Source organism: Amborella trichopoda, chromosome 1 (genome assembly GCF_054954075.1).
Source record: "Amborella trichopoda isolate Santa Cruz 75 chromosome 1, AtrichopodaSantaCruz75HAP2 v2.0, whole genome shotgun sequence".
Classification (NCBI taxonomy): Eukaryota; Viridiplantae; Streptophyta; class Magnoliopsida; order Amborellales; family Amborellaceae; genus Amborella; species Amborella trichopoda.
This window is the reverse complement of record NC_142336.1, coordinates 44,991,138-45,135,316: the sequence shown is the minus strand read 5'-3', so window position 1 is coordinate 45,135,316 and position 144,179 is coordinate 44,991,138. Positions and strand designations below refer to the sequence as shown.

The window sequence follows — 144,179 nt, the reverse complement described above, 5'->3', positions numbered from 1 at the left end:
ATATTACACTTGATGCACGCCCCATGTTATTGCCAAAAGGGCCACAGGTTGTTAAACTGTTAAGGCCCACCCCAATCCAAAAACAAGCTTTTGACATATTTTCGTAGTTAATCATGTATATATTTCTTTTTTTAAACGAATTTTCTTGCCTCTTTTGAATCCCCTCCAAGAGTAAATGAGGTAAAACTATTTACTCACGCGCTCTAGTCTCACATTCTATGACCGGTTATGAAACCAACAGCCACACCTATTGTGAGTTCTATGACTGGTTATGAAACTAACCTCCACACCTATTGTGAGTTCATAAAACCGTTTAGATACTCATCATTGGACTAAGTCTTAACTGCTAATAAAAACTAAGGTCGGGTCACCGTTGGTATAGATACATGATCCGGTAAGAGCTTTCATATCAGCCCACATCCCTGAGGCAATAATGGACGAACATCACATCTGTCGTGCTATTTTATTGTTCTTGCAATTTGCATTTCTTTAAACGTGGTTTTGCGTGAATCGTGATGCTTTACAAAGTAAAGTCATGGGGAGCATAAAAGAAAGGAAAAATTATAAAAAACACTTAAAAATGAACTATCTATGCAACTTAACCCACCTTAATCCTTTTTCTACTTTTTGTTCCAAAACAATCTTTCATCCCAAGGTAAAAAATTGTTAGGGTAACTTGTATAAATAGTCCACTATAATGTGTTTTTTATAATTTTTCAGACCGTGGCATTTTATATGTACATAGGAGATGTGTTCGAAGCAGGGTTTGAAAACTTGGCGAGTCGAACCGAACTCGCCTGGTTCGACTTGGGAATCGGCAGATCCCGTGCCAGTTCCACTATAATACCGGGAATCGCCCGGGTCTAGAGAAAACCAGGTGATTCCCAATAGTGAATCGTCTAGTCTCAACAGTGACTCGTTCAAGAACACGGGTTGCACTGTGTTGTTCACGATTTTTATGGTTTTTTGTCATTTTTTTATCATTTTTCATCTTTTTCAGCTTCATAATTGAATCTTGCAGGCTTTTTTCAACCATTTCAGTCAATAAAAGGTAGTAAAAATCACCGATTTTGATCAAAAAAATTTGGATCTGTAAATAACCCTAAAAAAGTTTTAGGATTCTGCCATTTCTTTGATTTCAAGCAAAAGAGGGCATCATTTTTTATAAAATCTAAGGGTTATTGATCGTAAGAGTGTTGGTCAGAAGTTCTTGTTCATAATTTGTGAGTATTTTGGACGAATACATATACAAATTTCAATTTGAAGCCCCGGGTGCACGAAAAACAGGTAAGAACTGCGTTTTTTTTTTTTTTTCGGCCATTCTATCAAATTTACTCAATATTTTACAAATAATATGTTAAATTTATAGGCTTTTGATTCGTTATGGTGTTGTTTATCATCACATGTATTCAATTTGATTTTATTTATTCAATTTGAGTTTGACTTTTTAGAAAAAAAGATTGATGTCTGTCAAGAAAAAATGGACCGCGGTCTTTTTTTTTTCCGCCATTTTATCAATTTTACTCAATATTTTGCAAATAATGTGTTAAATTTATAGGGTTTTGATTTGTTATAGTGTTGTTTATCATCACATGTATTCAATTTGATCTGATTTATTCAATTTGAGCTTGATTTTTGAGATTGAATGATTGATGTCTGTGAAGAACTACGTTTTTTTTTTTTTCTCCAGTTCAATCTATTTTATTTAATATTTTGATAATAATGTGTTAATTTATAGGACTTTAATTCCTTATAGTGTTGCTTATCAAAACATGTATTCAATTTGATGTAATTTATTCGATTTGAGGCGGATTTTTGAGTTAGAATGACTGATGTTAGGTGGGTCTGTGAAGAACTGCGTTTTTTTTTTTTTTTAATTCATGATTAAGTTTTTTGAAAAATCGTGATTTTTTGAAAAATTGTGACCAGTTTTTTATTATCATGAGGAATTAAACAATATTTTTAAATTTTATTGTTAAATTTTTAGTTCAAAAATTGCATGTTGATAGATTATTTAAGCAAAAAAATACATGTTATTATATTTTTAATGCAAAACTGTATTTTTTAATTTGTTGTTAATGCAAAAAAATACATTAGCAAATACATGTTGTTAAACTGTATTATATTTTTAATGCAGTTTTACATTAAAAATGTATTTTTAATTTTTTAAATTTTTAATGCAAAAAATACATGTTGTTAAACTATATTTACATGAGGAATTAAAGTAAATATCATTGTAAAAAAATCGTGGCATGTATGATAATTATATTATCTTACATTTTTCAATTTTATTATTAAATTTTTAAAGCAAAAAATGTATGTTCTTGATAATTGAGTTGTAGCCATGTTTGGAGCTTACATTTTTTATTATATTATCTTGCATATTTGTAATTGAGATGTATGACTATTTGTGATCATTTCAATTGACTTGGGATTGTGCCCACTATATTTTTGTCAATAGAAATATTTTGCTTTAACAACAAATATAACTTTATGAACTACCCTTATATATTATCACTACACATGGTGATTATTTTTCATATTGAACTGTCACGTTAATTTTTAACTTTTTACATATTAAAACAGTTGAACCATGACAAGATCTGCGAAAGACCCTGCATGGCAACATTAGGTCAGACTTGATCCCAAAAAAAAAGACAAAATTATTTGTAATTACTGTCAAAGAGTGATAAGTTGTGGGGTACATAGGTTCAAGCAACAATTGGCAGGGGTTAAGGAAGATGTTTCTGTGTGCAATATTGTCCCTAATAATGTTAGAAAGCAGATGACGGCATTTCTCAAAGCTACCAAAGGTAAAAAAATTGCAAAGTAGATGATGGATGAGGAGATAGCTAGTTTATATATGCCATCAAGCAGGAATGATCCAGAAGAGCAATATAATAATGACTTAGAGATGGCCACAAGAATGAGTTTACAGGAAACATACCAGAGGGAACACAGATCAAGAATGCCTGGTGGTTATGACATGGCCATGCATGGTGGGCCTAGCTTACACATGCATGGCGGGCCCAGCTCGAGCATGTATGGCGGGCCCAGCTCAAATATGTATGGAGGGGTTGGTGGCAATATGTATCAAGAGGAATCAGATGTTGAAGAAATTGTTTCTAGCTTATTTAGGAGTGCTAGTGTTGCAGGTCATGATCGTATAGACTCATTTCTCGCAAAGCCTAAGTCAGACAGATGACCCTCAAAGGCATGGTGAAATATATGAGAAACATGTTGGGCAGATATGTTGGTAAATAGTTCTACGATAAAGGGATCCCCTTTAATGCAACCAATAGCCCATATTTTCTACCTATGGTCAACGCAATCCAGAGAGCTAGGCACGGGGTAAAACCCCCGACGGCATATGAGTTCAGTGGGTCAATATTGGATGAAGAGGTGAAAGAAGTTAGAAAGTGGATTGAAGAATATAATAAGAGTTGGCCAAGAACAAGCACTACTCTCATGAGTGATGATTGGTTGAATAAAGTTAGCAAAAAGGAATTTTTAAACTTCTTGGCCTATTCCCCAAAAGGTACAGCTTTTTTGTCTAGCAAAGACGTATCAGGGATGAAGAAGGATGCAAACTTCTTCGTACGACTATATGATCAGATAGTGGAGGAGGTGGGAGATAAGCATGTAGTCCAGTTTATTATAGACAATGCGTGTGCATGTGTTTCTGCGGACAGCAAATTGATGGATAAGCAGAAGCATCTAATATAGACCCCGTGTGCTGCACACAGCATCGATCTTATATTAGAGGAGATCGGTGAGATCAAAATTGTGAAGGAGACTCTATAGGAAGCGAGGTTGGTATCAAGATTTATATATAACCATTGTAAAATTTTATTTTTATTCAGAGAGCAGTCTAAAAAAAAAGAGATAATCAGGCCTGCCATAACCCGCTTTGTGACAGATTTCTTGGCTGTGGACTCCATTCGGGAATCTGAAGGAGCATTAAAGAGATTGTTTACCAGTGAAGAGTGGTTAAATGACCGCCTCTCGAAGTCCAATACAGGGCTAAAAGTGGACGACATAGTCTCAAATAGGAGGTTCTGGTCTCGATGTTCCAGTATCGTAGAGGCCACTGCCCCTTTTGTTACGGTGTTAAGAACGGTGGGTGCTAACAAGAAAGCTACCATGGGCATCCTTTATTAAAGTATCGAGAGGGTCAAATCAGCTATTGGGGAGAAGTGTAATTTTGCGAGTAAAGTGATCGAGATTATAGAAAGAAGGTGGAACACCAAATTTGGACGTCCAATTCATTATACAGGTAAATATATATTTATATCATTAGAATGTTTCATTCTAAATTATTTTTTTATGAAATTTTGAATGACATTTCTCTATCTATATATTTTCTAGGTTGCTACTTCAACCCAAAATTGTTATATTTGACACTTGAACATCCCCACAAGATTATGGAAGAGGTTAGATACATTATTGTCAGGTTAGAGAGAAGCCATCGAAACCAGGTAGCAGCAATACAAGAGGTATTATTTAATATTTGAGTAAGAACTTGATTGAGTTGTTATATTTGTGAGGAATAATGCATTAAAACGAAATATTTTGTTTTAGCTTGCTATGTATAGGGATGATATAGGATCCTGCGGAACTAGACTTGCTAGGAATTCTCGAACTAAGATGGATCCAGGTTATCCCCTAACTAATATTCTGTTCATTCATATATTTAATCTTATGAATTGTTCTTGCCCTTACAATGTTTTTTACATTTTAATCCAGCTGAATGGTGGGAGATATATGATAGTGATGCACCTCACCTAAAGAGGACGCAATCAAGATGCTCTCCCAGACATGGTCTGCTACTGACTTTAAGCGAAACTGGAGTACGTTCTAATGGTTGCACACTACTAGGAGGAATCGAATCGCTTCTGGGAAGCTTCATAAACTAGTTTACGTTCATTACAACTTAAACCTCAGAGAGCGACAAATAAGAAGGAAGCTTGAAGACTATGGGTCGATAGATTTGGACACAATATTTGTCACAGACACAACAGAACAATAGATAGTAGAATAAGAAAAGTTAGTGTTGCACAAGAGAGCATTCTTTGAGGCTATCGGTGAGGAAGATCTTGAAGAAGGTGATGAACAGTATGAGCGAGGTAGCAGCCCACTAACATATCCACAATTTGTCGGAGATGTTGGTGATATTGCACCTAATGAAGGAGAGTGGGAAGGGGGTCTAAGGGAAAATGAGAGAGATGATGATTCTGAGGCCACCCAATCCCAGCCAAATTATTCACATATCGAGTCCCAACACAAGAGGGTAGGGATAAGCATGATAATGTAGGTGAGCATGAAGGATGGACAAACTTCGAGGATTTTGGATAAAGACCACAACAAAACACTAACACTCAGGGATTTGAGTATAGTCAGGTGCATACTAATTTGGATGATTCGTTTTTAGAATGAGTCAATGAATTGTCACTTGAATTCAATCAATAGCACCAGCATGACCAAGATGAAGAACGACGTCGTCTGTTATTTTATTTGTTGTAGTCCATGTATGATGATATACTTAATTCATGATAATTATATATTTATCATTTTGTGTGATGTAAATTAAATGGTAAATAGTAGTTCATGCAGGGAAAGAACAAATCAATATTCGCATATTCATGCAAAGAAATGAAAATTCTTAATGGAGTACTTTCATTTCTTATTGAATTCTTAAAAAACAATATTTATAATGAATTTTAATAATTTTTTCAGATTTTTTTTTAAGGTTTAATCTGACTTATTAGTTGATTCGCTGATCCGAATGTGTTTTTGAGATGCCCAATCCGAGTCACCCATCCGCTTTTTAAACCACTACATACTATTTTTAGTACCCCGTGTTGTGTTTCATTTTATTTTTATATATATTTTTTTCTTTTAAAGAATTTTTAATATTTTTATTTTTTAATACTTTTTTGTTTTGACCGCACTAATTGTGTTGCTCTCAACCTTTCTTCTATACCATTCTCTCTCTGCTTCCTCCGTTATAAGCCCATGATTGCAGCAGCTTCGAAGAGGTTTTGTATGGCAACGAAGTCCATAGCCAATCTCATGGAGAGCAGCAACAAAAACCCAATTATTTTTTTATCAGAGGAATCTTGGAAAAGCCAGAGATTGAGGGTTTTAGCCCAACAACTCAGAGAATACAAGCCCTCAGTATCCTCCTATTTTAGAGAGAGAGAGGTCTATTTCTCCTCAGGAAAACCGGGGAGAGCAGCGGTCCTCATATGCCTCTTTGAGAACGAATGTGGAGATCTGAGGGTTATTCTTACCAAGAGATCATCTAATCTCCATACTCATTCGGGTTGGTCTCTCCCTTTCTGCAATTTTACTGCATCTTTTCTTTTTTGGGTGAAAAATTGCATCTTTCTTTTTTGGTGATTTTGATTTTTAAGTAATTTCATGAATAGGGTTTTTTTTTTCTGAATTTTCTCTTGTATAATATTTTAAAATTTAAAGTAAATGCCCTTTTGGACAAAATGTAAATGTTTTTTTTTTCTGAATCTTTGGTTCAATTCATTGATGTTTACATGAAATTCCTTGATGGTGTTTTACCATCAAATTTTCGTATTAAAAAAGCGATTGACTTTTAAAGGATTTGGCTCCAGATTTTTGGAAATTTAGGTCAAATTAATTTTTTTTGGCCCCTCTTTCTGGATCTCTGGCTTGAACAGAAACCCCACCAAAATTATTAGCAGTTTTTGCTTCGTTTTTTTTTCAATTAGACTCGAGGAAGCAATGCATCAATCAAAATGCCTCTGATTTTTATTGACCTCTCTCATTATAATGGATGAAACGAGGGGACCCAAAATCAAATCAAATGCAACTTTTGCAAAGCCCCAATTAAATTGAGTACCCCAAATTGGCAATTCGAAAAGCAAAGACAGTTAATCTAAACTCAATTAACCCACTGCTGGAAAGATACTTAAGAGTCGTGAAACGCAAAAGAAAAAACAGTAGAAAATCTTCAGTATTTAGTATTTACTTAGAATTTGCTCTTGTTTATGGATCAGGAGAAGTCTCACTTCCAGGTGGAAAAGCAGAGGAAGGAGATGCAGACGACACAGCGACCGCGTTGAGAGAGGCGAGGGAAGAGATCGGGTTGGACCCTGCTCTTGTTCGCATCGTAGCCGTCCTCGAGCCCTTTTTATCCAAGGTCTCTCTCTTTCTCAATTCTCTGGTTTCTCATTCCTATTGTTTTCAAACGATGTGTCTCTCTTCTTGTGTTGCAGCATCTCATGAAAGTGGTACCAGTAATAGGCATACTCTCAGACAAGGAAGCTTTCAAACCCAACATAAACCCGGAAGAGGTGGACTCCATTTTTGACGCTCCATTAGAGATGTTCCTCAAGGTTCGTTTCTACATACTTTGAGTTCCTTTTTTACATCTGGCCACTTAGTTTGTGCATTCTGAAGTTAAAAAAGTGAGAGTTTCTCTCCTCTTTACAAAGAGGCCATTTATTTTGGTACAAAGGCGACTCCATGTGATTTCAAATGGGGTGGTAGTAACAGTGGTAAGAGTGACATTGACTATACTCAATGTTCAAAGAGAAATTTATCGTACTTTATGATACACCCTAAGCCATGAGGTCATCGCTCTAATTTTAAATTGGGTGGTGGTAATAGTGTCATTGATTATACTCAATGTTAAAAAAAAAAATATCAAACTTTTAAGACACACCCCAAACCATCAAACCAATTTGACATCTAATAGCTAAGTGTAATTGTGACCACCTTGAAACTAAATCAAATGATCTCATAATATACAATATCTTTTCTCTATCCTTGGTATTTGATTACCGGAAGTTATGGATTCTAATATAGTAGCACTTCTCGTTTAGTTTAAGAGGGGCCGACAAACTATTAGAAAAATAAAAAATATATAAAAAAATCTCAAAAAATAGGAAAAATATATAGAAAGTAAAATTTAACAAAACACAACTAATTGTTGTTAAAAAAATTAGCAAAAAAATAGATTTTAAAAAATGAGTTTGTGATCGGGGGTATTTTCAAAAAATTTAAAAAAGATGAAAAATATAAAAATAAGTATTTATGGTCAAAATACTTTCCAATCTTTGCGAAAATGATAGAAAACATGTTACAAATATATTTCTTATTTTTGAGATTTTTTTATAATTTTTAAATTTTTTTAAGATCTTCGAGTTGAACCTCCAACTCATAACAAGTCGGACTTGGCAAGGGCCCAAGCCCGAGTACCTCGGCCGACTTTTTGAACGCTGAGAGGAAGTGCCACGCTGGCTTGAGAGTCCAAGCTTTCTAAACAATAGTAGGTATATTATGCTCCTTGGGAGCATAGTTCACTTCACTCCCTCCATCAAAAGACCTACAATAGTAGGTATATTATGCTCCTTGGGAGCATAGTTCACTTCACTCCCTCCATCAAAAGACCTATTTAGGGGGATTTTTTTCAATTTAAAATTTTGCGAACTAATTAAGAATTACTAGATGATGTCTCAAAAAAAAAAATGGAAATTTGAGCTTTTTAACACTTAAATCTCATATTAAAAAATTCAATGGTCTCTATTCATTCTCGAGACGTTATTTTTTTCAAGCGCATAGAAGTACAATTAGGAAAAAAAATTTATTGAAATTAATCTATAGGTTGAAGAGGTTTAATTTTCAAAATTTGGAATTAAAATTAATTCTATGTAGGGTACATACCCGAGGTAATAATGGACATTCTACTCCGATGAGAATAGAATATCTTTTGGCACAAGTTTATGTAGTATGTGGGAAGCCGCATATTTCACGCAGTTAGGGGTGACCAAGCTTGGCCCTGCCTTGACCCACTACAGAGGCCCTAATCCTCTTAGGGGCGGGCCTAGTTTAAAAAATAAAAATAAAAAAAAACTGAAGAAAAATGATGGACCCCCGAGTCACATTTTGTGGCCTAGGCATTAGGTTTTTTGGATGGAGCCCTGGAGCCGTATTGGGCCATCTGGTCATTTTGCCCCTTAACCCGCTGCCTCCAATTTTAGTGGAAGAGGCAGCTTTTGCAATCTTTTAGGAGCCACCTCTTCCACTAATCAAACATATACTCTCTTTTCTATATTCAGATTGAAATTTAAAAAAGGGTATGGAAATGTGGGCTGCATCTTATGCTGCTGTTTTGGCTACAAAGCACATATGTGGTGTTTTATATTTTAGAATTTATGCTATGGGTCTATTTATTTATTTTTACAAAGAGGTTATAATCACTTATTGTCGTTAGATATTAAATTGGATGGTGTTGTAAAGATCGAAAAATTATTACTTTTTTAACATTAAATGTAGTTAACAAATGAATTTTTTATATACTTTTCTGTTTTTTTTTCTCTTTTAAACCGGGGTTCATGGGTATCATCCCATTAATTTTGGTTTTATTAAATGACCATAAACGCATTGCGGCCGTTGGACGTACTCAAATTGAATACAAGTTCAAGGGGCCTAGCACACAAGTCACAATTTCCATTACTTCCTTTGGATTTTGCAGGATGAGAAGAGGAGGAGCGAGGAGAGAGAGTGGCGGGGTAGCAGGTATTTGCTTCACTACTTCGATTTCTTGTCCGAAAATGGAAAGATGTATGTGATATGGGGTTTAACGGCTGGGATTTTGATAAGGTCTGCATCCATTATCTACCAAAGGCCCCCTGCTTTTATTGAGGTGCCGCCTAATTTCATTGGCAACAATTGATGACAAATAAACCCTTCTTTCCGAGGGGCACGTGTGAATGAAAATTGTACCACACGTGTGGATAATGTGTAATCCACATAACAGGCACCCACCCTTGTGGATGATTGTCATTTTAAATTGATGGTTTTCGAATTGGAAGATGGTTGGGTCACTGTCATTTTGTTGTTTTGTGTAGGTTTGGAATGAACCCAAGGGAACGATACAAGGGGGTACATGCTTATAAGACTCGATGCAATTTCTTGTGTGCCCTACCTTCTATCCAACCCTCCTTTTCATAGCCAACAATCAAATCATAAAAGGAAATATAGAATCATAACCTATAATTCATCCTACTTACTGCTTTTATTCCCTAAAACCAATTTGCAATCCTACTCCCTACTTTTATACCCTAAAACCAATTTGCAATCCTACTCACTTCTTTTATTCCCTAAAACCAATTTGCATACATGTCTTCCTTATCCTTATTAATTGATTTGTCATATTGCACTTCCCTTATCAATTAAATTGACATGCGTCTTTCTCTATTGAACCGTCACATGCATCCCTCCCTAGGAGCCGGAAGGCTGAAAAATGAGGGAAACGCTTGCCGGTCTCATGTAGCATCCTCCGGCTCCATACCCTTGTATTGGACTAGTACCTTAGTAATGGCATGGTTTTGAAATTTCTTAATTTGAAATTGGCTAATTTCTAAATTCTTACATTCTAATACCCTAAACTAGTCATCCTAGACACCTATGAGTCTAATAAACATAGGAAACTAACTCTGACACCAATCCGAGGTTTAGAAATTTGAAAAATGACATCTTGAAGTCCTAGCCTTTTAGACTTTCAAAATTTACTCAAATTAGACTAAATTTAATTCTAAATTATGGAGAGATCGCAAGCTTTTCAAATGTCCAAGAATCACCTAAATCCGATTTACGATTTGAAAATTATGACCCAAACAGACTCTTATGAGGGTCAAAAATGGGAACTATGTCATCTATGATAGTTTCAAAGAACATATAGAAAACTCTCTATTTATTAATAAATAAAAGAATATAAAAGGCCAGTATAAATATACAACCAGCAGACGGTTACAAAAAGATAAGAACAACACCTATCATACATATCAATTATACCTAACTAAGAGATATACACCTAATCAAGAGATATACTATTTTTATGGATAACACCCCTCCTCAAACTCAAGATGGTTTTGGAGTGAGTGGTTGAAGCAAGATAAGAACGACACCTCTCATACATATCAATAATACTTAACTAAGAGATATACACCTAATCAAGAGATATACTATTTTTATAGATAATACCGCTCCTCAAAATCAAGATGGTTTTGGAGAGAGCAGCTGAAGTTTGGACAGTAAGTAACGTAAACGAATACTGGAAGTGGGTTTTGTGAGAAGATCTGCTAATTGATCATTTAAAGTAACAAATGGAGAGTAAGTATGCCATAAAGAAAATGATGTCGAACAAAGTGACAAATCAATTTTAATATGTTTTGTTCGCAGGGGAATCGTTGTGGGCATATAATCCACAGGTCCCAAGATCGAACCTAGTTTTAATACCACGATAGAGTCTTAGAAAATCTGCAAAGAACTCTATGCATAAATATACAACATACGGTTCCAGAAAAGATAACAACGACAACTATCATACATATTAGTAACATCTAACCAAGAAATTACTTTTTCTATAGATAACAATCCAAACGACATGAACAGTGTCATCCAGATAAAAAATGAGCTAGACGGCAGGAAACTCGTCGTTCAAACCCATTTTGATTAGTAAAGTTAATTTTTTGTTGATAATTCATTGGATAATTACTATAAAATTAATGCAATATAAAATTTACCGTTAAATAACACTAGCAAACTTTAACCGTGTTTTAGAGAGAGAAATAAAAACGAGGAGAAAATCACAAGAAGAAAGAATAAAACGTGCGGATACGAGTATTCCGGTATGGACCAAACTCAAGAGAATAAACAACACTCACAAAGGGCCTCTCTCTCTCCTAAGAAAACTTTCTTTATTTCATAAAATTCAATCTCCCCTTATATGTATGTTCCACCTTTTATAAACTAAATTTATACCCCACTAACTGTAAGATAACTTTCCTAAAAATCAAGTTAAAGAAATGAATTATTTTCTTTACATAGATAACATTGTACTTAATACTAGGATGCACAACCCCCCAACGTCTTCATCTCTTCAAAAGATTCCTATCAATATAGGAAACAATCCTAATCTTTATTTCTCAATAAAAAATACGCATCTACCTAAAACATAGGGGCCAACCAAAAGTTCACTTCCTTCCTCCTAAACGCTCAATAAGGTAAGGACAATGCTATGCATAAGGAAAATAAAATCCACCCAAGTTTCCAAAAGGCAATACAAGCCTTCCATGGAAAAATGAACTCATCCATTTGTAATATAAAACATACCTTTATCGCTAATTAGTATGGAAAATATAAATCCTACCTAAAATAAGACTTATCTAAAGAAAATGAATTTCCTAAAAAAACCTAACTCTTGCAAAACAATGAATGGACTCATTAAAAAAAATTTAAGACTCTAAAAATAAAAATTAAAATTTTGAGCGACCAAATCTTTATTTGGTTCATTCTCCCCGGGTCAGGAAAAACTCATCATCGAGTTTTAAATTGCAGTAAGATGAACATTGTATTAGTCCGGCCACCTTCTTCGATCCGAATGTTGTAAACACGATCATGAAACCTGTGGGTTAGAATACTATTCAAAAATAACGATTGTGTATTGAAATTGATAAACCCTCGAGGAATGGGTCATCGTATTGCCATATGAATTGTTTATGCTCAGCCCTAACATCTTCAAGCTAAGAATGTTTGATGACTGATTTAACCTCACTTATGAATTCTCCTTTAAGTGCTTCCTTTTTTTCATCATCAAATAATTCGATAGGCTCGACCCCCTCTAGAATAACACGATCTAAATCCTCCTCATGAACCACTAAAGCAAACATTAACCCAGTCTCCTGAACCTCCTCCATAGAGTTAACCATTGAGAGTAAATTTACACCCTCCCCTGGTTTAGACTCAAGTGTAATTCCCTTTTTCATGGGAACTAATACAATTTTATTACTATCTTTCCAAATAGTATATGTGTTCCTCCTCCTATCATGTATAGCTCTATGGTCATATTGTCATGGTCTATCCAACAATAGATGACAAGCATCCATGGCAACCACATCACACCATACATCATCAAAATATTTTTTTCAATAGAAAAAGAAACATGGCATCTACTTTCTACTAGTACCTCATTGCCCTTGTTTAACCAAGTGAGCTTGTATGGTTGTGGATACTTCTATATGCCTAGCTTGAGCTTTGTGACCACATCTTGTGATATTACATTCTCACAACTCCCACTATCAATAATAAGCTTGCACACCTTGCCTCGAATGGTACAGGTGATGTGAAAAATATTGGTCCTCAACCAATCCTCCTAAGTTTCTTACTTAGGTTTTAGTAAGCTCTTTCGAATAACTAAGGACTCTCCAATATCTCCATAGACAAGATCATCCACATTTGGTTCCTCAATATAAATTGAATCACCATCATACCCATCAGTATCCTCTAGGTTCTTATTCACAATCATGAGTTTCTTGCTTTTATCAAGATGGCTATTCAGCTTTCTACAGTCTCCAGCCTTGTGGCCTGCCTCCCTGCACTTTAAACAACAGAGAGTTAAGTTGTTGCCCTGAACTCTAGCAACTAGACCAGTAGTAGTTGGGTGATTAATAGGTGCTGCAATGACACCTCTATGGCCCCCAGATGGTGCATCTTCATGCCTAGCACCACGATCTTGAAACTGGCCTGTTCGGAGACCCGAATCTCCTATAGTGGCTACGCTAGCCCTGCTCTTGGACTGTTGCTTCTCTATAGTTAAAGCTCGTTGATAAGGTATTGATATAGTCCATAGAGAGTATAACTTAGGATATCGTGAATTGATTGGCACAGTTCCGCAATATATCGGGCAATCTGTTGCTCTTCAGTCTCCGACAAGTTGTTCCGTGCAACTAGTTGATAAAATTCTTCAGTATAATCATCAAAAGACCGCCCCGCTTGCCAACGGGTATGAAGTCGCTGAACATCGTCTGAGTATAGTTAAAAGGTAAGAATTGCTCCCTCAACCTTTTTTTCATCTTTTCTCAACCAGATATTTTCGAGTTTTCCCTGTCTTTCCCGAGTCTTTTTCAATTGCTCTCACCATGCTGATGACCACGGCCCTTAAGCTTAATAGCCACAAGCTTAATCATCCTATTATCAGGTACCTCTTTGTATTCGAATATGTGTTCGATAAAATCAATCCAATCACGAATTCTTTCGCTTGCAATCCTCCTACAAACTCTGGTAGATCAACTTTAATACCTAGATCCCAAGATCTATTATCCCGAACATGGGGTTCCCGATGCAGAGTATATGCATGGAACGGGTTCTTAAAAGTAGCTTCCGACTCACTACCGTCATTATAGTGTGTCGGGGCTGGATTTTGCGCCAAGCGTTGGGTCAGTTCTTTTACTTGCCTTCTCAAATTTTCGAACTCCATCTCATGGAGGTCTCGCTCTCATTGGATTGGCTCATTCCCGGCACCTTCTTGTTGCGGATACCCATGAACCATGATGCCAAGCATGCGATCGCACAAGAAGAGTCTAGGCTTTGATAGCACCTGACGCAGTATAAAATTTACTGGCAAACAACACCGGCAAAAATTAACCGTGTTTTAAAGAAAGAAATAAAAACGAGAATAGAATCACAAGAAGAAAGAACAAAATGTGTAGATACGAGTCTTCTGACACGAACCAAACTCAAGAAAAGAAACAACAGCCACAGAGGTCCTCTCTCTCTCCAAATAAAACTTTATTTATTTCATAAAATTCAACCTCCCCTTATATGTATGTTCCATCTTATTTTATAAACTCAATTTCTAATGCCCCACTAACCATAAGATAACTTCCCTAAAAATCAAATTAAGGAAACAAATTCTTTTCGCTATACAGATAACATTGTACTTAATTTTAGGATGCACAACCCTCCAACGTCTTTATCTCTTCTAAAGACTTAATTTAAAAAGGAAACAACTTAATCTATTCCTACCAATATAGGAAACAAATCCTAATCCTTATTTCTCAATATAAAAAAATACGCATCTACCCTAAAACATAGGGGCCAGCCAAAATTTCATTTCCTTCCTCCTAAGCACCCAATAAGATAAGGACAATGCTATGCATAAGGAAAACAAAATCCTTCACGTCCTTATCCATAACCCAAGTTTCCAAAAGGCAACACAAGCCTTCTTGGAAAAACGAACTCATCCCTTTGCAATATAAAACATACCTTTATCTCCTATTAGTATGGAAAATATAAATCTTACCTAAAATAAGACTTATCTAAAGAAAATGAATTTCCTAAAAAAAACTAACTCTTGCAACACAATGAACGGATTCATTAAAACAAATTAGACTCTAAAAGTAAATTTAAAATTTTGAGTAACCAGATCTTGATCTGCATTAGAAATGTACAAGACCATGTGAAACAGTCTATTATAAGGGCAAAAAATGGAGCAAATTGAAGGAATTAGCCAAGGTCCTTCAGGCTTTCCACCCTCCTATGGAAACCCCAGATCCTGAATTTCTCCATCTTCCAAATATCATCATCTAGGCCTTGCTTGCACCATCAAGATCTTCCATTGTCAAACCATGTAACCTTTGTCGAGCTTCTTCTTTATTTACAACCAAAGTTACTCTTTCATTTACAATTGTACTCCCTAACAATCTATAAGTTTCCTTCTCGAACTCCCTTCATCATAACTAGAGCCACCTTTAAAACTTTGAGCAATCTAACTTGCTCGATAAATTTGTAGTCTTCTATATCTAGAGAAGAAGGCCAAATAAAGGTTTTCTTCAATTTGATACATGCATCACATTTTCAAGTGCCCAAACAATACTATCATACATTTTTATGCAAATGGAGCCCATTCCAATTGTTTTACTCATTAGAGTAGTTTTCATTTATGCCAACCGCCATCACATGGCTCATATGCATCAAACCATGTTCTATGTGGTACATAAGATGTGTGGATCTACTATCAAAAGCCCTAACTTTGGTAATAAATGGAATTGTACCACACCATCAACACCTCATCTTTAATATGACCAAATGTTGATTCTTCAACTTAGTTTGCCTCATTCTTAGCTCCACCTTTGCATTTTATTTCGAACCAAAACCTTCTGAGGAATTTATCTCTTTTCTTCCCAACAAATTTTCTCTTTGTGGTTGGACTTACCACAATATCAATAACCACTTTTGTCATACAGCTCTCTTGATTTTGATCGGTTACTTGAAGAATCTCTTGATGAACCACCCTATTCATCCAACAGCCTCTTGCCACAAGGACATCCATCCTTGAACCCATCAAATCATCTGCCGATATCTTCATTTGAAGTTCATTGATAAGAAGTGCGCTACATACCGAATCCAAATTGAGAGATTCTTCATTGTTGTAACTCAATGTAGTAACAAGATTGTCATAAGACTCCAATGATGAATATAGTAATGTCACCGCCTGATCTCACTCGTCCATCTTCACTCTGATGCTTTCGATTGCACTACAAACGGAATCCAAATTGAGGGATTCTTTATTGTTACAACTCAATATAGTAACAAGATTGTCACAAGACTTCAGTGACGAACATAGCGATGTCACAGCTTTATCTGGCTCATCCATCTTCATTATGATGCTTTCGAGTTGACAAATTATTTTGTTAAAACTCATTCAAGTGTTCTGATACGTTCATACTATTTCTCATCCTCAATGAATATGATTCTCTTTTTAAGAAAATTTAATTTACGAGTGAATTTGTCTGATACAAGTTTTCTAGCTTTGCCTATAAATCCACCTTCATCTTTTCTCCTACTAATAGTAATAGTGTCTCATTCATTAAACATATGTGAATAGTGGCGAAAGCCTTAATTTCCATTTCTTCCCAATCATCATCATTCATACTTTCCGGTTTCATAGATCTTCCTTATAGTGCTTTATAAAGACCTTGTTGTACTAATATATCATGAACTTTTATTTTCTATAGGTCAAAATCATTCCTCACATCAAACTTATCTTCTTCAAAATTGTAACTAGCCATTTTCCCAAAGTACTACACATGGCCCTTGAGCTCAAATACTATTTGATGAGAACCCCTTACTAAAACAAATCTAGCACCTTGAAACCAACTCGCATATCACAGGCAAATCGATTTCAACAATTCTAAACACCCCAAAACCAAGGGAAAGTAAAATTGAGAATCCAAAGACATAACCACACACTACAAACAGTAATCCAATCACCATCAACACACAAATATACGTAGTTCACCCTAATTTGGCTACAATCATGGGAAACAACCAATAAATGATTTTATTATCATGGAAAAATTGCAAGATTTCGGTAAATACATGGGAAACGGTAAAGCACTAGAGATTTTCCTTTCCACTACCATAAGAGAGCCATCCATCTAACCTCCATTGTGGACTCCATCTCCATGGTTCTGCCTACAATAGAAAATGATGACTAAATCACCCGAATGGTAGGTAGTCATTTGTGCAAAATCCCATCTCTACCTAACAAGAGCTCTACTTTCTAGAACCTCCTTTCTCTTTCTCTTCATACAATGGCTTATAAAGCTCCCATTGAAAGCGGTTTTTCACTGTCCATGAACAATGAGAAAAGACATTGGGTGTGACTTTGGATCACCAACCCAACATTACTAAATGGATGTGAGCAAATCAAAAGTAGTGTCCGTTCCGTTTGCTCTCGTACATATTGAATATAAATAGCAAGGTTTAAAAAAAGGGATTGGTGACCCATATGGGACATCCCAAAACTGAGTCAGATAGGTGGATTGGAGAATCGGTTAGATCAGCCAGTTTTGATATAAAAAAAAAAATCAAAAAAATCCTAAAATTAGTATTTTTTAAGTTTTTAATAAATATTAGGGGTGGTGACTATGTACTTTCATTATTTTTGTGAAAATATAATGTTGTTGCTTGTTTGGATGTTTATTGATTACTGAATATTCCTCAAACTCTTAAAGTCTTATTGAAGATACTTCTCTCTCTATCAATTTTGGTTATGGCCATTAGTAGAGAAACATGGGCGGTTGTAATATTCAAACTAAAATAATGAAAATGATTTGAATTTGATGAAAATTTAAATGTTGTTTCCTCAAGTTTAGAAATTCAAATGCATCAAGATTTTTGTTTTATATTTATATATATATATTTTCATATAGTTCTTGATTTGATTACGAAATCGCGTTTTTATTTTTAGCAAATATCAATCACAATGTTTTTATGTCCCTACTTGAAAGAATATGTCGTTGTTGAGAAGAGACAAAACTGCCCCACATCATAAATTTGGAGAAGCATTGGGTTCTATAAAAGACATTGCTTCTCTTCATCAATAGCGGTTGGTGCACATGGCTTTTCTACACGTGGAACGTTTTGAGGTGTAGTAGGACCAAAAGAAGGAGAGTGTATTATACCAAGTTCCTTGCATATGGAAGGGGATAGGGAACGGGCTAGCCAACTACTAGACTTAAAAAAGGAGAGAGGACTACTTACACGTGGAAGGGATAGGGGGTGAGTGTATTATGCCCAAATTTCCTTACATATGGAAGGGATAAGGGAGATGGGCCAACCAACTATTGGACTTAAAAACGGAGAGAGCACAACTTTGACATGGGGCACATGGAAGGGACAGCGGGTAAGTGTATTATACCAAGTTCCTTACATATGGAAGGGCTAGGGGATGGGCCAACTAACTACTGTGAACTTTAAAAAAGAGAGCACTACTTACACGTTGAAGGGACAGGGGGTGAGTGTATTATGCCAAGTTCCTCATACATGGAAGGGATAGAAGGGATAGGGGATGGGCCTGCCAACTATTGAATTTTAAAAAAGGAGAGAGTACTAAATTACACATGGGGTTGACTTATTGACACGTACTATTTAATTTCAAAAGGACAAAAGTTAAGAGTAAACGTATTTAAAAATAAATTTGATTATTTTAAAAGGACAAAATTTTCAATTGACGACAGGTTCGTTTTGTAGAATTGTCCAGTTCTCTCATATAGAACCGGTTGGAGAACCGATTTAGATCAACCCGAACTGGCCGGTTGTAGGGAGGACAGCCAGTTTTTGATATATTACAAGAACTGGATCGCCTAGAACGAATTTCGATCCGGATCGAACCTATTGTCTATTTTTCAGTTTCAAACACTGAAAAATATATTTCACCATCAAACTAACTATACCCTACTTCATATCTCAGCAAGGTTGGCGGAAATTGCTTCAATTTCCTTCAAGAGAATCAGGAAGATTAACATAAGCCAAAGTGCAAGAAAGTAATACGGCATTTGTCGCTTTCACACGTGTTAAGCTTGCTATATTCAACAGACCCCAAACAAGAGAGTATACTCCAAATAAGGTATTGTTATCTCTTATTCGATCCAAGTGATCGATTTAATGGAAATATTTTAAAAGGAAAAATATCTCCGTACCTTATGTTTTTAGGCTTTATTTTACAATAGACTTAAGGTTTCAAAATATATCTTGGGGCATAGAAATCCCATGATCCTATAACCCCCTAGACCAACTTTATCCACTTTGACCCTATTTTTTTTAGCCCTACCAAATCTTAAAAGGACATGCCCTTTGTAAATCCTATCCTCTCTCTTCACGTGATTATTTCAATATGGAGAGAGAGAGAGAGAGAGATTTGTTTATATTTCACTTATAATATATATATATATATGTGTGTGTGTGTGTGTGTGTGTGTTGTGTGTGTGTGTGTGTGTGGAAAAGGATGAAGTACGCACTCTCGCATACCCCTTTGCCATATGCCCAACTACATTCATCTTCTACATAGACTTTTATATAGAGCTGGGTTCATCTTCCCCAATTGCTATTCCATGGAATAAAGAGGATAACTAGGCCATGTAAATGTAAAATAAATTTGAATCTCTGAATTTTGAGACAAGAATGAAGGTATCACGCTTTTTCTAAATCTTGTCCAGATTCCATAATAGTTGCAATATGCAGTGCAAAATTGTGCTATTTTGTGGAAATTCCAAACCATACTTGTTTATAACAATTGTAACCTAATGCATTTGCGAAAATCACAATTATCCCTGTGATCTCCATAGGTATTTGTAGAGAGGAATAAGCTTTTTTTCTTAACAGTGTCAAGTTGAAACTTGAGGTCATCTGCAGAGTTGTTGGTGGCATTGGTAACCTTGCTGATGTCACCATTAGAGGAGGCTATAATTACATATCAATGGCAGGCAATAAAGAGATGGTGGGGTGCAAAAGTTAAGAGGAAGTTGATGGCAAGAATCAATGTTTTTTTTTTTTGAGAGAAAGTTCAAAGATTTTATTAATCTAAAACGAAATTATAGAATCCGAGATAACAGCTTCAGAGAGGGAAGAACCTCTTTTGGCAAGAGAATCAGCTAGCTCATTAGCCTCCCTATACACATGAACATAAGAGACACAGTAGGAAGAGGAGAGATCTAGAATCTGAAATAACAAAGATTTGAACTCCCAAGGTAGCTTTTGATCCCCTTTGCACCACTAAACAACATTTAGGGAATGCGCTTCAAAGATGAAAGAAGACCCCAAATTCCTCTCCACAAGGGTACGAAGACCCAAAGAATGGCAAAGAGCTCTGCGTAATTCGCAGTCCGCACCCCAAGTTGCCTTGCATAGGAGAAAACATTCCCCATCCAATCCCAAAGTACCCCTTCAAAACCAGTTGGACCCGGGTTACCAAATGAGCTGCCATCAAAGCTGAGTTTATAAATCCCCGAAGGTGGGACCATCCATCTGCCTTTAGGCCTACATTTAGGGAAACCTAAATGAAAAAAGTTATCTAAATTTTTTCTTACATCCACTTCAGTGATATTCTGTCAACAACTCTTAACTGAGAGGTACAGACAAGTAAAATGCAAGATATTGTCCAAAACTTTCCAATCGGCAAAAAAATACCTTCAAAAACTCTTATATTTCTCTCTCTACATATTTCCCAAAGAATGACACCTCGAGAGATTTGCCAGACAACAGTCCCAGTCCTTGGTAAAGAAATCGAAAGACTATGTAGAACCCCAATCACCGAAGGTGGCATAACAAGTACAATTCCAAGCTTGTCAAAGAACCACCTCCAAATGCGATTGGCAAAAGGACAATGAAGAAAGAGATGCTCACCAGACTTCCCATCCTCCTTGCATATGAGACATATATTCGGTAAAATTTTCCCTCGCTTAATAATATTATCAATCGTAAGTACCCTATTTTGAACCGCCAACCATAGAAAACCTTGTACTTTGAGAGGTAAGGGTCATTTCCACAAGATGGCTATTTCAGGTATAGACCATCGCACCCTATCATGGAAGAGCAAGTGGTACATAGATTTAACAGAATAAGTCACATTTTTGTCAATTTCCCAAACCACCTCATCAATAACATTATGAGGGATATAAACATACTTCAAAAGCCTAAGAAGATCATAAAACTAAGAGCAAACCTAATCAGAAACCCTATTATAAGGCATGGTAATATTCCACTCAACATGACCACCCCTACGAACAAAAAGCTCTGCAATAGTGCCTTCTTGATTAGTCATCCTTTAATAAACCAAAAGAAAACTTAATTTCAGTGGACATTACCCCAACCATTTGTGATGCCAAAAGGAGATCTTGCTGCCAATGCCCACACACCACTGAATATCATGATGAATAAAGCCTTTACATCAATGGATAGCCCTCAAATTGACCGACATACCCTTTACATCATTCATATTCCCCACCTACATTCCATACCTATCCATCTCATACTTCGAAGCAATCACTTCGTACCAAAGATGGTCTTTAAGAGTAAAGCATCTCCACCACCACTTACATAGCAGAGCTTGATTAACCAGTTTAATTTTCCTAATACCAAGCCCTCCTTCCTTTTTAGGCATGCAAACTCTATCCCATCGAAGGAGATGGAACTTCTTTGTCTCAACAGAAGACCCCCATAGAAAGTTCCTCATCATAGTTTCAATTTTCCTTGCAATCGATGTGGGGATATGTATAATAGACATCTGATAAATAGGCAAATTTGACAAGCACGCCATAATGAGTGTAATCCTACCCCCAAAGGATAAATACTTAAATTTCCACAGGTCAAGCTTAACTTGGATATGCTGTAGGATTTTATCCCAAATTGCAATAGGGAGATGACCATCTGATATCGGCATTACCAAATAACCAATAGGGAAATATTCAACCTTACAACTAGAAACCTATGCAATTGAGGATACCTCCGCATCAGGGCAATTTAAGCCCTCTATACCTGTTTTTCCAAAATTAACCTTTAAACCCAATGCAACTTCACAGCATTTCAGGAAAGTAGCAATATTTGCAATATGAGGCTGTTGTGCTTCACAAAACCAAAGGGTATCATCAGCATATTGCAAGTGGGAAACACACTGTCCCCCATTGGGCATTTGAAAGCCTGTAAAGTGACCACTCATCATCACATTGGTAAGCATCAAGCTAAAGCATTCCGCATAAATTGTAAAAAAGAAAGGGAAGAAGGGATCTCCTTGATGTAGTCCCCGGGTGGCCTTAAAAACCCCATCGAACTCCCTTTATACAATATTGAAAAATGAGCTAATGACAGACAACCCAAACTCCACTAGCTCCATTTTCTACAAAACCCCATATTTTTTATAATTTCTAACAAAACATGTCATTCTACCATATCATAAGCCTTCTCTATATCCCATTTAATAACGACCCTAGGACTTCCATCAAGAATCTGAGAGTGAATACACTCTTGTGCAATCAATACATTATCAAAGATCAATCTATTTTTAATAAAAGTCGATTGTGGGCCAGAAATGATAACATGTAAAACCTCCTTAAGTCGTTCAACCAAGACCTTAATCACAATTTTGTAAAGACTCGTAAGTAGGCTAATTGGCCCAATGCATCAATCACAAACTTTTTGGGGATCAAGGCTATAAAAGTGGAGTTTACACCTTTAAGAAGGTGTCCACTCCTCAAGAACCCCTTGATCATTTCCAATAACTCAGAACTAATCAAATTCTAAAACTGATGGAAGAAGATTAGAGAGAAGCCATCAGGACCAGGTGCCTTGTCACCAGATAGAGCGACTGTATTTTTTAATTCATCCATTGAAACATCTCTATCCAGGATAGAAGTCAGATGAGGCAGTATAACTTTGAAGCCCACTCAACTCAATTTAGGGGTAAGAGTCACTTCCGAGGTAAAAGCACGCTGAAAGTGATTGATAATAGCTAGACTCATACCCTCACCGTCTTCCGCATCAACACCATTAATCGCAAGGCCATATATATCATTTTGGAGCCTCTTGGCATTCGTAATAGCATGGAAAAATTTTATATTCATATCCCCCTCCTTCAACCAATTTACCCTGAATCTCTGTTTCCAATACACCTCTTCCACCCTCTTAAGTTCTTGTAACTCATTCAACTTGGCATTTGTCTCCCCAACCATCTCAACAAACCAAGACCATATTTGATGCATTACTTGGTCTGTAGCCTCAATAGAGAGCAATAATTCATCGACTTTCCTTTTTACAGAATAACGTTTCTCTTTTCTCCAGTGCATAAGCTTATGCTTAAAATTTAGCAACTTTTTATGGAGCTAGAAATCTAGAGACCCACTGACAATGAAATTCTCCCATGTGCTTTTGATAAGGTCTAGAACTTCATTTTCCTTTAACCACCCAATTTTGAAATGAAAAAGGTTTAGTACCTCCAAAACAGACCTTAGAGGTTAACAAAATCGGAGTATGGTCTGAAGAGAGTCTGGGGAGTGCTTTGACAAAAGCAACAAGGAAATATTCAGATTACTCAGGGAAAACCAAGAACCTATCCAGTTTAGATATAAAGAGAGAAATAACACTTCCATTAGACCAAGCGAATTTTGCCTTTGCAATTGGTAGGTCAATGAAGACATGCGATTCAATAAATCTATTAAATAGACACATCAACGAAGTAATCCCCCCCCCCCCCCCCAGCATAGCATTCTTCCGGCCATCGGATAAAATTAAAATCCCCCCCAATACAGATTGGATAAAGAAATGGAGAAATAACTTCAGACATCTTTAAGATAAAACTAAATTTTTTGGCAGAGTTATGGGGACCATAGACATTCATTTGGCCCCATTGAAAATCGGCTTCGATTAAAAAGTCTTTTTTGACAACAAAAAAAGAAAGAAAAACAGTAGAGTCCCATATCATCCAAATTTCACCAGACTGACCCACTGAATCAATACCCACAAAGTCTACTGCTCCATGTCCCTAGACTTCCCTAACCCCAGAAAGAGTAGGGCTCAGAAGTGTGGTTTCTTACAAAATGAGAGTAGTATGTTTATACTTACTAACAAAAAATAAAACATCTTTTTTCTGTTTGGGGTCACCCATATGCCTTATATTCCAAGAAAGTAATAACATTAAAGAGATTTGGGATTGGAAGAATCAGAGACATCCTCCCTTGGTCCAAAGTAGACTTCTTCAAACAGCATAGCCTCCTCCATGGACTCATTATCAACATCATCCTCCGAGGAAGAAGAAGTGGTAGCAATTTCAGAAATATGAGCCTCTCTAATCACAACACCAACAGCTGGAGCATCCTTTCCTTTCACAATCAATCTAGTGGATGAGCGAGTACCCTTAACAGGGCTCTTGCCTTTTTTCTTTTTAGCACCCTTTTCCTTCACAGGCATCAGAATCTCAGCATCTTCTTCATTCATCATCTAATTGGGCTTCTACTTGTCACCGCCATTGGGAACCAAATTTTCAGCCCTAATTTTCTCCACGATATCTTTAAAAACTACCCCAATGGGTAAATCGAAGTCCACGCCACTATCAAATACTATCGATCCCACAATCTTCTCTACTAGATCATCCTGATCATCCACTGCAGATGTCATATCCACCCCCTTCGATAGTACCTCTTGATTATCCTCCAGTATTGACTCAAACACCATCTTAGACAAATGGAGTAGGGGTTGCTCCTCACGAATCATAGAGAGTGGGGCAACATCCTCTACTTCCATACTCAACACGAGTGCCTTCTCCCTCCTGTGGCATAGCAACATCCTCTGGTAAATCCTGCATTTGAGTCTTCAACCACTAAATCTTCCTCCATAGCAAAAGGCTATGCATCAGCCAATGGATTGACCGAAAGAGGATTGAAAGGCAGTCTCTGCATAACACAAGTCTTCCCTGCTGCTCGTCGGTGCCTTAGAGGGTACATGGCAGCCAAAATCGCAAGTACCAACTAGATTGCTAGCACCTTCTTTTGCATTTCCAACTGAGAAGCCAAAGCCTTGAGATGGTGGAAGAACACTTTCTTCAGACCTAAAGAATGAAAGGCAATCGACGCATACTCCACCACCTTCAACACCGGGACACAATCGCCGCCGTTCATGGCCATGTCAGGGTGTGCCACATGGCTATCCGCCGCAGATTTTGCTCATCCCTCATACTGGAGGCTCGATAAACATCCCATTGCTCCATCTTCATCCCTTTTGGAAACTTTCCATGTTTCTGGTGGTCATATCTTTGGTAGACCATTGGTCCCGCAATATGGTCAATAACGGATCGCTCCAAACCTGTTGTGCAATTCATAAAACTCCCCACCGGAACCCAACGCTTACGAATTTTCAAATTTTGAACTTCCCTCAGCGACTTACCGAAATTATGAGGACCTACTGTCACACCCCAAGAATTTACAATACTATTATTCCTGAGATGTGACGGACAAAACATATATACATCTATTGATAGGACAAATTTACAGTGGCGAGGTCTTACATAGTAAATAAAGAAAGCTAGCACAACAACAGTATCTTCCAAGGTTGATCTTGACTAGCACTCAAAATGAATCCGTAGTTATCCTGAAAAAATGTTTACCATAGTTTGATGAGTTTGGCTACTCAGTAAGTGATCATCATAATCATAAAAATAATCATGATTGAAAGATATCAATATTTTCCAAAAAGGAGATCTGTTAACAGAAATACATTAACAGGTTCACTTTAAAAAAAAATGCATAATTAATTACAATTCGAATAATTGAAATGCTTATAACACTTTTAACGGCAGTACATAACTCAAAGGATTTCACAAAATACCCTACTGGCGTCCCAAGTAGGTCACCTATATACCCCATCAGCGTCCTGTTGGGTCCACTTAATCCCTATCGGCGTCCCAGATAGGTCCACTTAATCCCTGCAGGTCCACTTATACCTCACCGGCGTACCGGATGAGTCCACTTAATCCCTACCGGCGTCCCAGATAGGTCCACCTATACCTCACCGGTGAACCGGATGAGTCCACTTGCATACTTAAATTATTTCTAAATCTCTTTAAACATTCGAAAGCAGCAATATCATGTACTCAACATATCACTGAAACCATTAATATGAATTTCACTTAAACCATTAATAACAGTCACTCTCTATAATATTTCAAAAATAACCAATCAAATATCTTGGGCTCAAATTTAGAAAGGTAGCAGTTTGTAAAGGCATTCTAGCATAATTGCCAATTTAATATGTATAGAAAAAAAAACTCTTATAAAAATTCAAGAATACGGAATTATCACAATTTATGGAATATCAACTCACAAATAAACATTTCACAACAATACTATAATCAATTGCAAAAATGTCAATTTTTAAATAATAAGGCAGTCATTTGCACATGAATTTTACAATGTCTAAATACTGAAAACAGTAGAAAGAAATATCACAATTTTACTAAAAGCAGAAATATCACATTTATTTCTAACAATAGACAAGAAAAATAAATAAATTTATTTTTCTAATTTACAGCATTCAAAATTTCTAACATAGATAAAATATCACAATTTTTATTAAAAAGATTATTTTTCAAGATAATGAGGTCACGTGCGGATAAAATTTATCCCGCCTAAAATTCATGATAATAAGCAGAAATAATTATTTCATTTTATTTTTAAAAAGAATGGATTATTTTTCGAGACAATGAGGTCACTTACACACAAAACTGATAAAATAAAGATCCTAGACGGAAATATCACTATTTATTAAAAATAGACTATTTTTCAGAAAGACGATGTCACTTACCCACAATTATTTGAGATGGAGCTTCCGATAAAAAAATTTGGTTCGAGAGAGAAGTTCACTGTGTTTCGACCAGAGAGAGAGATCTCAAAATTTTGTTTTAGGGTGGGAGTGCTCACATCCCCTATTTAAATTCTTATAACGTATTATTATATTGTTTTATTACGCTCTACCTCATACTTGAGGTGTCGCGTTAAAGCAGATTTTTATCGTACGAAAACCACGTCCGCTAAAGGACGTTGCCAGCTGCAAGCAGTAGGAGGCAAAAGCAGGCAAAAGAAAAAAGTAAAGGCAAAGGCAAATCTTTTGAAAATAGTGATGGTCCTCAAGGACCATCATATTCAAACAGAACATCACCTATTTAAAAGCATATTTTCTCTTTTTTTTTTTTTTTTTGAAATTTTAGGATTGTTACATTCTTCTCTCCTTAAAGAAATTTAGTCCTCTAAATTTGTGTACCTGATTACTGAAAAAGATAGGGGTATTTTTCTCTGATTTCGTCTTCTCGTTCCCAAGTCGACTCTTCTCTTGAATGGTACTGCCATAATACACGGACTAAAGGAATCTATTTGTTACGCAAAACTTGCACCCTTCTATCCAGTATCAAAATTGGCTGCTCAATGAAGGATAGGTCCTTCCTGATCGGTAAAGGTTCATATTTTAAGATATGGGATGGGTCGGGCTGATATTTTCGTAGTGAAGATACATGAAAGACATTATGGACATTTGCCAATTCGGGTGGTAAGGCAAGTCTATAAGCGACACCTCTGATTCTTTTCAGGATTTCAAATGGTCCGATGTAACGTGGGCTCAACTTTCCTTTCTTGCCGAATCTCATAATGCCCTTTATTGGTGAGATTTTTAGGAAAACTCGATCACCTTCCTCAAATTCAAGATCTCTCCTTCGGTTATCGGCATAACTCTTTTACAGACACTGAGCTGTCCTGAGCCTTTCACGAATTAATGCTATTTTATCTGTGGTTATCTGGACAATTTCTGGCCCCAAAAGCTTTTTTTCACCAACATCGTCCCAACATATGGGTGACCTGCATTTTCTTCCATACAGGGCTTCATATGGTGCCATTTGAATACTGGCTTGGAAGCTATTATTATAAGCAAACTCAATCAGGGGTAAATGGTCATCCCAGCTTCCTGTAAGGTCAATAACACATGCCCTCAGCATATCTTCCAAGGTTTGGATGGTCCTCTCCGATTGTCCATCAGTTTGGGGGTGAAAGGCAGTACTAAAGGCGAGTCTCGTCCCCATGGCTGACTGTAGTCTAGCCCAAAATTTAAAAGTAAACCGAGTATCCCTGTCCGATACAATACTGACAGGAACTCCATGCAAACGCACTATTTCCTTAATGTACAGCTGAGCCAGTCAATCCAAAGTGTACGTCGTGCAAATCGGTAGAAAGTGGGCAGCTTTTGTTAACCGGTCCACAATGACCCAAATGCTATCATGTCCTGAATTTGTTCTAGGCAAGCCAGAGACAAAATCCATAGAGATGTGCTCCCATTTCCATTCTGGCACCGGTAAAGGCTGCAACAACTCAGCGGGCCTTTGATGTTCAGCTTTTACTTGCTGGCATGTTAGGCATTTAGACACAAATAGTGCTACCTCTTTTTTCATATTATTCCACCAAAAGGTTTTCTTCAAATCCTGATACATTTTAATACTTCCGGGATGTATCGTATAACGAGAATGATGTGCTTCTTTTAAGATAGCTTTCTTTACACTCTCATCATTCGGGACACAAACCCGACCTTTGAATCTTAGTAAATCCTCACTACATATAGAGAATTCATCTCTCTTTCCTTGCTTCACCTCTTCTATAATTGTTATAAGCTGAGGGTCTTTCTTTTGTGCCAATCGAATCTGTTGGATTAATTGGGGTTCCGCCTTAATGTTGGCAATCATACTTACCACACCATTAATGGACGAAGTTGGATGCCAATCCACTATTTCCTCTAACAATCGCATTTCTTGGATCATTAGATGAGCTAAGACTCCCGTAGATTTTCTACTTAGAGCGTCGGCCACAACGTTAGCTTTTCCTGAATGATAATGGATTTTACAATCATAATCTTTTAAGAAATCCATCCATCTTATCTGCCGCATATTTAAATCCTTCTGAGAGAAAAGGTATTTCAAACTCTTATGATCCGTGTATATTACGAATTGCTCACCATATAGATAATGCCTCCATATTTTCAAAGCGAATATTATTGCAGCTAGCTCCAAATCATGCATTGGATATTTTTTCTCATATTCTTTCAACTGTCTGGATGCATATGCCACTACTTTCCCATATTGCATTAATACACAGCCCAAACCTTTATGTGAAGCATCACTATAAATCACAAATCCCCCACTCCCCTCAGGAATAGTTAAAATAGGTGCTGAAGTTAATCGAACTTTTAGTTCTTGAAAACTCTCCTCACATTCACTTGTCCACTCAAATTTGACATTTTTCTGTGTCAATCGAGTCAATGGGATTGCTATTCGAGAAAATCCTTCTACAAATTTTCTGTAATATCCTGCTAATCCCAAAAAGCTTCGAACTTCAGTCACATTACTTGGTTGTTTCCAATTAACAACGGCTTCAACCTTTGAAGGATCAATTGATAGACCTTCCTTTGATATGACATGTCCTAAAAATGTCACTTGTTCAATCCAAAATTCACATTTACAAAGTTTGGCATGCAATTTCTTCTCTCTTAATATTTGCAATACCATTCTTACATGCTGCTCATGTTCCTTCTGATTCTTGGAATAAATTAAAATATCATCGATGAATACCACAATAAATTTATCCAAAAAGGGCTTAAAGATCTGATTCATCAAATCCATAAATGCAGTTGGTGCATTGGTTAATCCAAAAGGCATGACTAAAAATTCATAATGGCCATACCTTGTTTTGAAAGCTGTCTTGAGTACATCTTCACTTTTAATCTTAAGCTGATGGTATCCAGATCTAAGATCAATTTTGAAAACACTTGTGATCCTTGTAATTGATCAAATAAATCATCAATCCTAGGTAATGGATACTTATTTTTCACTGTCACTTGGTTCAATTGTCTATAATCAATACACAATCTCATAGTCCCATCTCTCTTTTTGACAAACAGTACTGGGGCACCCCAAGGTGACACACTGGGCCTGATAAAACCTTTATCTAATAATTCTTCCAATTGTTGTTTCAGTTCTTTAAGTTCTGCAGAAGCCATTCTGTAAGGTGCCTTAGAAATTGGTGCTACCCCTGGCAATAATTCAATGGAGAATTCAATTTCCCTGTCAGGCGGTAATCCTGGCAATTCTTCAGGAAAAACGTCGGGAAATTCTCGGATAACCGGAGTGGTATCCAAATTTATTTCTTCCTTCCTATCTTCTTTGATATAGGCAAGAAAGCCTTGACACCCTTTTCGAAGGAGGCGATTAGCTCGAATACAAGAAATTAAATATGATGGGGAGTCTTCTTTGACACCATTGAAGTAAAATACTGGTTGATTCGGAATACTAAAGGTAACAATTTTCTTATAACAATCAATACTTGCATGGTATGCAGAGAGCCAATCCATGCCTAAGATTACATCAAAATCTTGAATTTCCAGGAGTATTAAATCAACCAACAGTTCCTTTTTTTCTATCTTTATTACACATGATTTGTACATTATATTGGTGTTAATTGAATCTCCCATCGGTGTGGCTACCTCTAGAATGTATTCTAATTGTTCTGGTTCTACCTTTAAGTGGCATGCGAAGTGTTGTGACACAAATGAATGAGTAGATCCAGGATCAATCAAAACATGAGCTACTTTTTGGAAGATAGTAAGAGTACCTTGGATCACTGATTTTGAGGCCTGAGCGTCTTGCTTGGTAATCGCAAATACTCTTCCCTTCATCTGAGGCTTCGGAGCTATCTCTCCCTGCTTTGGAAGCTGTTGTGTCTATAAGCTAGGACATTGTTTAATCTGGTGTCCCAATTTTCCACATTTAAAACAGGCTCCGGTATTCCAATAACAAAGGCTTGATCCATGATTTTTCCCACATTTTCTACATGATTCTATTGGGTTTTGAAATGGCGAGGGCCTTGGCTTCTTGTTTGGCCTTTCAAACTATTGTCGATTAGATGATGTAGGTTTAACATGACTGTTCTGATTTTTCGTCTTTTGGTAATCTTCAAAATCTTTTTCGACAATTTGGGCACGATCCACTATTTCAGCATGAGTTCTTAATTTCAAGACTGATATTCTGCTTTTAATAGCTGGCCTGAGACCCCTTTCAAATTTCTTCACCTTTCTTGCCTCATTATTAATCATATGCGGTGCAAACCTGGCCAATTCAGTAAACTTGGCCTCGTACTGTGCTACTGTCTTATTTCCTTGGATTAATTCTAGAAATTCCATTTCTTTTTGGTCTCGAATAAAATCTGGGAAATATTTTTCATTAAATGCCTCTAGAAATACTTCCCAAGTCAAGGTTTTATTTTCTTTTACCAATACTCCTTTTGCCATTCGCCACCAGTGTTGTGCCTCACCTTCTAACATAAAAACTGCCAAGGCCACCTTCCTATCATCAAGACATTCCATAACCTCGAATATTTTTTCCAGTTGCATAATCTATCCCTCGGCTTCCAGTGGGTTTACAGCACCCTTAAAAGAAGGAGGGTTTAATTTCTTAAATTGTTCGATATTGCTCCCACCATTTCCTGTAACTGACTGCCTGGGTGGATTGTTGTTTTCCATCTGATGTTGCATTAGAGCAACCATATTTTCCAAAGCTTTGTGAATTCCTTCCATATTGGCTTCAGCTATTCTAGATCCTGACTTTATCCCGGTCTGTACACACAATAAATGCGATTTTAAGTACATTCTTTTTAAATTTCCTAAGGATCTTAAACCTATTGCTCTGATACCATAATTGTCACACCCCAAGAATTTACAATACTATTATTCCTGAGATGTGACGGACAAAACATATATACATCTATTGATAGGACAAATTTACAGTGGCGAGGTCTTACATAGTAAATAAAGAAAGCTAGCACAACAACAGTATCTTCCAAGGTTGATCTTGACTAACACTCAAAATGAATCCGTAGTTATCCTGAAAAAATGTTTACCATAATTTGATGAGTTTGGCTACTCAGTAAGTGATCATCATAATCATAAAAATAATCATGATTGAAAGATATCAATATTTTCCAAAAAGGAGATCTATTAACAGAAATACATTAACAGGTTCACTTTAAAAAAAATGCATAATTAAGTACAATTCGATTAATTGAAATGCTTATAATACTTTTAACGGCAGTACATAATTCAAAGGATTTCACAAAATACCCTACTGGCATCTCAAGTAGGTCACCTATATACCCCATCAGCGTCCTGATGGGTCCACTTAATCCCTATCGGCGTCCCAGATAGGTCCACTTAATCCCTGCAGGTCCACTTATACCTCACCGGCGTACCAAATGAGTCCACTTAATCCCTACCGGCGTCCCAGATAGGTCCACTTATACCTCACCGGCGAACCGGATGAGTCCACTTGCATACTTAAATTATTTCTAAATCTCTTTAAACATTCGAAAGCAGCAATATCATGTACTCAACATATCACTAAAACCATTAATATGAATTTCACTTAAACCATTAATAACAGTCACTCTCTATAATATTTCAAAAATAACCAATCAAATATTTTGGGCTCAAATTTAGAAAGGTAGCAGTTTGTAAAGGCATTCTAGAATAATTGCCAATTTAATATGTATAGAAAAAAAAACTCTTATAAAAATTCAAGAATACGGAATTATCACAATTTATGGAATATCAATTCACAAATAAACATTTCACAACAATACTATAATCAATTGCAAAAATGTCAATTTTTAAATAATAAGGCAGTCATTTGCACATGAATTTTACAATGTCTAAATATTGAAAACAGTAGAAAGAAATATCACAATTTTACTAAAAGCAGAAATATCAAATTTATTTCTAACAATAGACAAGAAAAATAAATAAATTTATTTTTCTAATTTACAGCATTCAAAATTTCTAACAGACTTTTATCGTACGAAAACCACGTCCGCTAAAGGACGTTGCCAGCTGCAAGCAGCAGGAGGCAAAAGCAGGCAAAAGAAAAAAGTAAAGGCAAAGGCAAATCTTTTGAAAATAGTGATGGTCCTCAAGGACCATCATATTCAAACAGAACATCACCTATTTAAAAGCATATTTTCTCCTTTTTTCTTTTTTTTTTTTTTTTTGAAATTTTAGGATTGTTACACCTACCCACTGCAGCTTGCCAGAATTCCACTTTTCCGGCCTAACCCTACAATGGTGGACAACCTCTTGCCACCCAGTTCTCCCATCCGAGTCACTGTCAACCTTCTTCATTCCTGAATGGATAGAGCCTCTTTCAACACCTTCATGCATCACATAAATGGAGAAAAAATCTTGACCTACTTGCAAAGTCAAGAGCTTAGGGATAAGTGCACCTTCCAATTTCCAGATCCGAACCCTAACGGACCGAAGATCTGCCCCAGTGAATGCAGACTTGTCAATATCACAAAACTCACAACATTTGTTAGCAAGTTTACAAAAAGTTGGTAGTGACCAAGCATGAACAGGTATACCCAATAGTCTGATCCACAAGCTACCTTTTTGAAGGTACAAACGATGAGAATCCGGCTTCCAAGGGTCAAGGGATAACAACTTCCCTCTAATACGCACAAATCGGTTCTTCAAAGCCTCAATAGAATCCTCCTTAGAATGGAGGAGAAAGATGATCTTGTTCTCCCCTATAACCGTAACTTTTGGAGCATACGATAATCTCCAACTCCTTCTAGCCCAATCAGAAAGACCGAAAATGTCAATCAAAGGGGGAGATAAAGAGCCTACCATATAGAACTGCACCTCTGAGAGAAGGCCTCCTGTGAGATCGTACCTAATACTGACCACCGTCGCACTATCTCTCCCTTCAGCATCACCATCCTTGTCAGAGTCCGTGGACACCTTCACCATCTCTCCCCGTTTCAGTCAAGCTGAGTTATTTGGACTTTTTGATTCCTCTCTCTCTCCTCACACACACTCTCTTTCTTCATTTTCTTTTGAGGAAACCATAAGCTTCTTCAGCCTTCTTCACTCTCTTCCCCGATCCAATCTCTACAACTTGTTTTTCTCTCTTTCTCTTTCTATAGGAGATTCATTCATGGTCTATGTTGATGCCAAACTGATGGAATCGAGTTTTCTCCCATATAAGATAGATACTTGAACACCTTTTGAGCATCTTTATAAACACTTTTCTCTACAAATTCATAGCAAGAACCAAAGTTCTCCTAAAACAAAGGGCATGTTTTTTAAAGATTTGCTTGGGATAAAAATATAGAATCAAAGTGGATAAAGTTGATTCAAGGGGTTAAAAGATATAATACATGGGATCTCTATGCTCCAAGATATGTTTTGAAATCCTGGATCTATTGATAAATAAAACCTTAAAAACAAAGGGTATGAAGATATTTTCTCTTTTTAAAATATGCTTCAATTTCAACTATTTAATATTTTATATTTTTCAACTATTTCAGGCCAAAATCATATGTATTTTGATGGTATTTTGAAAATAAATATTTTTTAATATTATTTTGAAATACACTTAAGATATTTTAAAAATAAATAAAAATACCTCAAGTGTACTTTGATAAATCCCTTGTTATAACTCATTTCTAAATAGAAATTTTCACCTAGTTTTGAACATGGGCACGACATAGGAGTTTACTGCCATGGAATTTCTATGCAATTGAGAAAAGGAAAGCATTATTAATTCATTTTCACGACCTTGGCTTCCAAATTTACAAGTTCTTGGGGATTAGTAGAGAGAGAGGGAAACAACCTTAATTGCTTTTGGAATAGGGAAAATTACCAAAAAAAACCTCCAAAATATACTATTTATGCAACTTACCCCATCCAAACCTTTTCTCTCACTTTTTTCTATGCAAAAAACCCCCAAAGTAAAAAGTTCTTTTTTTTAGACGGAAATGCGATTCCCATATAAAATTCAATTTGGCGAGATTTGACGTTTCACAAGTTTTGCCGGAGCGCTATTGCTGAAGCGGCCTTCGCTACTGCCGAAACAATGTGTCTCACAAGTTCTATTGTCAGAATGCCCTTTGCAACTGCCGGAGCACCCTTTTCAACTGCCAGAGCACTCTTTTCAACTGTCGGAGCGCCCTTTGCTACTATCGGAGCGTTGTGTCTTACAGGTTCTACTGCTGGAGAGATAGGCGTGTGTAATAGTGTTAAGGGTAGTTTAGTCTTTTCTTTATTTGTTTTGGTTTGGGGGTTATTTGCATGAAAGTTTCTTGTAGGGAAAAAACTAAGAAAGAAAAATTAAGTTAGGGTAAGTTGCATAGATAATGCAGTCTAGGGGGTTTTTTTTTTTTTTTTTTTGGTAATTTTCTCTATTGAATAAGAGAAGAGAGAAGAAATGAAGAAAAATATGTATGGTCCATGTGATCACAGAAAAAGCTATACTCGTGTGTTTATCTCACCCAATCCGACGGAAAGTGATGATGTAAAGAGGTGAAAATCCACCAATGATCATCATCTAGATTCTATGCCCCACGCAACTCGCACACTGTCTCTGACCATCCTTTGAATCGTGTCGGACACTTGTGACTATAGCTACTCTATGGTCATATGGATCACACCGTACTTTTTCATGTAATGAGAACGTGACACGAAATGACGCCGCTTTCCCTCCTAAACACTGTTTAAAACAAGTGCAAAAACGTTTCAAGAGATCAGTCGTTAAAGACTATATTTGGGCGTATCTGGGCCGTCAAAAATCATCTGCTCCTTTTTCGGACGTGCGCCCGACTATAAATACAGCAAAACAGGCATACAAATTTTATAATTTCGAGACACCTCTACCATTTCACAGCTTGAGAATCGCGTTTTGTTCTTGTGAATCACAACTCTCAGTGTTTTACAGCTCTAGAAATTTCTCTTTCCAGGTGAAGTTGTTCTTCTTTATTCTACTTAATTAGCATTCTCATGGCTTCTTTTTCGATTTTAGAACTATTTCCTCAATGAAATATACCAAGAATATGTACTCTGCAATTTAAGCTCCAAAAATTCCCATCTAGTAGGCGGTTGTTCCTTGTTCTTCTGTGAAATCTTATACTTATAGTCATATTTTTCTACTTAACATCATTTCCTGTATGAAGTAAACCAGATATGTGCACGTTTTCTGCAATTTATTCTCGGAAAATTCAGTTCCAAATCTACTGTAACATCATAGACCAGAAATATAAGTTCTCCTTCAATTTAAGCTTCGCAAATTAACTTCACTGGTGATCGATTCTTTCATCTCCTGAGAATTCTTTTTTCTCATGGCCATTCTGCATTAATATCATTTCCCATATGGAACTAGACCAGATTTGTGCTTTCTTTCAGATGCAAATTTACGCATTTCTATTGGATAATTGGAATTTTAAAAGTCAACTGATAATGAAGAGATTTGTAGACTTTGCTTTGAAATCAGCCATATAGAATAGAAGCTCGTAAAATTCTTTCCAATTATTGTTAGAAAGAAATTATTTCTAATAAGTGGTGATTATAAATAGTTTGATTATTGAGGATGTGAATTGGCACATTGCATTTTAGAAGAATGTTCAAGAGATGGACAGCTGTGGCCTAATTTTTTAATGGGAAATCATCATTGCTATTTCTGATTTTGTTTCTGCATCTAAGTCTGTAATTCATCTGTTATTCGTAGCATTCAAGTCATGAACGATATTCATTGACAGTCAATCACTTAAACTTTGATGATCCATGATGCTAATTATAAGCTCTTGAATGGAACTTCTTGGCAATTTTTAAGTTAAAAAGGCATGGCATAGACTTAGATATCATTGTATATTGCGTATAGATTTTGGCATTTTAATTCTTCCATGTTTGATATATGATTTTTTTTCCCCCTTATCTATTACATGCTTGGTAAGCAATACTTATGGATTGTTGTTACATCACTTTAAATATTCTTACTTCATATGTATTTCTAGTTAGCTTTAGGAGCATGTCAAGCTGAGTTTTATGTCACTGTAGGACATTCGGAGTTGCTTAAAATTTTAATTGTCTCTTCATGATCAAGTCAAACTGCAGGTTTTGTGCAACTTTTGGATTTTGAGCTAAAGATTACCACCTATATGTGTTCAATAGTTTGGATGTTTAGCCTTTGAGTGATGCACTGCTACAGAAAATCAGATTAATGTAGTCTTTAAACACTGCTAACTAAATTACATAGAAGAGATCTGGAAAATGTGGACTTTATCATGAATAGACAATTAAAATTTGGACTATTTAGTGATTGTATCAAATTAGCGGCTTTACTTACCGGAGGATCTATTTATTGAAACCAAGCACCTTAAAAGTGAGGTTTGCGATGTATTATGAGAATATACTCTGAAATAGGAGGATGGTGTTACTTGAATATTTTGTACCTTTCTTAACACTGTTTACTGAAGTACATACCAAGTAGAGGTCAAGAAAATATGGAGTATGGAATGGTATATCAAAAATAGCATTCTATTTACCTTTGTAATAGCAGGATTCTGCTTGGTGGAACATAACACCTTGAAAGTAACTTTTGTAACAAGATAACACAGTGTTTACCTTGATTGGATTCTCAAATTGTTAGTGGAAGTACATTTCATATTCAAATTCCCGACCTAAATGGATGCACACCAAGATCTTTTAGAGGTAAAACTTTGACAAAATCTGTGGACTCCATTTGACTTTCTCTTTTTCTTTTTTTTGGATCCCTTGAAACTACTCTAGTACGCATTTTCCTCAATCATGTTTTGCTACCTATTTTTGAAGTAGTTTTATTTAGTTATTTATTTAGGAAAAGTATACAGGCAAAGTATACAAATAGACTATTTACTTTCCACAATCACTCTTGTACGTCAAATTTCAAATCCGGTGGTTGTAAGAGTGTCAATGGCTAGACTCAAAGTTAAAAAAAAAAAAGAAGGAAAATTCTCAAACTTCGTAACACACCCTATGCCATCCACTTCGACATCAAATAATTGTGACCTACTTGTAACAAATATAAATGGTCTCATAGTTCTAATCTATGTACCAAGAAGATAAAAAAGCTCAATCGAATCTGAACAGTACACAAACTCTATGGTTTCAACCATAAATTTCTCTGCTTGAAACCATTGTTCTTCTTACCTGAAATTCCTAAATGATTGCAGAGACATAACATTCAATCATCTATCTATATGCAAAATGTCGGAATCATGGAAGGGGTCATCCTCAACTGCTGGTTCAAAAAAGGAAAGCAAGATTCTCGGTATGATTATTGAAAGCCCTTTCATCCATGGCATGGCATGGCACATAAGTAATATATGGTAGGCTCTGAACATATGTTCCAGTTTCATTTTACATTCATCCCATGACCAATTAGGTATCTTGAGGGTAGAATCTTGGTTAGATAAAAACAATTTCAATTCACTTGACAGAATCTAACCTTTGATGATGATCACATAAAAAGTCACAAGAATCAGTTGGAATGGTCCACTTTTCATTTGGATTTTCATCTCCGAGTTCATAGTAAGATTAGTTAAATTGAATTTATTACGAAAATATTACCTTAGCAAAGAGAATGATATGGTTCTGGTTTCTACTTGAGATAGATGATGAGCTTGGAGAAGAGCTCCTCATGTCTTGGACATTGGGAGGAAAAGGGACAGATCCTTTGGATTTTGATTGTGAAACAGTTCCCATACGCAAAAAGCACACATTCAGCTCGGATAAATTGTGAGTGCATAGACACTAAACCTTTGGTTTGGATTATATAGCCAAAAAAGTGGTTGATGTCTTACTTTTTTGACATGGTGTTAGTTGCAATTGTATTCAATTATTCTGCATTCTGTTTATGTGGAACGAAGAGATAGGGAGATAGCCACATGAAATGTGCTGTAACTACTGGAAGTTGATTTGGTTTATTTACGAAATTCCTTTTCTGTCTTTTTCTTGGGCTTTCTTAACCTTTGTGGCTTCACCAAGCTGCCTGGAGGTCAACCTGTTACGTGCAGTTTGTTGCAGAGTCTTTGTTGATTTTCTTTGTGTTTTGTTTAAAATTTTTAAGTCATGAGCTATTTCTTTGATGTCATGATATCCTTAGTTCATTTCTAGATGCCCGTATGCTAAAAGCATACATGATATTAGGCATTGCTATTCAATGCACTATTAGTGCTACTGTGATAGTCGTGATTAGTCTTCACGGTCATACAAGATTTCTGTATACATTAAACGTGTGCTTAAAATCTTGTCATGCCAACTTGGGAATCACCCTAGTTGTCCATGATCAGTACCCTGGTGATTCTAAAGGGAGAAGTGCAAAAATCGGGCTAGTCTCAATTGTTTTTTGCAGAAAATCGGCCGAGATGGACCTAAGATTTGGCCATTTCTGTGATGGACTCGGGCTCGGACCCTGACTAGGCTGAGCCCGAGTGCATAGTTTAAGCACTGCATTCTAAAATCTGATATCTATTCTTAATTCTGTACATTTTTTATCCAGAGATGAGGACTTCGCATTTGATGGCTGTTTTGAAAAACTAGCTTCATTCAAAGTCGACATGTCTGACCTGGATTTCTCTAGCCCACCTAGAAACCCCCAGAAGAACAGTAAAACTGGAAAGGAGGCCGAGGTACAAGAGGACAGGACACGTGAGCGGTTCAAATTTAGTTTTGATTTCAATGAGTAAGTTCACCAGGTTGTCTTCTTTCAACCCCCCTTCTTGATTGATAGTTCACAAGTCTTTTTCTGTTTGGTAAATTAATATACCCAGAATGTTTGCTTGAGAATCCTTTTCTATCATATTGTAGATAATGGTTGTTACTTTTGTTTTCTATATTTATATTGACCTCTCTGTCAGTGGCATTTGTAGTTTGCTTTGGGAGTTCCTGACTGGAATGTGGTTTTCAGGTTAGGTAATTTTGACTTGAATCAGAGCATGATGAAAGGGGAGAGTAAATCCAGAGCAATTTCAGATATTAAAGGATTTGATGATTTTGATAAATGTGATAAGAATCAAGAAGACTTAAACCGGGCTAAAAGAAATGACTCTCCCTCTGAAAATATTCATATTGATGATATGCCAAAAGGAGAGAAGGAGGTCGCTTCAAAGTTAACTAGTCCCAGTGTCATTGATGAAGAGATCAAAACTGCACAAAAGATTTCTTCCTACACATCTGTGCTGACTGCTGACCGCAATTCTCTTGATGATGTGCTGGCTTTGCCAACCAGAAAGGCACCTAAACAAGACCATGAAGCAGCAAACAAGGCCATTAAATCTGAAATTTCAGCAGAAAAATCAGCTATGAAATCCAAAGATCCCATACTGCAAATAGAACCTCCTCCGTCAAAAACAGTAAATTGTGCAGTCAATTCTGAAGTCAGTGATAGTACATGCCTGGTTCCAAGTGGTACTTTAGAACAGAGGCCTTCGTCACAATCCAAGATCTCAAACCCTGATATTGTAAACAATTCAAAAGCTGCTGCTCCAAAGTGTACATCAAAACCAGAGAATGGAGATGGGAGCTCTTCAGACAAATCTGATCATGTTGCCAAAGAAAATGTGAATGATAGTGCACCTGTACAAAGTGGTGAGCATGCTGTTGTTACGAGTGCAAGACAGGAAACGATGCCCAATAAGTTGGAAGCTTTGGGAGGAAATATTAGTTCAATTGCGAAGATTACGTTGGTGCCTATGCAGAAGTAGGTTGAAGTTTTAAATATGTTTTCATTAACTTGCCTTTTTATATTTGTATTATTATATTAACTGAACTTGATCACTGTTTCTCAATCGAGGGACTTCTCGTCCTTTAAATATGGGCGCATATTTTGAAGTGGGATCGACGTAATAAGCTTTAGACATTGTGCTGACAATGAAACGGTCTCCTAATGCTCTTTTGAATACAGTGTTAATACAAGTTTCTTTCATTGTCTACAATTTCCCAAATAGATGGAGTGGGAAGTTGAGCTTCTTTTATCAGTCATGGAGAACTGGAAATTTCGTAGTGCATCCAACTTCATGTATCTTTGCATCCCTGTTAAAAATATTCAGTAAGGATGAATGGTATTAGCCATAGGCAGCCAATTATTATTCAATTCAGAGCAACTCTTGAGAAGTAGAAAGAATAGGATTGGGAAGCGAGTAATATTTGATTTACTTCTTAAATTTATTTCATTGTTCCAATCAGTTTTGCCTTAATGCAGGACCTCCAAAAATGAGCTCAATCTTATGATGGACAAACGAAATGAGGCTATCGGCACCAATCTACTCAACAAATTAAAGTACTCTAACTCTTTAGTTCACTTTTCGGCAACTTCAAAGCAGAATCATGGCCTCTACAAGCAACACATGGAGCATATTTGCTCAGAATCAAATGTTGAAAATGCAAGGTAGTTTAGGGCTTTGAGAGCCAATAAAGGAAAGAAAGCACATGGCAAATTTAATATTTAATTTCTTGAAGTGTTTGACTATGCAGTAAGAAAGCTGAAAAAGATGGAAAACAGCAAGAACATCAGGCAAAGGATAATCCTGTGTCATGTGGTCCTGCCACACTAAAGGATAATTCTGCTAATATAAGGTATGTCCTTTGTAGCTTTTATTTATCTTTGAATCTTTGAATTAACTGAGTGGTTTTCTTCAGTTGGTCATGGTTATGTGCCATGGGTAACTTGTTAAAAGTGTATTCTGGAGTTGGACATATGGATTTCTAACAATTACACATTTATGTTTTAAGATGATCCTGTGGATGCATGTACTAAACATTTTCTATTAGAATAAAGAGTGATTGTTTAAGTAGTTTGGTCTTCTCTAGCTATTGTTTGTCATCGTATCACCTCAGCAGGGCATTTCAGTTCTCTTTTACATCTCTATTTACATTTACTATTGTCTCATCCTCAGAATTTGATTAGCAGGATTCATCTTTATTTTTAGCATGAAGTGTCGTTGACAATGATGTGATTCGGTTGGAGAACCTTTGAACTTCAAAAGAAACTGTGCTTCAGACAATATAATTTTGTTGATGAAATGAACAGTTTTTTATGCTGTCACAAGTCAATATCCAATAATTTTCTGTGGCTTACTATGGTGAGATGTATCATTGGAACAAATCCTGAACAAGATGATTGGTCTCACACTGCAGTAGATGTGAGTTCATTTAGCATGGGAGTGACCTATGAAATCAGTGAATTCTTTTTAGGTTGATGTCCTTATTGATTATGGATTCACTTGAGAGTAGAAGTGAGAATCCAGAGGTGTTCTCTCATAAAAGAAACAGATAGCCACAAATGTGCTACGTAGTTGCCCTAAGAACATTAACCAGATATGTATTTGTTGTGCAAATTCGGGAGCCGATTTATTTCTGTAGTGCTCTAGTACTGCTGGAATTATTAATCTGTACACTATCACTTTTAAGTGCCCACCTCGCATGCTGTTCTGGTAACCGAAATATTTTCCTTATATATTTGCCTTTTTGTAGGCTATTGCCCATTTACATGGAAGGGGAATGTCTTTTTCCTTCACTTATATTTATTTTGAATGTAGATCCTTTCTTTCTTGTTGATTTTATGTTTCAACATGCGCGTAAGTAGCTGGTACTGCAGTCCTGAAGAGATATTGCTTTGGATGGGTAACATTCCTCAATCACCAGTCCTTTGTATTTATCAAGACCATCATTTGATTTTTAGGTTGACTTAGAATTATTTCTATGATATGTAATCACTTCTATTAATAGCATTGCAAGAAGTACTCCAAAACAAGGACCCGGTCTTCAACTCCCTAAGGTCTGAGCCAGAGTCAGCCATTTTGACTTGTGTGGGTCAGGACAAGACTCAGCCGAGTCTGTAAAAAATTAACCAAAAAAAATTGTCATGAGTCAGCTTGGCTATTTTTGAAACACTTATTGCAAGGTTATACTTCTGCATCTTATGTTTCCATTACAGGCTCTATTATATTGCTATAGAACTGTGAAACAGAACTTTGATCAATCCATCCTAAGATCAGGGATGAGATTGGGTTGAAAAACATATTGTAAATGAACACTATGGTGTCTAAATGATTTTTCTGTAGCTTCCTTTTGTCTGAGAAGATTGCAACTGGCAAATCAAAAGAGGGTCCTTCAAAACACTTGGGTTCAAATGTATCTCCCAGAATAGAATTAAAGATGGCATCTATTGGAAAGAGCATGTCTTCTCCTCATAACATTGAAAGGATATGTGATATCTCCAGCTTGAAAAGGTCAAGGTACATTGATGCCTATCATGATATTTTTCTGTGCTAAAATTTGTTCGTTTTATTGACATTTTGAATACTTTTTTACTTTAACTCCAACATGACACAGGGATCTGAGTTCCCCCAGAGTCCAGAATGCAATGGCATTGTTGCGCTCTTCGAACGAAAATGTGAACAAGTCTTTAACTCTTTCCAGAAAAAATGGTCGTTCCATGAATGAGGCAAACACACCGCTGAGCCCATCTCTGAAACGGAAATCAATTGAGGTCCATCTTATACCTTCTAATCCATGATGTTGCTCTATTTTGACATGATTTGCTTGTTTAAAATTGTTTGTGGTTAAATCATTGAATGCAAGGATGTGGCCCTTACATTTGAGCTCTATGTTTGTGCATAGATTTGCATATTTGTTTGATGATTCTCTATCTACGGTCTAGATGCATTAAATGCTCTCTAATTCATTAAAAATTGGTGATAAATATTAAAAGATCTAGTCGCCAATAAGAACTCAAACTGCTTATGTGTGCATGATTGAAATGTGCATGTGCATGAAAGAACATTGTTACGTTAAACTTTAGAGAAATTATGTAGAATTGCCCTTGATGATAATGAGGGATTAATCCTTTGTGTGTGTATCATTGATTTAAAAATTGCTGATTTTAACAAGGATTGTCCAATCTGAACTAGAATCAATGGGTGGGTGGCTGATTCTGTTTTGGACAAAAATGTCAGTTGTCAGCTTTTTAAAAAATCAGACAATTTTCCTGAATTTTTTTTTTTGACCCCTTTTTCCACTTCTCATTGATTTTTAGCCATTACTGAATTTAGCTCTTTCTCTCTCAATTACAATCATTTTCATAGATCCACAAGATCTATGTGTAATTCTTCTTTCTCCCTCTCTCTCTGAAATTAAAAATGATTGAAGCCCTTTTTTTCAAGAGAATCAAATTGCTTGCAAAAGATATTATACTCTTGGGGCGTATATGCTATCTATTTACTCTCTCATTACTTCTTAGAGTAAAACATGTCTAGGATTAATTTTAGGATCCCAAATTTTGGGGATTTAACCTCTTCAACTCGTAGATTAACCTAATAAAAAATATTTCCTAGTTGCACCCTCTAAGCACTTGAAAAAATAATACCTCAAGATTAAATAGAGACTGTACAATTATTAGAGGGTGCGATCTAAGTGTTAAAGAACTCAAATTTCAAATCTTTTTCTTCTAATAATATTCATCTGGTGATTCTTATGTGGTTTTAATTTTGGATTAGAAAATATCCTTCTTAGTAAGTCTTCTGATCGAGGGAGTAGATGTACACCATGCTCCCACAAAAGCATAGCATACGCTTCAAATTGCTTTTCAATTCTGTTTTCAATTGAAATTCGAATAAATTGATTTAAATCAAACATTACTTCATTGTGTATTCACTTGAAATTGAATTTTTGAATAAATCAATTCAATTGTTTTTAAACTACTAAATCAAGTTAAATTAGCTTAAATCTAAAAATGATTGATTTCAATTGACTCAAAAAATTTTGGAAAATAATTATTTTTCTTCCTTTTTATTTTATGCGGGAATCGCTATGAAAGAGTAAGCTATTAGAATCACCAATTTGACCCATTTCAGGTGATTGATTCATTGTATACACACACACACGCACGTGTTACATATAGAATGGGTGTGAACTGCTAAATTACTTTAGTTGCCTCTTTCTTTGTTTGATTATTATAAAATGACTAAGGGTATTTTTATCGTTAAAAAAGGTGTTGTTGATATTTGCACCAAAAGACAAATAGTTTGTTTCGTCTCGAGAATGACATCTGAAATATTCACTGAAAGACAAAGGCATTTATATCAATAAAGTACCTAGAACTTCACTTAATAATTACCCTCGTCTTTTTAGTGAAATATCAACAATACCCTTTATAATGAACAAAATAACTTACTCAATTTATGAATATTGAATGATTAAAGGGGCAACTATAGTAACATGTAAGTAGAGGACATTCCTACCTTTTTCCTATCATGAGAGCATTTCAATCCAAGCAATATGTATTATCGATTGTATTTTGTGCATGCTAATTTGTGTTCATAATTAGATGAAATGAATGGCAGCTTGGTGCTTTTTTTCCTCAATGCTTCTCACTTCTAAAATTACATGACTTCCCAGCTTCACTGGGTATATAGGTGAGGGTGCACATGACAGAGCAATCAAGATGTATTTCAATAGGGTGCAAATATGGTAGGTTAGATGGTACTCAATTTATAGAATAAATTGGATTTTCCTTCTAGTGTTTCTGGGAATCATTATGTTAATTACTTCTATTTTTTATCGTATGTTGTTTGCTGCTTGGTATTCGATGCTTTTCAAGTGGCTTTCATATTAGTCTACAAATTACAACAATACTAGCAGATGATGCAAGAAACTAAACTAGGATATAAGCACTAAAATAAATTCTAAGTGATCACCTGAACCTCAGTCTTAAAAAAAGAAATATAATTTCAAATATGACATGTTACTACAATTGAAATATCCTATCACAACATAATTGAGAAATCTTATGATGTTCGATTCACTGTAGACTCAACCAGTGATTTCGTCATGTGGAAAATCTCTCTAGTGATATCACTTTGGTCCATTTTAGATGCCTAGGATGCCATATTTTATGTTCCTTTGTGTCTAAAGTTGAGATCTTGACATTGTCTGTAATGATGATAGAGCAAGCATACGTAGTTTCCCAGTAAAATCATTGGTTTGTGAGAAGTTTTAACTCAATCAAGCCACAGTTTCTACATGGTACCCCTATGGTTGTGAAGTGCCAAATGACCATTGTTTGAAGTAATATTTTGCATCTTCGAATATTCTGAGGTGGGATTCTTTGTGGGGAAGTTGTGTGGCTCACCGGTCTCCTAGTTTTTAGTTTATATTCGGAGCACATTGCTTTTTTGTTGCCTAATTTATTTTATGCACCATATTATTCTCAATGAACAGTTTTTTAAACTCAAAATGCTGGAAACATATTTTAGAGACCAAGTGCTGATGCAGTGGTTGTAAATCCATTGAAGAGGCTTACAACATCACCCTTTCCTAAGCACAGGTTCCTTCTATCATCCACTTTTCCATCAGAAATCAGATATAACTGGATTTTAATAATGATGCATGCTTTATTTATGAGGATCAGCAGGAAAGCTCGGGTGGCTTCTCCAATTATTGAAGAAAAACAGGTGCTTTACCTGATCTTCAAGCATATCTTGTTTTTGTCTAGTGCGCTTCATTTGTGCAATATGAATCTCAAATCCACTATGTTTTTTCCTGAATAGGTTTCCGTCGTTGAGACTGCTGAAGATGCTCCCCATGATGGTATTCACCATCCGAGTCCTATAGGTGTTGCTCTTCTGAAGTCAACCACAGCAGATTTAGATGTTCACTTACTACTTGGCAATGATGAAAATATAGAAAAAGCTGAAGCCTATTCAAAGGAGCTTGAAGATGTATGTGAATTGGTTGTTTAGGAGTTACATTATATATTTCATATTTATTTGGTGCAATGCATATCTAAATAATTTAGTGAGCGTCTATGTGAGTCTCTAGTACCTTGATGCGTGCTTTGTGATTTCCATATGCAACATGTAAATTGTTTAGTGACAAGCTTCAGCATCCTTGAAATAGGGTGACTTTCCCAGTTTGTATTTTGATATCACAAATTTGATACTGTAATTTCTAGAAATCATATTATGTAGAAGTTGAAATTGTGTTCTGTCTACTTGTAATCTCATTACATTTGGTCCAGAATCAAGATTCTTTCATAATGAAATATTGACTCCCCCCCCGCCCCCTATTTATGAAGCTACTTTGTGGTTTATAAGAAATGAATTTGCTCTCAAGTGAGATCTGAGATGTTGGTCCTTCCAAAAATGATAAGCACTTTAAGAACCATTTATCATTAATGCTTTCCAATTAATTAAATCTGTAGATAAATAATGTCATACAAATTATAAAGAAAAGATTATAAATATACTGTATACTGTTATTGTATCCGCCCTATAAAGTGCTTTGTACTTATCTTTTTTCTTTTTGTGATTTGTTTCAGTGCCTATCGATACATCCTTATGTATTGCAAGTTATGGAACAGTGAAAATATCTTACTTGATTAATGCCTATCATATTGTTGCACCTCATTTAGAATGCTTTTTAGTAAAGTTAACTTATCATTTAGAATGCTTTTAAAATATTAAATTTGTCTAGTGAGAATCATAGAAGTTAAAGAGTATGTCCGAGTCACCATAAATTTTTAAATCTATAGGAGCAGCATGTAAATCCAACCATATGCACTCATTTACATTCTAAAGCATACAATGTTCAGTTTCTCCTGAAACTTGATTTGCACCATATGAATTGCAATAAATTTAGTATGTCATCCTGTATTTTTTATTCTAGAGTACATAATGTTAAATCTTTTAACCACTTTATACAGTGTTCAATTTCTGGAAGCCCACCAACTCCAATGTTTATCCTAAGAAAATATTTCTTTTTGTCGATCAACATAAAATACATAAACAAGTGTACATGATGGTGTTGGGGATCCCGCAGGGTGCAAGACCACACCCAGACTGATAATACTTGATGGTGATTCCCAAATAGGATTATCTATCTACATGATCCAACACAAGATGGTGCCTCTAGTTTTACCCAAAAAAATAGTACTTTGCACTGCGCTTTGCCTGTAAGACTTTCAGCAACTTGGTTATCTTCATATAAGGCATGCTGCATGGTCCACTAGATGTCTTGAGCTCATATTGTCACCTCAAGAAGACATCTTGGGGGGAAGACACCATTAGAAATGCTGCTGATTTTAATTTCACTAACTTGAAATCCAAGGTTGTTTCGTACAGACATTTCTTTGTATGTTCCTCATTTGACGTCATTGCACTTTAACTAGAGAATGATAGTACTATTGCCTCATGCCTCAAATTTTTTAGATAAAGAAGGGTATTTTCGGTCTATTTGGTTCTATTGAGATTTTTATTCTGTACATACACAGAGCTGAATTTCATTAATACCAATGAGAATCTTTTTCTTTTTTTTTTTACTTTAAATTGTGATATTTCATCATCATCTTGAGATGAAATTCCATTGAGTGCATTTACTCTATAGAATCACTTGCTTGATATATGATCGTTGTACTTCTATATGTAGTTCATATGCCATTTCTATTTTTTATTAGATTTCCATAACTGAAGATGAATCACGTAAGGGTGTGGTTTGTATGTCTGAGGCCTTAAACAATCTAAGTAAGGCTCACCTTCAAATGGTATCGAAGATGTCATTTCAGTACCAGAAATCTTTATGGTGGCTTGAAAATTTATTTTAATCTTTAATTATGAAATTTCAAGCTTAAAAAATAGTGTTTATCAAGAAGATCTATGAACACTTAAAAATTGATGGTCTAGATAATGTAGTACAAGATGCACTATTTTCAAGACTTGAAGTCCATTTTTTTTATGTCCAAGGTTGAGTTGATCGGATTCGAGCATTTTTCAGCATCGAAACAACTTATTCTACTCACTTTTTGAGGAGCCCTTTAATTTGATTGTTTAGGATCTCAACCTTATATAAACTTTTGGGAAAATTGCATAAAACCCCCAAAAGTAGACTTTCTAGGCACTTTACCCCCACCCTAATTTTTCTTAGCATATTTTTCCCAAAAAATCAAGTTTTATAGCAAATACCCCCTACATAACAAATCATTTTCGGATCCAAATAAAAAGAAACGCCGAACCGCAGTTGTATATTACCGGATCCATCCATTGTCGGACTGGAACTGTACACTGCCGGGCTGCCTATTCCAGACACAAGCAAATGCTGGACCGCACTTGTAAAACGCTAGAACGACCTCTCCCAAACACCGGACCGCCTCTTCCAAACGCCGGACCACCTCTTCCAAACGTCGGACCACCATGGTGAAGTGTCGGACCGTTCCAAATCAGTGACTCAAGTGCCGGAACGCCTGGCCGTCATGGTGAAGTGTCGGATCGTATTTAGTCTCGTTTTTTTTTCCAAACAAGGGGTATTTTAGTCTCATTTTTTTTTTTTTTTTTTTTTTTTTGAGTTGGGGGGATATTTGCTAGGGAACATGGTTTTGGGGAAAAAGTTGCTAGAAAAAGTTAGGTTGGGGGTATATTGCTTAGAAAATCCATTTTGGGGGGTTTTATGCAATTTTTCCCAAACTTTTGTCATCAGAAATATACATCACAATCACCAGGGTACGAGTCAAACAACCAGGATTGAAGCAGTAGATAGAATTCATTTCTGGATCGTATGGAAACAGTTTCAAAACTGAACACAAGACGAATCCTTTTTCTCAAAGCATTCAAAACGAGTTGACATTGATACTTCCCATGTTTGCAGATGTGCAGCCTGCTGAAAAAGAAACATGAAGAAGCCAAGGAAGTCCTTGTCCGAGCTATTGTGAACAACAATTTTCTGCTGATGCTTAACCATCCAATATATGAAGAGAAGATATCCTTCCATGCTTTTCTATTTATTTTTTTCACATTTTTTACATTTCTCTTTATACTATACAATCCAACATTCTTGTGTTTCCTTCATCCTGAAAACATCCATGCAATTCAGAGCTATGCAAACAATCTGTTGTCAAAGGAATATCTGAGCTGATGACCCATCCAATTGCCTCCCATGATAAAGGCCTGTTTATTTATTTGACAATTTAGTATTGAAATCTTTTTGCATTGTTAGTGTCTCATTCAGAAAGCAAGGGCAAATCTCGTTTCTTTGCTGTTTCAGATTGAATCATTTGTCTCGAAACTATGCAAAGGAGGAAACTCTTTTTCTGCAGAATTGCAAGCCATACTATCAAGTTCTCAGTTCTCCGTGAATAAATAAGGCATGGAACAACTGACTCTCAAAAAGACCTTGTAGAGAATTTCGAAGATACCGTATTCAAGCAGTATGTTCTACAAGAAGCTGTGATTGTAAACTTGTAGATGAAGGACTTCTTTCCAAGTTTCTGATACAAAGCTTGGCATAAAAGTTCTGCTTAGACTTTGTTTTGATTTCATGAAAGTATCGTTAATGGATCGGTTGAAAGCTAAAACCACATACTTTGTTGGGCGCTGGAAATATGTTTCTCGTATTACAGGCAGTACTTTGGTTAAATTTCTATAGAAATTTACAAAGAAGTGTAAACTCCTGATTTAGAAAGTCGTGCACATCTTAATATGCTACAAGTAAAAATAGTATGGCATTCCATTATCCTTGTATGCATCTCGATGGGATTCATAATGGCAATTTATACAGTGACAACAAGGTTCGTCTTTGAAGTAAACAGAATTCGGATGGCTTTTTGAGTTACAAAATACCACGCAATCCAGTGTAACCAGCTGGGTCGACTGGGAATTTGATACGGGAAAAGTTTATATAGAGCTGAGGCTCTAAACCATAAAATTAGAGCCTACCCTAAAAAATTTACTAGAAGAGATTGTTTTGATGTCCAAATATCTTCAAATTGATCATCGTGACATCAAGATGCATGGACATAAAAAAAAAGGATTTCAAGCTTTGAAAATAGTGTATTTTGTAATACATTTTGGACCGTCAATTTTTAAGATTTTCAAGTTTTCACAGATCTGCCGATTTATATTATTTTTGAAGCTTTAAACTTTATAAATAAAGATGAAAATATATTTTAAGGCTATCACAAAGATTTCCAGAGTTGAAACCACATTTCTCGACACTATTTGAAGGTAGGCTCTAATTTGATTGCTTAGAGCCAAAGCTCTATACAAACCGTACCATATATATAAAAAAAAAGGGAAAAATTTTATATAGAGCCGAGGCTCTAAACAATTAAATTAGAGCCTACTTCAAAACTTTCACTAGAAGAGGTTGTTTTGATGCCCAAATGTCGTCAAATTGATCATCTCAACATCAAGATGCATGGACATGAGAAAAACATGGATTTTAAGTTTTGGAAATAGTGCATCTCGTAATGCATTTTGAACCATCAATTTTCAAGATTTTCGTAGATCTTCTCGATTTATACTATTTTTGAAGCTTTAAATTGTATAATTAAATATGAAAATATATTTTAAAGCTATCACAAAGATTTGTAGAAACCATACACAATTTGAAGGTGGGCTCTAATTTGATTGTTTACAGCCTCGGCTCTATACAAATTGCACCCTATATATATATATATATATATATATATATATATATATATATATATATATATATATATATAAAACGTTCTTGTACACCCATGTACGTACCGCTACAGTAAATGCCCAACGACTCAGATTGAATCTGGGTCGATCTGACGGCCATAGTTGTCCAAGAGTGTTTGAATTTTAAAATTTTTCTACAAATTGGAATGATCTTAAATTTGGAGCGTGTGGACATCTTAGTGAGGCGCACCTAATAAAAATATATAAAAAATAATAATTTACAAAAAATAAATTGATCAAAATATCCTTGCAACTTTTCGGGGGTATTTTGATCAATTTATTTCATGTAAAATATTTTTTTGATATTTTTTGTAGATTCACATATTTTTATGAATACATGTTCCAAATTTCAAATCATTTTGATTTATAGAAAAAAAAATGAAAAATAAAACACTACCAGACATCCGTGATCGACTCAGATTGTTCAGTGTTTAATGTAGCGGTACACGAATCAGCGTACCGTAGCATCTTTCATATGGGAAAAGATCCTGCCAGCCCATGGGCCGACTGTTGCAGTAAACGCCCACGACCCAGATTGAATCTGGGCTGATATGACGGTCACGATCTCATTTCGTATTTGAAATTTTTTTTTTTTTTTTTTAACGAATCTAAATTACTTGAAATTTGGAGCGTCTATTCTTCAAAAATAGTAGAATCTAATAAAAATATAAAAAATTAATTTACAAAATATAAATTGATCAAAATACCACCGAAATATTTTGGGGGTATTTTGGTCAATTTATATTTTACGAATTATTTTTTATATATTTTATTAGGTGCGCCTTGATAAGAAGAATGAACGCTCCAAATTTCAAATGATTTGTATTTATAGAAAAAAATTAAAATTCAAATACGAAATGAGGTCGCGACCGTCAGATCGGCACATATTCAATCTGGGCCATGGGCATTTACTATAGCAGTCAACCCATTGGCGTATGGAATCCACTTCCTATATATATATATATATCTTTTTCTTTTTATATATAGAATTGTTTTGTTAGATAATATTTTATAGATGTAAAATAAGTTTTTAACGATCAGATCCGTATTCGGATTTGGATCCCATATATACTTTTCAGATCCAAATCTGGATCCAAATATTTTGGATCCGGTTGGATCCATATCCAAATCCAGATCCAAATGTGATGCACACTTTTCGTATCGGAATCAGGATCCCAGTGGATCCAACCTGATCCACCCCATTCTCTACCCAACCTCAGTCCAAACAACTATCAAGGTCTATGGGGTCTGCTAACTTTATAGCATCAATTGATAATATTAAGCAAATCACCTTCTACTATGCAATTGAGTCCAATATTCCTTTCCTTGATCATTCTTGCCTCTTGAAATAAAGCACAAAATTAGGCCTTATAAGTTGTGGAGATACTGCAAAAGCCACTAGAGTAGAATATCACGTGACCAAAAGAATCCCACGCCAAACCATCAATTTCCCTTAGGCCAAGATCACCTATAGAGCTTCCATCAAAATTAAATTTAAGGCGGTCTCCATCTATCTAAAGGCTTAACCTTAAAAGAAAAAAGATCGAAGAGGTTCTTAAAATTCAAAATAAGATACACTTTAGAGATCCCATAACCCTCCTTTGTTGAAAACGAACTCCAAAGATTATGCAGAAGCTTACTTTTGACACCCTCAATGCTCGTTAAAGAGCCCTCAATTTGTATTCATTCCAAAGTTCCCATAGGATGGAGGCTATGAAAATCTTCCAAATGATCCGACCTTTAGATGGTAATCCTGGAAGATTCAATTAGAGTAAGATTTGATGATGACTAGAAGGCAGCATCAAGCAAACATCTTAAGATTGAAAGCCCAACTCCAAAGCAATGACGTGAAAGGATAATGCAGAAGCAAATATTCCCCCGTTTTTTCATTCTCCTTGCAAAGCAAATATGCATTCACCATCACTTTTCCCCTATTTCAAAGATTATCTAAAGTCAATACTTTCCTTCACAAGAGAACCTCGAATAAAAGCTTGAATCTTACGCGGGACGGGCATCTTCCATACTTGCTTAAGATCTGGTTCTATATCTCTCCAACAAATATGATAGGTTACCCGGCATGCTGACTTAAACATAAAAGAGGCCATCATTCTTGACCTCCCATACAATCTCATTGCCAACATGTTGGGCAATATATACTGAATTCAGTTCTGCTAGCAAAGTAATAAACTGTTGGAAGACTATCTAAGGCACCCCATTTGTATGCACAATCTGTTGGGTTTATGTGGCCTTTAAAGGCTTTATGAGTGCTTGTAAAATGAAATGATATAGTAGAACATGAATTCAGTGGGAGTGTGTTCCCTCGTGGATTATACTAAACAAACGATGGTTTGCTGATACCGATCTGTGCTTAACTATCTAGGCCAGTCGGTTGAGAAAAAACCATATTACTTGGGTATGAAGAACAAATCGATGAGGATTTATGGGTTAGCCTTTGATGAGGTCGGAGAACATGCCGGGATGAGTGAGCCGAGGGATTGTGTGACCCTTGTGTGTGATGGTGGCCTATAGAGACAGGGGCCAAAACCTCATCCATGTATTATCACACAGCATATATATCGATAGATCATTCGGAAAAGCTAGAAATCCACCTTTTAGGGTGAAGCGTATGCATGGGCGAGAGATACCCCTATGCGTCATAGAGCTGTGGTCGCATAAAGTCTTGGTGACCTGACTTGTCTCTAGGGGAGGACCTGAAATCTACAGTCCGGGATTACGATCCCTTGGCTCATCGGCTGGACTTTGGTGACCCGCTAATTAACCCCTGTTTGGACTGTGGGTCATGAAAAACACTGGGTCGGTCTGATAAAGCAAGTGTGGTCTGTAGTCCACAATTGAAGGTGGAGTGCCACATGATTGTTGATTCCTAAACCATATGGATCGTTTTCCCATCAAATTAATTTAATTGTATTTGTTTTATGATGAAAATTATTTTAATATTATTATTTGAATTTTTATGAACCCCTGGATATTTTATTTATAAGTTTTGGATTTATAAAATTAAATATATTGATGTTACAATTGTTTAAATATTCAAATAATATTCTAAAATATTTTTATTAATTTTAAATATATAAAAATATCATGGGGGCCTATTGTCCACATGGGCCCGCGATATTTTTAGAAGGTGGGGCCCATGAGTGCCTCCCTTGGGTGGCATGCCCCACCCTTATTCTTTTTCCTATTTTTGGTGATATAAAGTGTGGCCATATGGTTGGAAGATATTGATTAAATATTGACTTGATATATCTTTGAAAGTTTTTGTAGAAAGATTGAGTAGACTTGTGCTATTTTATGGTATGCACAATATTTTGTTTAGATTTAATTTATTTAATTTCTATTGATGAGAAAGTAGTTTAGGAAGAGGGATAATGGTTCGTGCACCTTCTATAATGTTGATGGCCCATCTCTAGAATGGATGGCTCAGATCTCTCACCCCACAAGTCACCCTTGATCGTCGGTCTATGTTCAATCTCACAAGAAGAGGCAAGCTAAAGAAAACCCTAAGAAACCCTAATCATATAAAAATTGATTGTCTCTAACAAAAAATCTCTACACCTTGTCTTTCTATTTCTCTCTCTTAAGGAAGTTTCTCTTTTTCATGTTTGAGCTTTCTCTCTCCCACATTGTGAAAGAACCCAAAGGTTTAGGTTATTGAGTTCTTCTCTCTCCTATCTCTCAAATATGGATATATAGCTAAGGGTTTTAGGGTTTAGCAAAAAGAGAGTTCATATCTCTCAAACTAGGTTGCTAAGATAATTCAACTAGGGTTTGAGTTTGCGATCGAAGGGGTTCATGTTCTATTGGTGTGGTTTGGCCGAAATTTGCTTTCCCGATTCAAAATTGAAGCTAGACCGTTGATTCCGCGCCATCAGATGGTAATGACTCGGTGTGGGGTGTAATAAGCCAGGTTGAGGTAATCTCCGGTACTCTTCATTTTGTTTCTTGCAATCTTATCTTTTATTCTCAAGCATAATGCATACTTGTTTCAATGGCATCAAGTTATTAAGACCTTGGTTTTAGTATTATGTTGATTTTATTTTGAAATTTATCTTATTATAATAGAGACCGCATGTAAGTGATCTTTTGATAAAAGAAAAAGGTGAACAAAAAAAAATAAAATAAAAAATTCTCTAGTAAAAAATCACATAAGTCTTTCTTCCACTATCTAGCCTCCATGAATTGTGTACTCCTTGAGAATCTCTTAGCTTGCCGACTTTTGCATCAATGTGCATAAAAATAACAAAAGTATTAGGATAAGTGAACTCAATGGTCCATCACCCAATAACTTATGATACCATAAAGATGCTTTAACTCGCCTGCCTGTGCACCATCTCACATTCCTCGTAACAATCACTTTACAACCCCAAATTCTTTTCTAAATCTGTGAAGCATTCGAAGGTCTTCTATCTCTATGAACCCTTCGAAAAAAACATTGTAAACCATATGTAGCCATGAAAACTCGCTTCCATAAATGATCCTCCTCTTGCAATGCCCTTTACCACCTCTTGGTCATAGGAGACATATTAACCAATTTTAATTTTCATATACCCAAGACCCCTTCCATCTTAGGAGCATATGCATTATCCCAGCTCACGGGATGAAATTTTTTCTCACTCATTAGAGCCCCGAAAGAATTCCCTCGTTATTTTCTCAACTTCTTTAATAATTACCTCACTTGGCATACATAATAAAGACATTTTATAGATGGGTAAGTTAGCGGAAGACTTAGATACAATAATTCTGCCTCCTAAGAAATATATTTAGTCTTCTAAATATTCAATTTCATATTGTTTGTCTACGAAAACAATGTGAAATTGTTTTCTTACGAAGGATTCCAATACTTTTTTGATAATGGGTAATGTTGTGGTGTCCCACTAAAATCTATGTTAGGGCCAACAATGGGTTGTGCTAGCTTTGGCCCTAACTACCCTAGGGCCAGCCCATGCTCGAGTGGGATGGCCCTAACCTCTTTAGGTTTTTAAGGCCATGTTGACTGGGCCAGGTCAGGCCACCTTGCCCATTTCCAGCACTAATCTATGTTAGAGATATATATGGATCCAAAATTTTAAAGGCAAATAATCATGACCCATTAGAAATTTGTAAAGATATTTAAATTTAAAAATGATAATATTGATTTTTGTTTTTGCACCATTTATCTTGCTTCTTCCAAAGCACTCGATCTGTTCTTTATGCTCCAAACAGATGGATATATTGAATTGTATTTAAATACATAAGATTCTTAAGTGAATTTATAGTTCAGGAGCTCGGATTGGGTTTTCCTCTAGACTGGTGATGCAAAAATTGCATTCTCGATTGGGGATCGCTTGTTTTGGACTGGAAACAATTAGGACTAGTCCGGTTCCCACGAAGTATTCATACTAACTGATCCTTTTTTAAAATAAATTATATTTTGCTTTTCTAGATATATTCCAATTTTTAAAACTCCTAGGAACTTTTATATTTTTAGTTAATATTTTCCTGAATTGTTGATCTGACCAACATCCTCGCCATCCAACTGGGATATATGGGTGGACGATCTATCGTATCAATCCACTTTTTTAAGCATTGTTGTAGATTAACTTCAAATAGTTTATTGTCACGCCCCAATGATTTTGCCGGGCATTGTGCTAGCAATGCCTAATACACTATGTACATAACTATTGTTTTTGTCGATTAGGCCTGGAAGGTTCTAAAAAACTCTAGAGCGTTCATGAGGATTCTAATAGGCTTCTAGAGGGAAAAATTGTACGGAGTGGTTTAGAACCATGTTAAAGCTAGATGGTTCTTAGCCATGGGATATATAACATGTAGCTTCATCATAACCGTTGGTCGTAAGGCCTTGAGCCTATATAAAGGGAGGACCCCACATTTGTATCAAGCCTCAATGTGTTAGGAACTCATACCTTGTAAAGCATTATTGAATTATAGTGGATTTATAAGGTTATTGGTAGCCAACTCGTGGGTCCCTCCCTTGTAGTGTGCTTGGCTTCTATATATGTGTATGTGATGCATACTTGTGGGTTAAGCTAGTGTATGAGATGGTGCACACTGATACTAAGCTTGCTTGTGCACGGTTTTGCTCATGGTGGGAAGGATGACTCGTCCTTGACGGACTAAAGAATGAGTACCGTACAATCAAAGTGTGGGGCTTTAATTAGGGCCATAACAAATGATATCAGAGCCAAGGTTCGAGGGAACCGTTAGGCTTGCTTGTGGGATCTACGTTTCATGTGGGTTGTTGATCACATGGGCTTAGAGTGTGGGATGTTATGGCTTTTGAGGTGACTAAGGACAACCAGGCTGGTGGGCAAGGTCGTGGCAACACCAGCAAGAAGGAAGGAAATAGGGAAGTCCCAATGCCTCAGCTGCCATGGAGAAACAATTCGCACGGCTAGAGCTAGCCATAGGCGATGGGCAAGACGAATTTCAGGAGATTGATCGGAGCATTGGAGGCATCGTAGCTGGGCTTGAGGACCTTAGGATTGACATGTTGCTGAACCTTAATGAGGTGGCAGACACAAATAACAAAAAAGTGAGGGCAGCCTTTGAGAAAAAAGTGATGGTTGTGCTATCCAAGCTGCAGGATCAAGTAGATGAGTTGAAGGGCAACTTGGCCCGGTGCAAGAGGGCTGTAAACAACGGGGGTGGCGTACTTTCGAAGCTCCTAAGGTATATGTGCCTGAACCCAAAACCTTTAATGGATCTAGGATGCTCAGTGAGTTGGATAATTTATTGTGACAGCTAAAGAGATACTTTGAGGCCATGTCCGTGGTGGATAAAAGCACCAAGGTGCATACCACACAGATATAGCCACTTTGTGGTGACGAAGGCGCCATGTCGGAGCTGCACCATCAATACATGAGATGACTTTAAGAGGGAACGAGTCCTGGGCTTCAATTAGGGCGGTAACAATAGGCTTCCCTTAATAAAATTGGACAAGACATTACAAAAACCCAATAAAAAAAAATTGAATTTCATGTAAGATTGGATGATTTTCTTTGTTCGAGTGGGGCGCGAGGGTTGGCCATTAACTTGTGTGTGTATGTGTCTATGTGCACGGCGGATACCACGTCGAGCATAAAAATTGCCAAATGAGCCTCTCTTCCCCCTCTCTACGACTTCGCGGCAATCGACCATTTTTCAAATTTGCTCCAAAATCTTTGCCCCAAATCCCTACGGTTTTAGTTTTGGCTCCACACAACCCAAAATTTAAAGCGCGCTCCGCTCTCTCTCTCTCTCTCTCTCTCTCTAAAACATTTCAAAAGCCCTCTCTATCTCTCTCTCTCTAAAACATTTCAAAAGCCCTCTCTCTCTCTCAAATTCACCACCCTCTCACTGAAAGTAGGCAACTCCCTCAAAATTCAAAACTTTGAAATCTACCCTCCAAACTCCCCCATTACAAATACCATGCGCCATCTCCTCACCCATTCCACTCCTCTCTCTCTCTCTCTCTACCGCAAGGAATGGAGTTCGAAACCAAAGCTCGTGTGTCACACGATGATGGGGACAAAGAAAACCGACCCCCCATCTTTTCCACCCTGTCCAATCCTTACCCCCCCAAATCCTCTTCCTCCCTCAAATGTCGAAAGAGAATTGCTTTGTCTGATATCACATACCTGTTTCCTGCATCCTACGATGTAACTTTCTCTATCTCTCTTCTGTGTCCTGCATCTTGTTACCTTCTCTCTCTAAAGTTGCTGACTTGTTGTTATTCATGAGAAACTCATCGTGATAAATGTGTCTGTGTTTAGGTGCGTGTGATTTCAAGTACTTCCGTTCCCTTTCGTGCAGCAAACTGTCGAAAGAGAAGGGCTGGAGAGGTCTCCTCTGTGCAAAGATCAGGCAGAGTCTCGATTCGAAAAGCTTTTCGGTAGCAGATATCTCATAGTTAGTTTGCAGAATTGTAGCAGGGGATTTGGAGTCAGATGCCTCTTCTTCATCTGTTGGACTCCTCCTGGTTGTTGTGATCGTCTCTTGGCAAATGTTTCTCTCTCTCTCTCTCTCTCAATTGAAAAATGTGATTCATCCCCTGTTTAGGGTCTCAAATATACTTGTCTGAATGCAGCCAATAAATAACACACGGCCATTGGAAATCAGAAGCTTTCTGCGCTGTTTGCATATTGTTTGCATATAGAGAGAGAGAGAGAGAGAGAGAGAGAGAGAGAGAGAGAGAGAGAGAGAGAGAGAGAGAGAGAGAGAGAGATATTTCATGTTTAAGGCAGCTAATCTTAAAATGACCGAGATGCCCTTGCCCTACAGAACTGAAATTTTGATGTTTTATGATGGATTGGCGATACCCGGATGAAAACTCCTCTAAACTTTGGTTAATGAAATAATTCAAATAACGACTTCTTTCGTCGTTTCTAAAGAAACACACTGAATCCCTAATTCCGGTTTATACAGGCACATGTACTAATATGGTTGGGTATCTTTGGCATATTTAAAATCTTGAGGGTAAGACCCCTGCTTTTAGTGCTGATGATAACCAGGCGCCAAGTAACCGAGTGGAGAGAAGCACTCCAATGCTTTTAGAGAGAGCGACTCACTGCTTATGTTATTTGCCATTCAGCAATCGCTACTCACTCCTTTTAGAGAGAGAAAGAGACTCCTGCTTCTGGAGAGCTTTACAGTGTTCATCAATGGAGGTATCTGGATTATAGTGCACATCTATGACCGGAATCCTTTATTTACCTAAATAAAAAACGTAGACACGTTCAATTATCCTTTGATTTTTGACCCCCAGATGTTCTCATCTTTGCTTCATCATGCACCTATCTCTGTTTTTCCTCTTAAGATTTCCGCACAAAAAACCCATTCCACTAATATTTCCTCTCATTTCCTTCTTACTCCTTATCCTTTTCATCAGAAACTTTTAACTAAATCATGCATTCTCCCTTCATCTTGTTCTTCTATTTCTTGTTTGGGTCCTGGTCCTAATGGCTCTGAACAATCAGAATCTTCTGGTTCTACCGATGAATTTGTCCATGAACTGGATCGTCTTTTGGTGCTTTTGCCTGAGGAAATAAGGAACAGTCTTGACAATCATCAAGAGTTGCAGAATTTAATTGAGGTGGTAATGGACTTGGGTCGAAGGCCCCTGGCTCGTTTCCCTTCTGGTGATCTTGTTTTGTCAGATCGAGCCATCACTTATGCGGACTTGAAGCAAGCATCCTCTCTGGTATCAGACCCTCTTGAATTTTTGAAACTAGGACTGGTGGCAATATTTTATGGGTTTCGTTAATCTGCTACCTCTTTATTACATAACTTCTTTTCTTTTTATGGCTGATTGTGGCCGATATATGTACTTTGGCCATTTAATGGTAAATAGAAAATTCAGCTTCGAATGTTCAAAAAAATGAGAAGAGAAATCAAACTTTGGTTTCTTCCTTTTCTGTGACATGCAATTAGGTTGGCAGATTGCTTCTAATAGTTTTGATACGTATTCCTGCCCAAATTCATGAAGTTCATGAGCTTAAGGTACTAGAAGCTCCTCGTACACTGCATTTAGCCTGGACAGGTTATGGCTTAGCAGTTCTATTTAATTGCAATTTATATGTGGATAGTTTAGCTGGTAGTCTAATCTGGTATGTTGTATTTGGGGCCTTCTCTCCTGGTTATGTATTTCAAAGTTTGGAAACTTGGTGGGTTTAAACCCACTGTGGGAGTGTCTAATTTCGAGCTGTGTAATTTTATGATTTGTTAGCTCAACAAATTACATTGATCAATGATGGTCAATAGCTTGGCTAAATTATGAGAATTGGTGAAGATTGGGCCTTATTTAATTCGTTTAAATAACTTGGAGTTGTATATTTAAGGTTCAGGTATAATCAAGATTTGATAAATAATCCATTTAATCTTTACATTCATACTACTAGATGTGCAGTACAAACCCATAAAAGGAAAAACACATGCAGGATTCTGTTCTTGATCTCACAGGTAATCAGACCACAACTTAATGTGTCCTTGATGAGCTTCTCACATCACCCATTAATTGATACTGAATTCTATTGGAGGAAACAACTTATCCACTAACTAATCCTTTACGAATCTACTATGATAACAGGCTTCAATTGTCCAATAACAAGACCAGGGGCATGAAGGAATAACTATGAGGTCATAAAAGGGAGTGGATGTTACGCTCTTTCTATCTCACACCCTGATTTTCTCCAAAATATGAAACATTGACATTTGACAAAACACTTTGATCCCTAGGAGAAAACCTGAGTTTTGTATGAGGATGGATGACCTAGTAGAATGCATTTGGTCTATGTGGGAGTTCAAGAACTAAAAGTTGTCCCTCATAAAATAATGTCAATAAAAGAAAATGAACGAGCCTTTTTGCATTCAGCGAAAGCATACAATAGTTTCACTTGTCTGCTGATATTAGCCTTGGACAATGCATTTATGAGTTGACCATTATGCCTGTAAAATCAAGGGAACCGACATGCAGGAAAATGTTTCCATCTCACAATCATTTTTACCATATCAATCATAATGATCCTCTCTGTTGGCCCTGATCTTCTTTAAAGAAAAAAGTATATTTAAGATTTATATTCTATCTTTAACCCATCAAACTTAATGAATATCATGTTGTAGGTTGGAGATTTTGCTAAAGATAATCGTGCTGGCATCAGTCGAACCTTGCACCGTATTAGTGCCATTCGAAACCGGAAGGGTGCAATTGTTGGTTTGACTTGTCGAGTTGGCCGAGCAATATCAGGGAGTGCAAATATGATACGGGACTTGGTTAAGGATGGGGATTCTTTATTGCTCATTGGGCCTCCAGGTGTGGGAAAAACCACAATTATTCGGTATCTTCCTTCCTATTTCTCTGTTAAGGCTTCCATCTTTTTGTTCTTGGGAATCTAATGAAGCTGAGGTTATGAGATAGCGATCGTTGTATAGGCAAAGTACTTGGAAGTGATACCTATATATCATCTATTGGTTGTTCTCTAAGAAATTTAGGTTTGATAGAAACAAGGATCACATTTGACTTGCAATATTAGTCTCTTTAATATGTTCACTATCTGAACAATAAAGAAACATCACTGTGATATTTGTCAGAAGTGAACTAATATGATAGGAAAAGTATACAAAGAGATTAGTACAAGGTCACAATCACTCTTGTCCATCAAATCGTAGAAATGTAAGTGTGTCACTAACTGGACTCAAAGTTCAATTTTTTTTTTCTTTCTTAAACTTCATGACATATCCCAATCTATCCAATTTGACATCTAATGGCTAGGTATGATTGTGACTTTCTTAACAATTGTAAATGGTTTCATAATATACAATCCCAAAATGATATTAGATAAACATTTTAAAAAGTATAGAAATTAGTTCGAAACCGGAAGGGTGCAATTGTTGGTTTGACTTTGTTGAGTTAGCCTGCAATATCAGGGAGTGCAAATATGATATGAGACTTGGTTAAGGATGGGGATTCTTTATTGCTCATTGGGGCTCTAGGTGTAGGAAAAACCACAATTGGTCGGTATCTTCCTTCCTATTTCTTAGTTAAGGGTTCCATCTTTTTGTTCCTGGGAATCTAATGAAGCTGAGGTCATGATATAGCGATCGTTGTATAGGCACAGTACTTGGGAGTGATAGCTATATATAATTTATTGGTTGTTCTCTACGAAATTTAGGTTTGATAGAAATAGGGATCACATTTGACTTGCAATATTAGTCTCTTTAAATGTTCACTATCTGAAAGTAAAGAAAGAGCACTGCAATATTTATCAGAAGTGAGCTAATATGACAGGAAAAGTATGCAAAGAAAACATTTACTTTTAGTACGAGGAGGTCACAATCGCTCTTGTCCATCAAATCTTAAATCGGGTGGTTGTAAATGTGTCACTGACTAGACTCCAAGTTTTAAAAGAAATTTCTTGAACTCTGTGACACATTCCAATCCATCCAATTTGACATCTAATGGCTAGGTATGACTGTGACTTCCTTAACAATGGTAAATGGTCTCATAGTATACAATCCCAATATGATATTAGATAAACATTTTAAAAAGTATAGAAATTAGTCCTAACTCCTAAGAGGGCTGTTGTTGTAGACTGCTAACGACCAGAGCTGGTTTCTCTTAACATCACTTTACAAGCTGGTGCATATATTGCTATCACACCAATCTGAGAGTTCTTCTAACTTGTCCATCCTAACAGCTTTGCCAGCATATCTATCAATTGATCTTTTAACCTTCGTTACAACAACTTATCAGGTTAAGTTCAACTTTTCTCCAACAAAAACCTAGAACTGCTAGAATGTTTTGGTCCTCTCATGGAATACATGTTTCACAAATCTACATTACATCTTGATTATTACAATGCATTTTAACATGATAGAAAGTTTATGGTATTTTAGAGCACTCTACCCCTTAGAGATGGATATTGAGATATTCATAGAAGTCTGATGGTTAGTGTCAACACTCTCTTCCCCTAAAACCGGCATGACCATGTCTTCTAAATCCTCTGAGGCTCTGACAACTCTGTAGAGATTAGATATTGATTTGTAACTTGGATGAAAAAGCTTTACTGTTGGATTTATCATTATAAGGTTGCCAAAAAAAGTGATTTATAATGCAGCAGGATTGACTGAAGCGCAGCACAAATTAGGAACCCTTGTGGGACATTGAGATATTCACAAGAGTTTGGTGGTTGATGTCCATGCTGTCTTCCCCTGAAACCAGCATGACCATGTCTTCTAAATCCTCCAAAGCTGCAACCACTCTTTACAGATTAGAGATTGTGTTGCAACCTGGATGAAAAAGCTATAAATGTTGGATTTATCATTATAAGTTTGCCAAGAAAATGTGATTCGTAATGCAACAGGATGGGCTGAAGTTCAGCAGAAGTCAGGAACCCATGTGAAATATCAAAGAAGTTAGCGCTGTCTTATACTCATAACTCATCTGAGTTAATTCAGTATCTATGAAAATTTTATAACCACATATCTATTCTGGGTAGATGCCAGATCATCACATGTAATTTGAACTTATTAGAATAGTATGAAGTACCGCCCTTTGATGTAGGTCTAAGGGGGTTTGGCTCTGACATGAGTGCCCAGCTGAGGTGGGTGTAGGAAGGAAGGGTTTGGGTGTGATTTTGATTCTAATTGAGTTAGGTTCTAGGATTTCTACAGGGTTTTAAGTTCCTATAAAGATTAGGACAGCAGGTTTTTATGCCTTATGAAGGTTTGCTAATTAGGTAGGGTTCTGGTCATGAGGAAGGGTTGCTAGGCCAAGGTTTAGGATTGGTTTTACGGTTTCTTAAGGGTTTAATGCTTGCTGAGATTTAGCATGCCCATAGGAGGATATGAGGTAGATTCTAGGGTTTAATTAGAGTTAATCTAGGCTTGTTTGGCCAGGGTTTGTGGAAAGTTTTGTGGTGATGAATTTGGTTGTGGGGAATCCTAGATGGGCATGCGCTGCACAAGAAGGAAAGGAAAAGGTGTTTCGGCTTATGTTGGGGGAACCTCCAATCCACAAGCTAAGGACTCGAACCTTTGGGAGACTATCTTATCCTAGGCGAGTTGTTGAATCAGTCTTTCTACAAAAAGAATCTCTAAATGTGGCCTATCACCACAATTAAAAACTCAAAAGTTTATTTCTCAAAAATTTGATTGCTTGGGCCAATGGAAAATACATCTATTGATAGAAATTATTCTAATCTACCCATACTTGAGCTCTAAATCAATCAAGAAAGCTTCCTAATCAAACTAGAAAATAATTTGTGGATTCTAATTCATTTAGGCAAAATGGTAATTCCTACAGACGCCAACTCCAAAATATTACAACTAGGAAATAATTCTTCGTTGTCATCATCATCAGAGCCTTTTCTCAATTAATTGGGGTCGGCTACATGAATAGATGTCCGCCATTATGCTTTATTAAGGGCCATACTCTCAGTGAAGCCATAAGTCCCCATATCTTTTCTCATTACTTTCAACCATGCCCTTTTGAGCCTACACCTTGCATTTTTTGAGTTTTCCACTTGAACTAACTTGCACCTCTTAACAGGTGTTGTACTAAGTCTACGCTGCACATGGCCGGCCCACATAAGTCTACTTTCTCGTCTTAACCCCTATTGGTGACACACCTAATTCTCCCGAATGCATTCATTTCAAATTCTATCCCTTTCTGTCTTGTGACTCATCTATCTCAACATCCTCATCTCAGCTACACTCATTCTATGATATATTGTTTTTTAACCACCCAACATTCTGCCCCATAAAGCAAAACTCGTCTCACAACTGTCTTATAGAACTTGCCCTTCAACTTTGTTGGTATGCTGTGATCACATAAAACTCTAGTTGCATATCTCCACTTTGCCCACCCAGTTCTAATTCGATATGTGATATCCTCCTCAATCTCTCAATTTTCTTGGATTATCGACTCAAGATATCAAAAGTGTGCTCTTTTTGGTATTTCTTGGCCATCAATCTTAACAACTTCTTCATCTTTACTCCTATTATTGCTAAACTTGCATTCCATATACTATCTTAGAACGACTAATTTTAAAACCTTTAGATTCTAAAGCATCCCTCCAAAGTTCTAACCTTGTGATGATGTTGTTTAAGGTGTCATCAATCAAAACTATGTCATCTGCCAACAACATATATCACGATACCTCATCTTGTAGGTGTCTAGTTAAGTGATACAGGAAGGAAATGTGGGAAATCGAATACACCATTTCCTTAAACTTTAAACCAGTTAAATCGGCAATAATAGAGAAAGAATATAGTTGTAAATCAAGCAAGAGAAGAACTTTCATATTTCATAAAATAAAATTCATTCTCATAACATATCTTTCAAAATATGACATCCAATATTTTATAAGTCTATGAAATTCTAATTTAACTTGAGATTCAAGTAAACATTTAAGACTTTAAAATACCCTTAAAACAATATTAAAATGCAAAAAATACCCCTGTGAACAGTAACACGTGAACAATAATGCATGAATAGAAATTGTGAACAGTAGCGCATGGACAACAACTGTGAAAAGTACCATAAATAGTACTTATGAATAGTAAAAATAGAAAAAAAAAAGAAAAAAAAAAGAAAACCCTAGAATTCCAAAAAAACTTAAAATTCTAAAAATAAATCAAAATATAGATCCTTTAAAATTGAATAAAAATAAAAAATAAGCATAGGTTTTCCCACCATCATTAAGTCGTTCATAAATAAGACAAAGAGGTATGGGCTCAATATTGACCCTAGATGTACACCTATTGTTACTGAAAACTCACTTGTCTCTTCACTAGTTGTTCACACACTAGTTATCGCTCCCTTATACATATCTCCCACCAAGTCAATATAGTGTTTGGAGACTCATTTCTTTTCTAACACCTATCAAATCAAATCTCAAGGTACTCTATCATAAGTTTTGTCTAGATCATTAAAGATCATGTGAAGGTCTTTTCCATTCGTCCTAAACTTCTCAATCAATTATCTAAGTAGGAAAATAGCCTTAGTTGTTGACTTGCGTGGCATAAAACCGAATTGGTTTTTTGATACATTTATTTCATGCCTTAGTCGTTGCTCAATCATTCTCTCCTACAGCTTCACAATATGACTCATAAGTTTGATCTCTCGATAGTTCGCACAAATCTCTATGTCTCATTCGTTCTTGTAGATAGGTACCACAATACTTTTCTTGGTTGTGATAGAGGTTTGTTCTTGTAGAGGTTTGTTTTTGTGGTACCACAAGCTGTAGAACAGTACCTATTGATACTTTTCACTTGTGGTACCACAAGCTGTAGAACAGTACCTATTGATACTTTTCACTTGTGGTACTACAAGTGAAAATTATCGATACCATTAATAGCTTGGTTGGCGAGTTAATGCCAATCTTTCCCATGTACTTCCAAACCTCTATCAGGATACAATCTGGTCTTAAAGCCTTTCCTATCTTCATCCTCTTCAAAGTTTTTTTCACTTTCGATATCCTAATCTTACGAATGTATCTACAACTAAGGAATAACTAAAGGGAAAAGTTTATATAAGGTTGCAATCTTAAAATGTAGAAATATGGATGCATCTCATAAATCTATCGGTAAATGTTGTTTTAATATTGAAAAACCCTCTAATTGATCATCTCGTCATCGAGATGTGTGACTATGAAAAAAAAAAGGATTCTGAGCCCCAAAAATGGATCATCTCACAACACATTATCTAGACCGTCCATTTTCAAGATTTTTATTTTTTTATAGATCTACTTGATTTTAATATTTTTGGAGTTTAAAATTTTATAATTAGATTTGAAAATAGATTTTGAGATATTCTTAATAATATTGTACATAAAAATTATATGTTATGATAAAATTTGAAGGTGCGTCTTACATGGATTGTTTAAGGTTGAAGCCTTAATTAGAAATCGTAAATTCTTTTTTAGAAGCTTGAAATGTCCAAATCAACTATAGGGATAAGGGTCATAGTCTTGAAGAAATTTATGATTTAAGCTTCGGATCACCTCAATTGGACAATAAAAAGTTATGTCTTCAAAAGTTGGCAGTGTCATTCTCCATTGGTTGAGGAAAACTTGTCTATAAGTTTTGAAACGATGAGGCCTACCTTGAACGTTTTTCTTCTTCATTCTCATTCCTTGTCGCTCTTTAATTGTAACTCATATGTTATATATGTTGACTCTTTTGAGAATGTCTTGAGGCAAGGATCTGTGCATGTTGACGAAGAATCTAGATCAGTGCATCTTATTTTCTTTGGTTCTTCCATGATTTTGTCTTCTTCCTTTGATTCAACAATGTCTTTAGTTAAGGAATTGTCTTTGTGGGGGAAGGAATTAGGTATTGTCTTCTTCCTTTGATTTTGTCTTTGTGATCTAACTAATTTTAGAACCTTTAGATTCTAAAGCATCTCTCCAAAGTTATAACTTCGCGTTTACATTGTTTTTAGTCTCATCAATCAAAGCTATGTCATTTGGAAATAACATACAACACGGGACCTCATCTTGTAGATATCTAGTTAACTTGTCCATTATCAAAGCAACGAGATATGTGCTCATTGCTGGCCCTTAAGGTAGGCTTATTGTCACTAAATATTACCTTGTCTCTTTACTAGCTGTCCTCACATTAGTTAGTGTTCCCTTCTATGTATCCTTAACTATGTCAATATATCTTCTTGAGACTCCTTTCTTTTCCAGCGCCCACCAAATTATCTCTTTATCTTGAGGCGCCTATCATTTGCTATTTCTAAATCGATAAAGACCATGTGGAGGTTTTTTCTTTTCCCTCGAAACTGTTCAATCAATTGGTCAAGTAAGAAAATAGCCTCAATTGTTGAGCTCCCTTGCATAAATCCAAATTGATTTTTTGATACACTCATTTCATGTTTTGGTCTTTGCTCAATCTCTATCTCCCATAACTTCATAGTGTGATTTATAAGTTTGATCCCTCAATATCTCGTACAACTTTGTATGTCTCCTTTGTATTTGTAAATAGGTACCACAATATTTTCCTTCCATTCATCCTGCATTTTCTTTGTTTTCAAAATCTTGTTGAACGAGAACAACTTAGTCAATGCCATTCTCTCCTATGCACTTCCAAACTTCTATTAGTATGCCATTGGTTCCTAAAGCCTTTCCTATCATTATTTTTCTCAAAGCTTCTTTTGCTTCATATATCTTAATCCTACGAAAGTATTTATGACTTTCGACTTCATTCATCTGAATGGTTCCTCCTAACGTTGAGCTCCCAAGATTGTTGCCATTTAACAATGGTTGATACTAGATTCTTCACTTTTCATTGACCTCATCATCCTTCATCAATATCCTATGATCCTCACTCATAATGCATAGGGGATAACAAACCAAATGATAAGACAACAATTATATGCATGATCCTCACTCATAATGCATAGGGGATAACAAACCAAATGATAAGACAACAATTATATGCATGATCCTCACTCATAATGCATAGGGGATAAATGTCATAGCAACTTGTGCTTATGCAAAATCCATTATGAAGTGGTACCGGGTACATCAATGGTGTTTGCTTGTGGACTCAATATTGATGGTCTCATCAGATACTAAGAATGGAGTAGATGCTGAGGCAGTGCAATATTTGTTGTATGGTGACCATTTCAGTAAGCTTTATGTGCATGGGCCTTGTGTCATGGAGATTGCCTTTAATGTCAGTGGATTGCTTAGGAAAATATGACCTCCACCTCGGGGACTTTGGATTTTATAAGGGATTAATTAGTGTCTTGGAACAGCCACGTAATCAACAGTTGTTCATGTGCCTAGAAAGGCCAATTCTTGGCCGGTATTTAGCTTGTGTAGGTTTCTTGAGGAAAGGACTTGGGATTGCTGATGCAGTAGGGTGTGTTATAACCATTAGGACTGGTTATTCGGTTGGGTTGACACACTGAATTGGCAGGTCGACCCTACCTTGGTCGGGGTTTAGTTCTGGCTTCTGGACAGGCTGGTTAGGTCTGGATCCAGAAGTATGGACCTTACTATTGGGTGGGGCCTACTTCAGGTTTGACTCACACTTAATTAGGTTTGGTCAGACTTGGCTGACCCGATATATCTATATACCATTTGTATTTTTATACAATGAAAATTGTATAATATTATAATATATGTATATGTTTGGGTGTGTTTTTAGACAGTTTCAAATAAGGAAATGGTCATATAGTCCTACACTCACAAAAGTCATGATAATGACTTCTGAATGAGCTAGAGCTTTGGATATACCCTTGAAACGGTAGTGTAGGTCTATATTCTGATAATCATAAATTTTGACGTTAATCTTGATGGGTTTCCAAAGTTTGCCTTGACCTGTCCCTATGCATGTGTGAGCCTGATGGCGAACTTTTCAAAACTGGTCCATATGGTTTCCAAATGATCAAAACTAAGGTTGTATGCTATTGCAGTGGCTTTTCAAAGTTCACCGCAAGATGCACCTATGAACAAGGGGGTGCTCGTGGTGAACCTTTGATTTGAAACTGGATAATGTCCAAATTACCCAAAACTTGTAGAGAAGCTTGGTGTTTTGTGTTGACCTTTGTTTTGTGTTAACCTGATGGAAGGATTTTGTGAAGATTGGATGCAATTTAAAGAGGAGTTTAAATCGCACCGCGAGCCACATGTATTCTAGCTGTGAGCTTGTGCTGAATTTTCATATTAAGCTTTAATAACTATGGAATTGGGAGTACAATTTATGAATATGCCTGTATAAGACCTAAAGAGGCCATGGTATGAATTTCATGATGTTTGGTTTCACATTTATATGATTTCCAAAAGTTCACCGTGAGCTCTATGCCTTGGTCCACACGTTTGTGGCGAACTATTGAGTTCTTGATTCCTAAACTCTAAATTGACAAGGGTTTGTTCAAGAATGATGTAGAAATCCTTAGTGAATATGCTTAGAACTTATTTGATGAAATATGAACGAAGCCTAAATTAATGAAACTAGGGCAAGCATGAAACGCCTTTCCTTTTTGAAAGTTCAAATTCAAGATTCCATCATGATTTGGATAGACTTCACATGGGGCGATCCTAAAAATAAAGGAAAGTGATTGTATATGATTTCCCTGAAGAATATTTCCATTTTTATGAGAAACTCAAGATTGGATAAAAAATTATGCGAAGACTCTATGAACTTGAACAGGTTTTGGTAAATAAAAGCCTAATCTTCAAAGTTCCTGCAATATAAAGCATGATTCGTGGTGCAACCGGTGTCATTATATCGATATCTTGATGGTTAATCAAGTTCATAACTTTTCAAGAGCCATATGCTTTCCATATGAGAGCGATTTTAAGGTTATTAACATGATTCTCAGTTTGGGTTGACCTCGAACTTTCCAAATTCAGATAAGTTATGATGAAAATCTAGGATTTCATGTTCGAAAATGAATGAAATATCTGGAAATTGATTTTCTCATGTCCCTTGAATGTAGAAGACTTTAGAAGCAGAAGATTTGGAGAAGAAAAGTCTCCAAATTTGATAAAGATTCTTCCTTGTTCAATGAGACTTAGTGATGCAGATCAAAATTTGGTGGTTACAAATTTTAATTTTATTTTTTGTTAATTTTATTTTTATAGATGTGGGTAGACTTGTTTATTTTTTATTAGAGTTAATTGTTTTTTAGAAATAGGATTAGTATGATTTTTTTTTAGTTTCGTTGATAAAGTTTGTTTTTTATAAGTTGGCTTAGGAAGGTCGAGTTCTATTTCGCGGTTCGTATTTTCTTAGGAAAGCAAATAAGAGAAGAGATTGTTTTTGGTAGGAGTGGGGATAGGAGGTCACGTTTAGGAAAGTTTATCTATTGTAGTAGTTTGGGGTACATGGTGTTTGTCTTTAGTTATTAGGATATATATTTTCTTTGTTATCTTTTTTTAGTAGTTATCTTTAGAGTTGTGAATGTAAACCTTATAAAAAGAGCACGTAAATTGTAATTAGGAGATTGAATTTTATGAATGAAAAAAAAGGTGATCTTTAAGATCGTGGAGAGTGAGAGGCCCCTTTGTGGGTGTTGTTTCTTCTCTTGAGTTTGGTCTGTGTCGGACTACTTGGATCCGCGCGTTTTATTCTTTCTTCTTGTGATTACCTTCTTGTTTTTATTTCTCTCTCTAGAACGAGGTTAATTTGTCTGGTGGTATTCATCGATAAATTTTATAATGCGTCAGGTGGTATTAGAGCGTAGCCGATTCTTATAGATTGTGGTATTCGTCGATTGGCATCATGGCTCGTAGACAAGATCTATGGTCGGGTATCGGGACTCATCCCATCCAGCGAGAATGAAACCTCCGAGCTCTCCGAGAGATGGAGAATAAAAGTTTGAGAAGGCAGTTAGAAGAGTTGACCTTGCGCTTGGCACAAAAACTAGCTTCAACAAACTATGCTGACGGTAGTGAGTCGGATGCTATTTTTGAGAACCTGTTCCATGCCAATGCTCTGTGTCAGGAGCCTCATGGTCGAGAGAATTATCTATTTCCTCATAGTCGGGAAATTGATCTACCTAAGTTTGATGAAGAACCAATTGAAGATGAAGAATGTGTAGTTTTAGATCTTCAATTGCAATCATCGTTCTTGGATGTCACAGGTTAGCCCATCTTTGATGAAGTTCTTGTTTTTGATGAAGAACAAGATGAAAGGAAAGAAGTTATCCTAGAGGGAAAGAAGTTATCCTTGAGGCAGCAAGAATATCCAATTTCCTTATCGATGGAGAGGTGGAAAATCAAGATATTGACTTGATCCCAGAGGAGATCGAGCCTATGGAGGTGTATAACAAAGAAACAAAAGCATACATGATGCTCCAAGGTGCAGTTTGAGCAATTTCAGAAGTGCATTTGGCCGAAAAATCGACATTCGACGATTCTTTCCTCAAGGGTTTCTCAGTTTCTATGCACAATTGTTATGCCTTGATCAACACAGTAACCCACAGGTCACACGATCGTATTTGTATTGTTCGAGTTGAAGATCGGGTTGAAAAAGGATGCGAGAAAAATTTGATCCTATCGCATTTTAAAACTCGAGGACGAGTTTTCTCCAACTAAGGGAGAATGATGCAGATCAAAATCTGACGGTTACAAATTTTAATTTTATTTTTTTGTTAATTTTATTTTTAGAGATGTGGGTAGAATTTTTTATTTTTTTATTAGAGTTAATTGTTTTTAGAAATAGGATTAGTATGAGTTTTTTTTTGGTTTAGTTGATAAAGTTTGTTTTTTTATGAGTTCGTTTAGGAAGGTTGAGTTCTATTTTGTGGCCCATATTTTCTTAGGAAAGCATTTAAGAGATGAGATCGTTTTGGTAGGAGTGGGGATAGGAGGTCACGTTTAGGAAAGTTTATCCTTTGTATTAGTTTGGGGTACATGGTGTTTATATTTAGTTATTAGGAAATATATTTTGTTTCCTATTTTAAACAAAGTGTTATCTTTTTGTGTTGGGTTGAAACTAGAGGTCACGTAGATGGAAGTGATTTAAATTAGATTTATTTATCATTTTCAGTTTTTAGTAGGGAATATATATTAGGGTTATCTATTGTGATGCAAAACAAGTTCTTTCCTTATTTTGATAAGCGCATGGTCACGTGAGGTTGGATAAATTCTTTGAGTTTAAAAAAAAATGCAAATTGTAAAGTGTTTATAAAAGGATACGCATACATGTAAGGGGGGATTGAATTTTGATTAATAAAGAAAGGGTTTTCTTGGAGAGAGAGAGGCCCCTTTGTGGGTGTGTTTTCTTCTCTTGTGCTTATGGGCATGTGTCGGAATACTCGTATCTGTATGTTTTCGGAATACTCGTATCTGTGTATTTTGTTCTTTGTTCGTGTGATTTCTTTCATGATCTTTATTTTTCTCTCTTAAGTGCTGTTAATTTCCAGGTGGTATTTACCGGGAAGTTTACTGAGATATATTTTGTTTCCTATTTTAAAGGGAGTGTTATCCTTTTGTGTTGGGTTGAAACTAGAGGTCACGTAGATGAAAATAATCTAAAATTAGATTTAGTTATTTTAGTTATCATTTTTTGTTTTTAGTAGGGAGATATATTAGGGCTATCTTTTGTGATGCAGAATAAGTTCTTTCCTTATTTTGATAGGCACATGGTCACGTGAGGTTGGATAAGTTAATTTTTTGAAGCATTGTGTGAAGAAACTCCGGGGAGGAAAACCAGCTAGGCACCTTTTGATTATGAGCAAGATATATGGAAATTCAATGATTTCTGCTGTTGTATGTCTATACTTTTTCTTTCTTTGAAACTCGATAACTCTTTGTAACCATGGATCAAAGGTGTTCCTTTTAATATAAAGATTGGATGTAAACGAAACAAGTTGCTCACGAGCTCTTGAAACTCTTCCTATACTCAATTTTAATATAATTTTTTATTTTATTTTTATATGATCGAGAGCAAGTTTGATCCCTAGTTATGTACTATTCTTTGGTTTTCTTTGATTGGAGTTATATTTCCTTTTTCATACGTTAGTACACTTTTGGACAAATAGATGTAAGTTTTTAGTTTTTTTTGACCAGGAACCAACCCAACCTGCAGGGATCCAATTAACTTGGACCCAAACAGGTTCAGGTTGGGTCCTGGTCAAGCATTGAACCTTGTCGGGTCTGGTCCAAATAGGGCCCAATCCGATCCATTTACATCCCTATTAACTGCTTATTTGCATTTAGTTCTTTTTAATTTTAGAAGATGCAAATGTAAGAAGTGAGCAATTTAAATCTTTTTGAGTTGAAATTCTGATTGTGACTAATCTTCCGGGAATGTGGATTCTGTCACATAGAACTTCAAAAAAGAAATATTGTTTCCATATTTTGGTTCACAATTTATCTGATGATTGTAATATTACTGCTGTTTTCATTAGTGAAATGCAAGTATAAACTTCTAGCTAATCTAATGAGTATATGGATTGTTCCCATTTTGTACTAATGGACAAATGTCTAATTGTCTTTTAGGGAAGTAGCTAGGATATTAGCTGATGATTACAAGAAACGTGTAATCATAGTTGATACCTCAAATGAGATAGGTGGAGATGGGGATATTCCTCATGTTGGAATTGGAGGTGCTCGACGAATGCAAGTTCCAAATGCTGAAATGCAGCATAAGGTATTTAATAATAGTACTATTAAGTAGATATTTGTATTTTAATGGTATGCCATGACATGATAAAAAATTTCTTGGTTGGCTAAAACCAAAAACAGTTTATTCTTATCATTTGGAATAGGAACAGTTGAAAAACATCTGTCATATGGAATATTGTATGACCATTACTTTTATTGATCTGAAAGTTTAAGGTGGATGTATCCTATTATCAAAAGCAATTTGGGTGAGCTGTTGCCACTTAGGCAATGCTTGATTCTTTGATATGGCAAATGTTTTTGGGTTTAAATTGTTTATTGATGTCGATTCTTTGATAAGTATATTTATAGGCATATCTTTTATATATAGTTTATACATAGCCATACACACACCAATTTGCATATGGGTTGCCCCTCTTCAATGAGTGCAGAATAAGAAAAGGATGTAAATTATGCATCTATGTGCATGTGTAATTTAAGTGCAGTGGCTATGGCTCATTTTTTTGTTTACATAGTATAAGTGCTATAGTCAGTGTTCAGAGATATAATTTTTTTTCTTCCATTGTTTTAAAAATTCTGGTTTTAAGCTAACCTGTATTCTTGGTATAGGTACTGATTGAAGCAGTTGAGAATCATATGCCACAAGTAATTGTAATTGATGAAATTGGTACGAGACTTGAAGCATTGGCTGCAAGTACAATTGCACAGCGTGGAATTCAGCTCGTTGGAAGTGCTCATGGGGTGACCATTGAGAACTTGACAAAGAATCCTTCATTGGATATTCTTGTTGGAGGAATTCAGGTAATGACCAATTAATCTTTAGATGCATGTATATCATGTATCTCAAATATAGCCAAAGAAAGTGTGTCTAACACCATGGTATTAAACAAAACAAAGAGAAAATCTGTTTTTTTTTATATAACTAAGAGAAAATCTGTTCGTCAGAATCAGTTTTAGTTTCTTTAGATGTGATCTAGTCCAGTTTCCAATGATCTAGTCCATTTTCCAAAAAGCATGGAGATACATAATTTATCTTAGAAAACACTTTTTTGTGATTATTTGCAAAATAAAGATGTGCAACTTCGGTAACATCACATGACAAGCCTTCCTTTTCTAAATTTACCACTAACAAGAAAGCTTCCTTTTCTAGACTTGATGATGGCATAATGGTATGATCTACTTTCGCATAGTTCACTTTTATTTTTCAGTATGTGAAATTAGATTATACCATCTTACAAGTCTATAAAAAGGGACATCTTTTTCGATTGGTAAGTTTAGAAAAAAGGGTGCAGTTTGTATAGAGCTGAGGCTCTAGACAATCAAAGTAAAGCGCATCTTCAAATAGTGTCGAGAAATGTGGCTTCAATACTGGATATCTTTGTGATAGCCTTAAAATATATTTTTATCTTTAACTATAAAATTTAAAGCTTAAAAAAATAGTGTAGATTGAGTAGATCTATGAAAACTTGAAAATCTTGAAAATTGACGGTCCAAATATGCATTACAAGATGCACTATTTCCACAACTTGAAATCCATTTTGTTTCTCACGTCCATGCATCTTGATGTCGAGATGATCAATTTGAGGATATTTGGACATCAAAACAACCACTTCTAGTGATTTTTTTGAGGTGGGCTCTAATTTGATTGTTTAGAGCCTCAGCTCGATATAAAATTTTTCCTTTAGAAAAAGAACACTTATTATGTAATTTTTTTTAAATGTGATAACAACCTACTTCCAGAAGCAGATTAATTTTTTACCTACCAGAAAGAAAAAGAAAACAGTGAACATTGCCATGTTTTGTATTATTTCACAAGTGTCCTTCCATTATACATTCAAAGTTCAATGAGATGAAGCAGTAGATTGTTATAAACACTCTAAGATGGTGACCTTATGCTCTATGGAAATGATACTTTGTTATCTCTAAGGCTGGTGATGTGCATATGCTTCAGATAGTTACTGAAGTTCTATTCTTTCATAAAAAGTCGTTCCTCCCCACTAAAGTGAACAAAACTTTTTTTGATGAAAATTGTAAGCTTATCTCCTGCATGATAATGACTTGCTTTTTGATTTGAGGCTACCTTTCAAAGTTGTTTATAAATATAAATATATCAGTCGAGGCAACTTCATCAAGAAGCACCTGTGAATTAGGTGGATATTTGACAGGCCTCTTTTAGGTTTCCATCAAACCAGGTCGTATTTTACGTCATATGAGTTGGCTGGTACTCTCTTTCTCAAGTCCTTGAGTGCAAGGAAAGAAGCAACTCTTCCATGCTCGCAAGAATATGCATGTGTTATGGTAAATAGAAACTAGTAGTAAATTTATTTAGGGTGTGCTTGGTAATTCGAAGCTGGAAACATCCAGAAATTGTAATTTGTTAGCCATAATTGTGGATACTTGGTAAGGGAACATAGTGCTCGATAACCCATCTGGGATCTTCGGAATTTTGGTAACCCGTGTTTGAAGAAACCTGGGACCACAGAAACTTCGAGACCTGAAAATTGGCTAATTTTAATTGTTGATTAAAATTTTCAGCAATGAGATGGTGACATTTGTTTAGTGAATAAGATTTTAATTGTCATATGTAATCCATGTTATGTTTTACAAAATGGATAGTTCAGATCACATAAAGAATAGCCCATCCATAGTACGGCTCAAACATAAAAAAATGATCTCATGAAACTTAATAGTACAATCAATCCCTGTTGAAAATGATATGCTATGTTTGTTCTCCAAAGCTTTTTTTTTTTTTTTGATAATTTCTCCAAAACTAATGTTAAGAGCTGAGAAAATATGTTTTTTAATTTAGAGAGAGGTAGACTTAAGAGCTGAGAAAATGCATTTTTTAGTAGAGAGAGAGAGCGAGAGGAGGGGGGGGGAGGGGGGGAGGGGCAGAGATTATGTAAGAGACAGATTTTGACTGGTTTGCACAACATATAGCATGAATGCGATTCAAATTCAGTTTCAAACACCCCATTTTTGTAGAAACCATTCAACTAAATAAACACTCAATTCTGATATGATTTTCACAACTGACACAATCAAAATCTAGGAGACCTCACATGGTAATGATAAATCGACAATTCAACCCACACTGGTTTCTAAACCAATTCAGAGATGCCCCCTAATACACGACAAATTAAGAGTACAACACTTTAACTAAGGCAAACAAGTATTACTTAGAAGCCATCTAAAGTCCAAACATAACATTATAGTGATTCGCAGTCATGCCACATTTGGGCTTCAATTTCCTCTCAAAATCATACAACCTTCTAATTGTCCTTGCTGTAAGTTGATTGTTGATTATGCTGACCTTGATGGTTTATCACATTTGCTACTTCTTCTAATGTCCGCTCTTGAAATTCTATCTCATCTCAAGCTCTTTTGCTCTCATCATCATGGTACAGTTTTGCAAGAAGTAGCTGTGACAATAAAGATCTTAAACTTATGTATTGAAAGGATATTGAAATTTCTTTAGAATTAGAAAATGCACTTTTGCATTCCATGGCGCAAAAGTGCATTCCACAACATTTTTCAATTTTGAATGCCAATGATTGAATGACTCTTGTGGGTCTTGTGGAGCCAGATTCATCGTTATCATCATTATCATCATCATCCGAGCTTATTCCAACTATTTGGGATCGGCTACACAAATCTTGTTTTGTAATTCTGCTCTATTAAGGGTGATGGAGGGAAAAATTATATTTATTTTTAATTTCTATTTAATTTTAAAGGATATATATTTTGATTTTAGTTTTAGGATTTATTTTTAGAATTTTTAGTTTTAAGAATTCTAAGGTTTTTATAGTTTTTTTTTTTTTTATTTCATTGCTGGACTAGTTAGGGGATTTTTAAATATTTTAATTGAAGTTAAAGAGTTTAGTTTCAAGTTATACTTAAGTTATGACCTTTTGGTCAAAAGTTAATTATATGGACCAATATTGTCAAAAACAACAAATTTTCAATATAAATAAGGGCATGGATGGAGGCATTCATGTATTCCTTTTTAAGAAAAGAAAGACTTTGTCTTGTATAAGAAGCCTAAGGCTTGAGCCCTAGGTAGGAGAAAACCTTAGAGTTTTCCTAAAATTGCTTGTATTTGGCTTGTTTCTTGCTAGTTTTATTGTTCTCCCAATTTCCCTTGCAACAAGTGGTATCAGAGCTCGTGATCTACACAGAAGTTACTGTAGCAAGTACGGAAGTTAATGTAGCACATACGGATTTGCTGTAGCGCTACTTTTTTTGGTGCCCTAGGTCAACAACAAAGAGGGAAAATTATAGTGGGGTCTAGGGTTTACTGATTTAAGCTTAAATTTTGTCAAAACAACATAGATCTCGCAGATTTCAACAATTTTTGTTGATTATTTGCCTAGGGTTTGTGATTTTGGCAAATTCATGGCAGCGAGAAGGGGCTGTAGAAGGGGATTTTTGTTGATTCGTTTTGTGATCCCATAAATGACATAATTGAAGAAATTAAAATGCAAGTTCAGCAGCTGACGTAGCAGTTTGCGAGCCTCAATAATGGGCAAGACGGTGATCTTTCAGCCCTAGAGGATCTTGAGTACAACCCTTTTCACTTTTACGTTCCGCATGTGGAGTCGGGTGATGAAGATAGTGACAGAAGACCTAGTTGTGGGGACCTAGATGTGGGGAACATCACTCTAGGGTTTTTGATTTGAAGGATGATATTTTTTATTTTGAAACAAATTGCATAGAAAGTCAACAATTGTTGATTGGAATTCACCACCAATCTTCGACATATACTCAGATGAACAACACAATTTCTTAGGAGATCTGATCCATGATAAGGATCAAGATGTTGGTGAAAATATTTTGGAAGAAGGGGAAGAATATAGAGAGATGACAGGAGGAGGACTGATCAAAATTGTGCACTTTAAAGATCTCATCAATATTGAAGAGGTGGAGCGTTCAACAAATTTAGGGCATTGGAATCAGAGTAGTGCAGTGGAAGTGTGGTCGTCTCAATCGCAAATTATGACCTTGTTTTCAGAAAGTGATCAAATAGATATTGAGAAAACCTCTGAAGGCCAAAAAATTGAGTTCAGAGTATCTTACATGATTTTTAATGGGACTTCATGAATAACTGAATTTGATCAATTTGCATGGATTCCTCTATGCATATCAGAATCCATTTCTTGGGGAATTTTTTTTATTTCGAATAATATTTAAGCTAATAAAGAAAAAGAAGGTTAAAGAAGGTGGTTTTGATGCTGAATTCATCTTAGCACACTTCAAAACTTGAGGATGCGTTTTCTCCAACAAGGGAAAAATGATGGAGGAAAAAATTATATTTATTTTTTATTCTATTCAATTTTAAAAGATGTATATTTTGATTTTAGTTTTAGGATTTGTTTTTAGGATTTTTAGTTTTTCAGAATTCTAGGGATTTTATAGTTTCTTTTATTTATTTCATTGTTGGACCAGTTAGGGATGTTTTGGATATTTTAATTGAAGTTAGGGAGTTTAGTTTCAAATTATATTTAAGTTATGACTTTTTGGTTAAAAGTTAATTGTTTGGACAAATATTGTCTAAAATAATTATTTTTCAATATAAATAAGGGCATGAATGGGTTGGAAAGTCATTCATGTAATCCTCTTTAAGAAAAGAAAGACTTTGTCTTCTAAAAGAAGCCTAAGGTTTATGCCCTAAGTGGGAGAAAACCTTAGCGTTTCTCCAAAATTACTTGTATGTGACTTGTTTCTTGTTAATTTTGTTGTTCTTTCAATTTCCCTTGCATCAAAGGGCCATACCTCAGTCAGATCATAAGTCCTAATATCTCTTGCCACTACTTCCATCCATATTCTCTTGCGCCTTGCCCTTGCTCTTTTTGTTCCTTCCACTTGAACCAAATTGCCCCTCCTAACCGAAGTTGTTCCAGATCAACGCTATATATGGCCAAGTCATCTAAGTCTACTTCCCCTCATTGCCCTTTGGAATCAGCCTTAAATTATCTCTAATGTAATTATTCCAAATTCTATTCTCTTATCTTGCCAGTCATCTATTTGACCATCATCATCTTCACTATACTCATTTTTATGGATATGTTGTTTCTTGATCGACCAACATTCTGTTGTATAAAGCATAGCTAGTCTTATTGGCATCCTTATGCTAGTCTTATCGGCGTTCTATTAAACTTCTCGTTTAGTTTCATTGGTATGTGGTGGACACATAAAACTCTTGAAACACATCTCCACTTTGGCCATCCAACTTTAATTCTATATGCGACGCCTTCCTCAATCTCTTCATTCTCATAGGTTATTGATATCAAATATTAAAAATAATCTCTTTTAGGAACTTCTTGGCCATCAATCTTTAACTAGTGTCTCATTTCTATTCTTGTTATTACTAAACTTATGTTCCATATATTATGTTTTAGTTTCACTAATTTTAAAACCTTTAGATATGCGAGTATCCCTCCAAAGTTCTAACTATGCGTTAATGTTATCTCTAGTCTCATCAATCAAAACTATGTCATCCGGGAACAACATATACTATGGTACCACATCCTGTAGATGTCTAGTTAACTTGTCCATAACTAAAACAAAGAGATATGGGCTCAATGCTGACCCTTGGTATGGGCCTACTAGTTGTCGTCATATTAGTTAGCACTCCCTCGTACATATCTCTCACCATGTTGATATATTTTCTAGATTCCTTTCTTTTTCCAACACCCACCAAATTAATTCTCTAACTACCCTATTGTATACTTTCTCTAAATCAATAAATTCCATTTAGAAGTCTTTTCTCTTATCCCTAAACTTCTCAATCAATTGTCTAAGTAAGAAAATAACCTCAGTTATTTATCTCCTTTGCATAAAACCAAACTGATTTTTTAATACTCTCGTTTCATGTCTTTATCGTTGCTTAATCACTCTCTGCCACAACTTCATAATGTGGCTCATAAGTTTGATCCATCGATGGTTTGTACAATGTTTTATATTTTCTTTTTTTCTTGTATATAGGTCCTACAATACTTTTCTTCCATTAATTTGATATTTTCTTTGTTCTCACCATCTTTATGAACAAGTTGGTTAATCAGAATATGCCAATCTCTCCCATGTATTTCCACACCTCTATTGAGATATCATTTGGTCCTAAAATCCTTCATTTTTTCATCGTTTTCAAAGCTTCTTTCACGTTAAATATCCCAATTGTTGTATAGATCATCATCTGCTTTAAGCTTAGCCGTATTATTTTTGTATTCTTCTAAGTTTTGATCATTTCTATTCAATTGCCATGTTTTAAAACATGGTCGTTTTTCGCTTCTGGGATAGCCTTACAGTCTTTACATGATGGTCGATTTACCTTCTTAACTAGGAAGAAATCTGTTTGGCTTTGATATAATCCACTTTTATAAGTTAGTATGTGTTTCATCTTGCTTTTTAAAGTAGGTGTGTGTTGCTAGGTTGTATGCCATAGCAAAATCAAGGATAGCATCACCCATCTCATTTTTTTCCTCAAATCTATATCCTCCCTATACCCTTTCATATTCTCTATTATCTTTCCTACATGACCATTTAAATCCCTTCTTAGAAATGTTCTCTCACCATTTGGTATTCTTTGGACTTGCATCCATGTCCTCTCAGAATTATATTAATTGGAGCCTATCACCTACTCTCATAACATCTACTATTTTATCTTTTAAACCTTTGTCTACTATTATGCCTATGCCATTTTAGTTAGTACACAACCTGCTTTAAGAGAGACAAGCTTAGTTGCTTATTTCTATTGAAAAATGGCCCGAGCAGCAATATGATTTCACAAGGGTAAGAAAATCAAACTAATTAAGGCCTGAAAATATGAAAAAGCACCGCAGTCCCCCAACCAAAAAAATAAAAATAAATCAAAATTATAATCACAGTAAAAAGGAAGAAAATTGAGGAATCAAAATAAGATGGTTTTAAAACATTTTTCTATAATAAAAATGCAAAAAGAACAAAACAAGAACTAGGGCGTTGTAGAATCAGAGGAAAGCAAATAAATAAGTATAATAAATTGATGAATGAATGTGAAAGAAAGACCTATGTGACCTTTTGCCGGTGAATATAATTTTTATTTTATTTTTTTAATAATTGCCCTTTTTGCTTTGGCAAAAAGATCACTTACAAATGGTCTTATTACAATCAATAAATATTTCAAAATAAAGGCAACTAAACAATAAAATAAAACTCTACCACTTGATGTCATTTATACAACTAAGCACTATACTTAATATTATAGATAAATTTTCATGAAATAAAAGAAGATGTCGGAGATTATCTCAATCGGGCTTATTACACCCCACATCGAGTCACCAACATCCGATGGCGTGGGATCAGTGGTTTAGCTTCAATCTCGAACCGGGAAAGCTAATTTCGGCCAAACTGAGTAAGCACCCTTAAATCTCTACTAAACCCTAACCCTAAAATAATTTAGGTTTAACCCTAATTTCTCAACCCTTAGTATCTTTAGGTCAAGAGAGAGAGAGAGTAGGAAGCTTAGGGTTGGGGGTGTGCTTCCTATGGGTCTTAAGAGAGAGAGAGGGTTAGAGAGAGAAACCCAGAGGAGAGAGAGTGGGGCGTGCCCCTCTAGGAGAGAGATGAGAGAGAGTTGTGGGATAGAGAAGGTGTAGAGAATAGAGGAGGGTACATCCCTATTTATAGTGCAAAGTTAGGTTTAGGGTTTCTTAGGGTTTCTCATAGTTTGCCTCTTTCTTGAGATTGAATATGGACCGTTGATCGGGTGACTTGTGGGGTGAGAGATCTGAGCCATCCATTCCATAGATGGGCTATCAGCATTATGGAAGGTGTATGGACCATTATCCCCGTTTCCTTAAACCATTTCCCATCAATATATTTAAATAAATTAAATCGATTAAAATATCATGCATTCCATAAAATTGCATAATCCAAGTCATATATTCCATAAGAATATATCAAATAATATCAAGTTAATATATGCTATCTCATTTAGATAAGATATGGCCAATATTTACTATATTACAAATTGACCACATGTCATAAGATACACTTTCCAAACTTTTAAAACTTATCACAAAACAACCAAAAGGGATCCAAGGGGGTGGGACGTGCCACCCATATGTGGCACGTTTAGGCCCCACCTCTTGCCACATGGCCGGCCCATGTGCACTATGGGCTCTCATGAGATTTTATAAAAATTTTAAAATTAACGAAATAATTTTAAAAATTTATTTGAATTTTTATAACCTTGTAAAATGAATACCTTCATTTTTATAAGTCCAAAAAATTATAAATAAAATATTAAAAGACTCATAAAAATTCAAATTATAATCTAAAATAATCTCTATAATAACATGAACGCATTTAAATTAATATGATGAGAAATGGATTCATATGGTTCAAGAATTTCATCAGCGATCATGGGGCACTCTACCTTCAACTGTGGACTATAGACCACACTTGCTTTATCAAACCGACCCAGTGTTTCCCATGACCCATAGTTCAAGCAGGGGTTTATTAGCGGGTCATCAAAGTCTGGCCGATGAGCCAAGGGGTCACAATCCCAGTCTGTGGATTACAGGTCCTCCCTTAGAGACGAGTCAAGGTCACTACGACCTGATGCGACCACAACTCTATGGTGCATAGGGGTATCTCTCGCACATGCATACGCTGCACCCACAATTAGATATCTGGCTTTCTCGAACGATCTATCGATATGCATGCCGTGTGATGGATCATGGATGAGGTTTTGGTCTTCGTCTCTATAGGCCTACCATCACTCACAAGGGTCTCCGGTCCATCGGCTCACTCATCAAGGCATAAGCTCCGACTTCATTAAGGGATAACCTAGAACCCTTTTCAGTTTATTCTTTATGCCCAGGTACCTTGGGTTTTCTAATCGACTGGCCTAGATCGTCAAGTACAGTCTGGCATTAGCAAACATCATTTGCTTAGTATGGTCCCACACTCTCACTGAGTTTATGTTCTACTATAATAAATATTTTTCATTACACACTCATAAGGCATTTAAAGGTTACATAAACCCAACAGAATGAACCAATAACCTTACCCTATTAAAGATTATGAGCTGCTTGATTATGTAGCCAAAGGAATTGAAGAAGTTATGACACTCTTGTTGAAGATGGAGAGAGAGAGAGAGAGATTGAGAGAGAGAGAGAGAGAGAGAGAGAGAGAGAGAGAGAGAGAGAGAGAGAGAGAGAGAGAGAGAGAGAGATAGCTGTGCTTGTGAGTTTCTTTGGTTGGGATGGGGGTGGGTGTGTTTCATGCAGTTAGGGTTTTAGGGGTTGGGGTCATATATAGGCTCCGTCATGAGGGCGTGAGGAAGCGCGCTTAGGAAATGAAGTTTCCTGCTTGACCCCCCACCATGGAATATCCAAGTCCTCAGTTGTTGAGGACTTTAGACTTCCTAAGTCACAAAACACTGTAGAAAACCCATGTTATCAAACATTGTTTTTTTACAAAACCTAGAAGTTTCGATGCCATGCATGGAAACTCCTAATTACCAAAGAGTAACACAAAGTTTGATTCAAGCGGAATGGAGCTTCTGACTAAGAAGAAAATTATGCTTCAAATGTATGACTTATAAATTAATAATATCAAGAAATTTAGCCTGGGATTTTCCAATCATTTTTAATTTTTTCGATGCGTTCATGTTTCTCAAGAAATTATTGGCTCAAAGTGTATTCAAGACAATTTGGGAATTGTAGTCTTTCTTTGATTATGTAACTAAAAGAAATCTCTCAACTGTTACTGATCAGCGACTTTGACTATTGTTTAAGAGTGTTACTTTGGGGGATGAAGAAGCAAGCAAGAGAGGGGTCCAAAAGACTGTACTGGAGAGGGGAGGACCCCCAACATTTAGTTGTGCTGTGGAGATAATGTCAAAGACTGAATTAAGAGTACATCATAGTTTAGAAGCAACAGTTGATTCAATTCTTGCAGGTCTGGTTCTTTCATTTGATTATAACTAATGTTCTGTTCTTTATGATAACAAATATTCTGTCCTTTATAATGATGTAATGGTTTTTTTTTTTTTCTCATGTATGAGTGAATTCAGATTTGCTGTTTAGGTAGTTATTTTTTTCTTATTTATTGTTTACTCCACAGGTAGGTATCCTCATTTTGAAACTCGAAGAGTAAGTCGTAGAGGGATGCCATGCGAACCACATAATGTACAAGATGGCGTGTTTAGTGACCCTTCTTCCAAAAAAGTGGATGAATGCATCAAAGATGACTTTCATGACATTGATGCTCATGGCAGACTGCTCAATAAAACTACAAAACAAATCCATTTTGATGATATCAGGCCCATTCGGTTATACACATTCGGAGTATGCATTTCTTCACCATTTGTTAATGATTGTTAAGTAGCATTTTTATTTCTTTAACAATGAAAAGGAATTCATTGAATAAAATATTTTCATATATGGACTTTGGATTTATGTTGTATTGAGGTTTTAAATGGCATCTAATATTAGATCGGGGACATTGTAGTTATTTGTGCCATTTTCTATAACCTGTTCGATAGAGGTAAACCTCAATCATTTAGCCATGGGTATGTGATCACTTGCCTTGTGGAGCTTCATTTGGATAATTCATTGCTGATTGCTATGGTCACAAAGCATTGAGGTTGGAACTCTAGGTGTCTAAAGATCTGAAGACTGTAATGTAACATGGGGATCTGAAGTTCCAAAGACTGTTTACATTACATGTCTATGAAGACAAGTCTTTTTCTTTTTGAATGTGTATTATGAGAAATCTTGAAGTCTGATGTTACCTAAAAGACAATTAAATTCTAAAATATTTTCTTCTACTTAAAAATGACATTTTGGATATGAGGTTTTTGGATCTGCCGACAATTTGTTTGAAACCAGGGTTTTAAAAAATGCTGTTTTGGATCGGAATCGCTTGATCCTGATTGGAAATTGGAGAGGTCGGCCCAATTCCTCATATTGATCGGGTGCCTTTGTTCTGTCAGGGAACCAGGCGGTTTGGCCCGATTTTATTTTTATTTTAATTTAATTCTTTTCAATGTGTTTAAGATATTGAAATTTTTTTCTGTAAGAGAGGGGTGGTAGAGTGGCCCACCCCCCTCGTTGCAAAGCCATGCTTCCATCTCATGTCTTAAGCCGTGAGCCTCTTTTATAAGGTTGCCTCCATACTAGAGCTTCAAGACTCCCTAATGTGGGACTAATGAAAGCTAAGGGTACGCTTCCTCATACAAATAGGTAGTTTCCTAAATATCTGATTTGATTTTAATATGTGCAAAATTGAAAATTAGAAACTTGCTCCTATAAGACATTTCCTGTAAGTGGCTGTTCAAAACTTGGGTTAAGGAATTGAATCGTATTTATTCAAGGTGGTCTCTTAAATGTCTTTTAAAGGAAAAAAAGTAAAAACAAAGCAACATTGATATCATACATATAATGAAATCGTAGAGCATGCCAATACGCAAAGACCCTTTGGGTCAACTTCCATTCTAATTTAATTGGCTATTTTCTTCAAAATTATTTTTATGCCCTTGTGGGCAATGCAATTAGTCTACGCACCTCTCGTTCTCTTCTCTTTCATCTTTCCTCTCCTCTCTTTCTTTTCCTCTTCGTTTCTCTTTCTCTCTCTAGTTTTTACTATTAACGGTAGTGTTCATGACACTGTTCACATGGTATTGGAGTAGATCAGAATTGATCTTCTCCTTTTCTTGAACATTTTTTTTTAGAAAAGAAGAAAAGAGAAAAGTGAAGAAGGTAAACCCTAATCTCGTTGGGCGCTGATCTTGTCAAGAGGTATTCTGTTTTTTTGTGTGTGCAGGGCCAATATGATGGCCTGTGCGTACTGAGAATGTTTATGTTGCTGTAGTTTACCGTTGATGAAATGTCCCAAAATGTGTGGTTGAAGCAACAAGAGTCCTTGTGGATCATCGATGCCTGAATGATAAGTTTTCTCTTCATAACTGCTTGCAAATTGTTATTTGTGGAGTCCTTTGCCTTGGAAACTGCTGTTTTTGTGATTCAGTGAATTTATAAAGTTCAATTTAGTGTTTTAGGGCTCATAATTGTGCTTGACTTGATATATTCATGCATACCTTTTTTGTATGTTATTGTCTTTCCCTTATGGCTGAAGAAAGTAAGCCTAGAATTTCTACCATTAGAGACATGATAGGAATTCCAGCAACTACTGTCTATAAAGGTATTTCTAGGTGCAAGGGGAAAGATGGAGTTTTTGACTAAAGATGGACCAAAAGAGTCAGATAATGGTATGAGGAGTAACTTAAGGAAAAATATCAAATTATGACCTGGTTATGGAATAGTATGGAACCCAATGTGAGGGCTAATATAATGTTTTTTGATATTTCCAAGGAAGCGTGCGAGGCAGTAAATGAGATGTACCCTTTTGATGAAAATATTTCTCGAATTTATCAACTGTATGAGAGCATATTCCTTTTACAGCAAGGTGACAAGAGTCTTAGTGACTGTTATAGTACTTTTCGAGGTATGTGGGAAGGTAAACATGTATCAACCTTTGTCAAATTACATAGACCTTCTAAAGAAGCAAATGGAGGAATTTAGATTTGCAAAATTCTTGTTCCGCGTTAGTTCTTAGTATCATTCTGTTTGTGCCCAGATCTTAGCTAGTAGTGAAATTCCTTCTCTCAACAATATGTACGCACGTCTTCAACGAGTTACTATATCTACTGCCAATATGAGTGATGGATCTACCTTGACGTTCACAATGGTTGAGGTGACGATAGGGGCCATGGTGGTAGTAATAGTGGATGTGGCCATGATTAAGGGGGAATTGTGGTAGAGGCCGAGCAAACAGGAAGTTCACCCACTGTGGACGGACCAATCATGCGGAAGAAAAAATGTTGGGATAAGTTTTGTAAGCCCGCTTGGGCAAATGAGGCAGCTTATGTTTCTGAGAGTGATAAAATACATACAATTGGCTCCAGTAATTGGAGTGGGGCTGTAAATTCTACTAGTGATTCAGTTTTGTTCTTGCGTGAAGAATATGATAAGCTAATAAGGAATAGTCAACAACCACCTACTCATCTATCCTCTTCCAGTACCACTCTGGCAAATATAGGTACTTCTGCATTTCTTGCGTCTCAGAGGTCTTCTCCCTTGGCCATTGATTCAGTAGCCTCTAATCATATGACTGGTATGTCTTCTGTATTTTCTTCTCCCAATCAATTAGATTTCATTGCTTCTGTTACACATACTGATGGTTCTTTATCTAATGTGTTTGGGAAGGGCATCGTTTGTCTTACTCCTTCACTGTCATTATCCTCTGTTCTCTATGTTCTAAAGTTTCAATTTAGTTTGTTGTTAGTCAGTAAATTAACCAAATCTGTTCAATGTTCAGTGACTTTTTATCCTTCCTGGGCATGATAATGTTGATCTTCCGATAGCACTACGTAAAGGTCAGCAATCTTGTACTAAACATCCAATTGCTCATTTTGTTACATTTGAGAAACCAACTTCTTCTTATAGGAATTTTGCCTTAGCTCTTTCCTCCATCTCTATACCCAAGTCCTATCAAGAAGCTCTGTCACATATTGGATGGAAGAAAGCTATAGATGAGGAAATGGCTGCCCTTCAATCAAATGGCACATAGGAGCTTATTGATCTGTCGGCAGGAAAGGGGTCGGTTGGATGTCGTTGGGTGTATACAGCTAATTATCCTCCAGATGGGTATGTGGAGAGGTTAAAAGCTAGGCTAGCGGCCAAGGGGTATACACAAGCCTTTGGTATTGACTATTCCGAGACATTTGCACCAGTAGCCAAGCTTAATTCAGTCCAAGTGCTTATATATCTAGCAGCAAATAAGGGGTGACAACTGAGGCAGCTTAATGTTAAAAATGCATTCGTTCATGGTGATCTACAAGAAAAGGTGTGTATGGAGCAACCACTACGGTTTGTTGCTCAGGAGGAGTCAGACAAAGTATGTAAGGTAAGGAAAGCGATTTATGGACTGAAGTAGTCCCAACATGCATAGTTTGAGAAGTTTAGTGAAATAGTTATGGCATAGGGGTTTCGAAGGAGCCATGTAGTTCATTCAGTATTTATTTTTAAACAATCCACTAGAATTATTATCTTGGTGGTTTATGTTGATGATGTCATTGTTACATGGAGTGATCAAGAAGGAATTAATAAATTGAAGGGTTATTTGCGACGATATGTTCAAACAAAAGATTCGAGACAATTGAGGTAGCCATGTCCCCGTATGGTATCAGTTTGTCTCAAAGGAAGTATGTAACATATTTGTTGATAGAAGTAGGGATGTGGGGTGCTAAGCCAGTTTATTAGCAGACCCTAACAGATACGGAAGGCTTGTAGCAAACCTTATCAACTTGATAATCATTCGGCTAGACATAACCTTTGCTGTGAGTGTAGTGAGTTAGTTTATGCATTCCCATGGAGCACCATATTGAGATATTTGAAGGGGGCACTAGGTCGTGTCCCATCTACAGGTAGAATGGCCATTTTAATATTGACAACTATTATGATACTGATTGGGTAGGATCCCAATCCGGTAGGAGATCTACTACAGGCTATTGTACCTTTGCTGGAGGAAATTTGGTGACCTGGAAGACCAAGAAACGAGGTCTAGCGTAGAGACTGAGCATAAAGTAATGGCTCACACTGCACATTAGCTAATGTGGTTGAAAACCTTGATGAAGGAAATGTGATTCTTGGTAACTGAGCCGAATAAGATGTTCTGTGACAATCAGGCAGTCATAAATATTGCAAGCCATCCAATTTTTTATGAGAGAACAAAACATATCGAGGTTGATTGCCATTTTATTTGGGCGACAGTAACAAATAGGCAGATAACAACTCCATATGTGAAGTTGAAGGATCAATTGGCTAATATATTTACCAAGGCTCTTGGTCGTAACCAGACTGAACATATTTATTCCAAGCTGGGCATGGTTGATATCTATGCTCTAGCTTGAGGGGGAGTATTAAAGATTAAATCATTATGTGGTTATGAGTGTTGAATATAGTATCGGGTGTCTTTGTCATTTTTTTAAACTTTAGGACATTAGGTTTTACTAAAGTTCTTAAAGGGAATTTCTGTAATATTAGTATTCAATTATTATAAATAAATTTTAAGAGGTGCATGTGGGTAATGCAATTAGTTTATGCACCTCTCCCGCTCCTCTTTTCATCTTTTCTCTCCTCTCTTTCATCTCTTTTTTCCTCTTCTTTTCCCTCTCTCTATTTTTTAATAGTTTATAAATTACAATAGTTATATCTTTTACAATAATTGTAAATTATAACTATATTTTGAAAATTGCAATATCTTTTCCAAAAAATGTATAAATTTCTTACACTCTCTTGGTATTAAGATGTATATTTATAGTTGTTTGCTCCATTTTGGACCATATTCACATCGAAGATGATTTTATGCTCTTTTTTTTTTCTGTGATGTGAATGTAATGATCAACATACATTTTAACGAGGAAATGAAATCTCAATATTCTCATATTTTTCTAAAACAATGAAAATACATAATGCACTATCATTTTTTTGGAAACTAAAAAAATATATATTTATAAGAATTTTTGATATTTTTTGGAATGTTTTTTAAGGCCAGGTCTAGCCGATTCATCAATTCGGACTGCTGATCTGCCCTTTCGGACCCATTTTGGGTGATATGGGTCACCAATCCGTTCTTAAGTCCATATGATGTATAAATTCTTATTGATCCACATCCCAATTGGTGCATCGTGCTTTACAATGAGGCCAAGATAGTGTCCACCTACATATCCATGACAATGCTTTTTTTTTTTTGTGACAATTATTCATTACTGGTTTTACTAGGATGGCGTGGTAGTTTTGTTATAATTGATGTTCAAAATTGTGGATTTGGCCATGCCTAGGGGCCACGTGTCTTTGATGTCTAGGGACAGGGACTTGGGTGGGTGCCTAATTTCCTAGGTGGCTGGCTGAGAGAGAGAGAGAGAGAGAGTGAGGGAGGGAGGGTGGGGGGGAGGAGCTCAAAATGTGGGCACCACTTAATGGCTATTCAGTGCAAGATGGGGCCTTGATTTCTTAGGTGGCGAAGCGACCAGATTTTTCAAAACTAGTTACAATTTTTTGGTGTGAGGTGGATAATGGTGGAGAGAATAGCTGCAATTATGGGTGAATTGGGCCCGTCTGGTTGCCTTTTGGAGGGCATATCTTGTGGATAATGATAACTCCCTAGAAATGGAGGAAGCTGAATAAACAAATCCTTATTAGTCTTAAAATAAGAATCCACGATTTCTGTTGGAGGTCACAGATCCCGTTTTTGCTTGAGCCCTACCAGATTCTGGTGCTATTTTCCTTATAAGGGACTTACGGACCATAGATTAGTGCTATTTACCTATGTAGCTCCTGCAATCCCTCAAGTTAAATTTTGAGAGTGGCTTCTGGGCATCCCAAGATCAGCTTGTGTATGCCACAGTAGTGCCATAGTTTCGTCATAATACTGGTAAAGCGACTTAGTCCTCCTACAAGGTCTATTGGGGATCTTTGGTTCCATAGGGGTTGAGGCTAGAACCTTGTCATCCTATTAATGGATGTTAGTTATTTGTAGCTTGCATTTAGGAATGTCATCAACTTTTCCATTGTTAATATCATCAGTGACTTATGAAAACAATAAATACCATATCTTTTAACATAAACTATATTAAATTATTGTGAGCATTCCTCCTATCGGCGTAGATTTAAACAAAGTTTTATTTAATTCAGAAAAGCTATATATTTGCGGATTTGATTTCTGTTGAATAGAATATTGCTAATATTTGCTATAGAGCTCTTTTGATATTCAATAGGTAGCGTGGTTTTGCTGGTGTGTCTTATCAGGAAATGAATTGTGCAAGTGATTCTTTATACTATACATTGCTAGCTAAAAATGCCCCCTATGCATGCATTTTTTCTGTCATTTGATGGCTGACATTATCTTGAATTTCTTTGAAAATGATATAATGAGCAATTACTATAGTTCTCAGGAACCAATGTGAAACAAGCAGTCAAACTACTTGGAATGGAGGACTTGATTCATTTGACAAATGACATAAGCAAGGCAAGTGCTGTGCTTGCTTCAAATTACAAGTTCAAGAAGGGTTCACAAGTACAAGAAGATGCAAAATATCATAGGATACCCATTTTCCTAACTAAGGTTGCCTTTATATCATTGTTCGACACAAATTTTCCATTATTTATCACTTTAACAGTGCTAATCCTATGTTGTTCTTGTAGACGAGCTCTTTGGCAGACCTCACCAGGGCAATACAAGCAATGTTCGGACAGCAGAATTATGTAACTGGTTCTGCTGTTGGAAATGATAATAAAGATGGACTTGTTGATGAATCCAGGGACAGAAGGGGTTCCTCTGAAGAAGTTGATGCATTGGAGGTTTGTACCAAACGCGTAAATGATGATACCCATGTAAAATAAAGGGCAAAAAACAAAAAAAAAAGAAAAGCGAAGCAATGCTCATGCTAGAGTGCTGTTATATACCTTGTTCTTATTACTCTACATGCGCTTATTACTACAATTCCCTTCCCAGGAGACAAGACTAGCAATCGAAGATGTTGTAATTCCAAAAGGGCAGATCGTAGAGCTTCTCCCAAGGTCACCTAACATTATAGCATTGCAAATGGACCTGATCCAAAATCACCAGCTGCATTATGAAAAAGTTGGTGAAGATCCCAATTTGAAACTCCGTATCTTTCCATATTACAATGCTGAGAAGAAAGAGCCTTACACTGTTACTGAAACAACTAAAACTGGCAAAGTGGATGAGCCATTCAGCCATCATCGCAGCATGAATTATCCAGGTGATATTGTTACTAGATTACCTCTTCTCTCCGACTAAACCATTGTTGCTAAGCAGCAACATAATAATTGTAATATATATGCGGTACATTTAACTTTTTTATTTGTCACTTCTGATATTGTTAATATCATGCTCATACCCTTATACAGTGTGTATTGATTGGCGAGTGCTTGTCAATCACTTCTCTACACAGTGAATAAGTTCTGACATGGCCGATATTCCTGCTCCTTGGTCTAATGAAGCTTGTATTTGCATGAAAAACCAATGAGCTTGATGCAATTTGGTCTAATGAAGCTTCCATTTGCATGAAAAACCAATGAGCTTGATGCAACTTGGTCTAATGAAGCTTCCATTTGCATGAAAAACCAATGAGCTTGATGCAAATCTGATTTACTGAGTGAGCTGATGGTGGGTGTGTTCATAACACTCTGAGCTTTTGAAATTGATATGATCATTGAAAGCTAGATAAATGTTGGAGTTGATAGGCAGTGGGTATGAGTTCATTACATTCTTAAAATTATGAATTGATGTGAACATTAAAACCACACAATGATGGGTTTTGTGGCATTTAATGGCCTTAGTTCTTGTATTACCCAAGTTGACACTTATCTACTCACTGCAATAAAACTCATCTGATTAATGTGATAAACGAGAAACACTACCTTTTGGGGTGTGAGCTGGTCATGTGGGACGAAGGTGTTCCATGGACGAAAGATACCATTACAAAAGGCTCTAGATGTAAGAAGCTATAAGAGTAGGATGGAATGAGTACCGTTGGACTTACTCTAGGTTTGGCCGTGTGGGCTTGAGAATGTTAAAGAGTCGAAAAAGCCAAAACCCTGGGCTACAGAGGGGGAAAACGGCCTATGCACCGTGGCCATTGAGGGTTAGTGTGTTATCCCTTGTCGAGGTGCGGCTTATGTCCCATATTAGGTTGTGACAGGAGAAAAGTGTTTTCTGCACGAGTGTTTTAGGCTTTGTGAGAAGTTATAGCGATGTGTGCCGGATATGTAAATTCAAAAATCTTTTTTGACAATTTTATTATTCACAAAGGCACTTCCAATACACATATGCTACTCCATAGTTTTATGCATCATAATTTCAAAGTAAATTTCAAAAACAAATCAAGGAACACACCCAAGACGTTTGCTGCTTCCATGTTCATATGGTGTCGGCAAAGCAAAAATGAAAATGCCACGACATACTGTGAAGGCGTGAACTATTGCCGGTATCATCTTCAGGGCTAGGTACCTACACCGAATCTCCTACCAAATGCGCACCATGAATCAGCCAAAAGTCATCTAAACAACTCCAATTGAGGAAGCTCCTATATCTTATAGCCTCAGGGGATGTACTATCAAAGTTTCTCTCTCTCTCTAGGTTTTGTATCATGCATCTAGGGTTTTCTCTCTTCATCTCATGTACAGCCTTGAAGGGCTTTATCTTCTCTCTTATGTACGTCTTATGGAGCAACCCATGAAAAACATTTCTCTTTCATCATGAGCCTAAGAACTTTCTCCATTTCGCACATTCAGCAGCTTGTAGGGAACCTTTTATCTTCCTTCACATATATCGATCCCAGGATCAAAACCTAGCTTTGATACCATTTTGTTGGATGTATAGAGGCTGAGTTGCTAGACACTCCATTTAAAATTTTTCATTATTTTGAAACCATGAGGTTTTAAAATATACAAATCCTTCATGAATAAAACAATAATACACAAATTCCAGCTACTAAGCTTGTCTTACACAATTTTTTTTTTAAAAATTATAACTCTAATTGGTCCTTTTTCATGTCCAAAAATCGAAATACAACCAAATGCAATACATTGCTCAAATACTCAAACACTTGTATTTACAACACTTCACAACATAAATGTTCAAAATTCTTTCTCATCACCTAGGAATTACATCATCACTTCACGTCCAATCTTCATCCTCATCAAAACTACAAGACTTCATATGCATAATAGACTTGATCTTGATGACGTAAATATAAATTTAACTTGCATGGTATATGGCCAATGATTCAACATAGCATAAAATCATAGACTACACAAACATCATAACAAACATGTTCCACATATGATATACTCACTTTCTCCAAAGCATAGATCATTAAATAACTGTAAATTAAAACAAATAAGCATGCAAGCAATCATTTAGGAAGCTATAGGTCGAACCCTTTGCATTTCGGTCACAAATCAGACTTTTTAGGGACTTAATTTTTTCCCACAGATGAGAGCATGGATGTTTTTATTTGTACAAGGAGATCAATTGTCTTGGAAAGCTTAAAATTATTTTAACACTACTTAATAAGGTTTAATGAGAGAGAGATATGTATTAGATCAGGTTTCAAAAGGACGAGAGAGATCCAACACAAAAACCAGCAAACTATGAGCATACTACACTACGTATTCCATGGGACCATCAAAGCTTTTCTCAATTATAAAAGGCTGACCACGAACCCCACTTTTGAACTTGAAAATATAATGATTACTCAATAATATGGTGTGGAAAAACACTTGTGTACTAAGAAAAAATCTGGACAAGAAAAAGGCAAAAACAATACAAAACAATACAAAGGTCTAGTAACTCAAACTACACAATATGGAATGAGGGAACACCAATCTTTTCTTAACACTAAAAAGGAAGACCACGAACTCAAATTTGTTTCTCTAAAATGAATATGAACTTACTGATCTTAGTGAATGGACCTAAGTTGATCAGAAAATTCAAGTGGAAAAACTCCAATGAAAACAAGGCATGGATGAAAGAAATTGAACCAAACTTAACACATGATCAAGGGGAGGCCTACACTATGCAATTTAAGCTCTAAGATCAATGAAAACAAATGATAATAAGATGCAAATACTTCTGTAAATTCAAATTTACAGCAAGTAATTGAAGATGAAAAGATCAAATGATGATAAGGAAACTCGAATTTAACGCATAGCATGATAGTAGTAATGAGTCAAAGTGATATTTAAAGAAGGACTAGCACCATATGGGAAATGTGATGATCAAACTTGATCATCAAAAGCAAAAGCCTAAGGTTAGGGCTTGGAACCCTAGGTAGATCTCTCTCTCTCTATCTTTTGTTCACAAAAGTGTTTGTTAAGTTAGGGTTTGATTGAACCTTATGAGATATATATATTAAGCGGATAAGATGTGAATTGATTTGGACCTTTGGTGCTCCTCATCTATGGCACATGAAAGGTTTTACTTCTATCTACTAATTCCTATCAACCACCTAAATTAAGGATGTGATTTAGCCACCTTTATCACTCTTTTAACTTTAATTCAAACCATTTAAATTTTTGGTCTTAGCCCTATAGTTTATTTTCACATAAGTCCAAAGAAGAAATTACTTAAATACCCATAGGTTTTAATAAAATCATTAGATCATTTCATGGACAAAGGCCTATCCAGTCGGGTCATAGGTAAAATTACATGTGTAAATAAATATGTTATGACATAAATCCAATGAAAATCAAACAACCCCTTCTCTTCACATGCTTCATACCAATGAAAACAAGGCCCCATGATTTCTTCACACATGTTAAGAATCCCATGTGGATTATATTAAAAAAAAACAAATTATTCAAAATTATTTTGTCTTTACACATGCCAAACATGTCACATTTGATAACAAAAGGACATGTGATAAAAAACTCATTTAAGTCATAACAAAAATGTAACATAGCATATAACAAGATATGACAAATACCACAATTCCAAAACAGTTCCCACGCACAAACCTTGACATCATCAACAAGGGGCTCTGTGGGGGCACCACGTGGCATTCCTATTGCCACTTGAGACCAATGTGGCATTCCCGTGGGATATCTTTGTATGGAATTTAGGGCCAAACAAATTCGAAAAAGGCTATTTTGGTATTTTAAAAATTCTAAAAAATATTCAAATATTCTCTAAATGATTTTTCATCATTCTTATATTTATTCTCATTAAAATAAAATTAATTGAACCAAAAAAAATGAGATCTCTAACTTTGACACTAGGCATTGGAGTACTCTATTGGGTGAGTCTCAAATGGTGGTCCACTTTTATTTCAAGGTAACCTAAAAAACCTATGTTCCACAATCTATGATAGAGACACATAATTGAGTTTTCAATAGATTACAAGTGTACCCCTATGGAATGTATAAGTGCTCTAAAACGTAGGTTCTCTAAGACACATGTGCATTGGCTCTTCTAAGTTGGATTATACTATAGAGTAATGATTTCCCATGCGATTGTAAGTGCACATGCTATAGAGTGGTCTGGTGTTAGGGTACAGATTTATGCCTTATAAGTCATGATCATTCCATACAGGGCGAATACTTGAAAACTACTTAGGTTTTATTGTACTCGTTTGATTCTCCTAGCCTTGATCAATCATATAAACCATTAGTATAATTATTAATATAGCGATGACTCGGAGGTGACCCTCACACCTCTCTGAGAGATTACTCTCTCAAAACGTAAACACTTATTGCTTCATGTACTCGGGGTTTATGAATCTAAGTCCTAGTTTACAAAACATCCACAATCAATCTCTCTTTTACTCCCACTGAGCGACATACTCTTAGCTTTAAAGCTTTGAAAGGCCAACCAACATTCTCTTATTTGACCTTTTGAGACCTTATAAACGATTCTCTGTCTCATTCATATATTCAATAAGCAATTAAAGCATACTCATAACAAATGTACTCATACTCATAAAAGTAATACTCATCATGCAAGGGAGTAAGTATGAATATCTGTGTTAACCTCCATGATATTTTTAAGTATTCTCAAGCATATTCAAGCATACTCACGTTCTCCATATTGCCATCACACAAACATGCCCATAATGATTTCAATAATACTTGAGATAAATGATCACATAAACCATAGTCTAGATATCATATTTGATCCACATTATGCACGCATTTAAATTACTCATAAATCAACTCACATGTTGTCCATATGCCAAAATTCCATATCATTCTTATGCCTATGTGTTATATTATAATCTTGTAGATGCTAATGCGAAACAATCCTCATTTTTATTAATCATATATTCTAAAAAGCAATGGGGACTTAAGGCATGACAAAGAGTATAGCCCTTGTAAGGGCAGAATGGTGGACAAGATTTCAGTAGCTGTTCACAAAATGTTACAATAATAATGTCTTTCTCAAATTCATGTTATATGCTATAGTCTTTCCATTCTTAATTTCATGCATTCTTATGTTTTCTTAGGCTTGCTACTTACCTTCATATAAATTCTCATGCACATGCTTATATCTATATGATTATCCATGCTCATGTTTACAGGTACATAAAGGGTCACATATATGTTGATATCCATCTTCTTATATGCTCTCTCAATATTCATTCATGTGTTCAATTGCTCACAACATTATATTTATATCAATTCCCTAGCAATGCATGTTTGTACTTATACAAATGTTCATGATATTTCGTACTTATGTATTGTTCTCAAACCTTCCCTAGTCATGGACCAATACCTTGTCCATTTAAAACGAAAATGTGGGAGTCGTGCTTGGACTTTCATGCATTTCATTCATTATCCGATACCTTCAATTTCTCATAGATATTATACTTGGATTTGATGGTAAGCAGATTCTATCATGGACCAATTATTAGATCCAACCCCAAGATAAAAGAGGTTCACTTATAGGTAACCAAGTATCTGAGCACATTTTAGGTTTGAAAGAGCAATGTGGGACTTAACAATGTTTAATGGATTTTGCATATGTTTTAGTCTCATAAGTCATTTTTTAGCAAATACTCAATTGCATTAATTGCATGCATATGGTCCATCCCATTGAAAGTCATTATTAATGTGACTAGCCCACAAAATGAGGTGTCCTAACATGAAATGGTCATACTACATTCCACATATAAATATGCAGCCTTACATATGATCTCACATGCTAATTAAAAGCTTCTCAAGTGGCTCATGAATGATCTAGTAAAAGGCCCACTACATCCTTTAAGATATCAGTAGAGGCTATCAAGTAGATCACCCACGTGAAAAGTGAATGCATATGATCACCATGACATGAAATATATACATTAGTCTCACACAATTAACTATTGAAGAATAAAAAGTCCTACAAAGAGATGCCTAGCAACTTTTACAAGTGGCATTTCCTCATGTGACTCAAGTTTTTCAATGTGGCACAATAATAAAAAAACAAGAATATTTATAATGCAGCAAAAGAAAACAATTCATAGGTTCATAAAAAGTCAATTTAAAATAAGAGGCCAAACATTCCATTTGGTTTATCTATAAGTCATGCTCATATAATGTCTCTTCTATAGCTTCTCACAAGTGAAATTGGTTTGAGCCATAAATTTTTTAAAATCAAGATCAAGGTTCTCCTTTTGAGGATGAAGTTACTATCTAACTTATCAATGATGCTCTCACTCAAACTAACAAGGTTGGTTTTCAAAATGACCTCAATATAGTTTTTGGAAATACAAGTTCCTTTTTAAGAAATACATTAAAGGTCTCAAATAGAACCCCACTCAAATATTGGTGACTATGAGTTACTCCAATAGATTATGACACACAATTATGTGGTCATAGCATAATGCTAAAAGAGTCTTTTTTAGGGCGAATATTCAAAGTAGAGATAATGTGGAATTTTGCATAGTCACAACCCTCACTGGAAAATAACACAAAGTGAAAATAAACAAAATGAGTTAGACCATCCTCTTTGGTTTCTCACATTCTCTTGCGGTCAAATGTTTGAAATTAGGAAATCCTTGTTTAGAAAAACAAGTGCTTGAATTCAATTTCCTTTTATTTTATTTTCTTCAATTTTCCTAATCCATACTCCGAATCCAATAGTGAAATCATGTAATTTTAAAGAAAATTTTATCTCAAACATGAAATCCCCTTTCATGAGCAATGAGCCTAGATACTCGGTCTCTATACATCCAACAAAATCGTATAAGAGCTGAGCTTTAAGATGGTGTCTTGGTCCTTCAATTTGGCCTAAAATATGATTTTGAGAAATGCATAAGTATTTAATCATGGATGCCGATGTTTGTATGCCATAATTTTGAAAAATGATAGTATTAAGGGCATAAGGATCATGACTGAAAATTTCTAGAACTGTTCATTGTTTTTGACACGGTGATAGGACCTTTAATCCTTCATACAAAACGATGATCTTTTGTGATATTTTATGTTTTTAAGTATTGCTTCAAGTGGAAAAGATCCCATGACAAAATCATGTATATTTTAAAAGTTATTGACAATTTGTTGGAGTGTGCCAGATTTGTGCACTAATTTTCCAGGAACTTTATACTCTTGTGTATGGGTGTTTTGACCAATCAAGATATCTGATCTTGAGTAAGGGCCAAGTTGTTCTTTTGAAAAATTGTCTTGTTTCATATAAAATTGGGCTCATAGAAAAATTCTTCATATTTTGTGAGATACGGTCGTTTTATCAGAGGTGGGTCAAACTACAATTTTCTGCTGCACAGTGCAAAAATTAACACTCTGATACCGTCTTATTGGATGTATAGAGGCCAAGTGGCTAGGCACTCAATTTAAAAATTTCATTATTTTGAAAATATAAGGTTTTAAAATATATATATCCTTTATGAAAAAAACAATTATACGCAAATTCCGGCCACTAAACTTATCTTACACAAATTTTAAAATAAAAATCATAGCTCTAATTGATCCTTTTTCATATCCCAAAGTCGAAATACAACCAAATATAATACATTGCTCATACTCAAACACTGTGTTTACAACACTACACAACATACATGCTCAAAATTCTCTCTCTTCACTTAGGAGTTACATCATCATTACATATCCAATCTTTATCCTCATCAAAACCACAGGACATTTGATCACGAGGAGCTTTATATAAATTCAACTTGCATGCTATGTGGACATTCAGCAGCTTGTAGGGAACCTTTTCTCTTCCTTCACATACAACACTTCACCTGAATTTGCAAGGGGGACTCTTTTCCTCTTTCTCTCACATGGAATGCCATCTAAGAAGACCGACCTTTCTTCTCTCTCTAATCTGGATTAGTGGAAATGATGTTCCTGATGGATGCAGTAGGGAATCTGTATAAGTGGAAATGATGTTCCTCATGGATGCAGTAGGGAGTACCTCTTCGTGTATATGTAGGTCCATTGAGATTGTTTTTGCCCTTTTGCTAGTAGGTCCATTGGGATTGTTTGTGCCCTTTTGCTAATCTCTTTGATGACTATTATTTTCTCTCTAATCTGGATAAGTGGAAATGATGTTCCTCATGGATGCAGTAAGGTACCTCTTCGTGTATATGCAGGTCCAGGATTGTTTTTGCCCTTTTGCTAATCTCTTAGATGATTATTTTTTTTATTGGGATTTTTTTTGAGATTCTTTTTGCCCTTTTGCTAATCTCTTTGATGATTATTATTTTTTGGGTGAGTCAGGGTAATCTTTTTGATGATTATTATTTTTTTGATGACTATTAGTTTTTTGGGTGAGTCGGGAGGGAGGGGGGAGGGTCCTACCCTTGGTGGGAATGAAGTCTGGGATATAGCCTTGCAATTTGTCAAGTGCTAACCAATTAAGCATTCTTCTCATTTTTTTAGAACACAGAACTTCCTAAAGTTAGTTTCCTATCCTTGTTGAACATGCCCATTGGGTGTAATTTTTGGACACTCAGATGCAAAGGTAAATATGTGAAAGATTAAAGATCAATAGCCAAGATTAATCTAAGGATCATGGTCTAATCAAGATTGAACTGACGTCAAGCATGTACGGGCTTAATGGACCGAGGGAGCCAATTAGAGGTCAATAAACATGGTTTTAAAAATATATCCACAAGATATATCTCAAATATCATATATGTGGTGTAATATAATCAAGACTTTACCATCCAAGGCCCAAATACTCCTTGAAAGCCCTATAGCCGGTCACTATGTAGCTTAATGGCGGGACTAATATCGTCGAAATAGCTCAATATGAGACCAAAGGACTTATATTCCGAAGCCATTATATGCATCTTCACATGATATTGGAGAAGTTTGCATATAAATCGACAAGCTTTCAGAGACTCCTTCCATGGGTTTAACGGGCTACCCTCGGAAACCTCATCAAATAATATGTCAAAATGAGGTGAAAATATGTAGATACCAATGCTTAGTTCTTATATACCTCTAGCCTAAAAATCATCGTAATTGAACAACCATTCGTATGCCTTAACTGACATACCCACACGTGATGTTTGGGAATTGATTAAAAACCTTCAGGATAATCATGTTTGAGGCTTAGTAACTCTCTTCCCAAGGTTTTAGTTCATGTGGAGAAGATTTGGCCCCCCTACTATACCGACTAGTTGTCAAGATCCATATACATTATATGTCAGGCATATATAGAGGAGACAGGACGACCTCCTGTCACAAAAATCGAGATTTTTTCCGATCTACAAGAATTTTTTCATGAGGGCCTGAGTCATTGGATTCCTGACACAGAGCTCTATCAACCATGGAAGAGGCACATCCAAAGATTTCCTCCTGTGAAAGCGGTTATGGTCGGAATGGAAGCTAACAAACTAGCCCAAATCTTAACCCACATACCCTCATAACTCCTAGAATATAGGGAGTTTTGATATCAAATTTTGTGGGGATATTCCTCATTATCTTCCCTACTACATATCAGATCACCACGGTCTACAAATTTTTCTGGTAAAAGGGGTTTGAACCGCAATTGACTGATTTTTTTGCTTATATCTGCAGCGAAAACGCCTCAACTTTGACAAGGAATATCTCTCTCAACACGAACTCAAATGAGATAGAAAATTTGGACCAATAGATCAGTCTCTAAGCCCTGTATCTGCGTGCCAAGTTTCATGGCCAAAGGACTTCCCATGAGGGAGCAACATCTGTCCAAGTTGAATATGTTCTAGCCAGCTGATAATTATCCGAGTCACCAAAACAAAAAACTTCCTAGATTTTCTCTTGATTAAATGTGGTCAAAGCGTGTTTGTCATTTGAATGGGATCTGTCATTATCACGTGGAACCATTATGAGAAAATGGTCATAACCACTTGGATTTGTGGATAAGTATGACCATATTTAGGTTTATCAGTCTGGACCACTCACTCACTCTCTAAAAAACACTGGGACTTATCCCATAACTCCTGCACGCATATACCCTAAAAATAATATAGAGAGTGACTTCTTATCCTTAAGCACTTTCCTGCTATTTCGAGAGAGAACCTATAATGTGTGCAATGTGCGGACATAAAAATAGAGAAATACCGAACATCTAAAATTCACTTGAGGCCCAAATCAATGAACATAGAAGTGGGCGGTGTCCTTGAATATGGTTATTGGGTTCACGTTGTTTTTAAAGGCTTTATGAGCGATTGTAACAAAACATTTGATATAGTGGATCTTAAACTCAGTGGGAGTATGGTCTCTCGTGGACTATACTATGTAAACAATGTTTGCAGATACCAGACTGTGCTTGTCAGTCTAAGCCAGTCGGTTGGAAAAAACCCATGTTACTTGGGCATAATGAATAAACCGAGAAGGGTTCTAATGGGTTATCCCTTGATGAGGTCGGAGTATATGCCCAGATGAGTGAGTCGAGGGATTGTGTGAAGCAAGCCACCTTTTAGAGTGAAGCGTATGCATATGCGAGAGATACTCCTATGCGTCATAGAGCTGTGGTTGCATTAAGTTTTGATAATCATGACCAGTCTCTAGGAGATAACCTGAAATCCACAGACTGGGATTGCGACCCTTTAGCTCATCGGCCAGACTTTGGTGACCCGCTAATGAACCCCTACTTGGACTGTAGGTCATGGACAACGCTGGGTCGACATGATAAAAAATGCGTGGTCTGTATTCCACAGTTGAAGGTGGAGTAACCCATTATTGATTTGATTCATTGACCATATAGATCATTTTCTCATCAAATTAATTTAATTATGTTCTTTTATGGTAGATATTATTTTGGAATTGATATTTGAATTCTTATAAATCCTTGGATATTTTATTTACAAAATTTAGGTTTATAAAAATAAAGATATTGATTTTTTAATGATTTAAATATTGAAATAATATTCTAAAATTTATTTTATTATTAATTTTAAATGTATAAAATTTTATGGGGGCCCATTATACGCATGAGTCCACCATATTCTAGAAGGTGGGTCCCATAAGTCACTGTCTTGCATGGCAAGTCCCTTCTTTATGGGATTTGTTGATATTTTATTTCAAATTGGTTTGAGTTGATACAATATTTTATCTTTAAGAGATTTGAGTAAAATTTTCTAGAAAGTCTGATAAGGCTTATGGATATATTTTAGATAAATACAATATTTTAATTACTTAATTTTTGTTTAATGGGATAATGGTAAAAAAAAAGGGAGATAATGATTCGGCACATTCCGTAATGTTGACGACCCATCTATGGAATGAATGTTTAAGATCTTTCACCCCACAAGTCACCTTGAGGGTTATGTTTAGAGAATCACATGGTCTTTTTTAACTTTTATCTTTTCGATCTCCTAGTGATCCTATAGATAAAAGACAAGAGAAACAAAATATGATGTGCGCATACACGACGGTATGGAAGAAGTATCATCTACAGAATAAGTATAGATAAGCATATGAATAAAAAAATCCATTTTCAACAATAAATGTCTTTCACGTTCAAAAATTCAATCTTATGAGGTACGCAAAGGTAATCTAAACCCAATATTATATCACTATTCTCTCTATCCTTTATTTTTTTACGTAACTCACCCAACTCCCTATTTATCTTATTTTCTCTCTCCACCTTTTTTTTCTCTCTCCCTCCACATCATCATCGCAAAACTCTCTCTTCACGTCATTCTTTTACTTCATCTTATACTCTCTCTCTCTCATACTTTACCCTCACGTGGGTTTATCTCCTCCTCTCTATACCAGGTTACTTTATCTCCTCTCTTATTAAAGATAAAAGGAAAGGGGTGGCCACGCCCCATTCAAGGAAACACTTTCTCCAATAGTTTTGGGCCTTGAAAAATTATAGTTTTGGGCCTTGAAAAATTGGAAGGAAGAAATTTTTCTTGAATTAATTTTTGGGAGATTGATCCTGAAGAGTTTTGGATGAGTATAAAGGTCCCATTGAAGAGCTTCCATTGTGCTTGGCCGAAATCAGCTTTTCCGGTTGAGATTGAAAGAAGACCGTCGATCCCGCACCATCGGATGGTGGTGACTCAGTGTGGGATGTAGTATGCCCTATTGAGGTAATCTTTGACACTCTCCAATTTTATTTTGTAGATTAATATTTATATTTTTAAGCATAGTAAATTGTTATTGTAAGTGGTCTCTCTCCAAAAAAGAGAAAAAGGAAGGGGTATTATTATTGAAAAAAAAAAAAAAAAAATCCCCGGCAAAAGATTACATTAGTCGTACTTTCATTGGTATCAGAGCAAGGTTATTAGGAGTCATTTCTCTTTTATTGAGTCTAGTTTTTGCTTGAGTATATAAGAAATGACTGCACGTACTTTCATCTCTGAGATCCTTAAAACCGAGAGGTTCGATGGAACCAATTATGCTTCTTGGAGAAGAAAGATTCAATGTGTTCTTTATGAGGAAAACTTTCACAAGATGCTCTATGAGTGTCGTCCTCATGATCGAAGTGACGACTCATCTCAAGAAATCAAATATGAGTATGCCACTTGGAAGAGGAAGAACATGAGATGCAAGAACATGCTTTTATGCGCCATGACTGACTCATATGCTTCAGAGTATGAGTCAATTTTTATCGTAAGAGAAATCTTTGATAGACTTGAGATGGATATGATAAATCCTCTCTAATAAAGCAAGTCATGGCTATGAAGAAGTATAATGGCTTAAAGATGACAGAGGGTACCAAGTTCGCATATCATATACATACCTTTTGTGCACTAGTAAAAGAATTGAAAGACAATGACATGAAACCGTTTGAACCCACACATGTGATTCATCTCACGAATTCACTTCCTAATTCATGAGAAACTTGTATCTTCCCTCTTGGCAAGAAGGAAAGCACCAAGGCTGGAGGAGCTCATCATGACGATCAAAGGAGAAGAAGAGAGGAGGAACTCAATGCATGCGTTGATTGCAACTCCTAGAGAAGTCGTACATGTGGTAAATTCTACTCCCACTTTTAAAGCTAAGAGAGAAAATGGTAGAACTTATTTTTACAAGAGAGGAGACTTTAAAAGGAGAGATTTTCGAAATAAAAGAGAAAATAGAGAGACCAGGACTTGCTTTATTTGTAAGAAAAGTAGGCCACATAGCAAAAAGTTGTTGGTCAAACAAAATTGGTAGGACTAACAAGGAACTGGCTTGTGTGGTATTTGAGATATTACTAGCCGACCCCAAGGGAACAGCTTGGTGTCTTGACTCAAGAGCTACAACTCATGTCACAAACACCAAGGAAGGCTTCCGCTCTTTTACTCCCATAGAGCCGGGAAAGCAACATATTTACATGGGAGTAAACCAGAAGACTGATGTACTTGGAGTTGGAGATTTTATGCTAAATTGAAAAGTGGGAGCATCTTGATCCTAAAGCAAACACTTTATGCTCCTGATATGAGGAAGTGATTGGTTTCGGTTTTGAAGATATCTATAGCTAGATTTATGACCGCTTTTATTGGAGAGAAGGCGGTAGTCAAGAAGGGGAATGATATTGTCATGACTGGACGTCTTATGGATGGATTATTTGCTATTGAAATAAAAGAGAATGTTTCTTATGTCTCTTCCTCTACTGATTTGGATGCAACCCTTTGGCATATGAGGTTAAGACACATTAATTTTAAAAGAGTAGAAAGATTGAAAAAGAATGACATTCATCAAAATTATAAGGGTTATTTATCAAAAGTGTGTGAGTCTTGTGTGCAAGGAAAACTAATAAGAAAAAATACCACCGGGGCAAAAAGAGCTACTGGCATTGTAGAAGTCATTCATAATGATATATGTGGACCTATGAATATGGCAACTAAGAGCGACAAGAAATATTTCATCACTTTTATAGATGATATGGCCATGTATGTCTTATCCACACCAAATCCGAAGCCTTGGAAAAATTCAAAATATACAAAACCGAGGTAGAAAATCAAATCAATCTGAAAATTAAAGTCCTTAGAACTGATAGAGGAGGGGAATATTCATATGAGCTTTTTAAATAACTCTGTGCTGAAAATGGAATTAGACACCAGTACATTATGCCCTATACTCCCGAACAAAATAGTGTTGCCGAGATACGGAATAAGACATTGGTTGAAATAGTAAGGAGCATGATGGGGCATGCTAGACTCTCCCTAGATTTTTGGGGAGAAGTCGTGTTAACGACATGCTATACCCTTAATAGGACTCCCACAAAAGCTGCTCAGCTTACACCTCACAAGATTTTCACAGGTTGTGCCCCCTTCCTTGATCACCTAAAAGTTTGGGATTGTTCAGCCCATGTCTTTATCCCGTACTAAAATAAGACCAAACTTCAACCTAAAACTATTAAAACTATTTCATTAGCTACCCAGACCATGGTAAGGGGTTTCTACAGCCTTGAAACATGGGCGGTCATTGAGAGTTGTGATGCTCACTTCTTCGAGGAAGAATTCCTTGAAGCAAGATTGAGTAAAAAACAAACCGACTTCTTTGAGGAGGTTAGAAACAAAGATGTGCTTCGAGAACCTGAACTTGAAACTTCCAATAGACTTGAGCTTGAAACTGAACCATCAAAATAAAATGGACCTGAATCTGAACATAAGCGAAGTAACCGAATCAGTAGACCTCATATTCACTTAGAACAATTTGTCTACCTGGGGGAACAATTTTATAGAATTGGGGAAGATCTAGATTCTGAACCTAAAACCTACCATGAAGTCTTGTCCTATCCTGAAAGAGAATCTTAGGTAGAAACAATGAAAGATGAATATGCTTCCATTCACCAAAACCATGTATGATAATTCGTATATCTACCTCGAAAATGTAAAGTCATTGGATATAAGTGGATTTTCAAGAAAAAGTTGAACTCAAAAGGGAAAATAGAAAGGTATAAAGTTAGGTTGGCTGCAAAGGGGTTTACCCAAAAAGAAGGGATATATAATGAAGAAACTTTTTTTCCTGTTGCCAAATTCCCATATATCCGATTCCTAGTAGCCATAGTAGCCCATTTTGATTTTGAGGTTGATCAGATGGATGTCAAAACAACTTTTCTTAATGGTGACTTCGAAGAAGAGATTTACATGACTTAACTTGAGGGATTTGTCGAAAAAGGAAAGAAGAACCTGATGTGTAAGCTTAATAAATCTATCTATGGCCTAAAACAAGCATCACGACAGTGATACATGAAATTTTAAGAGACCCTTTATCTTATAGGGTTCTCTACAAATAATGGGGACTACTATATCTATCAAAAGGTCAGTGGGAGTGATGTTGCTTTTATCTCTTTATATGTGGATGATATATTAATTGTCAGTAGCTCGATTGCCCTGGTAGTAGAGACCAAAAATTTCCTTGCACAACATTTCGATATGAAGGATCTTGGAGAAACTTATTATTTGTTGGGCATCATGATAATAAGAAACAGAAAAGAGAAGACTATCCAACTTTCCCAAGCAACCTACTGCAAGAGGATCCCAAAAAAGTTTGATATAGATAAGTTTAAGCTTATGTCTACTCCAATAGACAAAAAGATGAAGCTCAGTAATAAAATGTATCCTACTGAAGAAATTGATAAAAGAACCATGGAAAGAGTACCTTATAGGAGCACAATTGGGTCTCTCATATACGCCATGACAGGAACAAGGCATGACTTGTCTTTCGTCATGAGCTTGGTTAGTCTATTCCAAAGCAATCCCCAAGAGGAACATTGGAAGGCGGTTAACATAATCCTCAAGTACTTAAAAGAGACTATGAACTACACGCTCACATATAAAGAGGGAACTGAAATAGCAATAGAAGAATATTCAGATGCCAGCTATTTCGCGGATCTAGATGATGCGAAGTCTACGTTTAGATATTTGTTTATATTTGGAGGGGGTGCGGTTTCTTGGAAGTCAAAGAAACATGATATAGTGGCATTATCCACCATGGAAGCTAAATATGTAGCGTGCTGTCTTACGGCCAAGGAGGCCATATGGATTACGAAGTTTCTTAATCAGCTCAGCTTGCATCTCGTGCGTTGTGAGGTAGTGTGGATTTTCTACGACAACACAACGGCAATTTACGTATCTAAGGAGGCACGATTTCACAAGAACTCTAAGCACATCAAACCGTATTTCTATCACCTGAGGAATGATGTGAGTTTGAAAGAGATCGAGATTAGCTACAGACCCACTGATCTGATGATTGCAGATCCTCTAACTAAAGGGGTTGCCCCTAATGTTTTTGTGATTCATGTGAGAGAGATAGAGATGAGAGAGTGAGCAAAAGAGAATGTAAGGTCTTCAAAGGTCAAGTGGGAGATGTTGAGTTTATGTGGCCTTTAAAGGCTTTATGAGCGATTGTAACAAAACATTTGATATAGTGGATCTTGAACTTAGTGGGAGTGTGGTCTCTCGTGGACCATATTATGCAAACGATGTTTGTAGATACCGGACTGTGCTTGTCGGTCTAAGCCAGTCGGTTCAAAAAAACCCACGTTACCTGAGCATAGTGAATAAACCGTGAAGGGTTCTAGTAGGTTATCCCTTGATGAGGTCGGAGTATATGCCTAAATGAGTGAGCCGACGAACTGTGTGACCCTTGCGTGTGATGGTGGCCTACAGAGACGGGGGTCAAAACCTCATCCATGTACCATCACACGACATGCATATTGATAGACCGTTCGAAAAAGCAAGCAAGCCACATATTAGAATGAAGCGTTTGCATGTGTGAGAGATAGCCTTATGCGCCATAGAGCTGTAGTCGCATCAGATCTTGGTGACTTTGACTCGTCTCTAGAGAAGAACCTGAAATCCATATACTGGGATTGCGACCCCTTGGTTCATCGATCAGACTTTGGTGACCCGCTAATGAGCCCTTGCTTGGACTGTGGGTCATAGGCAACTCTGGGTCAGCATGATAAATCAAACGTTGTCTGTAGTTCAGAGTTGAAGGTAGAGTGGCCCATTATTGATTTGATTCCTTGACTATATGTATCATTTTCCCATCAAATTAATTTAATTATTTTTTTTATGGTAGATATTATTTTAGAATTGATATTTGAATTTTTATAAATTTTTGGATATTTTATTTATAAAATTTGAGTTCAGAAAATAAAGATATTGATTTTTTAATGATTTAAATGTTGAAATAATATTCTAAAATTTATTTTATTATTATTTTTAAATATATGAAATTTTATGAGGGCCCATTGTACACGTGGGTCTACCATATTCTAGACAGTGGGGCCCATAAGTCACTGTCTTGCTTGGCAAGTCACCTCTTTATGGGATTTGTTGATATTTTATCTCAAATTGCTTTGAGTTGATAAAGTGTTTTATCTTTGAGAGATTTGAGTAAAATTTTCAAGAGGGCCTGATAAGGCTTATGGATATATTTTAGATAAACACAATATTTTAATTACTTAAATTTTATTTGATGGGATAATGATCAAAGGAAAGAGGGATAATAGTTCATATGTTTATATGAGAGAGTGGGCTAATCCCATTTTTTCCCTTTTGTAAATCCATGCGTTTAATAATAGGGATTGTCTACAAAGTGACCATTTAGTTTTTGTATAAGAAGGTCACAATGATTCTCACTCATAAGATGTCAAATTAGATGACTTGGGGTGAGTTACGAAGTCCGAGAATATTGAATATTGTCTCGAATGAATGATACTCTTACCACTACCCATTTTGAAATCTAAGGGACATGAATGATTGTGACCTCCATATACATAAGGTAAATAGTCTCTTCATGGATAATCTCTTAATAATGATTGAGACTCTTTGTAGACAATCTCTTAATAACGATTGGGACTCTTTATGCCCTTGCTTTGAGGTTGGGCATTTGTTAAGAGCAACCTTTCTATGCTTCCCCTACAACATAGAAGTTCTATCCTCCCTTTTATCCAACCGTCCATTATGAATGGAGGGCTAAGATTACCCCAATCACAATGTCACAACTTTACACTATTTTATTTTTTATTTTTTTCTATAAATTATTTTGACACCAAATTTTGGACGTTCATTCTTCTATTAAACTCACACTAGCGAAAAATATAAAAAAAATAGTTTCAATAAAATAAAATGATCAAAATACCCCTGAAAGTTTCAAGAGATATTTTGGTTATTATTTTTTATCAAAAATTTATTTTTAATATTTTTTATAGTTGCGCCCCAATGAGAAGATGATACGTAACAAATTCTATATTAATAAAATTTGTATAAAAAAAATAAAAATAAAATACTTTGAAACGTCGGATGTAAGATCAAACGGTGAATGACTCTCTTGATCAAAATTGGACGACTGGATGGTAAGGGGAGAATAGAACTTCTATACTATAAGAAAAGCATGAAAACCTTTCCCATTTGTTAATGCTTAGGAAGCAACACTTCAAACTTACTTGCCTTCTCCAAAATCGATTGCTCTTCGGTGTTCAAAGTTACTTGCCTTATCCAAAATCGATTGCTCTTCGGCGCTCTTTTTCTCAAATATTTTAATGTTAGGTGAGCAAGGAAAAAGATCTCCCATATCCACCAACATGAATAGTGGCACCTTATCTTCTTACTATTGTTTCATTATTACATTTGATGACGCACTTGGTCATTTCAACTCAAGTCTAGATTCAAAGTTAAGGGTGGCAACGGGCCAAGCTTGGGACGGGCTAGCCTTGGCCCTGGCCGTACCGGGCCATGCCGGGCCAAACAACAAATGATTAAGAAGAAAAAAAGGTAAAACAAGAAAAAAGAAAAAAAAAGAGGGGCGAGCCAGGTCGGCACTGGCCTTAGCCCAGCCCTCATGCCATAGTTTGTGGCTGAAGCCCTACTGGTTTTAGGGTCGAACAAGGTGGAGTAGACAATATTGGTCAAATGTGCTCCTTTTCATAAACGATAGGCACGATGAATTGGTAATAAAATCAAATACGTTTTCTTTTTTTTTTTCATGAGACTCACGTGTGTTGCCTCACAAAGTCTAGACTCCCTTATCAAAAACAGAGGCATGCCACGTTGCATTTGCCGCTACCATGATTAAAATGAGAATATGAAACGAACCTATCCTTTCTTTCCCACACGCTCACTGTAGAGAGGAAATCAAAGTGGTCCTCCTCCTATTGATTCATGCCATCAAGGATTGGTTGTTTGTATTTGCATCCCTAATTGCTATTGGATGATCGCTCCAATCCAAACAAACGTATAGTTGAGGGACCGGAAAGCGCTTTTGTTCGTTTAGAAGCAACGGCCGTTGCTTTCAAATCATAGAAATCTTCTTCCCACGTATAAAGAGGTGGATAAATGGGTCATGAAGAGGACAAATTTTGATATTACAAAGCCCCATTGGAATTACGTGGGGTTGAGACGAGGCGAATGGGGCGATGCCTGTTGACTAATAGACTTGAAGCTATGTGGAGAGAGAGAGAGCAAACAGTTGGCTCTTTCCATGGATGCTTATTAGAGCAATTCCTTTGTCCTTAACTGCTAGTTAGGGCTAGCAATGGGCGGGGCCTATGAAGGCCCAGTTTGGCGCTCTTATTTTTTTGAATGTTAACATAAATTCATCGATAGAAGAAGGTGTTAAAATAGGAAGTAATAGTGAAAGCAAAAGAAAATAGAAGGAGAGCCAGAAGTTAGCTTAGCAAGTTTGTCAGCGTCTCCGTTCTTTTCTATATTGATATAACAAAACATGACCTTTTTGTCAAAGATAACAAGTGAAATCTCCTCCATAATAGAGGTCCATTGTCAGAGAGTCAATTGAGGATTTGGTGCACCATTTGACTGTTAACAAAAATTATTTTTTCTTGTTTTGTCTTTAATTTTTGCTTCATTTGTTTTTAGCCTGGCCCTATGGTGACAAAAGCCAAGGCTGGCCCGGTCCAGCCCGTTGCCACTCTTAAATGCTATCATGTTGAGAGAGAGAGAGCCAAAACAATATAGTTGGCTCTTTCCATGTATGCGTATGTGGTAGAGGACGGCCATGGGCGGTGGGAAACATATGGGAAACATATGACTAGGCCTTGTTTGTTTGGAAATGAAATAGTGGAGTCAGCAAGACAAAATCCTATATGAGTCCGAGGTATCTTTTTTATAGGAAGATGGATAAATTTCATAATGTAGTGCGTTGTGGCTCAACCCATTCACAACGGTTAATGGGCCACTCCTTTCAATGACGGTTAAAACCAACAACAAAAAAAAACTACATCAATTAAGATAAATGCTTCTCCATTACAACAAATCAAAATTTTTGCCATATTGGTGACGAGTCCACCAACTTTCTTATCTTAAAAAAATTTCAAATTCTTGTCCTTGAGGGTCTATATAAAGTCAACGGCTGCAATGGTATCCTTACTTCTTTCTCGCATAACACTAGAGGAAGCACACTAGAGGAGGCTTCTTAGAGAGATGGCCAACTGGAGAAGCTTCATGGTTTTGGTCTTGATCTTGAGCTTGGCTGTGAGGTCGGAACCTCGGAAGATCGAGAGGCTATCATCCACACTGGCTCGAGGTGGCCGCGCTAAGGTTACAATGCCAGATATTGGATCACACAGAGAGGGGAGAGGGTTGGGAATAGATGATTTCGACTCAAAACGACTTAGCCCTGGAGGACCTGACCCTCACCACCATGCTATGCTCGACGTTGGATCACACCGAGAGCGACGAGGACTGGGAATAGAAGAATTCGACACGAAACGACTTAGCCCTGGAGGACCTGATCCTCAACACCATGCTCATGATCCCTAATCCTTTGGTTTCGCACGATTTCGAACCTGCGAATTTGCCATGGGAGTCAACTCAAGCCTACCTTCTTGTTGATCAATGCACTTTTTGATGGAAAGTTCAAGTGTCTTGTTTCCTTCTACGTAATGAGTGTTGCACTTTTGCCTTAATAAAATGGACTCTTGTAGTGTCAAAACCTTGTAGTGCTTGCTTGAGTGCTTCATATTTTCTAAGTTTATTTATTATATACGATAATATTTTTCTAGCTCCTTAAACAATAGGGAAACTACAAAAATTCTCTAAGCATTGTACGAATTTTAAGATAATTCCCACCTTGCCCCTTCGCATGGCCAAGAGGTCCACTGACCCTGTTCGATTTAGTAAATATTCTAAAAGGAACTAAGTTTTTAGGCCCTTAAATTATGTAGGATAGGGGCACAATGCTCCTAGTCTTGGTGCACTTGATTCGTTGCATAAGCCGTGATATAACTTAAGAAATGGGATCTACTACTTGTGAACATAAAGCTTCCTTCCTTCTTACTTTTCATTTTTTTGATTAGGTAAAGCTAGGACTCAAGCTTTTTCTGTATGCTTATTGATAGAAATAAAGTCTTTTACATTATCCTCCTACCTTTCAGAAAGCATGTAGCTTTATTTTTGAGATGGTGTTATGCAAAAGGCCTTTTTTGTCAAATAAGGTTGATGGAATGTGGATTTGAGTAGGAGTACAAATTACGAACGTCATATTCGTAGTCACAAAGGGGTCAACTCCAATCCAGAGAAAGGAAGAGATAGGAAAAAGCGTTTTGTGAGTCAGCGGACTCACTAGCCCGCACATCACAAAAGTCTATCTTTAAGATTCCTATCTAATGGATAGGAAAATATTCTAAAAAAAATATTTTCAAATTTTATTTTATTATATTTTAATTTTTATATTCATAATGTAGATCATGGATCACTGCAAATTTGGATCTAAAATTGATAAATATAATTGGCGTTCAAGGGAGCCTGAAAATAGTATAAGTTAGGGACTCATAAAAACCGGATCCGAGAGAGAGATGATGCAAGCAAGTCAAATTTGCCAAAGAAGAAAGAGAGTTCATGTAAGCAAGTTGGATTTGCCACGGAAGCTCGTGCAGGGCCGGTGATGCGGTCTCCCACTTAATGTCTTCCTTATCGCAAAGGAAATGCATGCCTCCACATCTTTCAACTACTGCAAGGCTCTCTCCTTTTCATCACCGTATCCATTGAGAGTTAAAGAAAGGACACAAATTCCTACATCTGATTTGTTGGTACGTATTGGTGGCCATGGGCCCTCATTTGTTGGTACGTATTGGTGGTCATGGGCCCTCATACGTACTATTTTCTCTCTCTTTAATTTTTATTATAAATATTATGTTTGTCACTTTTGTAGAGAGAGAAGAGTATCATTTAACGGGTAGATGATAGCTATCCAACAGGATTATAGGCTATATTTCTCAAGAGTTTTGAGGAGCAAGCACAACGTTAGAGAGCGACCTATTCCATCTCTCTATAACTAGGTCTTTTATGGAGAGGCATACATAGAGAAACTTTGGATTCTCATTGTTCAAAAAAATCCTCCACTCTGTAATCCTCAGTCTCATGACATCAATTAATCCTCAGTCTCCTGACATCAATTAATCTTGGGAGTTTGGGGGTCAATCTCTTCCTTAATAATACAACATTGGTTTCAGAGCCAAAGATTGCTATGAGTGTGCAGTTATAGCTATGAGTGTGTAGTTATAATTTTTTCGATTCTCACTTTGATGATTTACAATTGCTTGGTTTTTGAGTCTCGCCTAAGCCGTGAGTCAATTTATTATTATTTATTCGTTGTTATCTCTAGGATAATTGTTCCATTGTTGGTTTTATCTTATTATTGTAAAATTAGCTGAAATCTTGTGATATCATCTGTTGCTATTTTTTCTCATTGAACTATTATACGTTCTACAAGAGTTAATAGGCGCACTTTTGTTAACTTATACCATCTGCAAGGAATAAACCCGCTCACAAAAGATTCCCCTTAAACATCCCACAGCCATCAAACGGAAGAGGCAACTTTCTGCCTCTGCGTAATTAGCGCAATAAAAATCCACGCAGTTACGAAGTGATAAGCCAGAGGCAGGATTGAACCTCTTGTTGAGGTGCCACACGGCTAATACCAATACGCTACTTCGTTATTTAATAGATTATTTCATTGAAATCTTGTGAATTTCACTGAAATATTGTATTAGTGCTTCTCTCTGTCAAACCATCTGGACTGCAAAAGTATACATCTTCCCTTTCTTATTTGAGTTGTAATTCAAAAAAAAAAAAAAAAATTTTAGAGAGAGATATAGAGTTATTGTTGTAATTTTAGAGAGAAAGAAACAAAGAGACACATAACTGCTGAAAATCAGTTGGCTTGTATCTTTTTTTCTTCCATACTTTGTTGCTGAAAATTAGAGCATATTTTTTATTGGATTATTAAAAAATGTTATGTACATAACTATTCAAGTAAAGGTTGTAATATAAATTGCAAGCATTTTTTTTTGAACATAAACTGTTCGAGAAAATATTTTTTTGAGGTTGCCGCTCACAGAGAGTCGACAAACCTATTGATTTAACTAGCAGACAACCCTTTTTTAAACATAATTAAATTTTTTGAATTTTAAGGTATTATCTAAAAATTTAAAATGGCATCTAAACTAGTCATGTCAGAACTATCCAAACTTGAAAAACTCAATGTAACCAATTTTTCTATGTGGAAAAGAAAAATTGGATATATTATTTTCCAATATAGGGTAGATTATGTCCTAGATACTGAACCACCAGTTTTAGTGAGCCAATGGTTAAGTCAGAAGGCGACTTGACGAATGGTTAGAAAATGACAAAGTAGCTAGGACTACTACGTTGAGCTTTATGGAAGATGATTTGATTAGAGTATTTGATGATCAAACCATAGCTCAAAGTATGATAGGTACCCTATCTGAAAAGTATGGGACCACTTCTGAAACCCATGTACAATTGTTGTTAGAAAAATACAATTCTTGTAGAATAAAGAATCGGACTCAGTGACCGAGCATGTTTATAAAATGACAGTGCTCACAAAAGAACTTGCTGCAGCTGGAAATCCAGTCCTCGACCGCATGCAATTGTCCATTGTCCTTAACAATCTCCCTCCATCTTGGGAGTCTGTTGTAATTGCATTGAACTATTCTGCATAAGAAATAAACATGTTAAATCTTCCCATACATCTCAGTGTTGAAGCTACGAGAAGAATGAGGAAGAAGTCAAATGAGCTCCACTTTGCCCAAAGTTCATCTTCTCAGATCCCCAAGAAACCTTTCAATTATCAAAAAAATAAAAGGTATAACAGAAATGGGAGAAATTTTAAAAATCAAAAGAAAAAGGTTGAGAATACCTGTTTTTATTGTAAGGAAATTGTGCATATCAAGTTTAATTGTTCTAAGCTGAAAAATAAAAATAGGAATTAGAATAACGACCATGTTCGAAATAGTCAAAATACAAGAAAGGATTTGATTTACGTAGTCCTAGAATCAAAAGTTGCCGACTAGGACTTGAAATATTGGTGGGTCGATTCGGCCTCCACTCGACATGTCTCGAGGACTAAGGTTGGATTCACAGAATTGAAGGAGATTGCAGCCAGTAACCAACAGATTTACATGGGAATGACACCTACTACGATGTACTAGGTGTTGGTACTTTCAAGTTGTGTTTATCTAGATGAACAAATCTCTTATTGACTGATACATTGTATGCGCCCAATTTGAGGTGCAATTTGATTTCTGTCTTTAGGCTAGACGACAAGGGTTATGAAAAAAGGTTCAGGTCTGGTCAGATCACCATTGGGAAGCATTCTAAAGCATTGATGTATGGTACTAAAGTTGACAATTTGTACCGACTGAATATTAATGAAAGTTCATCTTTTTCTGGTTATTCTGATGCCTCTTTTGATGTTTTTGCTTGTATAAATGATTCATATTTATGGCACTTAAGATTATGATATATCAATAAAGATAAAATGAATCAAATAGTTAAAAGAGGCTTATTTCCCAATTTAGGCGAAAATGTGTTCAAAATATGCGAGCCATGTATTTATGGAAAATTAATTAAGAAGTCTTTCCCTAAAGGAAAAAGGTCTAGTGAAATACTTAGCATTGTTTACTCTGATATATGTAGCCCATTGAATGTAAAACACATAGACGTATGGAATATTTCGTAACATTTATAGATGATTATTCATGTTATGGATATGTATACCTAATTAGTAAAAAAATCAGATGCTTTAGAAACATTTAAAGGATATAAAGCTGAGGTAGAAAATCAATTAGGTAGACATATTAAAATTCTTCGAACAGATAGAGGAGGTGAATATTGCTCTACTTTTTTTACCGAATTTTGTAAGGAACATGGTCTAATTTATCAAACAACTATGCCATATACGCTACAACAAAATGATGTAGCTGAAAGAAGAAATATAACTCTAATGGACATTGTTAGGTCTATGATGAGCCATTCAAATTTATCACCTCAGTTTTGGGGTGAGGCGTTCAACACTGCAATGTATATTATTAATCGCGTTAGAACAAAATCTATAGACTTGACCCTATATGAATTATGGACAGGTAGGAAACTTGACCTTACTATCTTGAAAGTTTGGAGTTCTTGGGCACGTGTACTTATACCATCACAAAATAGAGATAAATTACAAAGTAAAACTATAAAATGTTCTTTTATAGGCTATTCAGAACATTCTAAGGGGCATAGAATCTATAATCATGATACTAGATCATTATTAGAAAGTCGTGATGCTCATTTCTTTGAAAATATAGATGATGAAAGTATTTTAAATAAGCTTGTTGACTTACATGAAATTGATAAAGATAAAGGTCTGAAAGACCCAGTTTCTTAGACTCCCTCTACATTAGGTGAGAATGCTTCAATTGACTCAAGTACACCAGACATGTCTAAAAGAACTAGAGCTCCACCTATGACTTTAGAAGAATTTTATGTATTTATGAATGAAGATAATTATTGTTCAATGAGTGAGGATACAATAAATGAACCTCGAAGTTGCAGTGAGGCTATTAGCTCACATGACCCAGCTGAGTAGACTCAAGCCATGAATGATGAATTTGATTCTATTAAAAGAAATCAAGTTTGAGAGTTGGTTGACCTCCCTAAAGATAGGAAAACCATCGATTGCAAATGGGTCCTAAAGAAAAAGCTTAGTGCAAATGAATCAATTGATAAATATAAAGCTAGGTTGGTAGTTAAAGGATTTACCTAGAGGAAGGGTATAGATTATGTAGAGACTTATTCTCTTGTAGCAAAATTTTTATCTATTAGGATCATCCCAACTTTAGTTGCATATTATGATCTAGAATTATTTCAGATGGATGTCAAAACAATTTTCTTAAATGGAGAATTAAAAGAATATATATATATATATATATATATATATATATAAAACAATCAGAAGGGTATGTAATTAAAGGTCAAGAAGACAAAGTATACAAATTAAAAAATCTTTATATGGTCTAAAACATTCTTCTAGGCAATCGTACTTTACTTTTCATAATGCAATCATTGAAATTGGTTATATAGCCAACATGTTAGACCATTGTGTATATGTCTGGAATAATGATTGTTATATTTTCATTATATGTGGATGATATTTCAATAGTCGGTACTGATATTGGCATGATTAACCATACCAAATCATGACTAAGTTCCCATTTTGATATGAAAGATATGAGAGAAGCCTCATATGTATTGGGCATTAAGATAACAAGAGATAGAAGTTCAAGACTTCTATGTTTATATTAAGAAAATTATTTAGAAAGTGTTCTAAAAAGATTTAAGATAAAAAATTGCAAGCCCATAGATACACCTGTTTGTAAAGACTTAAACTTGTCAAAAAAAATGTGTCCATTAAATGATTGTGACAAAGCTGAAATGGAAAGAAATCCATATACTCAAGTTGTAGGATGCATAAATTATGTCATGCTGTGTACAATACTTGATTTGAGTCATGCATATGGTCTTATAAGTAGATTTTAGAGTAATCATGTGATGGCTCATTGGTAAGCTTTAAAAAGGATACTCAAATATATTCAAAAAACTAAAAATTACAAGTTGTGCTTCCAAGCTGATAACTTAGATATTACTGGGTACTCTGATGCAAACTTTGCAGGAGACCCAGATGATAGAAAATCAACCTCTGGATTTGTATTCCTCTTTGGAGGTGGTTGTGTTTCTTGGTCTAGTAAGAAACAAGGTTGTGTAGCTCGGTATACTATAGAAGCCGAATATATTGCTTGTAGCATTGCTACAACTGATACCGTCTGGATTAAACGCTTCATAAATGAGTTGAAGTTGGATATAGCCGACGGACATGTTAAATTTTGTTGTGATAATCAGGCTGTTATCTCATCAATTAGAAATAGAGCTTATAGTTCTAAGGGTAAGCATATTGAAATTGATTATCATTATATTTATGATATTATTGGAAAGAATGAAATAACTATAAGTTGTTTGCCATCTTCATATATGATTGCAGACCCTTTAAAAAAGGGATTGAGTGCAGAACTATTATCAAAGCATGTAGCTTTGATGAGACTTAAAAAATATTTAAGTCAGGAACTCGCAAATGGAATATTTCTTTTGATGTCTTGATCACGAGAGGAAAAACTGTATTAGCATGAAAAATCCCATAACATGACTTTGGATATTTTTTGTTATGAGATGTATAATCGCACTAACGTGAAAAGCCTCATGACAATGATATGCTCATTAAGTGGTATTATATCAATATATCTGGCCTTCATGGCCAAGTGAGAGATGTTGGTACGTATGGGTGGCCATGGGGCCCTCATACATGTTATTTTTTCTCTCTTTAATCTTTATCATAAATATTATGTTTATCACTAAATAAGGGCCACATTTTTCAGAGTTTTCAAGAGAAAGCCGAAAGTTAGAGAACGACCTCCTCTATCCCTCTATAACTAGGCATTTCTTGGTCAAGGAGAGGTATACGTAAAGATGCTTTGAGTTTTCATTGTTCAGGAAAATCCTCCATTATATGATCCTCAGTCTCACGACACCGCCAACTAATCTTGGGAGTTTGGGGGTCCATCTTTCCTAATAATCCAACACGATTCAGAATCACTTCAGGTGTGAAAATAAAGATTTGGAGTTTCAGAATGGGAACTTGGTCAGTGCAATGCCTATCGAACTTAAAAACTAGGAAACCGAGAGTATGTTTTCCATAAAAGTTGGATTCGGAAACCTTGATATTTTTCTTTGGAAAATATTATGATTGTGTAATCACAGTGCTATACTTCGGTATGGCTCCTTGACACATAAATTTTCGTTATAGCTGGTGGGTGTCATTCCTCCACTCAAAGTCTACATAAAGTTTTGCCAGATTTTTGATGAACTGTTTGCAAGGTCAAATGTGAGGGTTGATGATCAGATGATCCATCATCTCGCTGTACTAAAAGTTTTGTGCTTATATATTGTAGGAAAAATACAATCAGATGCAGTTTCTGTACGGCATGAGCTTCATAAAAACAATGTAAAGCCTCATCCTGAATCTTCTTCTAGAAAGCACTTTGCCCATCTTAAATCTCCATGATGGTTCTAAAATCAATTTCCAATAACCAACTATGAAATTTGAAGCAAAAAAATATGGTACAGATCTTGCACATCAGTGAATGTTGGGATGTAATGACAAAATCACTCCCATATGGCATTCACTATTTCATGAGGGTTATTTTTGTTACCGAAGAATTGCTTTTTATGAAGGCCTATAAAAGTGAATTTTAGAGAGAGAAAACAAAAAGAAAAAGTAAAGAGAAGTTTAGGGAATTGAAATTGGGGGTTTTGGCACAAACCGTCGCACAATCTTATTGGGTCGGTTCTTCATCGATTTTTTTTCGTGGGGATCGTTTTAGTCGACGGTCACAAAGAGGAATCAATTGATAATGGTATTGTGATAATAAATTTTTATTTGAGCTTTCTTTGCCATTGTATGAGATAATCTCCACAAAACCCTAAACTTGAAGATTTCTTCCATAGATAATGAATGTATCTTTGCTTCTTGCCCGTGGATGTAGCCCATTTTAGGTGAACCACATAAATATGTGTACGTTCTACTTTATTTGTTGTGGTTTGATGATTTTTATTTTACTTATTTTTCTAGTGTCTATATTTTTCTCAAATATTGTTGGAATCGTTGTTATGGGGTGCTCATCACTTCAAATAGAGATTTGGGTTAGCCCGATTTTCCAACAAGTGGTATCAAAGCTCAAGGAAGTGTAGTAATATTTTTGAGAAATGACAACTCACAAGTTTGAGGTGGAGAAGTTTAATAGGAAAGATGATTTTAAAATTTGAAAATTAAAAATTAAAAAAATACAAGAATTAGTAGTTTATCAAGGGCAATACAAGGCATTGCTTGAAAAAGATAAAAAACAGATAAATGCGACCGATGATGATTGGGACGAACTTGATATGAAGGCATGAGCCACTATTTGCTTGTGTTTGGTGAATGAAGTGTTGTTTAATATTGTTGAGGAAAAGACGACAAACGATTTGTGAAAAAAATTTGAAAAGTCTATATCAAACAAAATCTCTCACAAACTTAATTTTCTTAAAAAGAAAATTGTATTCTTTGATAATGAAAGATGGTGCAAAAGTGTCAGAGCACTTGAATGAGTTTAATAGTATCATTTGTCAACTTGAAAGTAATGGTGTAAGAATAGAGGATGAAGATAAGGCGGTCACCTTACTTTGTACATTGCCAGAATCCTATGGTAACTTTGTTACTACATTAAATTGTAGTAAAGAAGATTTCGATTTGGGCTCAGTTTGTAGTGCACTTCTTACCAATGAACTTCGAAAGAAGGCATCAACGGATGGTTCGATGGGCTCAAGGATGGATGTCTTTATGTCAAGAGGTCGGTTGGATGAACGAGTTAGTTCATCCAGAGATTCCACAAGTAGCCGATCATTGTCGAAGGGGTCGTATGACAAAGGTTGTTGGTCTTGTGGCAAATTTGACCACATAAAAAAAAATTTGTTGGCAAAGAAAAAAACCAACTTCCTCAAAGGGTTCTAGTTCAGAAATGGAAGGGCATGATTAAGCCAAGAATGAGGCTCACAAAGTTGAAGAATCAACATTCGATTATATTGAACATGAGGTGTTGATGGTGGGATGTCATCCCATGTACTATCAAAGTTTGATACTTGATAATAGAGCTACACATCATATATACTTGTGTAGATTGTGATTTGATGCACATGAGCCATGTGAGGGCAGTTTAGCATCAATGAAAGCAACTCAATGAGCAAGACTATCGGAATGAACTTGATTCACATAAAGACATATGATGGAATAGTTTGAATACTTGAAAATATGAGATATGTGCCAGATTTAAAGAAAAACTTGATTCACTTTCTTTTTTAGATATGAAAGGCTATAAATTTATCAAGCAAGGTGAAGTGCTCAAAGTTATAAAAAGGGCTCTATTTATGATGAAGGGAGTCCGGGAAGAAAACTTGTATAAATTGTTATAGCGTAAAATTGTAAATAAAAAGGTAAATTTGGTTGTTGAAGAAAAAGAAACTTGACAAGAGGCATATTGTTTTGTTAATAGAAGATCTTGATGGAATAAAGCAAGGTCTTCATGAAGATATTCAAAGTTGGAGAAATTGAAGATATGAGACTTTCACTAGGGGATGTGAAGTTGGAAACAGAATATGAATTTTCTTTGGGTCAATTTTTAAAATTTGGTGAAGGAAGGGCCAATGTGAAGGAGAGTGTTGCAACCTACTCTTATATTGATTTTGATTATTGCTATGACTTGTATAAGACTTGTTATTTCACTTTTTTGTGGTTTTGTCGATTGACTTGTGTTTAGTCTAGGAAGAAGAGTTTAGAATGAAGTGAAATGGGTACTCCGAAACTTAAGAAGTATGGGCAATTATTGTCAAGGCTTTAAGCATAGAGAAGGCCTTGTGGGAGAGACTTATGCAACGATCTCGGTGATATGAGATCAAGCACCGGTTGTGCTTGTAGGTGTACAGAAAATGATTCACTTAGAGCATGTGTGAAGGCAAGATGACCTTAAAAATCAAGGATGAGAGTGTTGAAGAAGGTAGAGTTGTATGAGAAGCATAAAGATGAAGAAATATGAGCAAGATACGCTTATGGCATTGGCTAAGCTATGTAGGTTCTTCAAAAAGGCAATAACTGTATATGGTTGGCAAGGCCATGAAGTGATTTTACATCAAGGTGGAGATCGTGGCTACATGATGTCAAAATCACTCTCATATATCATTACCTCTTTCATGAGGGGTATTTTCATCATAGAAGAATGTCCTTTTATGGAGGCCTATAAAAGTGAATTTTACAGATAGAAAACTAAAGAAAAAGTGTAGAGAAGTTTGGGGCTGAAGTTGGGGTGGGTTTTTGCATAAACCCTATCACCATTGTGGCATCATATTGGGCCAGTTATTGATCGACATTTCTTAGCAGCAATAGTCTTAGTTGATGGTAACGAAGAGAGGGAACGATTAATGATATTGTGGTAGGAAATTTCTATTTACGCTTTCTTTACTATTGTATGAGGTATTATCTACAAAACTTCAAACTTGTAGATTTTTTTTCATTGATAGTGAATGCATCCTTACCCTTTAACCATAGATGTAGCCCATTTTGAGTGAACCACATAAATATGTATGTGCCTTCTACTTTTACTTGTGTTGTGGTTTAGTGATTTCTCGTTTTACTTATTTTTTTAGTTTTAAAATTTTTTCAAATATGTTACACTCATTATTGTTCTTCGGGTATTTTGTTTGGGTGTTGGAATTATTGTTGTGGAGTGCTCATCACATCAAGTAGGGATTTGGGTTATCCTGAGTGGCCAATAGGTGGAGGAGGGCCTAGATAATATGTCATAATATGCGCTATTTTTAAGGTTGGAAATCCTAATTTATTTTTACAACTATAACAGTTAATGTCGAGATGATTGATTTGAAGGTTTTCAAATGCCAGATTTACAATTTTCAGTTAATTTTAAGGTGAGACTTTGCTTATTTTGATAGGGTTGCAACTCTAACAAAACATTTTCCAATACAGTATAACCTGTATGGACCCATCATTTCTTGCATTTCCAAATTTTAAAATAAAAGAACTTATCTTTGGCTTTCAAAATTTCTCCAACTATAGTGAAACTTGGGTTTTATAATTTTGTCATGATGATGATATAAAACCACCTCCCATTTGACTTTTCCCTCCTTGTGTGAGAGTATTTTGGTCAATATAAAATGGCCTTTATGTTGGCATATATAAGTCATTTGTAGAGAGAGAGAATATTGATTGGAGAAAATTTTTAGAGAAAAAGTTTGGTGGTTTTGTCTATCCATTGGCAAACCCTAGCATTGGTGTGCCCTTGTCTTAGGCTGGTTTATTAGTGTTTCTTTGTGGTGACAGAATTTGTGGGAGGTATCAAAGAAAGAAATTGATTGATAATGTTATTATGATAGGAAAATCAATTTAAACTTTCTTATTCATTAGGTAATATCTATAAAACCCACAAAACTTATAATAGCGGCCTTGATAGTGCATCTTTGCCAATTGTCTGTGGATGTAGCCCATTTGGGTTGAACCATATAACTTGGTATGTTTTCGCATTGTGCTTGCGTTGTTGCTTGTTGGATTCCCATTTCATTTGTTTTGGTTATTTTTTAAAATTTTTCTCAAATCTATTTCATATATTGTTATTCTTTGGCATCTTGTTTTCTTATAATTGGCTTGCCGATGATTGGTAAGTTGTTTTGAGGTGTTGAGTTTGTTGTTGTGGGGAGAACACCATATCAAATATGAATCTAAAAAAATAGCAACCCACAAGTTTGAGGTTGAAAAGTTTGATGGGAAAAAAAATATTGAAATTTAAAAACCAAAAATACAAGATTAATTGGTACTAGAAGGGAAAAAAAAATTATTACTTGGAAAAGAATAAGGTAGAGAGAGAGGCTTCTTTGATGTGTATAAAACAATAGGGTAGGACACACTATTTATATGGTACCTGGGCTAGGATTTGCCATCTTATTTGATATTCAATTTAGACAATTGAGGCAATCTATGGGAGGAATAGATACTTCTAATCTCTGCTCTTACTTCGCTAAATTAGCCATCATAACGGAAGGAGCTAGAAACCTTATCCGTATGACTTATTCTCTTTTAATCTAAAAAAGTCATATGCTTATCCAAAAGATTTAGTTTATCCTTCTTACAATCATCTAGAAGCTTTCAAAACCTTTTCAAACACTTAATTGAAGTTTCTTAACTTTTGAAACTTCTCCAAGACTATTACCAACTTAACTATGTCAAAACAAATAGGAAAGGAAGAGGAAAGAGTGAGGTGAATGGGCTTAGGAGCCCTAGAAAGCGCTCCCCCATTATAGGGATCCTTCCACGTGTGGGCCTTTGGCTATAAGCCCCCAAATGTCTCTGAAAATTTAGAAAATGTGTCATATATTTTTATGTTGAAAAGTACATTTATTTTGGATTAAATTTTTTTATGCAGAAATAAAATACATAATGCACTTTGAAAATTTGTTTTTGTAATTCATAATTTTATACGCATAAATAACATATGTAATGCACTTCAAAAATCTGTTTGTGTAATTCATAATTTTATAAAACATAAAAGGATACGACTAAAAGATAATTGAATCTATGATGTCAGAAATATGGGAATATTTTAAGGTACTCCACTTATGCTAGTTCCTGTGGTCCATACTCTTTCGTAATCTAACCCAGTAGAACCCATAACCCTAGTCAATCACTGAGGCTCATGTTTGGTTGATCAAAGTTGATTAATAAAGAGAAAAAACACATTCTAGTATAGTGATCCCAACTTCCCCTAAGGATAAGTAATGTCTCACACAGGCACATGCACAATATCGCAGCGGCGTATGAAGCGTCTCTTCAGCACATGTACATATATTACCCCGATGGATCACTTCACATTGATGTGGCTATCATTTATACATCCTATACGGGGTAATGTTGAGGATTTTGACCCTTACCCTTACCCGTACTAGCCACTAAGTTCACATAGGAGACTGATTAATGCCTCGCTAATCTAGTATGAGCATCTCTTTAACCTCAACAAGGGATAACTTTGTAAACTATCCATGATTGTGCCTTATACCTTGGATTAAAGGATTTTGGATTCCCATCCCTAGCCTAGACCATCCAACATAGTTGAGTCAATGGGCATTATAAAGTATGCATCTTTGGTTCCATATAGACCGCACCCCCATTAAAGTACAATATCACTATAGTCACGAGCTTCTCTCAAGGCCTTTGAAGGCCGCATACCCAATAATACTATCGTTGAAAATGTTATTAGGAACAAGAAGAGAGTGCATAATGCGATATTCTAAGATCGACATTGTCTATCTGACAAAGCCTTGTTTGGGTGCGTTTTGGATCACCCAAGTGTTAAAAGAGCCCAAACGTGGCATTTAGATAAAGGCCAAAGACTCATCAAGATAAACATAGAAACATAGTAAGGTGGTCATGTCCACCCTCAAAATGACATAAAGCGCGTGGAAGGATATTGCGACTATTTATTTGGACCACTTGATATATGAAGTATCCACATGTTTACCATCAATTAACATGTCAGATGTATTGGCGAGAAAATCAGCCCTAATTCCTTTATCGCCTAGTAGCAACCATCGCTATCACTTAGCAGTAGCCACTGCCTAGCAACAACCATTGCCACCTCCTAGAGAGCGAGAGACATTGCCCAATAGTAGCAGCCACTGCTTAGTAGTAGCCATTGCCACCCCTTAGACATAGCCATTGCATAACAGCAATCATTGCCACCTCCTAGACGTAGCCACTACCTAGCATCATCAATCGCCACAGCCCAATAGCAGTAGCAACAACACCAGATCTTGCATTTAAAGAGCCAGATCTAGCCTCCAACGGGCTAGATCTAGACTTCAGCAATGCAGAACTAGCCATCGATATGTCAACTCTAGCCGCTTTGTGCGATAGATCCAGCCACCGACAACCATTGCTGCTGCCCAACAGCAGCAGCAATACGTGATCTTGCTTCTATAGAGCTAGATCTACCCTCCAACGGGCTAGACCTAGACACCACCCAGGAAGATCTAGCCATCGATACTTCAGATCTAGTAACTTTGTGAGATAGATCCAACCACCAGTCACTTTGTGTTTTACATTTTCGCTCTCTCTTTCTCTCTCCCCCTCTATCTCTCATCCTCTCTCTCTTTCCCTCTGTCTCTTTTTCCTTTATATATATACATATATCTCCCTCTCTCCCCTTCACTCTCTCTACCTTAGAGGCTAGGCTTTCCAGGCTCTTTTTTACAGCCTTGTTTTTTACTGCTCTTTCGCTTTTAGGGTAACAAAGTACCTCTCCCTCCTCTCTCTTTTCTTCGCCCTGTTGTCTCGTCTCTTCTATCCATAGCTTCCCTCCTCACCCCTCATTCATGGTCTTCTAATTCTTCTGCACTTTATCTCTTTTCATCGACTTTCATCTCCTCTAGAAATGTTAATGCCTAAGATCGAGTTTTCCGTTCTTTGGGGATCTGAGACCCCGTCGTGAGCTTTTTAGGGCTCTTGAGTTTTTCATGACACTGAAATTCCCCTTCATTGAAGGCCACTTTTTCCTGTCGTGGAGGATTGTGCTCCTTTTGGAGTAAGATCTCCAGTTCTGGCCTTACGCAACATTATGTCTACAACCTTTTTCTGTATGTCCTTGTCTTGGTTCCCCAACTTCCCCCTCTCTGGTTCCCCTTCCCACCTTCTTCTCTCTTACCCTATCTTTTACACCTTACTTATGGTGGTTGGTATCATCGACTCTCTTTAGACACCACCATGGGCTTAGCGAGAGTATTTGGGCGTTGGGGGGGGGGTCGGACCAACCCCGACATGTGTGTTTCTTGTTGAAGGAATGGTGATTTGGAGTGAAATTGAGTTGATGGGGCTCGAGCTTTGGGATTAGAGAGGAATTCACAATGCTTGCTTAAGTGGTCAATGGGGTCTCTAAGTATGTCAATAAAGTAGGGTCTATAAGGTTTAGTGATTGTTTGTGTTTTGGGAGTGTTGGTTTGTCTTTCTTTGAAGTTAGGCTTCTTTCCCATTTTTCCTTTTTGGAATTGTACTTTTGGAGTTTCTCTCCTTACATTAATAAAAACTTATTGTTAACATTATATATATAAACAGAAAAAGATATACGAAGTATCCACCAAAGAGCCCCTAATTGGTCTTGGAATGGGGTAAAAATTGGCGAGAGAGCTAAATTCCTAAAAAAGATTCCTTTATAAAAATTTGAAGCAATAGGACCCTGTAGCTCCCTAAAATGCTATAATCATCAAAAAAACGAAGAGTAAACATCATATGACGACGAAATTTGGATACAAAGACAGACCAAAAGAAACCTCTCCACCAAGTTTCATCAAAACTGAACCTACTGGAGGCATAGAAGTCTTCACCATTGGTCAAATGGAGGGTGAGGTCAAAGACTTGGTCAATGTCCTTAGAATGAGTGAAAATTGTTGGATGTTTAATCTAAGGCAGTGTTTGAAAACACGATTTGGGAATAGAATGTAGCTATAGGCTCAGAAAAAAGGTAAAAAAGTCCCTAAAAAATGTGAAAAATATTTTTAAAGTATAAAGTAGTGAAAAGATAGTTTTTGAAAAATTAGCACGTGACTAGGGGTATTTTAGAAATAATCTAAAAACTATGGAAAAAATGTAACAATAAGTATTCACGGCCAAAATATGTTCCTATCTTTGCAAAAAATGATAAAAAAACAATATAAGAGCACATTATAACTAAATTAGTCTTTTATTTTTAATGATTTTTTGTAAACCTTTTCACTTTGAAACTTAACCACTGAAACTGGGCTTCATAGGATCCACCCATAGGCTGGTTCCTAGGAATCGAACCGGGTCAAACCCAGATCCGGTTCGAACCAGCTTGTTTGTCTAACATTAATCTAAAGCACCTCAAGGCAACCACAAAACGTTTAAGTCGTTTTTTACCTCATTTGAGCCACTTTGCCAAGGGATAAATTTGGATTCCATAGACATCCATTCGAATCCCACAGTTGTGAATTGAAAAGAGTCTTTCAATTGATCAAAAGTCATACCAAATGATCTCGAAGAGGGATGAAATTTTGGAGGCTTTCAATATAAGGGATTTCAAGCCTACTGTTCAAATTTCAAGTCATTTATACTTCATTTGAAACCATTCTCAAGAAAGAAAAAAGTTAAAATGAGCCTCACATGGTATTGTGAAATATCATTCATCCTTGAGTTTATTAAGCTGAAAATTGAGGAAAAACATCCTCATTTAATTCTCTATAATATCATTTTGAGCAATAATTCTGAAAAATTAAAATCGGATTAAGGATGAAATTGAGGTTTCAGTCAAGCCTATTACTTGCATCTAATTGCATGACCATTAAGGCTTTTTTTGTTCTCCAGATAAAACTTCGAGGACAATAATCATGAAGCAATGCTATTCAATTCCAAATAGAGGCTCGATAACATTGGATCAAGAGATTTGAACCACAGATCTTGAGTCACAAAAATTCTTGCTGCACAAGAACATTTACAAGAAGTGGATTCTGATCAACCCAAATATTCATTACTATTATGCCTGGGGATTAAATCATAGTTACCCAAATCAATGCTTCCTCAATCTACAAATGGATAACTTGATAAAAGCCATATAAGTATGTCAATTTGGGTGCTAAAATCATCCATAACACATTGTTCCCCGTTAATGGACTGATGCACCACATATTTCACATGATACGTTGGTAGTCTGCCTAAATTTCATCACTGAATTGCCCTTAGTTCTCTTGAATGGGGCATCATTAACTAACACTCCCTCTTTGGCAACTATTCCGCCTTGTCTTGGCTATTTTATGTATCTAACACCTAGGTAGAGAGAGAGAGAAAGAGAGAGAGAGAGAGAGAGAGAGGAATGAAGTGAGATAGAGAGAAACTTTGGCAAGCTTAAATAGGGAGAGAAAGAGTTGTGATAAGAGATAATATCTGCGAGAGATCAAAGAAAACCAAAGTAACATGCACCGAACATCGTCCTATATGTATGTATGTATGTATGTATGTATATATTCTTCGGTGTAAAGCACAGTCTGGAATTATAGAACACTTGAGAAGTTAATGTTTCGAAACTTTATTTATAGAATACTCTTGTCTTCTAATAAAAATTTCAATTTTTCTCCTCATGACAGGAATGCCTATTGTCTTTTTGTGACAATTATACATACATATTTACTTGATAAGCAAGATATCATAAAAAGTAATTTTATTTTAAAAAGAAATCACGTAGTTAATAAATTCATCTTTCACAACTCATTTTAGCATTAATCTTTATATTTTGAAGGGTTGTAAATTATAGATCATCCATGTAGATATATATAAACTCAAACCTAATTTATGAATTTAAACCTGACACGATATTGCCCATAAAGAACATTTAGAGCTAGATTGCCAGCACAAGTTTCAAAGGAGAAAAAAATTGATGTTTCCTATGAAAGACTTAGATCTATTTGGCCATCAAAATGACGCCATTGTTTTTTAACCTTGTAGTTTTTTGGGGGCTATGGGGTTGGGTGGTATGTTTGATTGTCACCACTTAAGCTATTTTTGTTAAAAATATTCAAATTACCCATAGTTTAAGTTGGGAACCTTGACGTGAGAGTATTTTCGTAGTTTGACCCGCTTAAGTTACTCAAGTTAAATGACCTTAGTACCACTAATTGTTGTGCATTCCAAAACTAGAGCATATTTATTTATTAAAAACTCTTGCTCCAAGTTTGGAACCTAATTACTTCTCGGGACTTGAAATATAGAATAATAGGATATTTAGATCATTTGGCTCATATGACTATTGGGTGTGTTCTTAGTCACATATGAAACTAAGTGTGTTCCAACGAACACTTGATCGATTGAAGATGCTAATTTAAAGTGGAGTTTGTAACGCACACTTGATAACTGTATTAACAGATGGTCGATAAGATTTGAGCATAGTTCTTGATAATACTTACTCAGATATGAAGATATGATATGCTCAAGATTCATGATATGAAGGCCACAATATGGCTTCGGACCCCGACTCGTCAGTTAGCCTCTACATGTTCTGACTTACGATCGATAACATATATCATAGCTCGTTAGTTAAGAATATTCAAGTTTAACTCACAGTTGATGATAGAAGATATGAAAACCATCTTATTATGAGGCAAGTTTTAGGATACATATACTCTTAAGGCTCAATGTGCCTATCCATATGATATGTGGAGGAACTTGACGTGGTTTGATATAAATATTTTCTCAAATCCATCGTTAGTTATGCATGTGCATCGTAACTTACGGTTTATAATAAGAGATCATGAAGATGTTTCAATTTGAGATTAAACTCTGGGATACATATACTCCCATGACACATGGATGCCTCTCCACTTGATATTGGAGGAGTTTTGGGAGAGATGCGATATGACTCTTTTAAGTTGTCAGTAAAAAATATAGGGTTTTAACAGGTAGAGCGTAATGAAAGCCTTGCCATATATTGATATATTGAGATAAATCCCTAAAGATATACATGTTAAGGTATCATATGCCTTAAAGTACATGTGTGATATAACTTGGGCAATATTTGAACTTGGTTTAACCCATGTCCATATTCACCATTAGTTAAGATATGCCTTGACTGATACCCTTAGAACTTCAAGTTTCAGAATTAAGTTGAGACTCTTAAGGGCTCATGTTTGAGGCATTATAACTATATCTCTGAAGTTTAATATCAATTGGAGGTGGCTTAACCCATAATCCACATCGTCTGGCAGTTGGAGGCTTAAAAGCTCTATCCCCTGTACGTTACAGCTAAGATAACACCTAATCACCAATTGAGATTTCTCCCTCGATATGAAGAATTTGCTCATGAGACCAGGACTGTTGGATTCGTGATTCAATGATTTATTATTCTTAAAAGGTGCAACATTTATTGACTTGTACATTTGAAGTGGTTGCATCCGAAATCCACAGGTTATGCTGACACAATTTCCAACAGAAACATAATAACTTGGATGGATCATATCTTTCTCATCTGAGATCTATTTGAGGCGAAACTTAGACTATTGTGTTCAGCTCTGAGTCATCTATCATCTCAACAAATTTTATATTCAAAGGATTTGTCATTTGAAAGCGGTTCTACCCAAAATCCACTTGTCTTGCCGATGTAATTTCCATCCGAAATATGTTAATTTGGATGGATGAGATCTCTCTCATCCATGATCCATTTAAAGTGTGACTTGGACTGTTATGTTCGTATTTGCGTCCTCTTACAGTTCACAAAATTTCAAATTCAAAGGATTTGTCATTAAGAAGCGGTTTGACCCGAAATCTACTGGTATCATACTCGTTCAACTGGCGCAATTTCCAACAGAAATGAGTTTACTTCAACGGACAATATCTCTATCAACTGTGATCCATTTAAAGTGAAACTTGGACCGTTGTGTTCACATTTGAGTCTTCTTTTACCCCATTAATTTTTAGAATCAATATATCTACCATCTGAAATAAGTTGAAGAAATATAAACGCATATCAGGACAATGCTACAGAAGCTTAACTTAAAAAGGATGACAACCTCCCTGATGTTTCTCACGTGGTGTCCTTGTTGGATTTGAGATCCGTGAATTCAAATTGAGGATGAGCATTGACTGAGATGTGTGATTATCATCAGTAGACACCTGTCTAGTATTTGAAATATATAATTATCACTTTGAAGACTGGATTAAGAAGTTGAAGACGTACGATCAAAGGATATGCCGAGGATCATACTTTTCATGCTCATCACTTCATAATTTTGAGGATGTAGACCAATAGATGGATAATGGCTGAAAATTTTGTGGTTAAGAGTTAATGAATCTACATAAACGCCCTTTCTTGATAAAGCGAGGGGTTCGATTCCTTTGGATTGAGACGATTGAATCAACGAGATAGTGTGAGAGAAAGATAGAAAATAATTGTATCGCCAGAAGTTGTCCCTTATATGACTGTTTTCTGAGTCATATCTGATATAGAGAGATATATTATAGTTTTTCAAGCACACTTGAAGCCCGATCTCAAAGAAGAACAAGTCATATCACAGTACTCATACGTTTAAGCTCAGGAATACAGGCCCATATGCCCATGGTGTTGTTTTCATCATGTATGATTGTATATTGCCTTTTCTAAAATCGAATGTATAGGTTTCAAGGCCCGAATCAAGGGTATTCGGCCTAAGTCAAGCTGATATAACTTATAACAGAGGATTCAACCTCTGAAACTTGTCCATTCCCAGTATTTGATATATGAAAAACATGTGTTTCTATTATATAGAATGTGGCGAATTTGGCCCCAAATGTGTTGTCATCTGGTTGTTCACTTGGCGTCTTGGGTTTTCTTAAACCCTTATTTTAGTTGATTAAATATGACAATTCACTTTTCGGAGCGTCCAATGACTTAGTTAGAAAAATTACCAAAGATGATTCCAAATTGCAAGCAATTTGGACATTTTTTACTAAAATAGTTAAAGAGGTACCCAAGTGAAAATATTTTAAAAAATTGACCAATTAAATTGGTTGATATGATCACCTCACTGATTCATTTATTGAGGTATAACTATACTTAGATTTTTCCTTTTAAATTAGGACATGGTTTTTATGAGTCAGCACATGTAGATACGCTCCCTCTCTCCATGATATATTTTTCAGATTAGTTTTGAACCTAATTTTTTAGAAATATATAATCTCTAGCATGGGCATCATTAACATTTAAATATAAATAAATCTTAAAAAATAAAAATGATATCTTTTGAAAAATAATCTCATACTATGGATTTTTTTTGCAGGACTACCATCTTTTTACATCCATCCTCAATGTGTCAGGCGACATTAATGTAGAATTGTCTCCCCTAATGCACAATACACTTTTCATTCATTCAAATTAGAAATAACAAAGATAATGTTAGAGTTTCGAGGTTAAACCAAATGAAAATATATGCAATAAGATCTTTGTACATTGAAATTGGATGGCTAAGAGTATTTAATTTATCAATCTCGAAGCCCAAAAAAAAATTTCTCGAATTTTATAACATACTCTAAGGTGTTTAATTTAATTTTTGATGGCTAGGAATCATTCTTACCCCATTGTTTCAAAGATATACGGTCATAGAGTATACAATCCTTAAATAAATTCCTTTGTATGTCAGTCTCAAAGATGGAAAAAAACATAAGGGAAAGGCTTCTATACTTCCCCTACTGCAAAGAAGATATATACTTCCCCCCTCATCCAGCCATCCAATTTCGATCAAGTGAGACACTAACCGTTTTGATCTAAATCTGATGTCTTAGAGTATTTTTTTTTATTTCTTACATATTGTATGGATATGAAATTTAGTACATGTCATATTATCAATGGGGCACATCTAAAAAAATTATTAAATAGAATTTTTTATGAAATATAATGACCAAAATACCCCTTAAAACTTTCAAGGGGTATTTTAAGTTATTTTATTTTATTGGAAATATTTTTTAATATTTTATAGGTGGGAGTTTAAGAGATGAGTGGATCCCCAAAAATTGGTGTGAAACTGGTTTATAGAAAAAAATTTTAAAGGCAAAAGTTTATATAAGGATGCAACCTTATAATGTAAAACTACAGATGCACATCAAAAATCCATTGAAAAAGGTAGTTTTAATGTTGAAAAACCCTTTGATTGATCATCTTGACATCGAGATATATGACCATGAAAAATAAAAAAATTGTAAGTGTCAGAAATAGTGCATTTTACAACATATTATCTACACCGTCCATTTTCAATATTTTCATATGTTTATAGATCTACTTGATTTAACCATTTTTGAAATTTAAAATTCTATAAGTAGATATAAAAATAGATTTTGAGATAATCTTAAGAATATTTTACATCAAAATTATATACCATGACAAAATTTGAAGGTGCACCTTACCTCTACAGCTACGAATGTACCTGTATGCCAACTGCACCCTTAAAATAAAATAGTAGAGAGACGTGACATTGTAATTAGGGCCATCTCTACCATTCATTCAAAATGGACGGTTGGATAGAGGGGGAATAAGTTTTATGTTGTAGGAGAAGCACAAAAACGTTGCCCAAAACATAAAATCCCAAGCTTGTGTCTTTTACTCGCGATCAATTGTACAATTTAGGGATCAGTTTTACAATTTGGTTATCAAGGATCCCTAAGCTCTTTCCCAAATGCAATCCACATATGAGAATCATTTTTCCGGTTCCAATCGTAGCTAAGCATTCCCCCTATACAATTGTAACTACTTTTGTGAGTTTGAGCTACCATAGGAGAGAGTCGTGATTTAAAAAACAGATCATTGGTCCAAATTGGTCATCACAAAAACCAGTTTAGATTGGTGAATTGACGGTTCATATCGAAGTTTAACTATGTGAAAAAAATAGTGAATCAGTAAAAAAAAACACGTGCAAAAACAATAAACCGGCGAAAAATCAGTTAGAATCAGTGAATCGGCATTTTTAACTATAGACGATGCTTTTGTAGCAAAACGCTGTTTTATTGTAGCAAATCGCCATTTCTCTTCCCGTCCTCGACAATTTCCTGTATATTGATCCGTTTTATTATAACAAATCGCTATTTTTCTACTAGACCCGAACAAATCGCCATTTCTCTACTCGACGCGGGCAATTTCGTGTATATTAAGCGATTCCCTTATCGGACAGGGGATTCCGTCCCCACCCATTTTTTTTAAAATCACTGGGAGAGAGTAATGGCTTCTCACTTCTTTCGCCTACATGAAATGAAAACGTAGAAACAAGTCCTTTGCATCTCACATTTCTTAGATCGATATTCGTTCTTAACATGGGATGTTTGTTTCTCCATCTTGCATTACATTTCTCAATCCTTCACGCCCCATTCTCACTCGCAACCCCTCCCTCTTTCTCTCTTTCCAACTCCTATCCTTGGATGCCGTTCCTCAATTCCCTGAAACTGGCTTCACCACCATTTCTGCAACTCAAGCCCATGACCCCCAAACTCGCCTTTCCTTGCTTCTCCAAGCTTGCAAAGAGGCGCCTTCTCTCTCTACCACTAAACGCCTTCACTCCCTCTCCATTGTCATGGGCTCGAACTTATCTTCTCTCTTCGCCCAAAACAACCTGCTCGTGCTTTATTCTGAATGCGGCGAGCTTGAGTATGCGTGCAAAGTGTTTGACATGATGCCCCAACGAAATGCCATCTCTTGGAACTCGATTATCAGAGCTAATGCCATGCTTGGTCATGAAGAAGAAGCTTGGGAGCTCCTCTATCGAATGATGGGTGATGGTTTTACGCCCACCCAATTCACATTTGGCACCATCTTATCATTGTACCCAAGTTATGACGCTTCTTCTCAATTGCAGGCATTGATGATAAAAACTGGGCTCTTTGTTAACGAATTTGCAGGGACTACGCTCATGAGAGTCTTTGCAAGACAATCTGATATCGAATATGCGTGCAAGTTGTTCAATGAAATGCCTCATCGTAATGTGGTGACATGGAATTCAATGATTTTTGGTTATGCTGAAAATGGCTGCTACAAGGAGGCCTTGTGTTTGTTTCGAGATCTTTTGAGAGAGCATATAAGACCCACCAAGCCCACTTTCTTGGCAATTCTTTTTGCATGCCAAGAGGCAATTGAGTCTGGTGAGCAAGTACATGGTTTAGCAATCAAAACAGGAGGAGAAATCTTTGTGGAAGTGGAAAATGCTTTGATTTACATGTACTCGAAGTGTGGTAGCATTGGAAATGCTGAAAAGATGTTCAAAATGATGTGTGTTCGAGATGTGGTATCATGGAATTCCATGATCACGGCTTTCTCAAAGTGGGGCAAGCCTGAGAAAATGTTGGAGCTTTTCTTGTTCATGAATTTGCATGGCTTATCAGCCAGCTACACCACTTTTTCCACCATTCTTACCTCTTGTAGTAGCTTGAGTAGCTTGTGTTTTGGTAGATATATCCATGCTAAGACCATCAAGAGCAATCTCAATGTTAATATTTTTGTTGGTAGTGCATTGGTTGATATGTATGCAAAATGCGATGATTTATGGGATGCTCATCTAGTTTTTGAGGAGATGCCCGAGAGAAATGTGGTCTCCTGGAATGCTTTGATCTCTGGCTATTCTAATTCCAATCACATAGTCCATCGGCAACTGGCCCAATTGCTTTTTAAAAGAATGCTGAATTCTGATGTAATACCTAATGAGTACACATATTCAGGTGCTCTTAAATCATCTAATCTAGAAGGTGGGTTACAGCTTCATTCTCAAGCCATAAGAACTTCTTTCGATCAAGATGCGTATGTGGGGAGCTCAATTGCTGCCATGTATGCAAGAAACGGCCTCATGTCTGAAGCCAGTGACTTTGCCACCCAAATGTCTTCACTAACTGTAATACCTTCTAACATTATTGCTGCAAATTATAGCAAAAAAGGCCAATACTCAGAAGCTTGCGTGCTCCTTTCCACTATCCAAGAACCCGACATGATCTCTTGGAATACCCTAATTGCAGCTTGTACTCGAAATCACGATTACCAAGTGGCATTTGAACTCCTTCACCACATGCAAAGTAGCAATGAAATGCCTGATAATTACACATTTGTAAGCATCTTGAGCATTTGTTCAGAGACATGCAACCTTGGACTAGGCAGTGCAATTCATGGCTTAATGTTCAAAGCTGATATTAACCGTTCCGATGGGTTTCTCCTTAATGTGCTTGTGAACATGTATGCTAAGTGTGGGAGTCTTGAGAGCTCTATCAAAGTCTTTCAAAGAATTCCTGAAAAAAATGTGGTGTCATGGACTGCTATGATATCTGCACTTGGTCTTCATGGGTGTAGTAAAGAAGCCATCAAATGCTTTGAGGAGATGCAATTGGAGGGTATCAAGCCTGATCGTGTAGCTTTCATGGCGGTTCTCAGAGCATGCAGTCATGGTGGGTTGGTACAGGAAGGGCTGGCTATGTTTGAGGCTATGAGAAAGATTCATGGGATTGAGCCTGAGATGGATCACTATGCATGTGTGGTTGATATGCTTTGTCGATGTGGTTGTGTGGATGAGGCCGAAAGATTTATCAAAGACATGCCATTTTGCCCCAATTTTCTAATTTGGCGCACTTTTCTTTCTGGCTGTGCAATGCATGGACATAGAATGGTGGGTACAGGGCAGCAAGGTTTCTGATAAATATGGGTAATTTAAATTTTGGTTATTTTATTGTTTTTGTTTACTGCTCATGGTCATCATGCAGTGTGCATCGCGTATGTGAGGACAGAAAAATGTTGCAAGTGAAAAGGAGAATATGGTGATCTATGAGATGTTCTGGCCACTTCAGTTTAGATGTATCTTTGATTAAGAATGTCGCTGAGCGATGGACATTCATTCACTTAGTACATTTTTTATTTCAGATGTATCAGCCTTTATATTTTGAAATTATGAAAGAGCTGAAGCATTAGGTTGTGGTCATATTGAAAAGAAAGAGGTTAGTGGCCACAGTAGTGATCATTGGTGTCTACTTCATGGATACTTAGACAAATTTGATGGCTGGAAGCTCATAAGTTCAGAGATGTCACCAAACAATTGAGCGACAAAATGCAATGCATGCGAGTTCAATTTCAAGATATGGGTTCTTCCAAAAAAGTCCCTCTTCTTCTCATTTATCATGAATTTCTTTATGTTTTCAAATATTAATCATCCCTTTAACCAATGCATTTTTGGTGGGTTAGAGTTTTCTCTTGCAGAATATTCACTTCATTGCTTCCAAAGAATGGCGCTCATTCTGCTTTCAAGAAGAATGCCTTTTTGAGGGTCTGAGTTCCTACAGCATGGGAGAGGTGAGTTTAAAAACCTGTTCCTTGTTGTGTAATTGCATGATCAAATATCTTCGTTTTGAGCAACCTTTTGGAAAGCTGGGGTAATTAAGAGTTACATTGTCTGGAATATGTACACTCTTCTATTCACGTTCTAATGTGTTGTTTTTTTAATTATTTTTATTTTTTTGGGAGAAAAAAAGATGTTCAATCCTGTTGTTAGAACCATTGTTTTGGAAATTGCCTCGGCCCTTGGCCAAGGCGATCAACTCGGCCAAGTTCGAGTGGACTCGGCCCAGCTATATAGAAAAAATGAAAAGAAAGTCAAAAGAAAGGGCAATTTTAAAAAAAAAAAAAAAGTTAAAAATGATAAAAAAATAAAGGACACGGTTTCTATGAGTGCATGTAGAAATGAGTCACCTCTTAAAAATCTATCTTTGAGATGGATTTTTGGACCTAATTTTTAAGGACATGTAACCTCTAACATGGAGATCATGAATATGAAAAAATAAATAAATTTTGAAACTTAAAAATAATAATTCTATGAAGAAACATTTGGACCATTAGTTTCAATTATTTTTAGATGGACCACCTATTCGCATCCGTCTTTAAGATGGATGCTTTATACCTTGGGGACCGCAAATGTAGAAATGCGGTCTCCGCCGCATGAAACAATTTTCCAAAAATAAAAGAGCTAGTAGAACTATTAGAAGATTAAAAAGACAAAAAAAAAACCTATAAAAGATGGATTATTGAAAATTATGACTTAGAACTTGAATATTTCAGAAAATTTATAAAAAGGGAAAAAATATGAAGTTCCCAAATCATCTTAAAAATATTCAAATTATCAAAAACCTTAATTGTCAGTAATATAGTGGTGCTCTCTCTGTCTCTCTCTCTCTCTACATTTTTTTAAGAGCTTTATAAGGGTGGGTGAGTTACTGAGGAACTTGCCCCAACTATGGCCAAGGTCGAGTTACTTGGTCGAGTCCCTGTGGACTCAGCCGACTCCTATAACGCTGTGTTAAAACTCATGTGAGTCATGTAGATAATTTATATTGAGTCATGTGAGTACCTCGTTACTTTTCTCGTGATCTCACATTATGCTGTCAAGTTAGAAGTCATGTTAGTTTCTAGTGGGTTCAAAGGAGATGGTGGGATCTGGTTGATAAATTTTTGATGCTTAGGACAACGTAACTAGAAAAATAATTAGAAACAGAAATCTTCAACAATTTCTTGATTTGGAAGACTTATTGCTATTACATTTCATTTGAAAGAGAAGCTCAAAAAGCAAAGCAAGAGATCAAGAGAAGAAGACAAGTAGTACAAGATGAAAAACGGAAGAGTGAGTAGAACAAGAGAAGAATGAATTAACCTTATGAACAAGAGAAGTTGAACCCAGAGCAGAACAGTGGAGGAAAATGAGCAGGAAAGAAACAGAATTAGCCTCAGAAGGTACATAAATAAAAGATAAGGTTAAAAAAATGCTGATAAGAAGTAGATATCGAGAAGAAGCAGACATGATGAAGAAAAGTGTCAAAGTAGATAGGATACAAAAGAAAGAGGATTATAAGGAATACAAGACAGAAAAGGACAGTATAGAAGAGAAGGGGAGAGCATAGATGCACAATTGCAATGGCAGATTAATATCCCTGCCTAGTGGCTATTCTCTGTATGGCAACATATTGTTTTTGCTCTTATGGGTTGGTGGGAGATGTATATCAGAGGGATATGGTTCCAATCAAATGGGAAAATGTCTCTACGGACTTGGATTAGTTAGTGGAAGTAGGAAAATATGCATCTCTTCTGTGATGGCGAATTGAAAATGATCATTGGGCTGTTTAAAAGTCGAAAATCAGAAAACGAAGTGCAAATCAAGTTGAAGATGAGGGAAGAACTTGAGGTTGATTTGTGGCTGATTTTTATGATGTTGTTGAAAATCATGTTTTAGACACAATAAACGACCCATAACTCATCCAGTATGTGGCGTTTTTGTGTGATTCTTGGGGAAAAATGTCTGTGGGGTTGTTTCTATGATTGTACTTTACTGGGATAAAGAAAATGTGGTGAAAATCTGGTGAAACAAGCAGAAAATGTATATAGAAGCATTTTGCTGATTTTTGGATCAAAGCTTGTAAAAAGAACCATAAATCTTTTAAATCTTAGAGCTTTGGGTAAAATTTGTTGCAAAAATGACCTCGAGGCAATTCTCTGTGATTTGATTGTCAGATCATCTGTTCGCTGGCCAAAAATGAAGAAATAAAGGCTCGAAGGTGATGGGTATCGATGAAACCATGCTTTTCAGGGGCATATCATAATATTTTCATTATTTTAACCTTAGAAAATGCCCTTTCTCAAAGTGATAGGATGAAAAGCTGAGTTTTCACCGACATATTCACCCAACCCAACAGTTGATTTTCCAACCTAATGTGAAACCCATCTATAAATGGCCTAAGTCCCTTTCTTTTCTAAAGATGGAGACCATTTGTTCAGTTTAGGGTGTAGAGAACTCTAGTGAGAGAATGCCTCCTAGAGAGAGAAACCATAACGTAGAAGTGGAGGGAAAAATCTCCTTAGAGGGATAATGCAAGCTAGAGAGAGAAATTCTCTTAGAACGAAAAACCCTAGCTTTACCTTTAGGCTTCTATATTCTAGGGAGAGAAACTCCAAACCCCATCTGAACCCTAGCAAGCAATACCTCATATCAACCCAAATAAGCAAAAAGAGAGGGCCGAACCATCAGTTAATCCGTGAGCATGATATGAGCTGAATGATCTAAGAGGACTTGCCTAACCCAGCCTAGGATATTCCCAACCCAATTTGTGCCAATTTGTGAGCATCTATTTACTTTATTGAAATTTCTCTATTTTTTATTTTCTTGTTTGTGTTTTTTTTAATTTTTGGAGTCATTTTATATATATATTATCACGTGCACACACATCCACACGCGGAAATTGGCGCAGGCTTTTATTATGACTCCACCGGGAATCTCCATCCCACTTCTATTTAGTTTTATATTTTTGCATATTTTTCCAATGTTCTTAAGGTCATTTTTCTTGCCCGGATGGATATGACCCCTTAACTTATTTCTTGGTTGGGGACTTTGTGATCTTGCTCCCCGCTCCCTGGAACTTCATCCAGGTACACGTGCCGCCATTGCCCTTCCATTTACCGGCAAGGTTTGCACTGTCGGTGCAACCATCGTCGCCACTTCCTTAGGTTGTAGCACCGCTGGCCTATCCCACCATGAACCCACCGACGGTGCAATTGTCAGAGCCACTTCCACCGGCGGTAGCACTGCCAGCCCATGCCACCATAGACCCACCTGCTGTGGTTCTACTTCCACCAGCGGTAGCACTGCTGGCGCATCCACCATAGT

At 36.1% G+C, this 144,179-nt stretch overlaps 4 protein-coding genes and 1 long non-coding RNA gene across 23 annotated transcripts; all 5 read left to right on the top strand.

Moving 5' to 3' along the window:
* Nucleotides 1-5,871: 5,871 nt before the first annotated feature.
* NUDT22 (nudix hydrolase homolog 22) lies at nt 5,872-9,853 on the top strand. The gene is made up of 4 exons (XM_006852442.4): nt 5,872-6,325; nt 7,035-7,177; nt 7,254-7,373; nt 9,515-9,853. Exons 1-4 carry the CDS (start codon nt 6,016-6,018, stop codon nt 9,713-9,715), a joined length of 774 nt encoding a protein of 257 aa, XP_006852504.3. The 5' UTR covers nt 5,872-6,015; the 3' UTR covers nt 9,716-9,853.
* Nucleotides 9,854-35,855: 26,002 nt separating this feature from the next.
* LOC18442218 (uncharacterized protein At4g18490) lies at nt 35,856-50,520 on the top strand. Of its 18 annotated transcripts, none has more exons than XM_088867458.1 (15): nt 35,856-35,963; nt 38,211-38,366; nt 38,652-38,775; nt 39,539-39,721; nt 39,947-40,738; nt 41,240-41,425; nt 41,512-41,613; nt 43,101-43,274; nt 43,372-43,528; nt 46,293-46,363; nt 46,448-46,490; nt 46,587-46,757; nt 49,675-49,787; nt 49,887-49,971; nt 50,071-50,520. In XM_088867458.1, the coding sequence occupies exons 3-14, from the start codon at nt 38,678-38,680 to the stop codon at nt 49,939-49,941; spliced, it is 2,145 nt and encodes a 714-aa protein (XP_088723584.1). In that variant the 5' UTR covers nt 35,856-35,963; nt 38,211-38,366; nt 38,652-38,677; the 3' UTR covers nt 49,942-49,971; nt 50,071-50,520. The 18 variants fall into 18 exon arrangements, 11 of the variants coding, with proteins under 11 accessions (XP_088723584.1, XP_088723573.1, XP_088723570.1 ...); XM_088867447.1 differs by having other exon boundaries at nt 35,857-35,963; nt 38,211-38,308; nt 43,101-43,268; nt 46,451-46,490; XM_088867444.1 differs by having other exon boundaries at nt 35,857-35,963; nt 38,211-38,308; nt 43,101-43,268.
* A 9,674-nt stretch (nt 50,521-60,194) lies between these two features.
* LOC18442216 (protein SEEDLING PLASTID DEVELOPMENT 1) lies at nt 60,195-94,183 on the top strand. Of its 2 annotated transcripts, none has more exons than XM_088867410.1 (9): nt 60,195-60,711; nt 62,130-62,319; nt 74,969-75,119; nt 75,701-75,892; nt 85,873-86,035; nt 86,201-86,424; nt 93,086-93,262; nt 93,343-93,498; nt 93,653-94,183. In XM_088867410.1, the coding sequence occupies exons 3-9, from the start codon at nt 75,087-75,089 to the stop codon at nt 93,959-93,961; spliced, it is 1,254 nt and encodes a 417-aa protein (XP_088723536.1). In that variant the 5' UTR covers nt 60,195-60,711; nt 62,130-62,319; nt 74,969-75,086; the 3' UTR covers nt 93,962-94,183. The 2 variants fall into 2 exon arrangements, with proteins under 2 accessions (XP_088723536.1, XP_006852501.3); XM_006852439.4 differs by having other exon boundaries at nt 62,130-62,344.
* An 18,883-nt stretch (nt 94,184-113,066) lies between these two features.
* Nucleotides 113,067-116,519, top strand: LOC148783866 (uncharacterized). Its single transcript, XR_016055926.1, has 2 exons — nt 113,067-116,089; nt 116,212-116,519. It is a non-coding gene; the product is annotated as an uncharacterized LOC148783866 (long non-coding RNA).
* A 20,994-nt stretch (nt 116,520-137,513) lies between these two features.
* Nucleotides 137,514-140,611, top strand: LOC18442214 (Pentatricopeptide repeat (PPR) superfamily protein). The gene is made up of 2 exons (XM_020672287.2): nt 137,514-140,147; nt 140,399-140,611. The coding sequence occupies exons 1-2, from the start codon at nt 137,826-137,828 to the stop codon at nt 140,444-140,446; spliced, it is 2,370 nt and encodes a 789-aa protein (XP_020527946.2). The 5' UTR covers nt 137,514-137,825; the 3' UTR covers nt 140,447-140,611.
* Nucleotides 140,612-144,179: the final 3,568 nt, after the last annotated feature.

Excerpts from the sequence above, each read along its gene's own strand:
- NUDT22 (XM_006852442.4), top strand. The coding sequence starts at position 6,016 with ATGATTGCAGCAGCTTCGAAGAGGTTTTGTATGGCAACGAAGTCCATA. Across the intron at positions 6,326-7,034 it reads TAATCTCCATACTCATTCGG|GAGAAGTCTCACTTCCAGGT; the intron begins GTTGGTCTCTCC and ends TTTATGGATCAG. Across the intron at positions 7,178-7,253 it reads TCGAGCCCTTTTTATCCAAG|CATCTCATGAAAGTGGTACC; the intron begins GTCTCTCTCTTT and ends CTTGTGTTGCAG.
- LOC18442218 (XM_088867415.1), top strand. The coding sequence starts at position 38,245 with ATGTCGGAATCATGGAAGGGGTCATCCTCAACTGCTGGTTCAAAAAAG. Across the intron at positions 39,722-39,946 it reads TTTAGTTTTGATTTCAATGA|GTTAGGTAATTTTGACTTGA; the intron begins GTAAGTTCACCA and ends TGTGGTTTTCAG. Across the intron at positions 43,529-46,292 it reads TGAAACGGAAATCAATTGAG|AGACCAAGTGCTGATGCAGT; the intron begins GTCCATCTTATA and ends AACATATTTTAG.
- LOC18442216 (XM_006852439.4), top strand. The coding sequence starts at position 60,277 with ATGTTCTCATCTTTGCTTCATCATGCACCTATCTCTGTTTTTCCTCTT. Across the intron at positions 60,712-62,129 it reads TGAAGCAAGCATCCTCTCTG|GTTGGAGATTTTGCTAAAGA; the intron begins GTATCAGACCCT and ends ATCATGTTGTAG. Across the intron at positions 75,893-85,872 it reads TTCTTGTTGGAGGAATTCAG|AGTGTTACTTTGGGGGATGA; the intron begins GTAATGACCAAT and ends CTATTGTTTAAG.
- LOC18442214 (XM_020672287.2), top strand. The coding sequence starts at position 137,826 with ATGTTTGTTTCTCCATCTTGCATTACATTTCTCAATCCTTCACGCCCC. Across the intron at positions 140,148-140,398 it reads CAATGCATGGACATAGAATG|ATGTATCAGCCTTTATATTT; the intron begins GTGGGTACAGGG and ends TTTTTATTTCAG.